Source organism: Rhinopithecus roxellana, chromosome 7, assembly GCF_007565055.1.
Source record: "Rhinopithecus roxellana isolate Shanxi Qingling chromosome 7, ASM756505v1, whole genome shotgun sequence".
Lineage (NCBI taxonomy): Eukaryota > Metazoa > Chordata > Mammalia > Primates > Cercopithecidae > Rhinopithecus > Rhinopithecus roxellana.
The window spans coordinates 90,506,115-90,618,179 of record NC_044555.1 but is presented as its reverse complement, the minus strand read 5'-3'; the positions used below and the strand labels follow the sequence as shown (position 1 = coordinate 90,618,179).

Sequence of the window (112,065 nt, the reverse complement as noted above, 5' to 3'; positions counted from 1 at the left end):
ATATGCTCCAATATGCCATCCCCGTGTGTATCCCATGTGCAGTATGAGTATATAGTGGTGGCATTTTATAATAGACCCCACATCTGTGCTCCACCATAATACTCCTCTGAAATCCTTGGTCTCAAGAACCATCTGTTCTCTTGTGACTTGGGCACTTTGTCAAGCTCATTCCAGATTCCTGTGGAAACGTTTTATCCCAACCAGGAAATTAGTATGTTGTTCTTGTGACCTCCTATAACATTTTTGGGTGAAGAAGAACTCGGAAGACTTTTTACAGAGAACTGTGGGCTCAGTTATGATCTCAGCATCTGAGTGGTCTAGGTAGTATCACCATTATCTCTGGCCCTAGGTTTGCCAAGTGAGATGAGGACTCTAAGTGTTCCTGCTGAGTTGTCTGAAATTCCTGCTCCTTAGTCACCTGTGTGAAATGAGCAGGGAGAGTTAAGGTCTAGAACCAAACTCTTTGGGTTGTTGTATGGGTATGCCAGTAAAGTCAGAGACAGAGCTGGGGTCTAACTGAATAGAGGCCCAAACCAGTGACTTGTAGGCAGAGCCCAGAATCTCTTGTGATAGAAATACCCCTTTTCAGAGGCCTTGGGAACCAGCCTTCTAAGTGACAAGGGGGCAACCAATGAACGAAGGCGGCATGTGTTTCCCCTTTGTTTTGGGGTTGAACTACCCCCTATTCACCTGGAGATGAGTGCTGTCCACTGGGAAGCAAAACTATGAGGCTGAGCTGGCTTGGAACCTCTTTGTTCTTGGCACTTTCCTTCTCCAGGACTCTGGGAAGCACTCATGTGGGACAGAGAGCTGGCAGGAACATGGCATGTGAAGAAGAAAACGTCCTTTTGCAGTCAAGGGCCACCCAGAATATTGCTCTTCTGAGAGGGACAAGGGCCCCGTTCTTCTATTGTGTCCATTTGGTCTCCATCTTCCATCACGCACTCAGGTCAAACTATGCAAGTCTGCCTACCATTTGAGTTAGTTGGCACTTGTACCAGTGAAGGATGAGGCCAACCAGGCAAGGGAAGGTGGTGGGAACAGGGGAAAAGGAGGAAAGAAGTTCCTGGAGGGAGGAAAGGAGGACAAAGAAAATCTGCTCTCATAAAACCATTTCAGGACCTCACTTTATAAGTGAGCCTCTCTTGGGAAGGCCTTTTGTGCCCCTACTCCATGGCCCAGGGCAGATAGATCCACTTTTACCTGAATCCTACACTCTGGAGCAAATAGTGTATCCGGCTGACTATACATTTGCAGGCCTTACACGCCATACTGACAGGTGCCACTTACGTGACTCATCAGATAATGTCACCATTGCTGCCAATTATGGGAAACAACCATTGCTCATTCCAGGGATGAACCTAAACCACACATAAATGGGTTCTAAATCTCACCCTCCTAACCTGCGGTGAGACCCCCCACCCCACCCTCTTGAGGCTGCAAATCTACTGAGAAGGAATGGGGAGGATTCTGCAACCCAACTTTTGATACTTTTTGGCCATCTCTTAGTCTCTCCCAGCCCCTACCCCCACACCACCTCCCTACTCCCAGGCGGAGACCGGGTTGCACTATGTTAAGGTCAGCTGGTCAACTGTAATGGCCAAGAGTGAGTTAAGGCTGGAATGAGAAATATGCCCCAAGCTTGGAGGGGTAAGCAGGAATGACACAAAGCAAGGAAAGAGATTCTTTTTGCCCTAGTGAGGAAGCTTCAGACTGAGGAAGGCTAGAGGATAGCAACTTAGGACGGCAGAAGAGGGCAGCTTATGAAGAGGGGAGAAAGTGGGACTGAAGTTGTGGGGGAGCAGGAGGGTAGTGATTTTCTGCTCGCTTTCTTCCTTTTCTTTCTTTCTTTTTCTTTCTCTTTCTTCTTTCTTTCTCTTTCTTCCTTTCTTTCTTCTTTCTTTTTTTTTTTTTTTTTTTTGAGACAGAGTTTTGCTCTTGTTGCTCAGGCTGGAGTGCAATGGCGTAATCTCGGCTCACTACAACCTCCACCTCCCAGGTTCAAGGGGTTCTGCCTCAGCCTCCCAAGTAGCTGGAATTACAGGCACCTGCCACGTTACAGGCGCCTGCCATGACGCCCAGCTAATTTTGTATGTTTAGTAGAGACTGGTTTTCACCATGTTGGCCAGGCTGGTCTCAAACTCCTGACCTCAGGTGATTCGCCTGCCTCGGCCTCCCAAAGTGCTGGGATTACGGGCATGAGCCACCGCGTCCAGCCGATTTTCCGCTCCCTTTCAAGTGTTAACTCACCCCCTGACAGGTGAAGATGGAAGAGTTCCTTTTACGCACAACCAAGGTTAGTAAATGCCCACGCAGGATGTGGGGTCCCTGCCTCTCTGGTTGCTTCATTTCAGCACTTCTACATTAGCTGCTTATGGGGACCCTAAAATGAACTGGTTACCCCTCCACCAGGTAAGAAACAAGGGTGGAATTGCTGTGCCGTAAGTCACACTGAATGACTTGCTTCTGGCAAGCATGCTCCTGTGTGTCAGGACCTTACCAAGGCAAAGGAACGCCAGGCTTAAGAGGAGCAGGACACGAGACATTGGCCTGGCTTCTAACCCGGTCTGAGTGGAAGAGACACAGCTTAGGGATTTGAGTTTTGCTCTTAGGCTACTAGATACTGTGATTTCACCCCCTGGGGGAGGGACAGGAAGAGCACGGATTTGTTTTCTCTCCGTGTCTTCAGTACTTATTTTAGCATCTAGTCATACCCCAGGGAGAGATGCGAGACGGTGTCATTGGCTCAGCTGAAGCAGATGAGCCCGTCTCTAGCAGAGATGTGTGTGTTTCTTAGGCATCCGTTCAGCACTAGTCTTGGCCATCAGATTTTTAAAAAAGAAATAGCTCATGAGGCATTTGCAACTTCTCCTCTCTTAGACTTCTTTCTAGTTTTCTTCTGTTGTGTCACTGCGATGAGTCCAGGGACAAAGCCATAAGTAGAGCATACATACTTAAGACTATGCTGTACATATAAGATAAGACCCGTCTGGGTTAAAGCACGACCGTATGCCCAAGCATTTGCTCTGGTGCTGAATAACGCGAACTACTGGAATCAGCCTCCCCCAACTCCGCGCGCCCCCTGCCCTCCCTGCTCCTATCCCATTCTGGCTCTCAAATGGACCACACCATTCTCAACTCGTTTATAAATAAAGGGATGCAGAATTGCACTTTGGTATGTCACTGTCATGTTTCTTAAAAGTGTGCTGCTGTGTGTTCCTATTTATGAACTCTAGCTCAATGGGGAAAAATACAGGCATTGTAGCAGCTGTCCTGGCCCACTGGCTGGCTCTGCCCAGCTGTGGCCCCAGCACTTCAGAAGGATGTGACTCTGTACCGTACAGAGCAGGGCAAAGCCTTGGAGTTGCCAAAGGCCCCACGTTTGACTTGAAAGCTAGTTAGGAATAGCACCACGTGGAGGGAAGCTCACATGGTGAACCCAGTCAGAACCCTGAATTGTAGGCTCCACTACCAACTGACTTTGTGACCTTGGCCTAACCTTTTCACTTCTTTGGCCTCAAGGAAATTATTTCTAAGGTCTCCTTTGCCTGTAAAGGTCTCTGAACGTATGAGGCAGCCTGCATCGCCCCAAGCTTCTCCCAGCTGTGATGCTGTCACTGAACGACCATAAGAAAGTACTGAACTCTCACCGGAGAGGTGGTCTTCCAGTCCCCTGGGGCCTCCACAGCTGATGGCATTGGTGGCTGGTTTCATGCCTTCAGCCTCTGCACTTCTAGCATCAAGATAAAAGGCTCTCGAGTTCCATCCGCTTTTCTTATCTTGTAACTTGACAGAATGCTTCCCAAGTGTACCTAAACTTTGGGAAGTGGCCATTTCAACCACTTTTCCATCTTTGGGGAAAAAAAAGCTTCTTTGATCAGCTAGACGCAGATAGATGGGGGTGGAAGCACTAAATCTGGATCCCAAATGTCAACAGTGAAGGCAGATGTCAATATTCTGAGAACTGTGCTGGTGCCCTCCACTTGCCAAATTAAGGAGATTCCATTAACTCCATCTGGAGAGGTTGAGCTTTTTGAAATGACCACAGTTCTGACATTAGCCTCGGGTCCAGAATAAATAAAGCCAGTCTGGTGGTTAGCAAGGGAATGAATTTAAAAATGGAATACCTATTATTTATACACCATATTATTTGGTTTCGCCACATAGATCAAACGCATTCTTGACAGGTTGTATTTCAAGCAACAGTTACAAGTTTCTTCTTGACTTTCATGATGCCTCAGATGTGTTCTCAAGGGGAAAACAATCAGTTACAAGGTGTAATAAAACCCATATTTAAGAACCTTGATATTTGCCCCCAAGAGAATTAGCCTTTGTTAATGAACATAATTTCTGGGGGAAAAGGTACACTATCAAAAATGTTCCCACACACATCACACACACAGTCCTCTTGGAGTCTTCATTGGTTACTGGAGTTGAATGACGACTTCTCCAGGTATTCAGCAGGAACAATTAGATTAAAAGGACTCCCGCAGAGATGCTTTTGAGACAGAGTGTGACAGTACATAAGCATCAAAGTATACTTGGTGGTCAACTTCTTTAAGAAACCATCAAGTTAAAACCAATCAACAGTAAAATCTGAAGATTTCATTAACAGCCCAAATATCTATAGTTAATAGAACCCTTATGTTAGTTTTCGACACTATTATAATTTGTATTCTAGAAAAGGCACCATATTGGCTAAATTTCAGCTGCAGTTGACCAAAATGTGAGAAACTTGGAGAAATGTACAGAGCAGGGTTGACATATACTGTTCCTAGAAACTATTTTTATTTTTATTTTTATTTTTTGACACGGAGTCTCGCTCTGTCACTCAGGCTGGAGTGCAGTGGCAGGATCTCAGCTCACTGCAACCTCCACCTTCCAGGTTCAAGTGATTCTCCTGCCTCAGCCTCCTGAGTAGCTAGGATTACAGGCACTCGCCACCACGCCTGGCTAATTATTATTATTATTATTATTATTATTATTATTATTATTACTATTTGTATTTTTAGTAGAGATGGGGTTTTATCATGTTGGCCAGGCCGGTCTCGAACTTTTGACCTCAAGTGATCTGCCTGTCTCGGCCTCCCAAAGTGCTAGGATTTACAGGCATGAGTCACCACCCCCAGCTTCACCTATAAACAATTTCTATTCTCCTTAACGTTACAATCTTTCTTGAGTGGAGGAGAAATAATTAAGCTGCAAGGTTCCTGTATTCTATTCATAAAGAGTTCTGATGGAGGGATTAGATACAAGTAAAATATTTGATCTGTAACCTTCCATTTAAAAAGAATTGATGATTCTCTACTTGAAAGAGTTGCAGTACTTTACCCTTTCCACAGGGACCTTTTCAACGGACTATACTTGCAAATAACCCTGTCACTCTAAAATGTTCAAGTCCAAGGAAAACTTGTCATCATCTGCCTTGTGCGTAGCAGGACATGACCCATTACATAGCTTGAGAAGATAACCAGTCTTTTTAATCTGTTTGGTGGTCATGTTCCACTGGGAATATGTTGACAAATGCCATTTACCAGCCTGATCACAGATCCACCTTAATACCACTGAGTCACTGATTCTTTTTCTATTTGTTTCTATATCTGGTACCCAGGGATTAATGATAGATGAAAGAAGTGGAAGAGGTGTGTATTCGTTTCCTACTGCTGTAACAAATTACAACAAACACAGCAGCTTAAGACAACACAAATTTATTAAATTACAGTTCTGAAGGTCGGAAGTCCAAAATGAGCCTTATTGGGCTAAAATTAAGGTGTTGGCAAGTGGCAGCTGTTCCTGTCTGGAGGCTCTAGGGGAGAATCTATTTTCTTGCCCTTTCCAGCTTCTAGAGGTTACCTGCATTTCTTGGCTCATGGCCCCCTAACATCTTCAAAGCCAGCAGTAGCCAGTCCAGTCTTTCTCATGTCACATCACTCTGACACTGACTCTTCTTTTGCCTCCTCCACTTATAAGAGCCCTTGTAATCACATTGGGCCTATCCAGATAACCCCAGGAGCATTTTCCTATTTTCAGGTCATCAGCAATTTCATCAGCAACTTTAATTCCTTCTTCGTATGTAATACAACATATTCCTAGGTTCTGAGGATTAGGATATGGACATTTTTGGGGAACCATTATTTTGTCTAACTCAAGGTGTCTGAGGACAGTGGTCACAAACCCTTGAATCTTTTCCCAAGTCCTGACAGAGTTGAGGAGCAGTAACTCTCATGCAGATAGAGATAATTTCTTCTTTTTACCACTCTTATTTAACAAAGTTCCTATTTAACAGCTACCAGTGATGACCTTGCTAAAATGTTTGAGTTTTGATGTCCACAAGAGAAGCATGGGCCAGGTGCGGTGGCTCATGCCTGTAATCCCAGCACTTTGAGAGGCCGAGGTGGGCGAATCATTTGAGGTCAAGAGTTCGAGACCAACCTGGCCAACATGGGGAAACCCCATCTCTACTAAAAACACAAAAATTAGGCATGGTGGCATGCGCCTGTAGTCCCAGCTACTCGGGAGGCTGAGGCAGGAGAATCACTTGAACCTGGGAGGTGGAGGTTGCAGTGAGCCAAGATCGTGCCACTGCACTGCAGCCTGAGAGACAGAGCAAGACTCTGTCTAAAACACACACACACACACACACACACACACACACACACACACACACACACACACACACGAGAAGCATGGAATAGATATAATGGGGATATCTGACCCAAAGGAACATGCTCCCTGGTCCATGAGGAGAGGAACTGTTGAAACCTCAACTCATGAACATGGAGCCATGGCCAGTAAGGAAGGAAGTTAAAGGACCCCACCCCCCATTACCTTGTACATATCCTCCAATCCATACTTGGCTATAACAAGAAGTGAAAATGGTGACTAATCAGTCTTTGACCATTGGATATGTTCCCACTAAAATAAACCCAGGGATACAGATTCTGGCTGTCAGACACAATCTTTTTCCTGCCTATTCGCCCTCTATTTTTTTTTTTTTTTTTTCTGGTTCTTTGGATGCTGATCACAGCCAGTTTAAGCTAGGAATCACGTTCAGCCACAACAGTGTCAAGCTACTCCGTGCTCCTTTCTAGAGTAACTTATTTTCCCTTGAAAGTTGTGACCCTTGATCCACATTTTAACTTAAGGTCTGGCACACATTCCCATCCGAAGTACTCAACAAACATTTGAGTGGGCCACTAGGTGCTGCAGATACAAAGACTAGAGGTGACACAACCCCTGTCCCTTGCCCCCAATTTCAGTTTACTAGTCTGGCTCTCAGTCTCCTGACTGGCCCTATCTTTGACTTTACTGAGCTCTTAAGGAAAACTTCATGTTTCTGGCCACTGAAACTTCTGATTCTACCAATAGAATCTTACAATTATTTTACTTACTAATTTACATGATTTTACTCATCTCTTTGGGGGGTGATGTGCTCTGTCACTGAGTACAAAGATTACCAACTCTGAGAGTGAGGGAAAATAGGAAAAGCAGATTTTTAAAAGATGTTCTATTCATTTGAAACTATTCTCTGAGTATGCTGAAAAGAGGAGACTGACAATGATATCCCTTAGCTAGGCCCATGAATGGCAGTAAGGTTCTGTTTTGTGAGGGCCTTGCATGGAATAGTTTAAATGCTCCTAATTGGACAGGGCCGCTTGATGGATGAGATGGTCATTCTCAGTTTCACCTACATTCTTTGATTGCAGAGTGCCTGATGGGCCTCCCTCACCTAAATAATGGGGCATTTATTTGCCCTTATAAACTGTTATTTCATGACCAGTTGAAGCCCTAGGAGAAGAGCAATTTTCATATAGGAAGCTCCATTCCAATTATTGTGCTAAGGTGACAATAATTATCTCTAACTTTAGAAATAATTACACTATTATATTAAGCTGTCACTAAGGAACTGTTGAAAGCTTCTGCATCCATCACTGTTGTTGAAATCATTAACATGTTTATTTTGTTTGAGGACTTGCAAATACTGTTTGGACAAGAATGCCAGAGAACATAAGAGTAGCATTAGCCTAACTTAGAGTTTCTTGCAGAGAAGGAAATGGCAAGGCTGCTTAGTTGGCCCAAATCCAAACTGACAAAGCCTTTTCTCCTTTTTAAGTATTTCCCGATTGCCATTAGGCAGATTATCAAGAAAGTCACAAAGCTCGTAGGCCTGCTCTGTGCCAGGGAGACATGACTTGGTGCAGCCAGCATTCTAGCTATTCCCGATGACTGGTCTATAGTTTGAACTTTATCGGTGGTTTTCAACCCTGTTGCATGTTAGAATCTCCCAGGGAGCTCATAAAAAGACTCCCCAGCACCCCTCTAATGGATCTGAAGTGGAGCCAGATTGAGACCCTCTGGGCTATGGTAATAAGTCAGCTCAGGGAACAAAATAAGCCCGAAAGTAAATGGATTCAAAGAGATGGATGATCAATGGCTTGTGTAGCAAAGACGAGAACTGATCTGCCATGTGGCCACAGTAGGAAATGGTCTAAATATCATTTTATCTTTTTTAACCAAGGAGAGAGAGAGATGATTATGTTGATGAAAGTGTCATCAGTGGGCAGAGGGCAAAGGATTCATTGACGAAGGATTCACTTTAACACCAACGTTTAAAAATGACACAATTGCTGCAAAGCACCCAGCCTGGTGACTGGTGAAAATGGGTGCTCAACATTAATTTTAAATAATTCAACAGATGAAATGGCTGTCCAATATGGTTGCCACTAGCCATATGTGGCTATTTAAATTCAGAAAATTAAATAAAATGTAAAATTCAGTTCCTCAGCTGCACTAGCCACATTTTCACTGTTGAGGTGGCTAGTGGTGGCCATATTGGACAGCACAGATATAGCACATTTCCAGCACTGTAGAGAGTCCTAGTGGTGGATGGTGGTGTACAGAAACCCTTCTCAGAGGCAACCCCTTTGCCTTATGATTTATTCATGTGATCAAAGTGTAAGTATGTTATTATGAAGCGAATATCTGAAAATATCAGCAGGTAATCACTTGTAAGCATGCATTATTAAGTCATTTGGAAAGGATTTTGAAATGAAGGACAAAGAAGTAAAACTATACACTAAAGTATGATGCTCTGCAGCAGCTACATGGAACTGTGCAAACTTGAGTTAAAGAGTCTACTCGGGAGGCTGAGGCAGGAGAATGGCGTAAACCCGGGAGGCGGAGTTTGCAGTGAGCTGAGATCTGGCCACTGCACTCCAGCCTGGGTGACAGAGCGAGACTCCTCAAAAAAAAAAAAAAAAAAAAAAAAAAAAAAAAGAGTCTCTTTGTGAGCCTAAACTGCACATACTTTATGGATTTCAAACGAGGGCAGGAGCGGCTGCTACGAAAATAAGATTCCCAAGTCATCGATGATGTCTTAACACAGCAGCTGACCTTTGGTAAAATACAGATGGATAATACTAAAATTCTGAGTAAAACCACTGTCAATTTCAAGAGTCACTGCTTTTGTATTCCATATACATAGATATATAAAAACAACATGAAAGTAGATTAGTAATTGCTTCCCATTTCAGGTTTTTAAAGAATGCCACAAAACGACAAACCTGGAGTCTGGAATCCACGTAGTCCAATTCCCTAATTTTATTCATTCATTCATTCATTCATTCATTCATTCATTTTTGAGACAGGGTCTCTGTCGCCCAGGCTGGAGTGCAATGATGCGATCATGGCTCACTGTAGCCTCGACCTTCCAGGCTCAAGCGATCCTCCTGTTTCAACTTCCTGAGTAGCTGGGCCTACAGGTGTGCACCACCACACCCGGCTAATTTTTGTATTTTTTTCTAGAAATGGGGTTTCGCTATGTTGCCCAAGCTGGTCTCAAACTCCTGGGCTCAAGTGATCTTCTCGCCTTGACCTCCCAAAATGTTGGGATTACAGGCATGTGCTGCTCTGCCCAGAAACTCCCTAATTTTATAGATGAGGAAACTAAGGTGCAGTTAACAGAGATAATTGGTAGCTGAACAAAGACAAACGTGATTTCCTGATATGAACACTCCCCAAGGACCATTCAAACCCAAGGCATTTGCCTCAAATTTTTGAGAACTTTTGTTTTTTAGCGTTTAACATGGAAGAGAGCAGTTACGTGGCTCTCCGATTAAAAAATGAAGAGGCACCTCTTCACCATGAAATGGTTAGTAAAAGAATTACACACTGCTAAAGGGCATGAGGACTACATCTGTTAATTATTGGGGAAGCACTTAACTGCAGCCAAATGTCTTTGGAGGCACCGGGTTCTGGTGTCGGTGCTGCCCAGTTCATTATAAAAGACTATGGAACCAATAGCACTTTCACTGAAAAACTCAAGTTGTCTTCTGAAGATGCAGTGTGGCAGCAGTTTTTGCAAAGTTAGGTTTTAAAACAATTCCCCCGGAGCATTTGTCAATACAGATTCCTGGGCCTACCCCCTACCCCCTAGAGAATCAATCAGTAGAAGAGCTGAGGTAGGGCCCAGGAATCTGTGTAAGCCAGCATTTCAGGTCGTTCTGGTGTGGGTAGGCCATGGCCAGGCCATCTCAGTTTGCCCAGGACAGTGCCAGTATACACCTGCTTACACAGTTTACAGAAATAATTGTTAATAGGGCTATTTTTCATTCTCAGAAGTGTCCTGACTTAGACACTACAGTGTATGGCCCTCTTTCTTCTATCCATGGACCATATTTTGAAAAATACCAACTCTAACAGTTTACTATTAACAGCTACTATATTTCACCCATAGGATGCTCCCCCAAAAAAGTGAGTTCCATGTTCCCTGCTAGAGACTCCAAATAACCTATTTTCCTTCGCTCAATCATAAGACTTTAAGTAAGCATCTTTGTCTATTCCCAGCAATTTGCAAAGGTGCTTGGTGCCATTAATGTACTGAATTTCAGAAACCAAGAGAGAGAATTTTATAGGTGGGAGTGATGAAAAATAGACCAGGGTTCACAAAACACCACAGTGACACACAGTGAATCACAACTACCATTTTATTGTTCTGATTATTGGGGTACAGAATTGTCCATATGCTCCAGGACTAGTTTGGCTATGACAGACACCACAGATTGCTCTGCAACTTTCGGGGAACGTTATCTGAGTCACACACTTCTCTGGTCATGTTTTTCCAACCATCAAAATGAAACACTTTTCTCTGTGGAATGTGGAGTGACAAATTATCTCAAACCAAAGTCATCTTTCATTCATGATGGTGTGTACCAACCAGGCCACAGAACAGCATAGAACTCAGGGGACCAAGCTTCTTTCTATAAACAAAGCTGCTTGGGAACACTGGACTTGTGTGTACATTTATCACTGTAAGTAGACTGACAGAGGCACAAAGCGAGCCAGGTCAGATTCTGACTTATGAGTACAAATATTGTAATGAACTTTTATTTCACGTATAATACTTTTACCCTATTAGCAGCTGTTCCCAGTTTAGACACCGCTTTTATGAGTCAAGGAGTTATGATGAAAAATCAGCAAAGTAAGGAACTTTACATTTCATTGCAGCATCAGGTATGTTCACAATGGCATATTTTATTCCACAGTGCTGTTTCTTATTTGGTTCAAGCATTTCTTAGGTAGTCACAAGTTGTTCTAGATCTGGGAAATATTTAAATTTCAAGCACTTGCATACTTTTGAGAGGATGTGAACTTAGAGCAGCAGATGGTGTGTATACAAACCATAAGCAGCAATTATGACCGCAAATGATTTAACTCCAAGGAACTCTGCAGAGATTAGGGTCAGCCAGAATGCCAAAGTGGTATGTTCTGTTCTTCTTAAAAATGGGTCCTGTTTTCCAGGACTGACTCAAGCACAACTCCAGTTTCTAATCAGAGTGTAGCACTCAGTTCTACATGAGAACTGAGCGTCACAATGAGAAGAGAACATCACAATTTTAACAATGAACATAAAGGAAATGAAGGAGGCAACAGAATTCAATTCCTCCAACAGTGAATAAAGCGAATTTGAATTTTTTAAAACACTCCATACTTTATATTTCCTAAGTAAACTTTGCCTTGATTGTCCATTCAAGAGTCAAGATACACTTGGTACTTTTTAAATAGATGCACAATTCATTGGTCAAAATCACACAGCTTGCTTGAAAAGCAAGATACCAAAGGACTTAATATGATGCTTTCCCCAGGAGTTACCCAAGGCACCTAGGAGAAAAGGAGCAGATCTAGGATCTCATCAAGCCCCTTATATTTTTTTAATGCTGGTTACAAGGCTGAGAAGATTCTGCCTGGTCCCTCTTCAGCAGCAGGCAGTCTCAAGTTTTGTCAAATCCCTAAAGTGACAGACTTTAGCTGTAAATATTCTAAAACATGCTCATTAAACATTTGGGATATTAACTTCAACTTTTTTTCAATGAAGGCATAAGTCGGTTCTTCCTTTAAGTATATAGTGCTTTTAAAAATATGGACTGAGGTTTCCCATGGTTGTAACAGTTCAGAGGACAAAAAGCAAATGGAATATAAGAAAGCGGTGCCACGATAGAAACAACAGTAACATTTTCTACTCATTCTGTTTTCACAAACTCCTTTTGTGACACGACATTTAGCACGGCTCAATGGCGGACACCACTGACTCCAATCAGATTTCACTTTTGTAACTGCCTTTTTCATGTCTAGCATATGTGAAAAGCCAAAACAACTAGAATTGGATGTTAAGATTCTTTTTTTCTCTCAAAAGGAATCTCAAGGTAAGAATATTTTAAAACATTAAGTGGTTCTGTTATTAATACGCATTCCATTCTAAGCTTGCCATTTTCAACCTATTTGGAAAGCAAAGATGAACTAAAGAGTAGTTAAAACCAATGCTATTGCCAGAGTTAGACATTTCTTGAGTTTGCTAACTGGAGGGCAAATATTACTCAGTACATACGTGATTGTTGATACTTGCGCTATTTTGACCCATTTGCAAAAGTTATCCAGAGAATTCAAATTAAGAAGCCACTTTTAGGTTCACTGATGTTAGAATTATCTAATGGAATGTTCTTTTAAGTGAAAGCTTATTATCCCCAAAGGAGTCAGTTCCAATGGGAAATAGAATCCTCACTGAAAAGCCAAAAAGCAAAATTATCAAACAAAATCAAATTGCAGGGTTTTTCTGTGAAAATCCCAGAGAAGTGTAATAAAAGGGATCTGTGCTTATCTCCTAGACAAAGGAAATTTGGATGTCATTTATCATGAAAAGAGCAAGGTTCAGGCTTCTTGGATAATCTTATGTTCCTGAGATTACAATACTCTAGTTTTGAAGCTCTAGCTCTGAAATTTACGTATGAACTAACAAATCTGAACACACTGTAATAGAGTTCCAGATATTTCCATGGGATTCTTATCAAAGGCTATTCCCTGAGACAGGCGGGGGTAGTGAAAATGTAATTCTCTGAGTACAAAAAAAATACATATAAAATCATTTTGATCTCTTTACTTTTCCCTTTAAAGAAATTACTAAAATAAAAAAGATTTATCGCTATAGCCTAAACTCTTATGTTTTATCTTTGTAAATGTTTTTCTTTTAAATGAACACTTATTGCAAGGCCAGGCGTGGGCGGGATGCTTTCATATACATTCTCTCTCCTGATACTTCTCTTAAAATCATTATTTGTGTAGAAATAAAAATATGGTCTTACAATATACACAAAGTTAGTGAAATATTAAAATAGCTAGAAAACAATTGTAATTGTTTTTGGAAATTATAACATGAAAAAAGTTAAGCAAACTTAATGGAATCCTAAAATGAGTAGAACTTTTCAAGAATGCAATTGCAATCCTGTACTAGAAAATATAATGCGAAAAACAAATCCAAAATACCTCTCTATGTAAATTAAAGCTCAAGCCATGGTATTCAAAATTAAAATGATTTACATAATCTACTATACTTTGTGGTGTTTTTAGTAATTAACCTTCCTGAGGTTGATTTTGTTCTCCTTAGTGTTTGCTTAACTAAAGTGCTTAATAAAATTTCTACAGAATATATTACCCTCTCCATAGATGAATATTATTTTGAACTACAATCTGACAAAAATCTAACTACATTTAATTATGCTTGATTAATCCAAATGTCACTGAGAGATTTATAGAACAGAGAAATACTTTTCAGGTTAAGTTCATACTCTTCACTGTAAGCTTCCTGGATCCGGTATTACCACAAATTTACTATCTCATGTCTCTAATATTGTTTTTAACATCCCACAAAAAATATTCCCAATAGTCCAAACTGGACCATGGGACTCCAGAGATCTCTGCTTCTTCTCATTTTCAAGAGACAGGCAAACCTCTATCAAAGAGGAAGTCACCACTTCCAATAGGAGGCACACTGCCCCTGCAGCGCCACCAACACTTAAGGGGAAAGGACGGAGAGAAGTTAAGTCAATTCTCCACCTTTTGGTGTTTTATGCCAAAAAATGCACATACAGGATGCATTATGAACTTATTAAAACACCGTAAGGATATTAAGGCAAGGTAAGGGGGCTGCTTTTCTTTTAATGCAGGCTCATAACTGTATCAGACATTTGCTTAGATGCTTTCAGTAACCATGTCCTAAGGTGCTTTAGTTTATACGCAAATAAGTTTGTTTAAAGGGTGACAAATTGGCTCTACCTATAGGGATAAAAACACATCCCATCTTCTTCTCCAGTCGTTAAATCTCCCATTGCTGGGTCACTCAGCTCTACCCCCAGGGACGATCAGACAGACAACATATTCTAAGGCATGGAGGAACTGTCATGAGGGGCCACCTGTGTCACACATGAAGTAACAGTGTCCTGGCTGCCCTAACCCTATCATCCAGATCATGGGGAATTCATGTCCCTATCTTAGAAACAGAAAGGTAGAAACAGAGGTTTCTCGGGAATCCTGTGACCAAAATATTGTTGTCATTTTATTTTCCTTTTGGGGGATGAACACAGCTGATACCTGTGGACTTGAGAGGGAAGCTTTCCCAGATCATCCTTTCCTCCACCTCTAAAACAAGTTTACAAGTGTTAAATAGGGTCTCTTCTGACAAGCAGCTGTTTTAGCTACAGCATCATCATCCAGATGCTTTCAACTTCTATTCAAATAATGAGTTCTGAAGTCCTAAAAAGACACATCTGGAAACTGCCGTCATTACGGGGTTTTGTTACAAGGAAAGAGCAGCCCACACTATTCAATGAAGTCTGATTGTAAAAGCTGCCTCCTCTCACCTGACCACAGTTCCCCGTTGGTCAGCAAGACAATGAACTGAAATGGGCTCCCATCTGCTCTGTCTACCCAAAGCTACAGTGTGGGGACTTTGACAGGGTCCCCTGCAGAGCTGAGTGCAGAGCCAGGCACAGAAAACAGACCCTCCAAATTCAGATCAATCAATGTGAAGGTGAGAAAAACTCAGGAATCACTAACACTTCATCTTCTAAGGAACGCACCTGTCCATGATGAAAACAACATTGAGAAGATCTGGTGCTACCTCCTGCATCTCCCTTTCTGGCTGGATTTTTCTCCATAGCACTCATCTCTCAATTGTACTATTCAATGTCCTTATTGTGTTTCTAGTCTGTCTCCCCTAATAGAAAGTGGGTTCATGAGGCAGGGATTTCTGTCTGCTTTGACTCCTGCCATGTGCCCAGCATTCAGCACAGTTTCTAGCACACTGGAGACACTGGACAGTATTGCAATGGAGGACTAAAGGTAGCTTTCCTTCACGACTCCTCTCTCTGCCACCCTCCCTTCGTTAGCCTCTTTTACATGTGGGTACTGGTCTTCAAGTCTCCATTTCACACCAGGACAGACACTAGGGAAAGGTACTGCCCAGGGTGGAGCTTGGTGAATACAGCAAGGTTGTCACTAGTGCTCCTTGATCGTTATGCCAGAGCTCTGAAGGTGATGCAAGTTTGCTGCTGGATGTCTGGTGCAATGTGCTGACCACCGAGGCAAGGAGGCTTCAATTCTACAAACAGGCCAGATAAAACCCCAGCCCCAGGATCTACCTACAAATGCACTTTCAAAACATTAACTCGGTGTGCTTTGGTGGTGGGCTCCAGGTCTCCAAGCCATGGGAATATATATTCATGAAAAACCAAAAGGAATCCTGATGAAGACTTAACACCTTTCTCTTTCTTGATGAACCAAATTTTAAAATGGGTTGATTGAAAAGACAGGTAAGAAAATCTGTGGCACAGTTAAGGTCTCAGAGGTGTTAACCCCCCTCAGTGGCACAGCTCCACCAACAACCTGTTAATAAAGAAGAGGTTAGGCGTCTCTTGGTAACTCTGGTGATGTGCTAGTTTGGAGTATTTTAACATATTTAATCAGCTAACTAATAATTGTCAATGGCTGATAACTTAAGTTCATTAAAATGTCAAATGTCCTCTATTTTCAAACCAGAACGTACTGATATCTCTAATCAATGAGACAGGAACCTGACTTAAAAGTTATCTTTCCACACAGAACAGTAAACGAAAATCTCGTATTAAGTTGTTAATCGTCCTTTCTGGCTGGCAATATTGCTTCCTTCTGTTTGCTCAAATGTAGATTATGAAGGACATAAGCTTCAAAGTCAATGTTTAAGCATCTGGACTGCTGAAAAGACGGCAGAATAAACGCATGTTTATATAAGTGCTCTTGCCCTCTGACCCACACATCCAAAAGTTGAACAACAAGCTATCTATAATGAAACTAGTAAAAGTCACAACTCCATACCACGGACTCCAGGGCAATGTCTGACAGATACAATCAAGTTGGGGATGAATCGAAGAAGGGTTCTTGCACTTGCCAGGCATTTCTCCCAGTCTCCAGTGGCCACAATTGCTGGGCAGTTAATGAGAGGATTCCCAAGACTCTACTGATCATTTGTTAACTTGGCAAAACAGGACTGGCAACAGTCAGGAGCAGCTGAGAACACTCTGTGCGTGCATGTTTCCAGAAAAATGAGGAAGGGAGGTTGAGATCTCAGATGAACCATGTGTGTTCATCCCCTCTGGTATCCAAAAGAGGAAGAGCGGCGAGAAGCAGGACCAGAGGAGAGAAACCAACTCTGGAACTCATCTCACAAATATGTGCTACATGCAATCCAGGAGAGCAGAAGTACAAACCCACCGAGTTCCTGCTATGATGACCACTAGTGGGAATGGGGAAATGCAAAGAGGATCTGTCTCCCAATGGGACCTGGCCACCCCCAGGGCAGAGGATTCAACAGTGTCTATGGAAGGCACTCACAGACAACATGTTCCAAGGAGGCTTCGTGTCACTCCTTATTCCCCCAAATCCAAACAGAATGAAAACCAAAAACACCCTCCACCACTACAACCCATCAAGAGCTAGCCTTAGGGTTCAGGTGCTAAGGTTATCCTTCAAACACGTCTCGCTCAAAAGAGGAGTCAAGGAGGATTTACCCACATTCTTCTTGGACAGGTAAAACTGGTACCATGCAAAGACAAAGAAGAAGCAGAAGGGGTCATCATGATACTTGTGCATCAAGATAAAAGCAAAACAATACAAGAAAAGGAATGAAAGATGCAAAGGATAGATAAATACACTCTAGAAAAAGAATGAGCTCATAAACCATGAAAACTGTAGACAAAATTGTTCAGCCCTGGAAGAAGTAAGAAATCAAAGAGGACAACATAATGAGCTAAGGAAAGAAGGAGATAAAAAATGAAACTAGGCTGGGCAAGGTGGCTCACACCTATAATCCAAGAACTTTGGGAGGCCGAGACCAGCGGATCACTTGAGGTCCAGAGTTTGAGACCAGCCTGGGCAACATGGTGAAACCCTGTCTCCACTAAAATACGAAAATTAACCAGGCATGGTGGCATAAGCCTGTAGTCCCAGTTACTTAGGAGGCTGAGGCAGGAGAAACGCTTGAACTTGGGAGGCAGAGGTTGCAGTGAGCACAGATCGCACCACTGCATTCCAGCCTGGGCACAGAGTGAGACGCTGTCTCGAATAAAATAAAATAAAATAAAATAAAATAAAATAAAATAAAATAAAACAAAACTGTAACAGAAGTGGAAGCCACATTACAAGGAACAAGCCCTAGAATCAACAGTACAGAAAACTGAGTCAGTCAGTGAAATGGAGGATAAGACTTGAAAAAAATCATACAGCGTGAAGAAAGATGAGATGAGTGGCATCTAAGGAACGATAACTGTGAAGGACAGATAACAGAGAGCCAAAATAAAAATGAAGTTTTCAAGAAGAGAACAGACTAAACTGATACAAAAAGCAGTGAGGCCTGAAATGACCATATCTAATGCTCACTGCATTCCAGAAAAAGGCAAGAGACAACAGTCAATCCTGAGATATACTCCAATGAAGTTACTAAATTTCAAGGATAAACAAAGAATTCAAGTATCCAGGGCAAACAATCAGGTCATCTACAAAAGGGGAAGAAAAATCCATCAGGACTCAGACCTCTCAGCACCACCAGATATGGACAACAATAAAATAGCAATAACACCATGTCTCCAGAGAATTCAAGGAAAAAGGATGTGATCCAAGAATCTGATAGCTAGCCAAGTTATTGTTCGTAAGTAACAGCAACAGGAATACATTTGTAAATATGCAAGAAAACCCAACCGAAGCTGTAATCCAGTCTGCAAAAAAGATAAAAACATCAGCTCTCAAATGTGGAGTCTTTGTATGAAAGGGCTGGCAGTGAGCGCTGAATTCATTCAGACACAGAATTAAGTCTAAGTAACTCTAGTAATTACCTACAGCAATCCACTTTAAGTTGCCTGTCTTTTTTGGTAAAAGCTGCCAAATCCATCTGATTATCTCCTCTAACTATGCCAAAATGGAAACACACAAAATAAACCCTCTCCTGAATGGAATTAACTTGCTCTACAGATAATTTGGGGTTTAGAGCTTACCCTTTGAGGAATAGTATACTGAAGAAATTCCTCAAAAGAGGTAATACAAATCACCTGGTGTATTGTTTCGAGCACCCAACTGCTCGCTTTGGCCCTTCCATTGACTTACCATGCCACCTTGGCAAACTTAACTGCTTTGGGATTCATACGAAAAACAGAGATATACCTGCGTGGTTCACCTCATGGCATTGTAAGGATCAAATGGCATGCTGTATGCAAAAGGTCTTTGGAATCTATTCGCAAGGCTGTAAAACCATGTCACAGTGTTTGGATGGAAAGAATTCTGTATTCAGGAGCCAAAATCAGATACCGAGAGACTAGAAAAGGATGAGATGGCTCCTGTGGATCTATCCTTCCACTTCCTTTCATTTCTCCACATTTTAAAGTCATCTCTTAGCACTATAAAAAGGAAATTCAGCACTTTCACAGCTCCTGATCTGAACTTCCATACTTTTTTTTTTTTTTGAGACGGAGTCTCGCTCTGTTGCCCAGGCTGGAGTGCAGTGGCGTGATCTCAGCTCACTGCAAGCTCTGCCTCCCGGGTTTACACCATTCTCCTGCCTCAGCCTCCCGAGTAGCTGGGACTACAGGCGCCCGCCACCACGCCCGGCTAGTTTTTTGTATTTTTTTAGTAGAGACGGGGTTTCACCGTGTTAGCCAGGATGGTCTGGATCTCCTGACCTCGTGATCTGCCCATCTCGGCCTCCCAAAGTGCTGGGATTACAGGCTTGAGCCACCGCGGCCGGCCAACTTCCATATTTTTAATTTAGACAAGGATGGTAGAGCCCGCATTGCCAAGACAATCCTAAGTCAAAAGAACAAAGCTGGAGGCATCATGCTACCTGACTTCAAACTATACTACAAGGCTACAGTAACCAAAACAGCATGGTACTGGTACCAAAACAGAGATATAGACCAATGGAACAGAACAGAGTCCTCAGAAATAATACCACACATCTATAGCCATCTGATCTTTGACAAACCTGAGAGAAACAAGAAATGGGGAAAGGATTCCCTATTTAATAAATGGTGCTGGGAAAATTGGCTAGCCATAAGTAGAAAGCTGAAACTGGATCCTTTCCTTACTCCTTATACGAAGATTAATTCAAGATGGATTAGAGACTTAAATGTTAGACCTAATACCATAAAAACCCTAGAAGAAAACCTAGGTAGTACCATTCAGGACATAGGCATGGGCAAGGACTTCATGTCTAAAACACCAAAAGCAATGGCAACAAAAGCCAAATGGGATCTCATTAAACTAAAGAGCTTCTGCACAGCAAAAGAAACTACCATCAGAGTGAACAGGCAACCTACAGAATGGGAGAAAATTTTTGCAATCTACTCATCTGACAAAGGGCTAATATCCAGAATCTACAAAGAACTCAAACAAATTTACAAGAAAAAAACAAACAACCCCATCAAAAAGTGGGCAAAGGATATGAACAGACATTTCTCAAAAGAAGACATTCATACAGCCAACAGACACATGAAAAAATGCTCATCATCACTCGCCATCAGAGAAATGCAAATCAAAACTACAATGAGATACCATCTCACACCAGTTAGAATGACAATCATTAAGAAGTCAGGAAACAACAGGTGTTGGAGAGGATGTGGAGAAATAGGAACACTTTTACACTGTTGGTGGGATTGTAAACTAGTTCAACCATTATGGAAAACAGTATGGCAATTCCTCAAGGATCTAGAACTAGATGTACCATATGACCCAGCCATCCCACTACTGGGTATATACCCAAAGGATTATAAATCATGCTGCTATAAGGACACACGCACACGTATGTTTATTGCGGCACTATTCACAATAGCAAAGACTTGGAATCAACCCAAATGTCCATCAGTGACAGTCTGGATTAAGAAAATGTGGCACATATACACCATGGAATACTATGCAGCCATAAAAAAGGATGAGTTTGCGTCCTTTGTAGGGATATGGATGCAGCTGGAAACCATCATTCTTAACAAACTATCACAAGAACAGAAAACCAAACACCGCATGTTCTCACTCATAGGTGGGAACTGAACAATGAGATCACTTGGACTCGGGAAGGGGAACATCACACATCAGGGCCTATCATGGGGGGGAGGGGGGAGGGATTGCATTGGGGGTTATACCTGATATAAATGACGAATTGATGGGTGCTGACGAGTTGATGGGTGCAGCACACCAACATGGCACAAGTATACATATGTAACAAACCTGCACGTTATGCACATGTACCCTAGAACTTAAATTAAAAAAAAAAAGCAAAAAAAAAAAAAGAACTTAGAAAGATGTTGCCCTACCACCCAAGGAAGATGTCTGACAGTTTTCTATCTTTGATTCACCTACTATTTATGAATATTATTCACTATTTTAATATTATTTATTAATATTGTTTATTAAGCACCTACTATGTGTCAGGCACTATTTTAAATAGACACAGTCCCCACTTAAAATCAAATAGAGTAAATGAGAGAGCAATACAGAGGAATGGGAAAGAATTTAGCTGAAAAAGTGTCCATGTCTATTTGTGTTACAACCTATGTGGGGAAATCTGACCATTTGCTTATAGGCAAACCCAGTAAACAGCCAGATTCTCTGCCTAAATTAAGAGAATCATGTACAGTTGACAAAAAGGATAAATGAATACTTGGGTAAAGAGGCTAGTAAGCTAGAAGAACACAGATGTTCCTGAAACTCTTCTTGCAGTTACTTTAGGATTAAAGATAAATTCTTAATGAAGAAAACAAAGACAGGAGAAGCAAGGTTGTACTGGGGTCAGATGGATGTGAGGAAGCCAAAAAGCGTGCTAGTAAAGAACTACCGATTGAGTTATGAAGACACTGAAATCAATCTTTACTTTTGAAAAACACTTTAAAGGGAAGAACGTGATGAGATTTTTCTACACCATATTTTCCATATGCGGCCCCTTACATGGTACTGCTTGTGAGGATGTGGTAATCAATGGGCCTTCCTCAAACAAGAGAAATGCTGTCAGAGCCAGGCAGTAGGCAGCACACCCTAAACTGCTGCTTCCTCTCTCCTACAGTGTATCACACTTGAAAGCATAAAGGAGTATCATTGGAAATTGAGGCCAAGGAAGATATTACCTCAAGTTTATAAGGAAGCTAGGGTCGGCTGGGCGTGGTGGCTCGCACCTGTAATCCCAGCACTATGGGAGGCTGAGGGGGGGGCGGGTCACTTGAGGTCAGGAGTTCGAGACCAGTCTGGCCAACATGGTGAAACCCCGTCTCTACAAAAAAATACAAAAACTAGCTGGGCGTGGTGGTGCACACCTATAATCCCAGCTATTTGGGAGGCTGAGGCACAAGAATTGCTTGAACCTGGGAGGCGGAGGTTGTAGTAAGCTGAGATGGTGCCACTGCACTCCAGCCTAGGGGACAGAGTGAAACTGTGTCTCAAAAAAAAAAAGGATGCTAGGGTCTTTGCATGTAAAGGACCATTTTTTGGTTGCTTTTTTTTTTTTTTTTTTAACATCTTTTATGCCACACAAAAATAATCATATGGAACAGTCCCATTCCCAAGACACTGACTCGGTCCTCAGACCTATGGGCTTCCTATGGCCCACCTCTCACCAGTCTCTCGGAAGTACATCAGTATTTCTTTTACCTGATTGATTATATATGAGTTCTCTGATGAGATCCTTCTAAGGATGGAAGAGATGAGCTCTTTCTAAAGATGAATGGAACTACCCTGAGCTCAGGTAATGTAATGAAATAAAAGAAAACAAGATCCAGTGAAATGAAGAGAAATAGGAATGCAATCAAGCCACATGCAGCTGGTCAAAGCACACCTCGTCTTGGGGAGCAATCCCCCATGGTGGTGGGAGTGGGGCTAATTGCATTGGTACTATCATATGACTGAAGCAGGATGAATGGTTTACAAGTCAGAACTTCTACATCAGTGGACTCAACACTTACAAATTGGACTGAAACATTTATACGGACATTAAAACAGGGCGGAAGTCAAAACAGATGATATATATGGAAAATTATCAGGAAGAGAAGCACATCCTGTGGAGCTGTATATAGGATGCTGGTATCAATCCGGATTCTTCGGTCACTTCTATTCTTAAGGGTAAATATAACATCATTCCTCTTTCCTTATCCCAAATCGTCTGCTAATTCCCACTTCCAACTTTTAGCAAAAAGGATTGTGAAAATCAGACTGAGCTGACAATTCTAAAACTAAGATGAATGAAAATGAAAATTATCAAGACCTGGAGCATTTTTCAAAAATAAACTAGAGAGGCTTTTTCCCTCCAATAGTCTATTTTACAGCTAGTAAAGTGCATCACACAGAAACTTCCAATTCCTTAGAAGACTACAAAGGAATAAAATATGACACAGGTACTGTATTAGATGGATAGAAGTTTGACAGAAGCATAAAAACTCCACTTCACACTCTGTGCAAATTTGGTATTGACCAGGAGGCAGTTTTTCACTTAAGATCTTTGAAACCAAGCAGTTGGGTGAAAAATTCTAAGATAACATTTGGAATGCTTTAATCAACAGAAATATACAAATGAATTTTAAAACAAAATGAAGGCATCAGTGAAGAAGATCTAACATGAAAATCGCCACAACCTCACAATGAGAATCCGATCAGATGGAAGAAGGCAAAAGCCTAAATCATAGAGTGGCGGAGGGAGGCATGGGACAGACGGAGGGCTCTGGGACTAAATCATCAGGGCGTGGCCAGCTGATGTCTTCCGCTTCCAGGGTCCCAGGGCCCTAGGTGGAGGTTTGGGACAAATATGATATTTGGTCACAAGGAGCAACAGTACGCTCTGCTGTATCTGGAATGGGAAAGGCGCACAGAATCCTGGAAGGACTGAAGACATCAGATGCTATGAAAACAAGATGGAGAGTACGAGGGCACAAGAGCTGTAAGGAGGCTCAGTGCTCTTCGGTGACAGGCATCAATCACACCACAACAAGATGTCATAAGTTACTACTTTAGTGGAAGATCTGAGTAGCTACAGGAAAAGCTCCTTGGGAAAGTCCAGGTGGTACAGAGAAAATACACATTCAAGCACTAGGAATAACTATGATGCCACGCTCAGAGCAGGTGGGAGAAAGCAGTTCTCTCTGGTTGACTTGCAGAAGGCAATCTTTCTTCACAGAGAGGACCAGAGCATTCAGTCCTCTAGAAAGTTCTATTAGTCTTGATCTTGTCCCTACAAAGAAAACAATGAGAATATCCATAGTGAGTTTGTGAGTACAACCTCCTCTGTTTTGACCAGGACTTAGAGCATTTCATTATAGTGATAATTCAAAAACCCTTGCTGTATCTCAGAATTATTGTCTACAATTACTACAGAAATAGAATGACCATTTAATTACTTACATATACTTTAAAACGGTTCTTTACTGTCAGTGAAAACTCTGGTTAGATATAGAGTGACTGCTAAAAAGTATGAGGTTTCTTTTTGGGGTGATGAAAATATGCTAAAGTTAGATAGTGGGAAGGGCTGCACAACTCTGTGAATATACTAAAAAATATGGAATTGTATACTTTTATTTATTTATTTATTATTGAGACAGAGTCTCGCTCTGTCACCCAGGCTGGAGTGCAGTGACGAGATCTTGGCTCACGGCCACCTCTGCCTCCTGGGTTCAAGCAATTCTCGTGCCTCAGCCTCCCAAGCAGCTGGGATTACAGGCACCGGCCACCACTGCCCGGCTAAGTTTTGTATTTTTAATAGAGATGGGGTTTTGCCATGTTGTCCAGGCTGGTCTTGAGCTTCTGACCTCAAGTGATCCACCCACCATGGCCTCCCAAAGTGCTGGGATTACAGGCGTGAGCCACTGTGCCTGGCCGGAATTATATATTTGTAAAGGGTGAAATTTATGTTGTGTGAATTAATCTCAATAAAACTCTTACTTAGAAACTGTTTTGAAAATAAATTTTCTTAGAATCTCTCATGTATAAATACCTAGTGAATTTACCATACTTACTAAATTCTTTCCCCAAATCTCTACTGATTATTTGTACAGTTTAACAATTTTAATTGTCAGGCTAAGCATTTTAAAATTTTAAGAATTGCTTTCTGCTTAAATTTGTTCATCTAATAACATATTAGAAGTTAAGACTAATACTTAATTAGCATACAACCTGAACTACTTAGTTTTAAAATTGCCTTTAAAATAATATTCAATTAAAGCCACCTTTTTACAACCAAACATTTTTCTAAAGATGGCTTCTGCACTACTCAAATTACTCCACATATCAGAGCAATAGTTTGAACCGTTTGAATCAACTGGTCACAGTGATGCTCAACATTCTATTTGACTTACATACAGACTGAAAATGGAATCAACAGAAATTGGTACGATCCAGGTATTTCAAGCTGATTTAGCTTAAACATGGCTGGGAATAGTGAGAGTATGTATGTTTGTGTCCACAAACCAAACTTCTCTAAACTTCATCATTTGAGATGAGTGGCCAGTCCAGCAATATTGTATAGCAGTCCAACATGACACTTCCATAGAAAAAAATAAACATCCATATGGATATCATTTATAACACTTGTCGGAGAAGACCAATGCTACTAAATGGTACAATATTGCAAAGCTATATAAACTGTATTTGTATACAAATATCTTTGTTGCATTATGCTAAAGTTGTTTAAAAAATCAAGGTTTTCAGAGTAATAAGAAATATATACAATTAAAATATATTGGGGAGAAACATTACAATGTTAAAATAGAATAAAATATCAATATGAACTTATGATTTAAAATATATTTTAAATATAGCTATATTTTATAGCTCTGTCCAGGAAAAGGGCCTAGAAAAGGTGTAACAAGCATTCTCAATTCTCAGATTAGCATCTCTAATACTGATTAAAAAGAAACAGGGCTGGGTGCCATGGCTTATGCCTGTAATCCCAGCACTTTGGGAGGCTGAGGCAGGCAGATCACCTGAGGTCAGGAGTTCGAGACCAGCCTGGCCAACATGGCGAAACCCCATCTCTACTAAAAATACAAAAAAAAAAGAGTAGCCAGGTGTGGTGGCTCATGCTTGTAGTCCCAGCTACTTGGGAGGCTGAGACACAAGAATCGCTTGAACCCAGGAGGCGGAAGCTGCAGTGAGCTGAGATTGAGCCACTGCACTCCAACCTGGGTGACAGAGTAGACTCTGTCTCAAAAAAAAGAAAAAAAAAAAAAAAAAAAAAAAACAAGACTCCTTGGGGGAGAATAGTTGATTCCAGGACACGGGCACAGAAGGGATAAGATGAACCTAGGATATCATCTTGGGCAAGAAACGCTTTCAAGGCAATAGAACACAGAGGATCCAGCTGGAAATAGCTCTCATTGGCCAAAGGTATGTCAATTCAAGCATCAAAAAGGAAAAGGACTGTTACATATAATAACATGCATGAATCTCACATAAAGCCAGACACAAAAGGGTATAGACTATGTGTTCCTCTTAAGTTCAAGAAGAGAACCTATGGTGACAGAGTTAGAAAAGTAATTATATGGTGGAGGAGGGAGGGAGAAGTGTTAGACTAGAAAGGAGTCTTTGGGGGTAGAGGAAATATAGATGTAAAAAAAAAAGCTGTAAACCTAAGATGTGTGCACTTTACTATTACTACATGTTATGCTTCAATAAAATAAGTGCCAATTAAAACATATCAAAGTAAAAAAATCTATAATAATACTAAAAAAGACAAAGCCATAAACTCATTTGTTACCATTTAAGGTGGCTTTTAACATATTTCTTACCTGGAAAATTGGTAACTTGAAGGGAATTTAATTGTCCCTTTAAATGTAAAAGGAAGGAGTTAAACACTTATCAGAGGAACTGTACTTCAAAATACCTAAATGGCCTTATTTGATGAGGAACAGCTTTACTTTATAGGAGAATAATTGACAAAGGAATCATTTTTTAAAACATCCTTTTATAAACCCAAATAAAATTACTGTGTTAATTTTAACACAGGTCGAAATGATCAATTGGGGTGAACAGCTGATGGGTAAGTATACATTTGTACAGTGCCAAAATAACACCACACAGATTATTTTCTAGTGAAAAGGGGAAAAATAACTATAACTCAGAGGGATCAGACAGCCATCACCTAAACTATGCTCAATCATAACATCACTAATGGTGGCTCAATGAGATGTCATGGGTCTCATAGTGTAGTTCTGCAACAATGCTTATGAATATTCTAGCAAAAAATGTTCCATTAGCTCTTTCTTTCTTTCCTTCCCTCTTTTTCTTTCTCTTTCTTTCTTTCTTTCTTTCTTTCTTTCTTTCTTTCTTTCTTTCTTTCTTTCTTTCTTTCTTTCTTTCTTTCTTTCTTTCTTTTCTTTCTTTCTTTTTCTTTCTTTCTTTTTCTTTCTTTCTTTCTCTTTTCTTTCTTTCTCTCTCTCTCTCTCTTTCTTTCTTTCTTTTTTTTTTTTTTGACAGTCTCACTCTGTCGCCCAGGCTGGGGTGCAGTGGCACATTCTCAGCTCACTGCAACCTCTGCCTCCTGGCTTCCAGTGATTCTCATTCCTCAATCACCTGAGTGGCTGGGATTACAGGCGTGCGCCACCACTCCTGGCTAATTTTTGTATTTTTAGTAGAGAAAGGGTTTCCCCATGTTGTCCAGGCTGGTCTCGAACTCCTGACCTCAAGTGATCTGCCCACCTCGGCCCCCCAAAGTGCTGGGATTATAGGCATGAGCCACCGCACCCAGCCGCCATTAGCTTGTAATGAACTCCCAATTTATAGAAAATACAGGGAATGGGGAATAAGCTAAATGACATTTCAAAGAATAAATTAAACAAATCAAGGTAGGATACTTTTTCAGGACAACTGGCATGGTCTCTCAACAACGAAATGCAACCTAAGTATCCATCAACAGATGAATGGATAAAGAAAATGTGATGTGTATGTGTGTGTGTATATATATATATATATATATGTATATATGTGTGTGTGTGTGTATATATATACACATATATACACAGACACACATACAATGGAGTACTATTCAGCCATAAAAAAGAATGAAATCCAGTCATTCGCAACAACATAGATAGAACTAGAAGTCATTATGCTAAGTAAAATGAGCCAGGCGCAAAAACATAAACCTCACATGTTCTCACTTATTTGTGGAATCTAAAATTCAAAGTAATTGAAGTCATGGACACAGTGAGTAGAAGAATGGTTACCAGAGGCTGGGAAGGGTAGTGGGAGGGCTGAGGAGAAGTGGGGATGGTCAATGGGTACAAAAAAATAGAAAGAATGAAAAAGACCTACTATTTGATAGCACAATAGGGTGACTACAGTCAACAATAACTTAATTGTATATTTTGAAATAACTTAAAGAGAATGTAATTGGATTGCTTGTAACTCAAAGGATAAATGCTTGAGGGGATGGATGCCCCATTCTCCGTGACATGCATATTTCACGTTGCATGCCTGTATCACAACATCTCACGTACCCCAGAAATATATACACCTACTATGTACCCACAAAACTTTTTTTTAATTAAAAGACAACAACAACAACTTGAGACTACCCAGATGTGTTATGTGGCCCTGGAATAGATCTCGGTTTAGACAAATCAGGTGAATGATTATTGACATGGAAAGATGGGATGGTTAAATGAAACAAAAGCAGGTTGTAAAACAGCATGAATAGTGTAATCTCATTTGCAAAAAAATACATATATACACAAATGGCAAAATGTCTGGAAGAACATACAGAAGCTATAGCAGTGGCAATCTCTGGGTTTTGGGAACACAGAGGTCTCTCTTTTCTTTTTTGGCTTACTTATGTCTTCTATTTTTTCTTTTCTTTCTTTTTTTTTTTTTTTTTGAGATGGAGTCTAGCTCTATTACCCAGGCTGGAGTGCAATGGTACTATCTTGGCTCACTGCAACCTCCGTCTCCTGGGTTCAAGCAATTCTCCTGCTTCAGCCTCCCAAATCGCTGGAATTACAGGCACGTGCCACCACACCCGGCTAATTTTTGTATTTTTAGTAGAGACCGAGTTTCCCCATATTGGCCAGGCTGGTCTTGAACTCCTGACTTCAAGTGATCCATCCACCTCGGCCTCTCAAAGTGCTGGGATTACTGGCATGAGCCACTGCACCCAGACAACGTTTTCTTATTTTTTTATAATGCACAAATACTGCTTTTTTGTTAATACAGGATTATTTTAAGTTAAATGAAGCAGAACCCTACTGTTGCTAGTAGAGTTGAAGCTTAAGGGTAGGTAGTCAGAAGAAAACTACAGATTATTTTCCTTATTACCATAAAACAGTGAAACTTCTTCTGTGATTGATAACTTTTCCTTTATAATGTTTAAATTTTTTATTGTGATAAGCTACACATAACATAGAACTTACCATCTTTTTCTTGTTTGAGACACGGTCTTGTTCTGTCCCCCAGGCAGGTGTGCAGTGGTGCAAATCATAGCTCACTACAGCCTGGAAGTCCTGGGCTCAAGTGATCCTCCCGCCTCAGCCTCCTGAGTAGCTAGGACTACAGACACACACCACCACACCTGGCTAATTTTACCTTTTTAAATTTTTTGCTGAGACGGGGGTCTCACTATGTTGCCTAGGCTGGTCTCGAACTCCTGGCTTCAAGAGATCATCCAGCCTCAGCCTCCCAAAGTGTTGGGATTACAGGCGTGAGCCACCACACCCAGCCCAGAACTTACCATCTTAACCATTGCTGCATGTACAGTTCAGTGGCACTGAGTACATTCACGCTGTTGTGCAAGCATCACCACCATCCATCTCCAGAAGCTTTTCATCTTTCCACCTGAAACTCTGTACCCATGAAACAATGACTCCCCATTCCCTCTTCCTCGCTGGCAATCTCCCTTCAACTTTGTGTCTCTGCATTTGACTACTCTAGGTACCCCACATAAGTGCAATTTGTCCTTTTATGTCTGGCTTATTTCACTTAGCATAATGACTTCAAGATTCACCCATGTTGTAGCACATATCAGAATGTCCTTCCTTTTTAAGGCCGAATATTATTCCATTGCATGAACTGATCACCTTTTATCTTGATTGATCATTTTAACTTATTTTTCATTTTCAACCTGTAACGTTTATGATGACAAACTGCAAATTTAATTGCTTTTTAAATAAAATTCATGGCAGGCCAAATCCCTGCTCGCTGTTGTGAATACCTCTACAGTGCAAGAATTCCTGGAACAGTGAGTGGGACACCTTTACTCAGACAAATCAGATACTTTGTAATGGAAATCAAAGTGGTACATTACTGTTTCGCTTTGTATTTTGAAGCATCCCTGGGTTCACTGCTGGGATTGCTCCAATCGTCGGCTTCAGGCGTGGTCTTGTAATGGCGCCATGCGGACTTATTAAAAACTGGAAGTCTCTCAAATGACTCACTTGAAAGAGCCTATTGGAGAAACAAAAATATACACCAAAGGTCCACAGTGTCATTTTTCTCAAGTGAAATAGTAACCCAAATTTTATTATGTAAAACATCAGAAACCTTAATACATATTTTCAAAATGATACTAAAAATACACCTTAGTAGTTTACTTAGACTGGCCAGGAAACATTAAAGCTTTTTTAAAGGAATGAAAACATTTGCTCATTCAAAATCAGAACTGAAATACACATGAACAGAACAAAACATATTTTAATTCAGCTCATACTGCTTTGATCAACTGTTTTTACTATACCTGGTGATTGGTCTCACAAAGGGCCCAGGAAGAAATAAAGTCTCATGCATCCCAGGTTTATAAACACATACCATCAAGTGATATTAAATATCACATTACTTAGAGGCATGGGCATCTAAGATAAATACTCCCAATAACTGGTTAAATTCTGGTGTCACATACACAGGTTAAGTATCCCTTTGAAATGCCTGGGAACAGGCCGGACACAGTGGCTCACACCTGTAATCCCAGCACTTTGGGAGGCTGAGGTGGGCGGATCACCTGAGGTCAGGAGTTAGAAACCAGCCTGGCCAACATGGTGAAACCCTGTCTCTACTAAAAATACAAAAAAATTAGCCGGGTGTGGTGGCGTGCACCTGTAATTCCAGCTACTCAGGAGGCTGAGGCAGAAGCATAGCTTGAACCCAGGAGGCGGAGGTTGCAGTGAGCCGAGATGGCGGTACTGCACTCCAGCCTGGGTGACAGAGCGAGACTCCATCAAGAAAAGAGAAGAGAAGAGAAGAGAAGAAAAGAGAAGAGAGAGAAAAGAAAAGAGAGAAAAGAGAAAAGAGAAGAAAAGGGAAGAAAAGAAGGAAGGAAAGAAGGAAGGAAAGAAAGAAAGAAATGCTTGGGACCAGAAGTAGTTCTGATTTTTTCCGATTTTGGAATATTTGCATTGTGCTTACCTGTTAAGCATCCCTAATCTCAAAATCTGAAATCCGGAGTGCTCCAATAAGCATTTCCTTTAAGCTTGACCTTTGAACAAGCATCACATTGGCGCTCAAAAAGTTCCAGATTTTCTTTTTTTTTTTTTTTTTTTTTGAGACGGAGTCTCGCTCAGTCGCCCAGGCTGGAGTGCAGTGGCGCAATCTCGGCTCACTGCAAGCTCCACCTCCTGGGTTCACGCCATTCTCCTGCCTCAGCCTTCCGAGTAGCTGGGACTACAGGTGCCCGCCGCCACGCCCAGCTAATTTTTTTGTATTTTTAGTAGAGACAGGGTTTCACTGTGTTAGCCAGGATGGTCTCGATCTCCTGACCTCGTGATCTGCCCACCTCGGCCTCCCAAAGTGCTGGGATTACAGGCGTGAGCCACCGCGCCCGGCCAGTTCCAGATTTTCAAGCATTTTGGATGGCAGATTCTTGGGTTAGGGATGCTTGACCCGCAGTAGTATGTTATGCCACCATTTAAAAGAATGAGCCAGTTCTACATAAACTGTTCTGGAAAGATCTCCAAGACAGATTGGAAAGTAAAAAAAATAAGAAGGTGCTGAAATTTCATTTATGTGGGAAAAATTCTATTTTTCCCATATTTATAAATGTAGAATCAACTCTAGGAGGAACTGTAAGACGCTAAGACCTGGGGTGATCGCCGCTGAAGAGAACTGGTGGTTTAGGGCCAGTGGGAGGAGAGACTAATTTTTCCTTTTGCAGCTTTTAAATTTTTATTATGTGTCTATATTACCTATTCAAAAAAAAGTTACAAATATTCTAGAGTTTAGAAATAAAAGTCCAATTACCACCAATGAATAAGAAAAACAGTGTTACAGAGAAGTTTGTTATTAAATGAACCTTTTATCTAACCATATTATGATTACTGAATTATTGTAACTTGGGGAAAGCCAGTGAGTTTTTAAAACAAAAGACCAAAATACTTCAGTTTATGAAAATCTACCTCCTTTTAGATCAGATCTTTCAATAGGCATGCAGTTTTTTAAGTCACAGTTTAAAATTACGGTTTTACATCATTCTTAGCAAACTATCACAAGAACAGAAAACCAAACACCGCATGTTCTCACTCATAGGTGGGAACTGAACAATGAGATCACTTGGACTCGGGAAGGGGAACATCACACACTGGGGCCTATCATGGGGAGGGGGGAGGGGGGAGGGATTGCATTGGGAGTTATACCTGATATAAATGATGAATTGATGGGTGCTGACGAGTTGATGGGTGCAGCACACCAACATGGCACAAGTATACATATGTAACAAACCTACATGCTATGCACATGTACCCTAGAACTTAAAGTATAATAAAAAAAAAAATTAAAAAAAAATTACGGTTTTAAAAATCAGCATTTTAATTTTTTTTTTCTCTTTTGAGATGGAGTCTCATTCTATCGCCCAGACTAGAGTACAGTGGCACCATCTTAGCTCACTGCAACCTCTGCCTCCCGGGTTCAAGTGACTCTCCTGCCTCAGCCTCCTGAGTAGCTGGGACTACAGGCATGCACCACCACACCAGCTAATTTTTTGTATTTTTAGTAGACATGGGGTTTCACCATGTTGGTCAGGCTGGTCTCGAACTACTGACCTCAGGTGATCCGCCCACCCCAGCCTCCCAAAGTGCTGGGATTACAGGCATGTGCCACCGTGCCTGGCCAAAATCAGTATTTTAATTTCTATACCTCCACGTTTCATATTTTGTTATACCTGAGCATAGAATCAAGGGTGAGGCACAACATGGTTTTCATGGGTAAGTGAAGTAAATCCGAGATGAATCTAAGAGACGATCGCTGTTCTCGATCAGTGATTAGAAATTAAAGCTTTAAAAAGCAAAGATGCCTCATACTAACAAATAAAATGCAGTACCTTCAAATAAATGACAGCATCAGTACCCACTCCTTCCATGGAATACAGTTTCAGATCTCCTTGAAAATATCTAGCATACAGACGGGAAATTGGCAAACCATAACCAAATCCAGCCTATTGAGAAAAGAAAATTAATACAGTGAGACAGGCACAAATGCTAACACATTTTATATGATGACCATTCAGAGAAGGTTAAAATAAATTCTTGATTCAGATTTAAATCAAAGAAATTACTGACTCAACCTTTACAATGATGTATATCCTCTTCTATGGCAAACAACTTCTTTATTTTCACCCTGCAAAAACATGTCTTATATGTTTGGATAATAATAAAAATATTCTAATTTTTGACTAATACCTTTTTAGCATTTAAAAGCAAAGTTTTATCATTTTTAAAAAGCACATACCAAGGCTGGGCACAGTGGCTCACACCTGTAATCCCAGCACTTTGGGAGGCTGAGGCAGGTGGATCACTTGAGGTCAGGAATTCGTGACCAGCCTGGCCAACATGGCGAAACCCCGTCTCTACTACAAAAATTAGCTGTGCGAGGTGGTGGGAGACTGTAGTCCCAGCTACTCAGGAGGCTGAGGTAGGAGAATCGCTTGAACCCGGGAGGTGGAGGTTGCAGTGAGCTGAGATGGCGCCACTGCACTCCAGCCTGGGCGACAGAGGGAGACTCCATCTCCACAAAAGAAAAAAAAAAAAAAAGCACATTCCAAATCAAGGGGAATGTGACCTGATGACAAAACTAAACCACATCATTTCAATGTCCCATGATCAGATTTCCCTGCTCTTGGAAGTGAAAATCAATAGCGCAGTGCTAAGTGCAAATCTACCAGTAACAAGACGAGAACACGGAAAGGAAAACAATTTTCTGAGAGGCAACTTCTAAGGTTCCGGGAATGTGAGAATATTTTGGTATATTATAGTTCAGATATTTTTAGAGATTAAAAAAATTTTCAGTACCTACCCTACTATATCTCTGTGTCATGGAACTCTGTCAATAACAGGTGTTCAGGGAGAAAAAAAAAAGGTCTCGGGTATGGACAAGAACAATACGAACCGAAACTAAATGTGATACCATTTGCGGTGGCAGTGGGGCAGGGTGTGGAAGGAGATATTGTAACACCAAGCTTCCTCACTTCTGGTTAAATCTATGAACAAGGTTAAGGAAGGAGGGCAGGGGACCATGTGCATAGAGTCACATGGGCCTTAGACTCAGATAGACCCAAGTTGAAATCCACTTTCTGTGTGACTCTGAGCAGTTTGCTCAACCTCTTTGAGACCGTTTTTTTCATCTGAATATATGATTTAAAAAACTGACCTCAGAGCTGCTATAAGGATTAAATAATATAACAAGTATCAAATCTTGGCACAGTGCTTACCACAGTAAAACTAAATAAATCGAAGCTGGTACTCCAGCTACTGGAAGCAGCAATTTTAAGAAGTTACATGGATTTCTCCCCTTTTCTAACATCTCTCCTTGATACCTTCTCTCAGGGTAGCTCCTAACTGAAAGGGCAGAGGGTAAAAGAACATACTCCATTATTTGAGGGCTTTAGGACTTGCTGAATATGGCCAGTAGTGAAGATGAGATATCTATAGTAGTGACTCAGGTAACCACAGCAAAGAAACTAGCTCACTCTAGGAAGAGATGTGAGGAAATCTGCCTTCTATGCTCAAGCAAGGCCCAGAGCCTGCCCTCAGGTCCGACACAGAACAGGCGAGAGCTCCGAGGCCAATGCAGATGTGAGTGTAAGCCCAGACTCCCAGAGTGCAGAGGAGGGGTCTGGACCTCGGATTTGCTGAGGTTCAGGAAAGGTTTCCCAGAGGGTCAAAGCATCCGCAGGAGTTCGCTGGGTGGATATTCTCACAACAAAAATGCACGTGTAAAGGCACAGAGGTGTAAAAGTGCAAGTTGCTCAATGAGGAAATTATGTTTTCCAGTAGTACATATCCATGTGCCCACTTTAAAGCTGAGGACAGTTTCTTTTTCTTTTTTTTTTTTTTTTGAGGCAGAGTCTCGCTCTGTCGCCCAGGTTGGAGTGCAGTGGCATAATCTTGGCTCACTGCAACCTCCACCTCCCAGGTTCAAGCAATTCTTGTGCCTCAGCCTCCTGAGTAGCTGGGATTACAAGCGTGTGCCACTGCTCCTGACTATTTTCGTGTATTTTTATTAGAGACCGGGTTTCACCATGTTGGCCAGGCTGGTCTCGAACTCCTGACCTCAAGTGATGCACCCGCCTTGGCCTCCCAAAGTGCTAGGATTACAGGCCAGTTTCTTAACTGGGAGAGCCACTAGCAGAAGCATTTCTTCAAAAGGAAAGGCCACATAGTACACTGGAAAGAACACAGACATGGGTAGCACCAGCTCTGCAGTTAATTAGTTCAATGACTTTGGGCAAGGTCATTTCCTCATTTCCTCGTCTATACAATGGGAGTGTGCGTGCATAATTTTTAAAAGTCTCTTACAAGTCCCCAGTTCCTCCAGATGCTATTTTAAGACCTGGAAGAGACAATCTATATTTCTTTTAAACAACTGGGGAAGGTGCTAGATTTGTTTGTGCTGCCTTTTTTCCTTTTGATGTGTATTTAAGTGCATGCCAGAGCCTAGTCAAGGCAATGCCTCTCAAACGTGATCTTTCATGAATTTTCTCGAATCCTATATAAATGATTTCCTGTTTCCAACATGCTGAGTTAACAAACTCTGTCTCAAATAAAGGATGCAAAGTGTTTGATTTTATTCATACAAATAAAATATAATCTTATGTGCTTATCAGTCAGGTAGGACTTTAAAATGAAACTTAATTTATACCCTGAACCATTTTGCAGACTGATAGATATGTTGCTGTGTTTAATGACAAAGGGTTCAATTGTTGTTTGTCAATTAGAAACACTCAGCAGGGGAAGCAAGTGTGGCCCTACCAGGATCTAAATGCTACCATGGTAACCAGAGGCTTTTCTCACTGCCTTAATAGGGCTGAAGGTTATTTCCAGAGTGAGACAGAAAGGGCTCTGAAAACGCATACACCACCTATATGTTTCATGATAATGTTATTTAATATAAAAATTTAGTGTTTTCATAATTTAACATTTTAATTATATAAACAAATTTGACAGTGGAGATTCCAAGGCACTAGATGATTCGCGCCTCTGTGGTATGCACGCCAGAGTGTGCAGGACCAAGCGGCAGCTATGCATTCAGTACTGTCCCTTTGCTCACCCACTGGTAACTTCCACCCCTTCCAAGGGTAGCACAAAGTGGAAAATGGTACTCCAGTAGCAGTCTTACCAAGATGAGGTACTTTTTCTCTGTATTTGGGAGTGAGGCACTCAGCTCGGAGTGTTTCTTAGAGATAAATCAGAGAGGAGATAGAAGTACAAAGGATTCACAAAGAAAGTAGCCAAGGCAAAAAATTCCCCCTCCTCCAAACCGCAACATTCTAAATCAACTACACTAATGTGACAACCTGGGGAGAGAGGCAGCTCCCTCTGAGCCCCTTCCCGTGTTTACGATCTTTCCTTCAGCAGCAGTTTGAGATGCTTACCAAAGGGGCAGCTCTGGTAGGCTCCAGGCTGGGTCTAGGAGCAGTCGAATACATGTAGTTAAAAAGACGATCTATTTTTCGAAGTGGGACACCACCGCCTAGGTCACTGATCTGCAATGTACAAAATGTTAACAATCAAAACAAAGAAGTTGATCTATACTTAGTAGGAGGCAATGGGTTCATTAAATAAAGTACATAGCAGATTACTCTAAAATGTACAAGGACTTTGAATCCCCCAGTGACATATGGTTCCTTTGTGAACAGTGTAAAGCAAAGGTGGCCGAATGGTACAGTAGGATCCAACAGGCTTGGTGTTGAGGTCTTGTTCGACTCCATGAATAACAAGGTTCTAACGAAGTTTAAATAAGGTAACTTAAGCCAAGGATCTAGCACAGAACTTACAAATAGGACACTCAATAAATGTCAATTTTCTTCCCTGTGATTTTTCAATGTCTAGATACTATTAAATCACAACTGATAATTAAAGTATACATGCGCATAAAACAGTTACCTTAATGGATAAGTCTTCTTTACCCAAAGTAACGAGGGTTTTAACAGCGGGGTAGCCCTCTTTTCTGTCTTCATAGAGTTCGACTGTCGCTCTCATTGAGTTCTAAAATAATAAGATCTTTTTGTTAATCATACTGCCGAATCACAAACCACAATTTTTAAAGAGAAAGAAGTGCAAGATGACTTATACCCAACAACCCTTTTTTGGGGGCAAATATTAGTTGGATTTTTATGGCACTTTTCCCTCTAAAGAGCTTAGCTAAACGTGTCAAATCAAGGAAAAAATTTCTGACACTTTTTTTTCACCTAGTTTTAGCCTCATCCAACATGCTAAATATTTATTTTTCTCTCCTTCTTCTTCTTCTTTTTTTTTTTTTTTTTTTTTTTTTTAGCTTTACGGTATTTAAATTATTCAACTCAATCCAGAGGAATGTTTTTATCGCATGTAATGAGGCTATGCAGAGGCTGATTTGTGCACTTTAAATCCTATTTATCAGTCTGCATTTATAGAGCACCTTTTCTCTAAAGAAGGCAGAAAAACTGAAAGGATGCATGCTTCCCACAAAAATTAATCATTTGGCTGAAAAAAGTAGAAGAAATATCGGTTAAAAAGAAATTCTGAAAAAGCCACAGCTGCTGAAGAGAAAGTTCACAATTGAATGCCCATTTCAACCTTAAAGCATTACATCAGTAGCACTCTAATTTTTGGAAGCAAATCAGCATAACTGATTTTTCAGGTGTTCAATTTAGTATTTCACGCATTGGAAGAAATGAAATTTTAGCTCAAATGCCTTGTGCCTGTAATACTGCTACTGTAAATGTCATTAGCTACTGATTAACAAAAGCAACAGCTTAAGTTGCAGAGTCTAAAGGATTTGGTGGGGTGGTGGGGGGTGGTTCTTTTGGTCCAGCTCGTCTACATCTTTCTCTGCCTCTCTTGGATCTTCTGAATTGATTCAAATATTTTATAAAAGGGTTGCGGGATCTCTCAGGACTGGAACAACCACTAATGTACCAGTGTGGTTAATTTTCAGAAGCATAAATATGTATAAACATGCTTTTATTTTGATCTGGCTACCACCAATAAAGCCTTTGCCAGGTTCGGAAACTAAAAAGCATCTCTAATCTCATAACTAAAGAAAAAAACAGTATGGATTTTACATAAAATCACTAAAGTGCAATTAAGCTTCAAAATCAATATGTACTAATATTCACGAAAACTATACTGTACACAGCAATTTTTCATCTCACAGTGTACAAATTATAAAACCCACAGGATATCAGAAATAGAATTTTTAAAATGGTTATGCAAAACCTTTTTCTTATGCTAATCTAATGAATCCATTATGCTCTGAATCAAAGTAATTTAAAATGAAGACTTCTTTCCATGTTTTTAAAATTCCACTTACCTTGAACAACTCAAATAGCATATGAAACAGATGTGAGGGCACATAAACCACCTGAATAGGTTTGTCTGGCGCTTTGGCTGAAAACAGAGACAAAACCATCAATCAATAAGGACCCAAACTAGGAGAAACTCAAGAATGATGTTTGCACTCTATTTTCCAAGTGTGTAAAACAGAGCTCTATAAAAGGCTAATTTGAGTTTCCACCTCTAAAGGCAGGGCTGAGCAAAAGCACATGCTTTGGAATCAAACAAACCTGCGGTGAAACCCCATTCCTTCACTTACCAGCTATGTGACCTTGGATAAATCACTCAATCTCTTTGAAACTTTGTGGAGCAGAATTGGAATATTATCACCTATGCCATAACATCCTGAGTATTACAGAAGGCCCACCAGATATCACTTGGTGTTTTTCAAATTGGGGGCTACCTTCTGCCGCTGACCCCAGGGGGAATTCCACGGGGAATGTGGAGCAACCGGGAAAATAAAAAAAGGGCTGGTGAACTGGACTAAATGGCAGTATGTAAGGTTCACGTAACTTTTTCTCAAGCAGCTAGCAGATAAACCCCTAGAGACCTACGATTTTTTTCCCTTGCACCATGGATCGTCTGAAGAAAATCTGAGAAACACCAAAACCCAGGCCAAGCACTAAGAAGAGTGTGGGATACAGAGTAGATGCTCAAAAATATAGTCCTTCCTCCTCCTCATGACCCAAAATCACTTAAGAGGTTGAAACTACATGAACTCTCTCAGGTAGAATGCTGTAATTTCGACCAGCTACTTCCTCTAATAAAGTAATTAACAATAATATAAATCAGAGCTCACATTTGCTTGATTCTTAGCAGTCTATAAAGAGCTTTCACATACATTATTCAATTGACTCCTCCTGACAACATTTCCTGGCTACTAGCAGGGTGGTGGTGTTTAGCGGCATGGAAACAGGCTTTGGGAAGCCTGTGTGACTTGCCCATGGTCCCAGAAGTGGCACCGAAACCGGACACCTGAACCAAGAGCTTTGGATTCTAAATCCTGAACTCTTCAAAGAACAATTATTTTTATTTTTATTTATTTATTTTTTGAGACAGAGTCTTGCTCTGTTGCCCAGGCTGGAGTGCAGTGGCGCCATCTCGGCTCACTGCAACCTCCGCCTTCCGGGTTCAAGCGATTATCCTGTCTCAGCCTCCTGAGTGGCTGGGATTACAGGTGTGCGCTGCCACTCCTGGCTAATTTTTGTATTTTTAGTAGAGACAGGGTTTCCCCATGTTGGCCAGGCTGGTCTCGAACTCCTGACCTCAGGTGTTCGCCCGCCTCGGCCTCCCAAAGTGCTGGGATTGCAGGCGTGAGCCATTGCGCCTGGCTCCTTTATTGTCATTTTAATGGGGCTCGAGGAACAAGCTGGGTGCTCAGTTTATCTTGTACCAAATGGCATGATTAGTTACATAAACAGCCTTATGAATTCAACCTTTTTACCCCAAATCTCAAGAAAAGGCAAACGCCTTTTATACAGTGGGATTTTTTTGTTTTGTTTTGTTTTGCTTTTTCAGTTTAAACAACATTCTCTAGGAGCCATCTATAGGCTTGCTCAATTACTTGCATTTTTCTTTGGGAACATTATAGTTTAGATTTCTTTACTTCCTTTTAAAACCATGTTAGATGTTTTTGTCCATGACTCTTTCCTAGTTCTGGGTCTCGAGGCTGGCTGTTAAGTAGTAGATGCTTAATAGATGTTTGCTGACTTATAAATAAGTAGAATATGAATTTTCCATCTAAGGGCACATTTTTAAAAGTCAATTTAAAAAATGGCCTAGGTTTGTCATATTCAAGACTCCAGAAATAATAAAGTCTCTATTTTGTACAATCATTGCTCCAAATGCCATTAGTTGAAACAGCATTTAAGAAATAGCACTGGATATAAGGAATTTTATTTCCAGACAGTTCTCCTTCCAAAATAAAAAAGCATCCACTTAAGCTGTTCAGGATCAACCTCCAACCTGCATCTCCAACACAGAACTTGTTAAGGCAAAAGCACATTCCTTAATCATGTTCACAGAGAGCTCCAGCATTAATAAATTATACATAAAAATAATCACTACACTACCCAAAGCAACATAAAGCTAGAGGCTACCTAGAAACACCAGCATTCATTTATCTTAGTGATAGGACAAGAGGCTTCAGAACATGATTGAAAGGGGGCTTCTGTAATTCGTGAGACAATGCCAAAGAGAGTCGGAAAGCTCCTCTCCTGGTGGGTGAGCTGCCCAGGATGACAGCCTCAGTGGGGACAGAATGTGCTGACATGGCTGGCACTTGGGAATCAGCAAGAACAGGCCTGCTGCTTTGGCCTTTAGAATGAGGGAGGCTGTCACTCACGCAAAAGAGCAATTTGTTACTACCTGTGGATGTGAGGTCAGCTCCTGCCTAGTCCGTATGAAGAGAGAGAGAATATTAAGATGGTTCTCCTCAGGAACACTCCAGACAAGCCCACTTGGTCCTGGTACTGTATTTATTCAATGGGGATATGACTCTTCTCAGAGAACTCAAGAGACCTTGAAAGCAGCTTTGACTTCATGCCTTCTAGTCAAATGGAAGGGCCATGTCCTTCAACAGCAGCCTGAACTCCTTTCACAGTTTAATCTCATTATAAGAGAAATACATTTTTAATGTACTTCTGAGGGGGAATTTGGTTTATCTTTTTTTTTTTTTTTTTTTTTTTTTGAGACAGGGTCTTCCTCTGTCACCCAGGCTGGAGTGCAGTCATGTGATCTCAGCTCACTGCAGCCTCTTACCTCCTGGGCTCAAGCGATCCTCCCACTTCAGCCTCCTGAGTAGCTGGGATTACAGACACATGCCACTATGCCCAGCTAATTTTTCTATTTTGTGTAGAGACAGGGTTTTGCTATCTTGCCCAGGCTGGTCTCGAACTCCTGGGCTCAAGAGATTCTCCTGCCTCAGCCTCCCAAAGTGCTGGGATTACAGGTGTGAGCCACCATGCCTGGCCTGGTTTATCTTTAATTGTAAATGCTCACACCCTGCTCAGTCATTCCACATCTAGGAATCCAACCTGCAGAAATACTTTCATATGTTCACAAATTTTTCCACCCTCCCCACCTCTCACACTCTTTCATAGCTCATTATATGGAATATAGGAAAACTGGAAATCCTAAATGTATACCCATAGGAAAATAGTTAAATAAATTATGGTAAGCTACACTATGAATAATCTCTAAATGAGATTAATACTTGCAAAGGTCTTCAAGGTGAAGTGAAAAACATGTTATAAATAGGGTTAAAGCTATACATGCTTTATGCAAAAACCAATACTCTGTATGGGACTGAGAAAGTGGTGGGGGATTTCCCTTTTCACTCACATTTCTGTATTTGTATTTTTGTGATGAGCATGTCTCTTCCATAATTTACAAATAAAAAAATAAAAGGAATATGTAAATAAATATGCAATCACATGATGAACATAAAAAATCATCTGTAACCCCATTACCCAGGGAGCTGCTATTTGTATTTTGGTAGTATAAATCCTTCAAAATATTTTCCAATGAACTTCCACTATTATAAACTTTTATAGCCTGTATTTTTAAAAAACATCTCAATTTTTCCCATACATTATTCGTTTAAAGCATCATTTGAAAGGGCTGCATAGTATTCTAAATTATAGGTGTACCACAATTCAGTTAAACAATGCTCTATTGTGGAAAACTTGGGTTGTTTTCTAACTTTATAAGAAAACTACTGTGATCATCAATCTTGTACATAAATCTGTGCATCTCTATTTTCATATATTTTTGTTTGTTTTTTGAGATGGGGTTTCACTCTCTTGCCCAGGGTGGAGTGCTATGGCACTATCTCAGCTCACTGCAACCTCCACCTCCTGGATTCAAGTGATTCTCCTGCCTCAGCCTCCCAAGCAGCTGAGAATACAAGCATGTGCCACCACGCCTGGCTAATTTTTGTATTTTTTGTAGAGATGGGGTTTCGCCATGTCACTCGGGCTGGTCTTAAACTCCTGGACTCAAGAGATCCACCCACTTTGGCCTCCCAAAGTACTGGGATTACAGGCATGAACCACCATGTCCAGCCTCTATTTTCTTATAATAAATGTTCTGAAGTTTAATTTACTGGACCAAAGAATATGACCATTATTAACTTATTTACTGGGCCAAACAGAAAGAACATTGTTGGCATTTTTTAGAAAGGGTATACCACTTTAAGCTTATACAAGAAATATATGTGCTGGTGAGAAAGTATTTTTGTGGGCACAAATTCAAAGCATTAAAATGTTTTAATCACTGTCATTTTGAAAGACAAAAATGGCATTTCTGGCCGGGCGCAGTGGCTCATGACTGTAATCCCAGCACTTGGGGAGGCCGAGGCGGGTGGATCACCTGAGGTCAGGAGTTCAAGACCGGCCTGGCCAACATGGTGAAACCTCGTCTCTACTAAAAATACAAAAATTAGCCAGGCATGGTGGCAGGCACCTGTAATCCCAGCTACTCAAGGGGCTGAGGCAGGAGAATCACTTGAACCTAGAAGGCAGAGGCTGCAGTGAGCTGAGATCACACCACTATACTCCAGCCTGGGCAACAGAGTAAGACTCCTTCTCAAAAAAAAAAAAAAAAGGCATTTGTCTGTGTTTGTTTGCACTTCCTTGATTAGTGAAGTTAAACACTTTTCCACATGTTTATTGACTGTTTGCATTTGTTACTTTGAGAACGGCCTATTTATACCTTTGTACATACTCTACCTTGATTACTTCTGTTCCAAGAATTCTGGGGTCTAACACATTACACATTCCTGTATAAAAACTCCTTACAATAATATATCTGGTTGACCAAAGGCACAGAAAGTTTACAAAATACATAAGAAAATGAAAAAATTTTGGATCTCACTGAAATATGGCTTAGGTATAAAGAGCTTCTTAGTCAGCTTTTTTGAATGTAAGGTTAAAATTAGTTTTCTTTTACCATTGAATTCTTCAACTTCCAGCTCTGGAGCTACCAGGTAATACTGTTCACACAGCATCTTGGCTGTTTCATATGCATCTACAAGAAAAGGAAAAAGTTTAGCTGCTGCACTAATAACATATAGGCACAAGCATGTATGTGTGTGTGTGTACATGCATGTGCATGTATATATCTATAGGTATATAAGATAAACAAACTGTCTAAACAGATGGATGTAGAATTAATCAACTACAACCTTTTACAAAATATCCTTTTGTGGCTTTAACAGAATTACCATGACTAAAACAAAAGTTCTCTTTTCTATTTTTTCCAAGACAGAGTCTCACTCTGTCGCCTAGGCTAGAGTACAGTGGTGTGATCATAGCTCACTGCAGGCTCGAACTACTGGGCTCAAGCAGTCCTCCCACCTCAGCCTCCCAAGTAGCTGGCCTTACAGGCACATGCCACCATGCCCAGCTAATCTCTCTTTTCTTAAAGGATTTTTTGTTTGTTTGTTTTTTGAGACAGAGTCTCACTCTGTCGCCCAGCCTGGAGTGCAGTGGTGCCATATCGACTCACTGCAACCTCCGTCTCCCAGGCTCAAGCAATTCTCCTGCCTCAGCCTCCCGAGTAGCTGGGATTACAGGCGGATGGCACCACGTCCGGCTAATTTTTGTATTTTTAGTAGAGATGAGGTTTCATTATGTTGGCCAGGTTGGTCTCAAACTCCTGACCTCAGGTGATCCACCCACTTTGGCCTCCCAAAAGTGCTGGGATTACAGGCATGAGCCACCGTGCCTGGCTTTCTTTTCTTAAAGTTTTAATGACCATAACAATGGCAACATACTAGAATACTGGCAATTCAGCTAGCTCCATACCAAACACGTATTTGTTTAACTTATAACTATTACCAGAAGATATTTTTCATGAAAATTTAGGAACTCAAGCCTATACTTTCCAAGCACCATGCAACCTGACGAAATTGTAGCAAAATAATATTTGTCATGATCTTAAAAATAATAATGCCAACAGGCTTGTGATTTGCCAGAGTTACTTGTAAGTGAAACCTCAGTAAGTATTTGCTGAATGAATGGATTTCCATAAGCCACACAATTTAAATTACTGGAGATGCCACTATCACTTTAAAAGGTCCTTTCAATTAGTTAAAGGTAACAGGCTGGGGCTGATATTTATCAAAGTCTGAGGAGCAACAGTTCACTTTTTAAAGGATAAAATAAAAGACATACGGTAAGAAGATCAGAGCCATTACAGAAATAGCTGGAAGACAGAATTCAGGAGATTCAAAGATGGGGAGCAAATTCAGAAAGCAAAGGTGCGTTACAAGACATTGGATACTGCATGTATGCCTTTTCTCTCGAACTATAAACAATCTGAGGTCAGCGTTTGTGTCTTAACACTTGTTTTATAACTTGCATAGAACTTCGTATAGTGCCTGTGTAGATGGTCAACAAACAGTCCTTGAGCCAGGTGCAGTGGCTCACGCCTGTAAACCCAGGACTTTGGGAGGCCGAGGTGGGCTGATCACTTGAGGCCGGGAGTTCAAGACCAGCCAGGCCAACATGGTGAAACCCCGTCTCTACTAAAAATACAAAAATTAGCCATGCATGGTGGTGAGTGTCTGTAATCCCAGCTAGTTGGGAGGCTAGTTGGGAGGCTGAGGCAGGAGAATTGCTTGAACCCAGGAAGTAGAGGTTGCAGTGAGCCAAGATCGTGCCACCGCACTCCAGCCTGGGGGACAGAGTGAGACTCCGTCTCAAAATTTAAAAAAAAATAAAAATAAATAAAAAATTTTAAAAAAAACCTTGGTTTGATAAATTTTAAACCTTTTGGTAATTTACTTTTAAAAAATCTTTATTGGAGATAATTCTTATACCATACAATTCACTCATTGAAAGTAAAGTTTACTTTTAAAAAATCTTTATTGGAGATAATTCTTATACCATACATTTCACTCATTGAAAGTAAGGTGTACACACGGCCGGGCGCAGTGGCTCACACCTGTAATCCCAGCACTTTGGGAGGCCGAGGCAGGGGGATCACTTGAGGTCAGGAGTTCGAGACCAGCCTGGCCAACATGGTGACACCCCTTCTCTACTAAAAATACAAAATTAGCCAGGCATGGTGGCAGGTGCCTGTAGTCCTAGCTACTCAGGAGGTTGAGGCAGGAGAACCACTTGGACCCGGGAGGCAGAGGTTACAGTGAGCTGAGATCACACCACTGCATTCCAGCCTGGGTAACAGAGTAAGACTCCATCTCAAAAAAAAAAAAAAAAGTACATACAACTCAGTGGTTTTTAGTATATAGTCAGAGCTGTGCATTAATCACTATAATCAAGTTTACATTTTCATCACTACCAAAAGAAGTTCCAAACCCATTAGCAGTTACTCCCCTCCACCCAGCCCTAGGCAACCATGGATCTACTTTATCTCTATAGATTTGCTATTCTGGACTTTTTACATAAATGGAATAATATGCAGTCTTCTGTGACTGGCTTCTTCCACCAGCACGTTTTCAAGCATCATCTACATCATAGCATGTGTCAGAACCTCATTTCTTTTTATTGCTATATTATATTCCATTGTGCAAGTATACCATATTTTCTTTATCCATTTATCAGCTGGTAGACATCTGGGTTGTTTCCACTTTTTGGCTATTATGAATAGTGCTGCTATGAACCTTCATGTCCAAACATTTGTGTGAACATATGCCTTCATTTCTCTTGGGTATATACCTAGGAGTAGAAAATTGCTGCTTCGTGGGTGCATTTGTAATGTTCTCAACAGGATTATCAGCTCTTTGGAGACAGGCTCTTATTTCCTTTATATTCCCCACATCAATACTGTGCAAAAGTAGATACTGTGCTTGTTTAATATTCAAGAGGTGAGAAAAAGAAGGAAGGAAGGAAAGGGGGAAAAGTAAGCCCTACAGAATGTTAATGTTAAAAATTGACATTATTAACCTACAATAATACAAAGATAAGATTAGGGTATGTTCAGACTATAAATTTTGGTTCATTGACTTCACATTGCTACCAAATTAAAATTTTATCTATTATTTGACCTCAGAGTAAGAATTCTGATTCCTTTACTAAACTTTTAGAATTAAATCCCTATAAAGAACCAAAGATAGAGATATTAAAATAACTCAGACAAGGTGAAATAATGAGGGACAGCAAAAAGGAAACAGCAGTAAGAGGAGAAAAAAAAATGTTTGAAAGAGTTGGTCAGTATGAAAATAGACACTTAAGTAGGATTGAATTTCAACCCTGAAAAAGAAAGAACGTTAAAAATTTTGAATTATACTAAATTTACAAGTGTTTTCCTAGGCTATAATAAACCTTATCAAATATCTGTAAAGTACTTTTGTCAAAAGAAGAGAAATCAAGACTCACTCCTCTTGCTCAGCCTATGCCACCAAACAATGCTACATCTCCACCTAGTGACGTGAAAGCACAAAGCTGAACAGGAATTTCCAAGATCACAAACACTGAAACCTAAAAACGATCATTCATTATCCATACACAAAGCCAACACATCTCCACAAAACAACTCCTCCAGGTATGTAATAAAGATGTTTAAACAGTGCTTTTCCATTCACTACCAAACAAAAATAACCTACACCCACTAAATGTCCTAATTCCTCATGGAATTCGCTTGCCCAGTAGCATGATCATGACAGCGTTGTTAAGAAAACGTGCTACGCCGGGCGCGGTGGCTCAAGCCTGTAATCCCAGCACTTTGGGAGGCCGAGACGGGCGGATCACGAGGTCAGGAGATCGAGACCATCCTGGCTAACACGGTGAAACCCCATCTCTACTAAAAAATACAAAAAACTAGCCGGGCGAGGTGGTGGGCGCCTGTAGTCCTAGCTACTGGGGAGGCTGAGGCAGGAGAATGGCGTAAACCCGGGAGGCAGAGCTTGCAGTGAGCTGAGATCTGGCCACTGCACTCCAGCCTGGGCGACAGAGCGAGACTCCCTCTCAAAAAAAAAAAAAGAAAAGAAAACGTGCTACACAAATTTAACATGTGAAAGACCAAGCCCGGACAGATGCAGCCAACTCAAAACACAAAGACCCAGTACGGTTCCTAAAACCACGTGTGATTAAGAATTTTTAAAGCATCACTACAAAATATAGTGTATCAATGCTATAATTAAGAATTGCATGATGATCCTTGAAGAACTCAAGTCATCACAATGTAGACTCACATACACCAGCTAGCCAAAAGGGCATTAATGATATTATCTATATACTACGCATCTTTGCAAATTCCTTGGACACAATACACACTTAGTGAGCATTTGTTAAATGGAACGATCCTCTGGCCCATGATTAAGTTCTCAACATGCAGTAAATTACATTGACAGGAGGTGTTCCTTTCGGTGAGACTGGGAATTAGAGGCCTAGAGTCATTCCCCAATCTAGCTGTGTGTGGGATTCGTTACCAGGTTTAAAAGAAAGAGTACAGATTATGAAAGGAACTCCTGGAAATTCCGAGGCAGTAGCTCTATGTTGAAGCCTGAGAGTCCACATTCTTAAAACTTAGCAGGTAATTCGGAAGAGAAGCTAGACCACTTCCCTGGAAAGTCAAGTCTGAGTCACACTAATTCTGCCACTCATCTCTCCCAGGACATGAATGCTTATGAGGTACTGGGGTGACAGCACTTACATACTCAAACAGGATATTTCTGTTTAAGTAAAATAATTTAACATAAAAATGAAAAAGCTTTAAGAAATCACCATCAAAACCAAAATTCAACTAATGGCTTGTAATTTACACTTAGAGTAAAATGCAAATTCTACTTATAATAAGCTTTCTAATCAAACTTTTCTATTTGTTAAATTTAGAAATCAAAATTTCAAAAAAGATAATTGCCAAATTATTTTATGTGCAATATATTGGAGCCAATATTCACCATCAATCTTTAGAAGAAAATATTAGAAAATTATTATTGCCGCTGAATATAAATGATATGCCTTATTTTAGGAATCTGTTTTCAAGGGTTTTAAGGTACTGATTATAAAGTAATTAACAAAACTGTAGGTATGGCTCATACATACTTCCCCAGGTTAAAATAACTAAACTGTAAATACATGAGACAAAATTTTTTTTTTTTTGGAGACAGAGTCTGGCTCTGCTGCCCAGGCTGGAGTACAGTGGCGTGATCTCGGCTCACTGCAAGCTCTGCCTCCCAGGTTCACAACATTCTCCTGCCTCAGCCTCCCAAGTAGCTGGGACTACAGGTGCCCGCCACCATGCCTGGCTAATTTTTCGTATTTTTAGTAGAGACGGGGTTTCACCTTGTTAGCCAGGATGGTCTTGGTCTCCTGACCTCGTGATCCGCCTGCCTCGGCCTCCCAAAGTGCTGGGATTACAGGCGTGAGCCACCACATCCGGCCAAGACTAAAATTTTAAAAGGCTGAGAACAGGTAAAGGTTCACACAGAAATCAGCCCAACAGAACCAAACTAGCCATGAATCCGTTTTAATAAATAGCACACAGGAAAATTAAATAGATAATGGAGGTTGCTTTATCAGATTTTCCTATTCAAAATTCACCACAGAACTCTGTTATCAAATATTAATTAGCCTCTATCTTGAATACATGCAATCACTTGAGACAACAAATATGAGAGGCTGGACTAGGATGAATTTGAGTGACGGTTGAAAAAATTAAAATGAAGGTGCCAAGATCCCTAACTTTGAGTCTAATAGAATACAGAAAATCATAAAGCTGAAGTTTAAGAAGCCACTGTCAGAAAACGGTAAATGTAAATGACCAGAAAACATTAGAAAAGTGCTGATAGGCTGTTTTTAATTGTTTTATTTATATTTTTTAATAAAAACAATCCTAAAGCATTTATTGTCATCTGGTAATAATATATATAGATAATGGAAACAATCTGAACAGACATTTTAGAACTATACTCCCAACAAAGGACACCTAAAAAAAACAATTTCTCAATAGTTTCTCACTTCCTTGATCATTTCTGGTTAGAGACATTTTGTGGCAGAATACGATCTCCTTTAGCACGATCTGACCCAGGGGTTTTCTTGGCTTTGTTTCACAATGAATCTCTTCTGCATCATCTGATACGAGGTTCACAGACTCGTCAAAACCAATGATACGGCCCTCTATCAGCATATTCACTTGCTCATAGAGTCATACCCGAATCCGAGATCTATTTTGCAAGTATCTGAAGATGAAGGCAAGGCTGATGGGCTACATCCACTTTCTGCACTTTTTGGTCCTGGCCACAGTGCACCATGGTGGAAGCCCACAAAGACAACATTGACCCACACCGCACCTTCTGGAATTGATATGCTGCCTTTTAGGAACACTTTCAAGTCTCAGAGAAATTCTAATAAGGCATGTCTATCATCATCCTTCCGATTCCAAACCCATCCTGAGTGGGATCCAACGGGGATTTTTTAAAGGAGTAGGCCCCCACATCTCACGCTCCAAACCACAGCAGACTGGGCAAATGGGAGCAGAACATCCAATGTAAGGGCAACCAATCTCCAGACTGATCAGAATCCTAAAACTTGTGATCATAGAGAAAAAAAAAGATAAGCTGAGTTATTCAAATTCATCTTTTGGGAATTTAGAATTAAGATTGTGGGCAAAAAAAGATAAGCTGAGTTAATTAAATGCATCTTTTGAGAATTTAGGATCAAGACAGTTGGGGTGATCAGGCAGGGCAGAAGCCAAAAGGGTACACTGAGAATTATCATGAGATCTGTGAAGGACTAGAGTGCCCAACAAGATGCCACTGAGTCATCCAGTATACAGACAAAAACAGGTAAATGGAGCAGGCATGGAGAAAGGCGGAGAGGCCCCGACTTGGCAACTCCAGTTGCAAAGATACCCAGAAAACAACCTTGTTTTCTGTTTCCTAATTCCAATTTCTTTTTTTTTTTCTGATGGAGTCTCACTCTGTCACCCAGGCTGGAGTGCAGTGGTGCAATCTCAGCTCACTGCAGCCTCCGCCTCCCGTGTTGAAGCAATTCTCCTGCCTCAGCCTCCAGAGCTGCTGGGATTACAGGCACATGCCATCACACCTGGCTAATTTTGGTATTTTCAGCAGAGACATGATTTCACCACATTGGCCAGGCTGATAATTCCAATTTCTATAGCTCCAACTGTAAAGTGCTTCCTGTCCTTGGATTATCATGGGACCTACCAGGTTCTTTTGATAAATCTTTCTTGAGCTAGCATGAGTGGGTCTCTGTTACTTGTAACCTGAAGAGCCCAAAGTGAGAGCACAAGACATTATTTCTGAACCAGAATAATGTCACGCGCTCTGAGGATACCATTTGTGTGCTATTATATTAAGCAATAATAGCATGTAGGAACAACACAGGCAACTTAGCATCACTGTGAGAATTGATTTTTATACCAAGTACTTAAGTATATACCTTTAAAATGATCTTACAGCAGGATTTTCCATTTTATTTCCTAGTTTCTTACAAAGAAAGGAGGGAAAAGGGTCACAATGGAAGGCACCTCCCAAAGGATAATAGGACCTGCTTTACAACACTAATTCTAGCATTCACTACCTGGAGTCTATAATTTGCAGATGTGTAAAGGTAGATATTAATGTGCTAAATAAGCAGCAAGGAGGCATGCTTCAGTGTTCTGCACATTCAATTAATGCTACGCAAGATGCACCCCATTTTATACGTTGATACAACTGTCTAGTCAAAAATAGAAATATTGTCTCTACTCTTCTACATAGTTTTCTGTAATCTGTCTCAAGAGATCTAAGGATGGGAGTGGGCTTAACACTTACTTTGTTGTTCTTGTTGTTGTTTGTTTGTCTGTTTGTTTGAGACGGAGTTTCACTCTTGTTGCCCAGGCTGGAGTGTAATGGTGCGATCTCGGCTCACTGTAACCTCCATCTCCCGGGTTCAAGCGATTCTCCTGCCTCAGCCTCCTGAGTAGCTGGGATTACAGGCGTGTGCCACCATGCCCATCTAACTTTTGTATTTTTAGTAGAGATGGGGTTTCACCATGTTGGCCAGGCTGGTCTCGAACTCCTGACCTCAGGTGATCCACCCCCCCCTCGGCCTCCCAAAGTGTTGGGATTACAGGTGTGAGCTACCGCATCTGACCAACATGTATTAAACCTACAAAACACACATGTGTGCATACAAAGAGGCTCACACACAGATGCCCACACAGGGTCATTTGGGCTGGACATCCGACTATGCTTAAACCATGTAGGATCTTCACAGCTAAAAAAATCATTAGTAGGGCTGTCATTAAAACCCAGAGCCCTTACTCTTGCAACATCCAACTGCTAAAAACAAAAGGAAGGAAATAAAAGATTAGCTATAGAGATTCTGAGTTAGAAGATTAACTAAGAAATCTCAGAGGATAGTGGAAGAAGGTAAAAAGCCAGGGTGAAAATATCAACTACTCTAAAAAGAGGAAGGCAATAGTAAGCCTTCACTAAGAGTCAAAAGAAGCTGACATCCATTTCTTCCTTTCCTTGGCAACACTTGGCAGGGATTGGTAAGAGCTGGTGAGGCCTGGGCCTCTTGAGACTTTCTGATGGTTGCTCCTGGGGCATTTGGGGATGGAGACTCCAGTGCCTTTTAGCTAGAAGACACAGAAGAAATTTCAGGCCTTTCGACCTTTGGTGCTCTGTGCCTTCTTTATTCTCTCTCAGTCTTACTTGGAGCTAGAAATAGCTTCTGCATAAATATTTGATGCTCAAAAAATTAAGAGAAGGGTCCATAGGAAATGAAGCAGACAGTTCACTGGAGACATGTGCTTTGGTCTACAAGGAAAAAAGAGGCCTGCAGGTTTCCTTCTAGGTTGCCTAGCCCATTTGCCAGGGTAGAAAAAGTAACTGATACAAGGCCAATCCCCCACTGCGGAATAAAGGTTATGCACACTTGGCTGGAAAGACCATTTGAATATACAGCTAATGAGTATCACAGATTAAACACAGGAAGAACTCCAACAATATTGATGCAGACAGCAGGATAGAGGCTTCTACCATGGGGTATTGAATTCAGCCAGGAAGGGTGTGTGTGATGGGCATTAGTGCTGGAGATAGAGAAATACACAAATACTATGGATTTCACGGAGACAAAGATTAGACACAATATTTGCAGCTGCACACCTATCTATAAATCTGATATGAGTTCAAATGTATAAAACAATGTTCTCACTAAATTATGAAAATGGGTAATTTTTATTCTCTTCTCTCTTTTCCCACATTTTCTGAACTTTCTTTGATGAGCACTTTTATTATTTTGGTAATATGGCAATAATCTTCTTAACTGTCCCAACTGGGAAAAGGAGTTGGATGATTAACAGAAATGTTGGGTAAAGTGGGAAACCATAAAATTTGATTACTATCATAAACATTAACTTAAAATGCACATTTGAACATACAATTTATTTCTCTGTCAATATATTCATATAAGGCCTTTCCTTTGAATGTGGATCAGTTTGGGGTTCCAGTTCGTCTTTCTTGGATGAAGAACATCACTTACATCTATGAATTCTAATTCCTATTTCTTTAAAGTATAATAAACTTAAAGATACTTGTGAAGCAACCTGGGTATGAATTCCAGTTAAGATTTTTACTCTGTGTTGCCATGTAATCTAATCGTTTTCTTACTCACAGTCATTTCATAACATTTTTAAGAGTCCTTCCAAAGCACTCAACTTGGTTTTAACAGAAATAAGTCTCTTTTATGTATGTATATTTCTTCAGTTTACATAACATTTAAATAAATTATATAGTCACAACAGTGATCCTGTTGTGAACCAATGGCTTGGGTACAAATAAGTTACCCTTAGTAAGCATGCACCTCACCAGGTGGAAGCAGAAGTACAAAAGCATTCCAGAAAATGCATATAAGCCAAGAGTATTTAGTGTGCTGTGGGTATGGTATCCGTCATTTATGAAGGGAATGAAGGATGTCAGAAAGTTGATTGTGTGGCTGCTGCTTTAGAGGGTTATACACTTTCAGAATCTGAAACCAACTCCACTGTTTTTTGTCCTTAAGGGAAGATGCTGTTGAGAGATGAAAAAACATGGTTTGAGAGAAGTGTGGGGAATGGGGAGCGTGCCAGCCCTTCCTGCTTACCCCATGAGTGTGGGGGTGGGATTTGTATGTGTGTACATGTCCATGCGTGTGTGTGTGTGTGTGTGTGTGTGTGTGTGTTGGAGGAAGGGGGATTTTGAGTCACAGAAGGGCACAAGAAGTGACTTATTGTATAGGGCTTCACTAGGAACTCCAAGCTTTAATTATGCCAGTGAGCGGCAGGAATGATTAAATAAGAAGAAGCAGTAAACTCTGTTCACAGTACAATAATGGGTATAATATAGTTCATAAGGGCAGGAGAAAGACTGAAGATAAAGCTGTGGGTACAGGAAGAAGGAAGAAAAAGGAGGGGACTGTGGCTCAGGGTCAAAATTGTGACTAAAAGGAACAAAGCAAACAGGAGGCTATGAGGTAGACGTTGGCATAAACTTCCAGTGCTTTTTCTTTCAAATACGTATTGAACTATTCTTCATATAATCTTCAGCTACTTTTTGGTACAAAACTTCTGACCCTAAGAGGAGTGATGCAAAAGCATATAAGAATAATTCCAGACCTTTAGAAATGGACACCCTAGTTAGAGAGAGACAAACAGGCCGGGCACAGTGGCTCATGCCTGTATTCCCAGCACTTTGGGAGGCTGAGGTGGGAGGATCACCTGAGGTCAGGAGTTCAAGACCAGCGTGGCCAACATGGTGAAACCTCATCTCTACAAAAATACAAAAATTAGCTGGGCATGATGGCGGGTGCCTGTAATTCCAGCTACTTGGGAGGCTAAGGCAGGAGAATTGCTTGAACTCGGGAGGCAGAGGTTGCAGTGAGCCAAGATCGTGCCATTGCACTCCAGCCTGGGCAACACAGCAAGACTCCGTCTCAAAAAAAAAAAAAAAAAGGTACAAATAATGACAAGGCCAGGTAATATGTACTAAATATGAGAGAAGAGAAACACAGAGAGTAAGTGCCATAAAACGATAGATTCTTTCCACGTTAAAAGTCAAGTCACAGTCAATTCCTCCTCACATTCTCTTATGATACCTCTGACTCACTCTAGCACCACTTAATCTCTCTGTTCTATAGAAGTGGTAACAGTTTCATAAAACTCCCTGTTACTTATCTGGTTGTATTTGTTCTTGGTTAAAAGCTCCCTAAAAATTAGTGAAAGACTTTATTTGTGGAGAAACAATAAGATGATGAAAACAAGTGTTTTTAAAACTTCATTGATATGGTTTGGCTCTGCACCCTCACCCAAATCTCATGTTGAATAGTGATCCTGAGTGTTGGTGGTAGGGCCTGGTGGGAGGTGATCGGATCATGGGGGGCAGAGTTCCCTCTTGCTGTTCTCATGATAGTGAGTTCCCACGAGATCTGGTTGTTTAAAAGTGTGTAGCACTTTCCCCTTCGCTTGCTCTCTCCTGCCACCAAGTGAAGACGTGCTTACTTCCCCTCCACCCTTCTGCCATGATTGTAAGTTTCCTGAGACCTCCCCAGCCATGCCTCCTGTACAGCCGGCAGAACTGTGAGTCAATCAAACCTCTTTTCTTCATAAATTACCCAGCCTCAGGTAGTTCTTTATAGCAACATGAGAACAGACTCATACGTTTACCGTGAAGAATTCCAAACACATACCCAAGTACAGAGCATAGTATAATGAACCCCATGTGCCCATCAACAGCCTCAAGAATTTTCAACAAATGCCCAGTCCTTTTCACTCCCCTCCCTGTGTATAACTTTTAAGCAAATCTGACATCATTTCATATCATGTGTAAATATTTTAAAATACCTCTCTCAAAGCTAGTACTCCTTTATAAAAACACCACCAAATACCAATATCACACTTAAAAAGTTAACATATTTTTAATGTCAAATATCCAGTGTTCAAATTTCCAATTGTCTTATAAAAGCCTGAAATGACTTTTAAAAATATTTTATAATTTGTGCCAGAAACAAAATAAAGGCACCAACCTATTATAGAATCAATGGCGTAAATGGGAAGCCAAATGACGTATCTGACACCCAAGGACTATCTGCTGCTAGTAAACCTGTCTACAGCCTTTACTGTGTACTAGCATCGCTTTAGGAGTTCTACAAATATGAACTCATTTAACTCTACAATATAGGTGAATTACCAAGAGCATCATTTTACAGATGAAGAATCTGAGCCCCAGAGGTTACTTAACCGAGTCTAAGATCACCCAGCTAACATGAAGAGAAAAATAAAATGTGTTATATTCATACAATGGAATATTTTTCAGCCATAAAAAGGAATAAAGTACTGAAAGATACTACAATGTCAATGACCCTTGAAAATGTTATGCTGAGTGAAAGAAGCCAGTTACCAAAGACCATATATTATATTGTTTTGTTTATATGAAATGTCTATAATAGGAAAATCTATACAGAGTCAGAAAGCAGATTAGTGGTTGTCTAGGGCTAGAGAGAAGGGTAGAAGGCAGTGACTGCTAACGGGTCCAGGGTTTCTTTCTGGGGTGATGAAAATGTTCTACAGGCTTGGCGTGGTAGCTCACGCCTGTAATCCCAGCACTTTGGGAGGCCAAGGCAGGTGGATCACGAGGTCAGGAGATCGAGACCATCCTGGCCAACATGGTGAAACCCCGTCTCTACTAAAAATACAAAAATCAGCCAGGCATGGTGGCGTGCGCCTGTAATCCCAGCTACTCGGGAGGCTGAGGCAGGAGAATCGCTTGAACCCGAAGGGCGGAGCTTGCAGTGAGCCGAGATCGCGCCACTGCACTCCAGCCTGGGTGACAGAAAAAAAACAAGAAAAAAAAAAGAAAATGTTCTACAATTGGATTGTGGTGATGGTTGTACAACTCTGTGAATACACTAAAAACCACTGAATTGCGCATTTTAAATGGGTGAAGTTTATCATATGAGATTATATTTCAAAAAAGTTGTTTTTAAAAGTATATTCTCAAAAGATTTAAAATTTATCAAACCAAGGAGTATTTATTAATCACCTACACAAGCACCACACTTGGTTCTATGCAAGTTATAAAACAAATGTAAGACACAAACCCTGACCTCAAATTGGTTACAGTTCAAGAGAAAAGGCAAACATACCGTACATCACATTGCACTTTTGCTTTCTAAATTATGCCTTTTTCTCAAAGGGGTAATCAACTGTCTGAACCAAGTTTTCTGTTTCATAAAAGGCACTGAGCTAGGGCCTAATGAACATATAAGCTATGATAAGACTGACCCTTTCCTCCTTGCCCCTGGAGGCCTTTGGAGGTTCTGATGAACCACAAAGTTATCTTGTGAGAGAGCAACCAGTAGGATTCCTAGAGAGCTGAGGCTGGGCTGATTCACCTTATAACTGAAATAACGTGAGTAAATGTGTTGTGACTCAACAGAGGCCAGGGCAGCTTGACAATCCTAGGCTGAGGCCAGGGCAGCTTGACAATCCCAGGCTAAGCTAAAACCAACAGGTCTGGTCCTCCTCCCTGGGTTTAGGAATGCCCACGGTAAACAAATTGCAGAGGTTTTCCTTTGCCATGGCTGCTGAAGAACAACGAAGATCCTTGATGCAGATCAGAGAGTATTGCGCCCATGAAACTTGTGAGGTGAGTGTTTAGAGAAGTGAGACAAAGGCTAACACAGGAGATATAATCTGCAGAAAGGGACAATTTGGGGATATGAGGTTGCACAAAGTAACCATAATGCTGAAGAAAACTGAAGAGGTACCTGGTGGATCGCTCACAACCAGGAAGGTTTCTTGGAGACAGCATTGATCTTAAATGAATAAATAATGAAGAAACTGCTGTTCAAATTCAAAGTGCCTGGGTACCAGGGACTTACGGATATAGGGCTTGGTTCTTCCCAGAGGATACTGGAACAATGTCTAGCTTAATGTCCAATGAACCCATGAAGCTTACATGCCACATAAATTCTTTTTTTTTTTTTTTTTTTTTTTTTTTTTTTGAGACGGAGTCTTGCTCTGTCGCCCGGGCTGGAGTGCAGTGGCCGGATCTCAGCTCACTGCAAGCTCCGCCTCCCGGGTTTACGCCATTCTCCTGCCTCAGCCTCTGGAGTAGCTGGGACTACAGGCGCCCGCCACCTCGCCCGGCTCATTTTTTGTATTTTTAGTAGAGACGGGGTTTCACCATGTTAGCCAGGATGGTCTCGATCTCCTGACCTCGTGATCCACCCGTCTCAGCCTCCCAAAGTGCTGGGATTACAGGCTTGAGCCACCGCGCCCGGCTATGCCACATAAATTCTAAAGCCAGATGTGAACAACAGAAAGATGTTTAAACTTTATAGACATGTGAATTCAACCTAATTTTATGACAAGAATTTGGATTCTCTGAAATTTTCAGATAACAGTGGCAATCAGAATCTTACTTAAAGGTTTACTGTTTGAGACAGAACTACAAATGAAACTCTAATCAATAAAGTAGAAACTCACATTTTGAGTATTACCAATTATGCATCTTTCCTGAACTGCCTAGAAAGAACATTTCATCTGGATCAAGTGGCTTGGGCCCAGAGTGACCTGATGAATCAGCAGACTGCACTGCAAAATAACCCTATAGACAAGTTGCCTCAAATAAACCACGATCCGATTTGTAATGTAATCAATACCATTACAACGGTCTCCTTACCTTTCACCACATCCGCCACATTACAGGTGGGATCGATACTTCCTATGTGTTTAGGATGAACAGGATTAGTGTCACCCCCAAACAGAAGTGCTAGATGAACACAAAAGGAAAGGGAGGGGATTAAAACACAGCAGGCTGGGATGGTCACGCAGGGAAATACAGGGGCTTATGTTTAGAAAGGATCTCTTACTTGTAAAAATCATTTTAGCATCCACAGCAACTTAGAGCAATGGAATACACGCAATTGATGGGTGAGCAACTCTTATTGGTCAATGAAGGAGGAGGATGTGCTTTAAGGTCTGTCAGCTGCAGCCAGCAGGTTTTAAAGTAGTGACGTGTGCCAGGTGCCCAACCCGTTCTTCCTCTCCCAACGTGACATGGATGAAGAAACTTACTTTCATCCTTAGTCAAGTATACCGAGCTTCTTAGTACTACTCCAGACACTTATTCCTACTTTCTTTAAATATTTAGAACATGTAGTCTATACCATTTAGACAAGCCTGTAAAATATCTTTGCTGGCAGCATTTCAGATGCCTCCCCCAAGAAGATTATGTTTCAATGTTGTGTACACAAACAATACTTGTTCAAGTATTTTTAAAAATACACTCAGATAATTTCACAATATACAAGATTTGCAAAATTTTGTTTCTGAATAAAAGTCAAAATAAGCCCCAAAGAAAAAAGCAATCTGCATCCAAATATTTATAGGTGTTATTTTTAAACGAAGCAAAAATTGTGACTAACAAAAGAAGGATGCCTAAATAAAATCGGGGAGATTTTAAACTATGAAAAATGATAAATACAGGCATTAGGCCAATTAATAAAGTTCCAACTGATTAAGGTGAAGAAAAACAGGGGTGTGTAGGCTTAACTAATGACCTAAAAACATGCACATATATGTGTGTACACGTGTATTTAGATCAGAAAGCAATTGGAGTTATCTAAGTATTTAGTTGAAGAGTATTTAGGCTCTTTTATTCCTGTAAATTGTCATACATTTCCATTTTGAGGATATACATTTAATATAAAGTCACATTTAACAGTTGTGTAACATTCACTTATCCAAATAAATCAAATTAGTAAAATAAAGACACTTTGTCCACTTTGTAATGCAGCAAACAGGGTGAATTATGCTCTAGACATGTGGATGCATTTCCTTAAGGATTATAAAATCAGCCAAAGAGACAGTGCTGAAGATAAGCCAAAAAGTTTTTTGTGTGTAGGGAATTTTAGTTGTTTTTTTCATATCTGCTTAGTACCCTAAAGAGCAGACTAAAACTCTCAGTACGGGATTATGGGCTGACAGTATGGCTTAATCTGACTTCACTGATCACTGTGAAATAAAGAACTGATGGCTCCTACACCAACATCCAATTCAATATTCCCAGTGTTAATGTTTTTAAAACTAAAAAGGAAAACACATAACATCCGGGATAAAGAAAAGAATACAATCTGAGATACATAAAAGTATTCAGAGATGAAGGCCTGGCTGCCATGAAGGGCGGTCCCCCATCCCCATCAGGACTGTATCGGCAGAGACTTTAAAGGTACGCAGTGGTCCTGTCTCTAATGTGAGCCTCATAAAAACCTTTCAAAAATTTCTTTTAACCAAGAATACAAATTAATAGCTTTTTAATGGCTAGGATTCACTTAGGAAAAACTAAACTAGAAATGAAATTTCTACAACCAAAAATGCAAGTCAGTAAATTAACAACAGGAAAACATTTGGGAGAAATCACTATGGTTACCTTTTCAAAACTGGACCAAGAAACCCCAACTTACTGTGCTGATTAATAAGCATGCGGAACGAGATGCGGTTGGTATAAAACCGATCCAGAAAATATTGGATGTTAGTGCTAATGAAAGGATCAAACCCAAACTTCTCCTTGTATTCAATCACTCCTTGCGCCATTGTAGGAACCACATCATTGTGTCTATTTCTGACTTTAATCAGAACTTGTAGAAAGCTATGTGAGAGGGAAACAAAACATGGTCAGTCTTAATATCTCATGGGCTGATGCAGACTTCCCAGCTCTGTCCCCAGACTAGTTGTCTGCTGGTATTTTTATAAGTAAAGACATTATTCTTACTGCATACAACAAGGAACCACTCACAAGAAACTAAAAGTATGAGCCAAGTATTTCTACAGAAACCCTTCTTTCAGAGGTGCAAAAAGTAAAAGGTTCTAGTACAGAAAAAAAAATGCTCAAATACACTTTTAGGAATCCACTGACTTTTTGGATAAGTGATTACATATAAATACAGGTTCTATAAAAGTTGAATAAAGAATTGCAGAACATATCAATATTTCTTCTGAGAACATGAGGACAATCCCCCAAAATCTCCAAGGATTGATTAATGGAATCTCAAAGCAATAGCTTCCATGAACAAAGAAATAACATCACACTGTTTTTTGGGTTTTGTTTGTTTGTTTGACAGAGTCTCACTCTGTCGCCCAGGCTGAAGTACAGTGGTACGATCTCGGTTCACTGCAACCTCCGCCTCCCAGGTTCAAGCAATTCTTCTACCTCAGCCTCCCGAGTAGCTGAGACTACGGGTGTACGCCACCATGCCTGGCTAATTTTCATATTTTTAGTAGAGACGGGATTTCACCATATTGGCCAGACGGGTCTTGAACTCCTGACCTCGTGATCCGCCCGCCTTGGCCTCCCGAAGTGTCTCATACACACAATTGAAGAGTAAAATTTGGAAATAAATATCTTGCAGCAGTAAAATATAGTGATGAAATGCAGATAGAACACAGGCAATTCAACTATTCAAGTACCTGGCATATTATTGTAAATATGCATAGGGGAAAATACATTAAGAATGGTAGAAGACAAGTCAGTCGATGGAACTAAACAAAAAGTTTAGAACTAGGCCCATGAGTGAGTGAGTATGTATATATAAAAATTGAGCATATTGAGAAAGTGACATTGCAAATCAGTAGGTAAACAATCAAACTAATAATCAAGTTAACTGGAACAGTGGGCTAACAATTTAAGTCACATCCTAATTGCAAGACTTAAACCAAATACTGGATTAAAAATGTAAAAGGATGAAATCACAGAAATGATAACAGAAAAATCAGGTGAATAAGTATATAATCTTGGGATAAGGAGGGCTGTTCTAAGCTTAATACCAAAGGTAGAAACAAATAATATGAAGAAACAAATGATATGACTGTAGAATTTTAGCAATCCTATAGGGACACACATTAATAAATTAAGTGGAAAAAAAAAAAAAAAACTTAAGAAAAGGAAAAAACTAGCACCCCATCAGAAAACTAGGCAAAGGATCTGCTATCGTTGCAAAATTTACCAAAGAAGAAGCACAAATGCCAATAACTTCACCCTTACAAATAAGAAAAGCAAATTAAAACAATGTGATATTTATTATTCTCCATGTATCAGCATCAGTTAGAGTTTGGGGCTTAACTGAGGCACTTCTCAGGACAATTAACAACATACAGCAAAAGCCCAAAGAAAATAATTCCACTTCCAGGAATTGATCCTAGGAAAATAACTGGACAAAGTAAACAGCTGTTTGTGTGTTTATTTATTTATTTATGAGACAGAGTCTCGCTCTGTTGCCCAGGCTAGAGTGCAGTGGCACAATCTTGGCTCACTGCAACCTCTGCCTCCCGGGTTCGGCCAACTCTCTTGCAGCCTCCCAAGTACCTGGGATTACAGGTGCCTGCCATCATGCCTGGCTAATTTTCATATTTTTAGTACAGACAGGGTTTTACCATGTTGCTCAGGCTGGTCTCAAACTCCTGGCCTCAGGTGATCTGACCGCCTTGGCCTCCCAAAGTGCTGGTATAACAGGCGTGAGCCACCGTGCCCAGCCAACAGATATATTTAAAAGTTGTTCTTTAAAGCATTGTTTATAGTAGCACGAAAACTACAAACCAGTCTAAAATCTAGTGATAGATGATCAAATCGCATGAACTATCTGAAGATGGACTATTAACATGAATATTATGACACTATTAATAATGGCGTAGATCTACAATGTTGACACTTGTTATGTTTGAAAAAATAGTTTACACATATAAATATATGCATGCCTAGGGAAAAGCATGGAAGAAAGGAAAATAGTAATATTTGTTGTCCCCTGGTAGTAGAAATTTGAGGCGGCTTTTTTTTTTTTTTTTACTTATCTGAATAGTCTTATTTTTCTGAATGATGAAATATTTCTGTAACAAATAACATACATACAATGACAATAAAGATGTAAAACTCTGAAATTAGGCCATCATTATTCACAAAAAATTTTATAATGGACAATTTGTCCTTTATGTGATACTCATTGCAATGTATTTGTAAGTTAAATATTACTAAAGTGAAACGATTCATTATAGTAGAGAAGTGCCTCAACTTATCTGAAGTGGGGAGACTTACCTCAATGGCTCAATGCTCAGAATTCTCCTCTAATCTTCCGGGCTCTTCTAAACTCTATCATAAATGATCAACATGCTTGTCCTCTAAGCTACTTTTGCTTTACTAAAATGATTTCCCTGCTGGTGATCCCATACAACCTCTTGGTAAACAGAAAAGGCTGCTACCATGGTACTCGCTCACCTTTCACTCCTTCCTTCACCAAGAACATCATACTTCTCAAATGCCAACTATCGCAACTAGCCACATGAACCTAGGCAAGTTACAAAACTCACAGAGTGAGAGCTCAGCTATTATTGCGATGGTCAAGCACACACTGGATTAAGCACTGACAGTTTGCAAAGCAGGCTCATGGCCATAAATCGCATCTGATAACCTGTTCCAGAAACTGAGACGGGACGGGAAAAACACAGCAGAAATTTAATATCATGTATAGTCGTCTCTCAGTATCCGTAGGGGACTGGTTCCAGGATCCCCGAAGATACCCAGATCCTCAGATGCTCAAGTCCCTTGTCTAAAACAGTGTATACAGCCTACTCACATCCTCTCTGATACTTTAAATCATTTCTAGACTAGTTATAATACCTGATACAATCTAAATGCGATTTAAACAGTTGTTAAAGTGTATTTTAAAAATCTGTATTATTTCTTATTGTTGTTATTTTTTATTGGTTTTTTTTTTTTTTTTCCTGAATATCTTTTCGATCTGTGGCTGGTGGAATCCAAGGATGTGGAACCTGCCACTATACTTCTACAAATCTGTTCTAAAATCTGGAGCTAGAGTGGTCAGCCCTAGGTTTTCGGATTTCCACCAAACGATTACCAGCTAACGACTTTTGAGAAAACAAAGCTCCTGGACTGAATTCATTTAATACTGATCGCTTAAATGACAGCAGTGGCTTATATCAAGGAAAACGCTACATCTGGGGCTCTAACCCAATGCTTCCCCGCCTTCCACATTTCACAGATTCATTAGACAAAACACCCAACAAAGTATAAAATAGGTGAGGGCTTTTGTTTTTCCTTTGAATTTTAGTTTACAACTAGACTAGAACTAGCTACTCATGGCTCAAACGAAAACATAACTTATAGGTCCAGCTTTGCTATGAATGGTCACAATCTTGGGCAAGTCACTTCACATCTCTGACCTCAGTTTCCTTATCTGTGGATTGAGAGGACTGGGTTAAATGCCTCCAAGGTTGCTTGTATAACATGGTATTTTCCTAGCTCTTCTTATGGAACATCTATTAAGTCAGGTGTTCAGTCTCACAACTATGTGGACTAGCTTATACTTAGAAATTCCTCAGTACAACAGGCCTACCATATGCATCCACTCACATATACGCGAAACAGGAAGAAATTAATGTGAAAGGGATATTTAATTTCTCTTGGAGGGGAAAACATACTCACAGCTAGAGTTAGTGTTCCTGGGATAAATAAAAATGAGAAACAGAAATATCTCATTGGCATAATTTGCCAGTCTGTGCATAATGGGAGCAATACAATAGAATTCAGGTTGCTATATAAAAAACGTACTCTTTTATGCCTCTCCAAAACAAAACCACTACAGTTTTTGAGCTCAAATGTAATATCCTGTTGAAATTTTTTTTTAATTGTAAAGGATTGAGTAGATAAATTCATGTATATACAAAGGCCACTGCATTCTTAAAACTACCACTAGATGGAACATTTACTGCAGTATTCATAGTGAGTGCCCAGTTCACCTTGGGTAAAGGTATTAAGAATTAGATCATAAAAGCAAAACTGAAAGTGTCATTATTACTTTTGTATTGTGTTACATTCTTAACTCAAATTTTAAAAAAACTCAATGTTGAGTCATTACTCATTAAGAAAATGAACGCTTTTGTCCACATCATACTCCTTGAGTCTTAATGACTTGAATTATATTTACCAAAATCTTTCTTACCTAGATATTTTTACTTTCAGGTAAGTGGTACCATACTTACTTATCCAAGACCTGTGGATCCTCAGGGCTCTTATTTTCATATTCTAAAAGTTCAAGAAAACTCTGCATATACCTAAAAGGAAAAAAAAAAGAAAAAGAAGAGTTACTGTGTTAGTCGCCTGTCCAGCATCCACCCCTCCTCTCCCTCTTCCTAAGAACACTCCAAATTTTCACTTAGGTCTCCATCCCATCCCCATCCCCCATGTGGCTCAAGTGTAGCAGGGAAGCCGGTGCCTCCAAAGATCCTGCGTGGTCCCATTTTTCTCTGGGCAATCCTACTTCTCTTGTCACTAATTATTCATTAGCCCAATAGTTTAGGTCTAAGTCTATCACTGTGTGCATTCTCCTGAACACAGGGAATGGCTCAGGAAGGACATACTGTCTCAATTCAGGCTAGTAAAATGACAGAAAAGACTCGCTGGAGGACTCTGGCAGAGAAACCAACCTGTTCTGCTTTTGTACAGTGTGCTGTGTGGATTGGAAGCCTGGAACTGCTGCAGCTATCCTGCCACCAGGAGGGATTCCAGTCTGAAAACGAAGCCAACGCCATCGAAAGCAGGGCTTCGACAGCTTCGTGAATCTCTGAATCAAACCAACACCAAAAGCTTACCCTACGGCTGGACCTTCTAGTGACATGAGCCAGGTTCAGTTTCATTTTCTCTACTTACAAACAGACACATCCTAACTTATATATCAAGTCTATAGTTTGATTATCAAAAAGGTACATACACATTTTAAGAAGCACATGTGTGATGCTGAAGTGCCTGCCAAGAACTTAGAAACTAGACGTGAAGAAGTTAAATTAATTTCATCAATACTTAATGGGGGAGGAAGAATGCCAATTAAACCCTCAGAAACAGTTTCTGGATTAAGAATAGCTCCATATCTCAATCAGGGCCAGTATAAGAAACAGTCTGTCCAACATTAAGATCTGGAGAACATAGAAAAATGACATCTGGAGAGGCCCATTAGTGCAGTAGCTATATCAAGCCAGGATCTGTTGGATCTCGTGGAGATTCAGATATTCCAATTAGAGATATGTGATCTCTATTTGGGGTTTTAACATGTCCTGAAAGAATTATCCCTTTATTCTAATAATTTCTAACCATTAACTGCCACTAATCCTATTATCTACACCTTTGGATAGAGGATGAGGACACTCCAATAACTAAAAATGACTGTTACACATATAAATACTCCAATGAGAATGCCACTTGATTCATCAGCCTCATGTGAACTTTGGACAATGCATTTGATACTAATGAATGTTCATCACTGGACATATTTTTTAAAAGTCTCTGGAAGCCAAGCGTGTTAGCTCACGCCTGTAATCCCAGCACTTTGGGAGGCTGAGGCGGATGGATCACTTGAGGCCAGGAGTTCAAGACCAGTCTGGCCAACATGGCGAAACCCCATCTCTACTAAAAATACAAAAAATTAGCTGGGCATGGTGGCACATGCCTGTAGTCCCAGCTACTCGGGAGGCTGAGGCAGGAGAATCGCTTGAACCCAGGAGGCAGAGGTTGCGGTGAGCCGAGGTTGTGCCACTGCACTCCAGTCTGGGAAACTGAGCAAGACTCCATCTCAAAAAAATAAAAATAAATAAATAAATAAAAGTCTCTGGGCACATAAGGCTATGGGTTAGATATTGTTAAAATCACTGGGTCAAAACACCAAGAGGTCAAAGCCAGCCAGCCCCAGTGATGCCCTCCGCCCTGCCACACGCAAGCAAGCTAGGTAGGCATCCTGTCCTTTCCAAAGGGTATAGTTGGAGAAAGTCATAAATAGAAGGGAGCCAAAGATTATTCTGAGGTTCCCAGCCTGACAGTCAAGAGAGCAAGGAGGACATACTGTGACCAAGGGGACAGTGGTGGGGTTCACAGCCCATTATGCATAAGATTCATTTTTAAAAGGAAAAAATGGCAGTGAAACACAATGCATGATCCTGAAGTGGATTCCTAAATCAGGAGGAGAAATTGAAAAAAAAAAAAAAAAAAAAAAAAAAAGAGATGGGGGTAGTATCACAACAATTAGTAAAGTGAGAACAAGTTCTACATATTAGAAGACATTACTGTATCAATGTTAAATTTCCCAAATTTGATGATCACATTGTGGTTTTCTAAGACCTGTTCCAATGAAATACACGCTAAAGTATTCACGGCAGAGGGGCATGATGTAGACATCGTGTATGTGTACCACATATGGGTGTGTGTGCCATATACAGACATAGATATATGCATGTGTGTGTGCACGTGTGTGTGTGTGTATGCAGAGAGTGAGACAGAAAGAGAGAATATGAATGACAATGGTAGAACGTGGTCAAATGTTAACAATGTTAACAATTAGTGAATCTACTTGACAGTATATGGGAATTCTTTCTACCAGTTTTGCAACCCTTCTGTTAAGTAGGAAAGTATTTCAAAATAGAATGTTTAAGAAACAAGAAGGAAGAAATGGCATGCATTTGTTTGGAAGGGATATGGAAAAGGAACAGTTAAAAGACAAAAACCAAACAACGGAGTTGACATAGCAATTTGTTCGAGCCTATACTTTGTCAGTATAATACAATACATTTAAGTACATTTGGTCTTTGTCCCTGCTTCCTGGCACAGAGCTCCCAAAACCCTTGGAACTTTCTGAGTGATAGGAGTGTCTTCTGCTATCCATAAAGAGCCCCCTTTGACCACACCTGAGTTCATGCTAATGTGGTGACTTAGGATGGGATCTCTAGATAGCCTCAGGATGGGGCTGGTCACCAGAAAGGCCAAGTGATTCGAGGACTAACTTTCAGCTCTACCCTCAACTTCTGGGGAGGGGAGAGGGCTGGACATTGAGCTCTATCAAAACCCTTGAATGACCATCAGAGTTTCCAGGTTGGTGAACATATGGGGGTACTGGGAGGGTGGTGTGCCCAGAGTGGGCATGGAAGCTCCATGCAGCCCCCCATACCTTGCCCTATGCATCTCTCCCATGTGGCTGTTCCCGAATTGTACCCTTTCTAATAAACCTATAAACATAGGTAAAGTATCTTCCTGAGTTCTGTGAGCCGTTCCAGCAAATTATCAAATCTGAGAGAAGGGGCGTGGAAACTCAATGTCCAGCCACTCAGTCAGAGGCACAGGTGGCCCAGGACTTGTGACTGGTGTCTGCAGTAGGGGAGATTCTTGTGGGGTTGAGCTGTAAAGCTGTGGAGTGTGCCCTGACTCCAAGCAGGTAGTGTCAGGATTGAACTGAATTGCTGGACCCAGTTGCTGTCCAGAGACTCGGAATTGGTTGTTGATGTTGGAAAGCAACACGAAAGAGCCCAGCAATTCACTTTGAAGCCCCTGACCCAGCCTGTACATAAGCAATAGTAAATGTTTAACTGTCACCACCACCAGGATCAGGGGACTTGATCCTGCCGACCTAGAATCCCCACCACAGTGGCCTCTAATTGGGATTTTATACCTTCTACTGGAAAATCTCTAATGATGGCCTTGAAGCAATAAAGAAGTCTCGTGCAAACAAGAACTTGCTGCTCTTTCTGAAACAAGCTATGGAACCAGAGCAGGATGCAAGGAACTATAATGACATCAAAGCCACGGTCACAGTCTCTTTCATTTCTCCTGCATTCCAAAGACTACACGTCACACAGTGAGAAGCTGCTGCTTGTCTGGAAAAGATACTTGACACTGTACCTCTGAGACCACCTAATATAGTGTTTCTCAGACAATTCATTTTAACCCTATGAATTTATTATAATTAATACTATGGAGGAATGACTATTGAATGTCCATTCTCTTTCAGTAGCCCAGCCTCCACTAACCCTCTAGATGTGAGCTAATTAGTAGTTCCATTCTCCTTACATCTGTCCACACCATTCCCTTCTAAAATGCTCTCCCTGTCACCTGCAATCTGTCAGTTCCACCCACCCACCAAGGGGCAGTGCGCGGAACCACAGCTTGCATTTCTGTCCGCTTCTCTCTGCTCCCACAGCACTGTGCTTGCTTGAGAGGACTGACGGCATCTGACCTTCCCAATTCCTCCAACTTTCTTCACGGTGACTTCTACTTGCATTTATTTATTTATTTATTTATTTATTTATTTATTTATTTATTATTTTTGAGATGGAGTTTTACTCTGTCGCCCAGGCTGGAGAGCACAGTGGCGTGACTTTATCTCACTGCAATCTCCACCTCCCAGGTTCAAGTGATTCTCTTGCCTCAGCCTCCTGAGTAGCTGGGATTACAGGCGCATGCCACCATGCCTGGCTAATTTTTGTATTTTTAGTAGAGATGAGGTTTCACCATGTTGGCCAGGCTGGTCTCAAACTCCTGACCTCAAGTGATCTGCCCACCTTGGCCTTCCAAAGTGCTGGGATTACAGGTGTGAGCCACCACAGCCGGCCTCTACCTTGCTTTTAAAACACAGAGTAGACCTGCAAATGTTTCTCAAACACTGTATATGCAAACCCCTTTCTAAAAACACACCACTTGCTCTTACATCCTACCATTCATTGATCTCACCCTGCTTACCTAGCGGGTAACTTTGCGTCACAAATTCAACGTCTTCAGTTAAATGACATATGCTTCAAGCATCAGAGCTATAACTGTTTTAAGTTTACGTTATACTCTGTCAAAATTTTCCCTACTTTTCATGGAGCAAATGAAGCACAGCAGGGAACTGATATTTTTCCAATCTGAAGTTCCCCTTTAAATGACTTAATTTGTTCTACAAGAAGCACTGACTTCAAGGAATGTCTTTACAAGGAAAACAAAAGGAGTAAGGTTAAGACTTGATAAAAGCAGCAAATACCCTGTCAGAAAAAGTGCAATCCCACCACACACAAGAAAAACTCAAGAAAGTGTCTAGTATAATGTGCAAGCATTTTCATTAAAACAACTTTAAAACAAACAGCACATAAAGAAAAAAAAAAACTTGTCATTGCATGGAAAATCCAGCTATCCCAAATGACTCATTCCCCAGATGGGCAGTATGTGCACTTTTACAGAGAATGGTCCCGCTGCCAAATGTTCACAGCATTGTGGGAAGATCCATTTTAAGCCACATTGTTTACTTACCAACTCTGAACCAATCCCACTGAAGGGCGGTTAAGTAAATTATCCGGCAGAAGATTAACTTCTCTCATTGTGTTAGCCAGCCGCACAGGAAGTTCCTTTCGTAGAAACATATATGAAGTTTTCTCACATGCATTATCTCTCCCTATGAAGACATGAAAAATGTTCCATGATTTTATAGTCTAACAGATGGAGAAATAAAGTGCTCCCATGGTAGCACGGTTACTACTGGTTGAAAGAGAAAATTAAATAATCCTGCAGTCTCTAGTTGAATTTTTATCCTTTGAAATAGCAAGTTGAAGAAAATAATTTAATTAGCAGAGAAAAAGAACATTCATTACAAGAGGCAACCTTGAAAGCAGTTTGTTTTTCTTTTTCTTAACACAAAAACGTTCCTAGCGTTACCAGCGGCAATCTAAAAGTGACCTGGGATATAATCTGAACTTATTTTCAAATAAATACCGTGGGAAAACTGCCAAGTACAAAGGTAACAGAACATGTAAATCCACTCCCATTCATAGGGCTTTCCAGGAGGCAACGGATCCATTCCTTTCACAAATATTCACCTACTGTGTGTGCCAACTGTTTCCTAAGATTTTCCTACAGTGTGTTTCTTCAGGGACCGTAGCTCTGCCCCTCTGGGAAGTAGCCACAGACCCCAGAGACCCTGTGATTCCAGAGGAGAGGCTCTCACTGTGAGACACAGGGCTGGCATGTGCCAGAGAAACATGCCAGAGAAACTATCTCCTGGGTGTACTCAGAGGCAGAGGGATCTACCGTGCCACATTGGAGAGGGTAAGATGTGGGTTGACCATAAGGAAGGAGATCAGTGCCTTCTGGAGGCTTCCCTGAACTGGCTGTGCATAAAATTTACATAAACAAGATGCCATGAGAGGAAACATACCTGGCCACTTAAAAGAGGAAACCTGAGCTCCTTCCTCTGCTGTCATATAGCAAGAAGAGTTCTAGCATCAGACTGGCCTGCAACCCCCAGCCCTGCTGGAAACTCCATGGTGGCTGGTGGTGGAGGGCCTGATAGAAAAGGCATGAGCTTTGGAGACACAAATGTCCTCCAGCCCCAACTCCTCCATTTGCAGGATGTGAAAACTTTGGTAAGCTTCTTCACTTCTGAGTCTCAGCTGCCTTAATCTGTAAAACGGGGCTAAAACTAGTTTGTGTAAGGACTAAATGTGATACCGCGCATGGAGGCTGACACGGAGCAAGTGCTGGACAAACACTGGTCCTCCTGGTCTCCATGGTATTGAGGAGTCCATCCCATCTCCCTTGCCCTGCCTAGGCCTCTTTGCTGTTCCATATTCCCTGGAGGCTGCACAGAAATGGGCAACATCGTGGCCAGGCCCAGAGAGAGACGAGCAGAGCTCATTTAACAATTTTCTCTTCCAAACTCTCCTTATTCTTCTGTAGGTCATGAAGGCAGCAAGTCAGAGATTCAGAAGTAAATCCAATTTTCTAACACTTCCAGTCACGTTCTGGTTTATTCATTTGCTCTCCCTGCCAAATAAAACTTGAAAAAACGAACCTAGTCTAGAAAGTAATCTGCAGAACCTTTCTTCCCCACTCATCCCTGACCCACTTCTTCATTCTCAAAAAAGTTACAATAAAAGATGAAAGTCTGAAATAATCCATCCCTCATTTCCCTCATCCTAAGCGAGTATATTGAAGGCCTTTGGTAAACCTTTTAACTAATTGATGATTCACTTTTCTCCTTTGTACTTTCACTGTGATAAGTACCTTAATCCCCAAATACCCACTTCAAGTAAGAGGGGAAGGGGTGAAATGCCCCCGCAATGACCTTCCAACATCTATTCTATACACATTCATTTGGCCTTAGGCAATTAATATTTAAAATGACTCTGGTCTTTTTTTTTTTAGACGGAGTGTTGTTCTGTTGCCCAGGCTGGAGTGCAACGGCACAATCTCGACTCACTGCAACCTCTGCCTCCTGGGTTCAAGCGATTCTCCTACCTCAGCCTCTCAAATAGCTGGGACTACAGGCGCCCACCACCATGCCTGGCTAATTTTTTGTATTTTTAGTAGAGACGGGGTTTCACCATGTTAGCCAGGATGGTCTCGATCTCCTGGCCTCGTGATCTACCCACCTCAGCCTCCCAAAGTGCTGGGATTACAGGCGTAAGCCACCATGCCCAACCAGCTCTGGTCATTTTGCTTCAAACAATATAGAGACAGTCCCCAACTTAAAACAGTTCAATTTATGATTTTTTGATTGTTTAATCTTCTGACTTTATGATGGGTTTATCTAACTATTAAGTGCTTTTTTGTTTTGAGACAGAGTCTCACTCTGTCACCCAGGTTGGAGTGCAGTGGCACGATCTCCACTCACTGCAACCTCCACCCACTGGGTTCAAGCGATTCTCGTGCCTCAGCCTCCCAAGTAGCTGGGATTACAGGCGCCCATCACAATGCTCGGCTAGTTTTTGTGTTTTCAGTAGAGATAGGGTTTCATCATGTTGGCCAGGCTGTTCTCGAACTCCTGACCTCAAGTGATCCACCCACCTTGGCCTCCCAAAGTGCAGGCATTACAGGCATGAGCCACCATGCCTGGCCAAGTGCATTTTTCAGTTACAATATTTTTGACTTATGATATATTCATCAGGATGTAACCCCACTGTAAGACAAGGAGCATCCGTATATTATTCCTAAAAGGTTCTGTATGAATATAACTTTAACTTTAAATGCACTAAAAATGCTGCTATTTATCACAGTGAATCTCATTATAAAATGAATTCCCTATTATCTAAATTAAAATATAAGTCTAGCTTTTCACATGCTGGGAGAAATACTTTGCATCCTGGTTAAACAGAAAGGAAATTATCTTTAAATCACAAAAGAAACATTGATGTTCTCACTGTGGGATGACAAAGACTCTCTCCTTTGACCAAACTTGAACCAGGTTCTCCTGGGTTTGCTTATTTGTTTGTTTGTTTGTTTTTGGAGACAGGGTCTCACTCTGTCACCCAGGCTGCAGTGCAGTGGCACAATCACGGTTTACTACAGCCTCAACCTCCTGGGCTCAAGTGATTCCCCCACCTCAGCCTCCCAGGTAGCTGGGACACCTGGCTAATTTTTGTATTTTTAGTAAAGAGGGGGTTTTGCCATGTTGCCCAGGCCGGTCTCGAACTCCTGGGCTCAAGCGATCTTCCCATCTCAGCCTCCCAAAGTGCTGGGATTACAGGTGTGAGCCAGCGCATCTGGCTCTGAGTCCTCTTTTTGACTAGGCCTCGACTTTGGGTTCTATCTTGACCTGCTTAGTCCAGTCTTAGCAAAAATCCTGCTGAGTCATTTCAGTGAAAATTCCCTACCCTTGGTGTCTGATCCCCCTACCCTCGATATCTTAGCACCCTGGCCTGCCTTCAACAAGAATCCCCTCCAACCTGGACTTTTCCTCTTAGTAACTTTCCACCCGTTGACCCGCACACTGCTCCTTGGCTATAAATTTCCACTTGTCCTTGTTGCACTAGGAGTTCAGCCTGATCTCTCCCGACTACTGCAAAACTCCCATTGTAGGGGTCCCTCTTGAATAAAGCCTTCCCTACCATCTTTAACAAGTATCAGATAATTTTTTTTCTTTTCTTTTTCTCTCCTTTTTTTTTTTGGAGACAGGGTCTCACTCTGTCACCCAGGCTGGAGTGCGATGGTGCGATCTTGGCTCACTGCAAGCTCCGCCTCCCGGGTTCAAGCAATTCTCCCTGCCTCAGCCTCTGGAATAGCTGGGATTAGAGGCATCTACCACCACGCCCAGCTAATTTTTCTATTTTTAGTAGAGACAGGGTTTCACTATGTTGGCCAGGCTGGTCTTGAACTCCTGACCTCAGGTGATCTGCCCGCCTTGGCCTCCCAAACTGTTGGGATTACAGGCATGAGCCACCGCGCCTAGCCAAGTTTTTTTTTTTTTTCTTTAACAGGAAAAAGGAAGTTCTGGAATAGGGAAGAAGCAGAAGAATTCTGGTGTTAAACTGAAACTGGGAGTATCAGTATGAACTAACAATTTTTTCACAGTTATGAGTTTTTGGGGGTAATGAAAGTATACATGTTTAAATTTCCAAGTTGGCAGCCTGTTAGGAGCCACAGGATACAAGCATGAGGTGAGCAGTGAGAGCTGGCTGGCAGGCGTGAGGTGGCCACAGTCAGGTTCTCATCTCTTCTCTGAAAGTTGCAGATCTAAATGGTTTCAGAATTTAAAGGTTTTCCAATTTTAGGAAGGTAAAAAGGAGTCTATACCATACATTGTACAATATAGAGTATTAGAGAGCCACATCATAGCTGCAGTGAAATACATGAACATCTCTAGTAAGTAAGATAAAGACTATGTAATCAAGTCAGTTCAGGTCTGGTTTTGCTAGAAAATGAGTTCTGGCAGCAAATATATGAAAAAGAAATTCAATTTTCAGTTTTTTGGAGTTCAGGATTCAGAGAAAAGCCTATGGTCCGGCAGGCTGGTGATGACAAAGGTCAGGTGCTGAAGTTTGATTGGGGTTTGAACCTTGACTAGAGCATTCACAAGCTTCAAGAGCAGGGGTAAGTTTCTTTACACTTCTAAACTTCATTGTAACCACCTATAAAATAAGAACAGTATCTACTTCACAGAGATTTGGTGAGGGTTAAAATGTGCTTAACATTTAAACCAGAGGCAGTGGCTCACGCATGTAATCCTAGCTACTTGGGAGGCTGAGATGGGCAGATCCCTTGAGGCCAGGAGTTTGAGACCAGCCTGGGCAATGTAGCAAGACCCCCATCTCTATAAATAAATATTTAATAAACCACAATATTTAACAGTCACATATTCTTAAAACTTAGAAAAGAGGCTAATTAAATAGAAATCACTAATGATGCTGATGATACTCAAACAGAATAGCCTGAGGCCATGGGATACACAATCGAATTGTCAGTTACTGCTTGGTCAGCCCTGAGAACCCATTCCCTGGGCTCATCTGATGATTCTGCAATAATTAAAATTCAACTACTAGGCATGGTCTAAGAGAATCAAATTTCAGGAAGCATTTTCTTCAAGATTCCTTGGATTATCAGCCTGTTATAAAACTCACGTGGAAAGAACCTTTTATCTGTCTCTGTATCCCTCATAGCACATATTATAGTGCCTCGCCTATGGTAGCTTCTCAATGATTTATTCAAAGAATAGATCATCCTTTCAGAAGTTTATTTTTTTCTTTGTTTGTTGCTGATTTTTTTTTTTTTTTTTTTTTTTTTTTTTTTTTTTTTTTTTTTTGAGACAGAGTCTCGCCGCTCTGTTGCCCAGGCTGAAGTGCAGTGGTGCGATCTTGGCTCACTGCAACCTCAGCCTCCCAGGTTCAAACGATTCTCTCCTGCCTCAGCCTCCCGAGTAGCTGGGATCACAGGTGCCCATCACCACGCCCAGCTAATTTTTGTATTTTTAGTAGAGATTTCACCAAGTTGCACAGGCTGGTCTCCAACTCCTGACCTCAAGTGACCTGCCCACCTCAGCCTCCCAAAGTGCTGGGATTACAGGCATAAGCCACCGCACCTGGTCCAGAAGTTTGTGTTTTTTAAAAAGAGTAGTTGAAAAATCTCAGGTTTTGTCTCTTATATTCTACATGAAGTTTAGGGACAAATTATTTGTACTCAGATACCTTAATTATATATCAGCTTAAATAGGAGGATAAGTCTTTTTTCGTTAATTAGTTAGCCTAAAAATAAGTATGAAATGCCTCATTTTTATAATCTTTCTGTGCTTTCTTCATATACATTGAAAGTATCTTTCCTATGTATGAATGCCAGATATTCAGTTTAAATCAAAAGGTTCTAACAACCTTTTTTTTTTTTTTAAATAATAAACTTACCAAGAAAAACATTTTGGTTTTAAATGAATGTCCTCGTCAGAGGGTTCTGTTTTGATGAGTCTTCTGGTATATTGTGCATTTTCCAGTTCTGCTTTCCAATTATTTGACTTCATTTTTTCCCTACTTACTTGGCTTCTCCACATTACTTAATTTTGACTTTCTAGTTTTATTCTGCATTTCTCAATATACTTCATCTCATTCAAATTTACCAATTAAGTTTTTTCCTGGTATCAGTTCAAAGATGACAAAGGGAGCAGGTGAGGGGCCTTGGAAAATTCTGACTTAGTGGATGCAAACAGGTCATTAGACTCAAATACACTCGTGTGCATTTCTTCTGTTTTTCTCCTAAGTTTGACAATCCTTTCATTCTCTTCTGTTTCTGGTTGCTTTGTTTGTTTGTTTGTTTGTTTGTTTTTGAGACAGAGTCTCACTCTGTTGCCCAGGCTGGACTGCAGTGGCGCAATCTCAGCTCACTGCAACCTCCACCTCCTGGGTTCAAGCGATTCTCCTGCCTCAGTCTCCTGAGTAGCTGGGATTACAGGCATGCAACACCACACCCGGCTAATTTTTATATTTTTAGTAGAGACGGGGTTTCACCATGTTGGCCAGGTTGGTCTCGAACTCCTGACCTCAGGTGATCCACCCGCCTCGGCTTCCCAAAGTTCTAGGATTACAGGCGTGAGCCACTGCGCCTGGCCTCTGTTTTTTATACTTTGTCCTTTTATTGGGAAGCTGGAGACAATTACTATATTTGCAAAAGGTATGATTTGCTTTGTCTAGAAAGGTCCCATACAGCTTCACATTCACCAAGACCTAGGATGAGTAGACACAGAAATACAAATGACTTTCAATTTAATGCAGGAAGCCTTCCCGATGGTTGGACCAGGAGGTAGCCAAGAGCGTTTAGCTAGCCACCTGAGAGCAGGAGCTCACAGACATATTTCTTTATACCTGGTTTCCGTAGTGGCTGATAACCCTGGCTTGGCTTTAATCCTCTTTTCGAGTAATTTACAGGCGGCAGAAAAAATAATTATTTCTTCAGTTAATCAAGTCACCTGATAATAAGAAACTTTTTCTTTTTTATTTTTCTTTTTTATTTATTTATTTTTTGAGATGGAGTTTCGCTCTTATTGCCCAGGCTGGAGTGCAATGGCGGGATCTCACCTCACTACCACCTCAGCCTCCTAGGTTCAAGCGATTGACAATAAGCACCTTTTAATTAAAGCAGAGGCTAAGGACATATTTTACACTGTCTTCAATCAACAGAGACCATGCCTCCTAAAATGTAGAGTCTCCTCTGTCTGGATTACTTGAAGGCTTTCTTTGTCCATTGTTCAGCTTTAGCAGTTGGTGGGGGCTGGGGGGTGGTTTGGGAGTGGCAATAATAAGATAAAGAGCAATACATGGAAAAATTACTCGCAAGCCACCAAAAAAACCCAGCAGAATGATCCAGCTCATTCTGATAATTTTTATTAACATCATCAAATAAATGCTTTTCATTAATATCACCAACTAAATGTCTGAGTTGGCAATGTATTTTTCCCATTAACCATGTTAAAATTCGTAAAATATAACTGAGAACATGTGATTTTAAGGTGAGCTCTTTTTAAAAAAATTTTCAACTTTTATTTTAGATACAGGGGGTGCATGCACAGGCTTGTTCCATGGGGATGTTGCACCCAGGTAGTGTGCACAGTACCCAACAGGTGGTTTTTCAACCCGCGCCCACTTCCCTCCCGTCTAGTAGTGTGCAATGTCTGTTTTTCCCATGTTTATGCCCATGTGTGGAGGTGAGTTCTTCAACTTCTTTTCTCCAGTTGTAGTTATAAGATTTCAATCTGTTGAAAACACTGAATTTAAGAATGAGTCATTAATTTTTGGATTTACTAGGGTTAAACAATGATTAATTGAACAGTCCTTCAGAAGAAACAACCTGACATGTGAATGGAGACCTACCAAATGATTGTGAATGTCCTTCAAAGAATAACTGTTTTAAAAACTTAGTTTCTACTTTTAAACTGTTTGTTTTGCTTCATGAGCAGTTTCTCACTGCCTTAAAAGCTTAAGAGTTTTCCTTTGTTCAAGAAAATTCATTCCTGAATCTAAGAAGAGATCAAAATAGGTTAGATTTGGAATCTGCCAAACTTGGGGCTGCCTCCACTCTAGGCCAGACCATGTTTTGGTTATTATTATTAATCACAGTGAGTCAGTTATGCCTGCAATCCCAGCACTTTGGGAGGCTGAGGCAAGAGGACTGCTTGAGTACAAGAGTTCAAGACCAGCCCAGGCAACATAGGGCGATCCAGTCTCTACAAAAAATAAAAAATTAGCTGGGCATGGTGGTGCGTGACTATAGTTCCAGCTACTTGGGAGACTGAGGCAGGAGGATCGCTTGAGCTGGGAGGTCGAGGCTGCAGTGAGCTGTGATTGTGCCACTACACTCCAGCCCAGGTGACACAGTGAAACCCCATTTCAAAAAAAACAAAAAAAGAGTAAGTCAGAACTTCAGAGACAAAGAGCCAAGACTGGGGACTTCACGCACACTTTATTCCCTATCAAATTCAATGCCTCCAAACATCCAGATGTTACATGACTTCTTTCAGCCCAATGTCCATATTATGACACTCACAGATGCTGTGAGTCAGGATTTTAGACAGAGCGCAGAAGGGATGGCTTATCTGGGTCTCAGCTGGAAAAACTCGAAGGCTGCAGGTTGACTAGATCTTGGGTCTGGAAGCATCCGAGGGCCCCTTCACTCCTAAGTCTGATGCTTGGGCCAGATGACTTCGCAACTAGGATTGCACATCTGAGCAGCTTGGGCTGGCCTCTTCCTGGGCTCTCTCACATCACGGCATCCTCGGGCTAGTTCGATCCTTCCACCACTTCAGTGAAAAGACAGCAGCCGCATGGCCTTTTATGACCCAGGCTCAGAAGTCACACGGCTGGCCTATGTCTAACACAATCAATTAGGCTAAGTAGCCAGGGCCTGCCCAGACTCCAGAAGGAAATTTCGACTCCCACTCCTGACAGAGGGGTGCCAAGGTCACACTATAGAAAAGTATCCTCATGGTCATCTTTGGAAAATGTAATCTTCTCTAGGATGTTAATGGGGGTTTGTAGATGATTTATTGCTAAATTATATTTTAAAGCACTCTTTTATAGACAGTCAGGTTTTGTCTCTTCTGGGGGTTAATGTCCATTTTTCTGTCTTTGTTAGTCTCTTTCTCGCTGTAGGCTTCCGTCAGACATGTGGTGATCTTTGGTTGTTCAGTCAGGTTTGGGAGGGAAGCAGGCTAAAGACTGGGAGCCCTGTGGGGCTCTTGGTGGAGTGAGCTCCCCAAATTCCTGATTACACGGGGCTTTTCAGCGGGCACTAACACCACACCAGCTTCCCTGATTCTCCTGAAAATAGTTCCATCAATGTCTTTAGAGAAGAACCCCCTTCTGTCCTTTACCTTGCTGATAGAGATAACTGCCTGCTGTTAATGTTCTAAAGGTCAGAACAAAGGGTGGCCCTTCTGTCTGCAGACTTTTAGTTCATTCTCCTGTTTGCACCCAGCCAGCCTTCCTGCCACTCCTCCCCGCTACTGGTCTACTGCGTTGCTGAGGTGGGAGTCTCCTGCCGCCCACCCTGGGCTCTGCAGCACTATGCTCAGCAGCCTCCTCTGCTGCAGTGCCTTCTGAGAGTGTTCTAGACCCGAGAGTTGTCCAATACAGGAACCAGCAGCCATTATGAGAAATTTATTTTTTTTTTAGTTTTACTTTTTTGAGACAGTGTCTTGCTCTGTCGCCCAAGCTGGAGTGCAGTGGCATGATCCCAGCTCACTGCAACCTGCGCCTCCCAAGTTCCAGAGATTCTCCTACTTCAGCCTCCTGAATAGCTGGGATTACAGATGTGCACCACCACGCCCGGCTAACTTTTGTATTTTTACTAGACACAGGTTTTCACCATGTTGGCCAGGCTGGTCTCGAACTCCTGACCTCAGGTGATCCACCAGCCTGAGCCTCTCAAAGTGCTTGGAAATCACAGGCGTGAGCCACAGCGCCTGGCCCCATTAAGGGAAATTTAGATGGTCCATTTTATTTTTATATCAATGATGAATTCCCCAAGGGTAATAACTGTATCATGGTTATTAGGAGAATGCCCTTAAGCTGAGGACATACATACTTAAGTATCTAGGGGTAAAGAGGCATGATGTCTGCAATTTATTCTCAAATGCTTCAGCAAAAAAGCATAAAGCATGTGTATGTGAGAGGGAGAGAGAGAGAGAGAGAGAGAATAGGGAAAAATAAAGCAAATACGGCAAACTAATAAAAATCTTCCTATAACTAGAATCGTTCTATTCTTTAAAAAAAATAAAAATAAAAAAATCTCATACAAAACATGCTACTATATGCAGAGCTTCCTAATGGGGTCTGATACCCGTGGTACCCTTCATGTAATGATTTTTGTTCTTCTGATAGGAAAAGGGGGTACCAAGGTGATTGGGACAGAGTTCTTAATCAAGGTAGTAGTCCCTTGATCCTCTCTTTAGAAATCCTGTTTGTCTGCTCTTTTGAAATATATATCTACACAGACTAGTGAGAAAACTGCTGCTCTGTATAACAAAGCCAAAGCAAGCTGTGAATGGATTTCTCTGTGGGCCCAGAAGTTGTGCCCTCCGCTTGGGCAATGCCCTCTGCCACTGCCTCGGTCACTGAGTTCTATGAGTTCTACGTCCTGTATCATGATTGCTCAAAAGATTGAAGAGTCCATTAGTACAATACCTGGTACATTGTAGGTATTCAATAAATATTTCCTGGCTGGGTACGGTGGCTCACACCTATAATCCCAGTGGGAAGCCAAGGTGGGAAGATCACTTGAGCTCAGGTGTTCTAGACCAGCCTGGGCAACATGGCGAAACCCCATCTCTACCAAAAATACAAAAAAATTAGCCACGTGTGGTGGCACGTGCCTGTATTCCCAGCTACTTAGGAGGCTGAGGCATGAGAATTGCTTGAACCTGGGAGGTGGAGGTTACAGTGAGCCAAGATCGTGCCACTGCACTCCAGCCTGGGCGACAAAGTAAGACTTTGTCTCAACAACAACAAAAATTTCCTGACTGGGTGTGGTGGCTCACACCTGTAATCCCAAAGGGAGGCCAGGGCAGGAGGATCACTTGAACTCAGGAGTTCGAGACCAGCCTGGGGCATATGGTGAAACCCCATTTCTACAAAAAATACACAAATTAGCCAGATGTGGTGGTGTGCACCTGTAGTGCTGTGTACCCAGAGGCTGAGATGCAAGGATCGCTTGAGCCCGGAAGGTCAAAGCTGCAGGGAGCCAAGATTGCACCACTGCACTCCAGCCTACGTGACAGAGTGAGAGCCTGTGTCACATACAAATACACACAAAAAAAAAACCTCTGATCACAACTGAAAATTAAAACACCCAATAAGTTCAGTTACAAAGTTAACACAGCAAATAAAATTCAGGGGTTCAAGATAACATTTGCAGGTAATGGTAAATCCCTCTTACAGGTCAATTCATTCTATATATTTGGTTAAGGGTATTCAATCCTTAAGATCATAAGAAGAGCCAAAAGGGAGGTAGGAAAACAATAATACAGTGGCAGTAACAGTCAATATGGTGTGTCAGGCCAGAGAGTGGAAAAGAAGAGACATGATGTGTTCAGAACAGATGTCACAAATAAAGCTGTGACCAGCTAGAGCATGTGAGTAACAAGCACTATGCAGCTAAAGCCGCCATGCATCCATATCAACCTAATTCCAGAAGGGAGTTTAGAATCTAGTCCTAACGGTAAATTGGTGAGTTACAGGATGCCTTGTTGTCATGGAAGCAGGAATAGCTAATGGTCACACTGTACTCATATTTGAGGTTAACTGAGGCAAATCGTTTAGTTAGCCATCACAGTGATCAAAGGGAATCCAAAGCAAGTCATACTCAAAGCACAAAAGAGCTGAAAGTGCTATGTTTCTTGGAAAATGATCAGTTTTATATAGCTGAGACCTTCAGCCAACAAACTTGAAGATAATTAGCATTCAAGGTTAAGAGCTCCCTACCCAGCTTTTATTCTTAGCAGAAAGCTGACTTCATCCAGGAAATGCTGTCACTAACTTCTCACAGTAAATTCATAACCAACATCTACCAATCACCTATCATGTGCTATGCACTATGCCATACGTTCTCAGTGTCATCAATGCAACCACCCTATGATTAGCCACTAGCATTTCTATTTTGTAGATAAGGACACTGAAGTGTAGTGGGATTAAGTGATTTGCCCAGGCTCACACTGCTGGTAGGCACCAGAAATTAAGACTGGAGTACAAGTCTGCATATACTGCTTCTCATATTCCCAGAGATGATAATGCAGACTAACAAGCAGTGGTTTTCAGAAGTAGAATTATTTCACTGTAAGTAAGTGGAATAGGTATCAATCTGATAGTTCTGAAATAATAAAATTAGATAAGCGTTAGATTATACCATTTCCTGATTGTGTAACAGAATAAATTTAGACAAAACCTCAGCATTGCTAATAGAGACTATATTTGCTATAAATAATTGCATTGGGGACAATGGCATACTATGTTAAACTGAAAAGAGCATAGGTTTAAAAGCTCAATCTTGCCTGTAATCCCAGCACTTTGACAGGCCAAGGTGGGCGGATTACTTGAGGTCAGGAGTTCGAGACCAGCCTGGACAACATGGTGAAACCCCATCTCTACTAAAAATACAAAAAATTAGCCAGGCGTGGTGACGGGTGCCTGTTATCCCAGATACTTGAGAGGCTAAGGCGGGAGAATCACTCGAACCTGGAGGAGGAGGTTGCAGTGAGCCAAGATCACACCACGTACTCCAGCCTGGGTGACAGAGGAACACTCTGTCTCCAAAAAACAAACCAACCTACCTCACTCTACCTGAATTTTAACCATGGCTTTGCCCCTAACTTTGCTTAGGTAAGAGACTTAAACTATCTAAGCTTTACACTCTTGATCCAAAAAATGGAAACACTTACTTTATGTGGACGCGGTGAGAATTACAGCTAACTACTATTGTGTTTAGCAGAGAGTGGCACACAAATGTAAGTTCCCTTGGCCTCATAAAAAGAATAATTTCTGGTTCCCTTTGGAAGAGGTGGCCAAGATGTTATACCAACAACTAGCTGATGATTGGGACAGTCTCTTCCTTACATGGGGCTTCTACTTTCTCATGTGTAAAATTGGGAAAATTACAGATAATCTCCATATTAGTTTGTTCTCATGTGGCTAGAAAGAACTACCTGAGACTGGGTAATTTATGAAGGAAAGAGGTTTAATTGACTCACAGTTCCACATGGCTGGGGAGGCCTGAGGAAACTTACAATCATGGCAGAGGCGAAGGGGAAGCAAGCACGTCTTCACATGGTGGCAGGAGACAGAGAGCGAAGGGTGAAGTGCTACACACTTTTAAACAACCAGATCTCATGAGAACTCACTCGCTATCGTGAGAACAGCAAGGGGGTAAATCTGCCCCCATGATCCAATCACCTCCTACCAGGCCCCACCACTAACACTGAAGATCATAATTCAACATGAGATTTGGGTAGGGACACAGAGCCAAACCACATCAATCTCTAAGCTCAAGTTCCCAATGAATTAGTCTAAGAGGATAAGATTTTTGTTTGTCTCTCTATACAGTTATTTATCATACACTAACCTTGCCTACTAATGTAAATTCTAAGACAACTCTGGAGAGCAGTGCTGGGAGTAAACAGCCAAGGAAAAAAGGTGGAAGTCAAGAAAAAGGCGCTGGGCACGGTGGCTCACGCCTGTAATCTCAGCACTTTGGGAGGCTGAGGTGGGCAGATCACGAGGTCAGGAGATCAAGACCATGGTGAAACCCCGTCTCTACTAAAAATACAAAAAATTAGCCAGGTGAGGTGGCAGGCACCTGTAGTCCCAGCTACTGGGGAGGCAGAGACGGGAGAATGGCATGAACCCGGGAGGCAGAGCTTTCAGTGAGCCAAGATCATGCCACTGCACTCCAGCCTGGTCAACACAGACTCCGTCAAAAAAAAAAAAAAAAAAAGAAAGAAAAAAGAAAAAGAAAAAGGGTATGCACATTTACATTTTGTTCTTCTCTTTGTGATCTCCATCCAGAAAGCCTCCAACAACATTTCAGATAAAGGACAATTGGGTTAACACCTTACCTGTTCCCAGAAACCACCCTTATTTCAAAAACATTTAAGGGAGAGGTAGGGACAGCAGAAAAGATACCACAAAATCATATGATTCATCCTTCTGGCTAGCATATATAAATTTATGTATTTGTCCCAGCTTCTCATTTATCTATGAGCTCCTCAAAGGCAATGACTATGCCTTGGCAATTTCCCAATGCTTCTTAGTTTCCATTTCATTCCAAATCCAGAACTTTCAACTAATGCTGATGGACTCCAGAATGACTTCAGTGTTAACCTTTGGCATCTCACTTACAGACTCTATCCCCTAAAGTGGTTCATAGCTCTTGGGCAAAAATTTCACCAGATCTAACACTGTGGTTTTAACTCTGTAAGAATATTATTACACAATCGCCTGGGTAACCCAAAAGCACCAGCACCTAGACTCCTATCCGCAGCGATTGATTTAATTGGTTTATGTAGGGAGCAGGTGTCACTCATTTTAGGCGCTCCCCAGATGATTCTCATGAGCAGCCAGGCCTAAGAACCATGGACTAGCATCCAATCATAGAAAATTCAGTGAGGGTAAACAAATCGAAGAACTCCTCAAGCCCAGACAATGGCTATTAAGCATCCCCAATTTTTTATTTACCCATGTACTGTTGTCTTTATTTTCACCTTTGAGTTTTATTTCAGCCTCTTAGGAAACTGACCACAAACATCTTTGTACTCTGTAAGAGACTTTTCAGTGTCAGCTCTCTTTTTTCCCTTTCACTTTTCGATGATCTTAAATGGGGAAGACAAAAACTAAACAAACTCGAGAAAGAAACGGCTGTGCTTCAGGATGTGGTAATGCTTGGGAGGCGGTGACAATGAACTCGATGGTCCTTTCCTCCAGTTTGTTTTGCTCACACACTGCGCCCATTCCCTCACCTACTTTCTCTGCTATAAAGAGGTGGTAAGACGATCAGGCAGGCAGACACGTGGCTCTACTATCTATTATATGTGTGAGTCATTTTCTTACCTGCTCAGAACTTTAGTTTCCTAATTGGTAAAATGGGCGTGGCTGTTGGGAGAATGAGATGATATCCTATTTTAGTTGGTAAGTACTCAGTAAGTGCTAGTTGAATATACTGAATCTTTTTCAGGTGCCATATAAAGGCTTTTTTTTTTTTTTTTTGAGACGGAGCCTCACTCCATCGCCCAGGCTGGACTGTAGTGGCGGGATCTTGGTTCACTGCAACCTCTGCCTCCAGGGTTCAAGCAATTCTCCTGCCTCAGCCTCCTAAGTAGCTAGAATTATAGGCAAGTGCCACCATGCCTGGTTAATTTTTTTGTATTTTATCAGAGATGGGGTTTCACTATGTTTGCCGGGCTGGTCTCAAACTCCTGATCTCATGTGATCTGCCTGCCTCGGCCTCCCAAAGCGTTGGGATTATTATAGGCGTGAGTCACTGCACCTGGCCAAGAGTCCATTTTAATTTCCTTCTCCAATAGCTTCCCTGAAGTCAAGCTCAGGTCAAAGAAACAGGAATAGGAGTATGTAGGCCAGAGATAACAGGGTAGAGAATATGTAAGGAGCTCTAACAAAAGAAGCAGTACCCTGGCCATGAAGGGCAATTTCTAGAGAACAGGAGACTCCCTGAGACAAGCAGCTTCCTCCCAGAAGAGTCTATTACAAATAAAGTGCTCACACAAGCGCATTACATGACCAATGCAGGAATAGTAATATAGCAATAACCACTTTGCTTTCTATTTAACTGCAGAATCAGGAGGAGAAATTAACCAAAGTTATACAAAATCCACAGGCAGGTATTAAGAAATATAAGGAAACATTATACCCTACTAGAACAGATCCAAGAAAAGGTTCAAATAGAAGCCTGAGTGTTCTCTGGTCTATGAAAATGTAACAATTGTGGGAAAATATATGTAAGTTACAAATTTCAAAAGGCCCTACTGTTTTCTGGCCGGCAACACACGGCGAAATATTTAACTTCATGGTGTGGGAAAATGTTAGAGAGGTGATCATTTCTTCCCAACAGTGAGACTATTATATACTGACCTCCATGCCCTGGTAAGAGAGAAAGCAACACTGGTACAACTCAAATGGTTAAGTAGAATCATAGATTAAGTCCAAGAATGAAAATAAAATCACAACTGTTTAGGTGACCCTTAGGGAAATAACATACCACTGAGTTAGAACCCTAAGTATTCAATTAGCGGGAATATAAATGCTGACCTGTGCAAATGTAATAGTTTACTATAATTTTTGTGCCATTCATTATGACAAAAGGTATAATCTCAGAGTTAAGATGAGACAATGACCAAGAACGGGGTTCTCCTTGAGGGATATGAAGGACATCCACCATGGGTCACAATCAAACCCAGCTCCCATGAAGGCAAGTATAGTGGTAAACTAGCCTCCCTGCCATAAAAGCGAAATAGGCTAACTGAAGATACTTCAATGCTAGTTTTTCCTTTGTTTGTTTGAGACAGGGTCTCGTTCTGTCACCCAGGCTGGAGTACAGTGGCAATATCTCGGCTCACTGCAACCTCCACCTCCCAGGTTCAAACAATTCTCCTGACTCAGCCTCCCGAGTAGCTGTGATTACAGATGTGAGCCATCACTCCCAGCTGATTCTTTGTTTTGTATTGTATTTTTTTAGTAGAGATGGGGTTTCACCATGTTGGCCAGGCTGGTCTCGAACTCCTAACCTCAAGTGATTCGCCCACCTTGGCCTCCCAAAGTGCTGGGATTACAGGCGTGAGCCACCAAGTCCGGCCTCAATGCCAGTTTCAATGCCAAGTACATGACAAAGATGGAAACCCTAGAACACCACGTAACCCACCCACAGTTCCCTTAGCACACTTTTGATGATATGCTATTCAAGGTGCACAATGACTAATTTATCAAGAAGAATTAGTACACAAGAAAAGCAAAAATTATTTAAAGTGTAAAGTAATAAATAAGGAACTGCCCTCACCAAATTTCAACATAAATTACAAAGTTAAAATGTGATATTTAGTTAAAATCAGAAAAGTTGCCGTGTTGACTAGAACCCACAAATACAAACTACTCTGAGAGCTCAGCATATGATCAAAGAGAAACAGCCAAGTTTCAAGAGAAAAACTTGAGGTCTTAATAATTGTTGGGCAACTTAACAGTAGAACAGGGTAAAAACGAGTTAGCTACAAAGGCTCATCAGAAAATGGCAATGGATTCCAGAGAGATTTAATAACTACTTACAAACTCTGCTATAGGTGACAAATCTGACCATGATAAAAGCACTGTAAATGATATAGGTGATACTGACCATATGAAAACACAGACTGTGCACTAGATAAAAAGGAAACCAACATACAGTGTTAACGTATGGAAATATATGGGCAAAGGCGGGAAGGGCTATCACAGAAAACAGATGAATTACCTATATTACAGGTAATATAGCAATTCTTTCCAAATGTCTTCAATTTTATACTTTGATAATTACTTTGCCAAAGGAAACGATACTTAACACAGCACAACAGCTTACTATGCCAAATATACACAGGAATTTATGCAAATGATAAAATGTCCAGATTCTGGTTACAAAATGGCCAATAGCACTTTCCACAGAACAAAAAGCAGACAAAAAAAAACCCAAGCAAAGGAAAAAGCACTTTTCATTCCTGTGTTACCTATGATGCAATTAAAATCATAAAACCTCATTTTGGCAGGGTTATGGAGAAACTGATACAGTTAAACTTTGCTGATAGCCCTGGATAAATTAAAGCTATAAAATGTCAAAGGCTTTCATACGGTAATTCCACTCTGAGACAGATATCCTATAGGTAAACCACCCGATTACCTGGAAGAGTCTTCACTACCCCAAAAGTCACACTCCAGATAGCCAAAGTTTATTGTTAATAGCATATAGGAGAAACAGAGCTTTACCACTTAAATGGAAATTAAGACCAATCACTGCTCAGTTCTTTAAAGAGGGAACTGATTTGTCTTAGAACAGGGATCAACAAACTTTCTGTACAGGACCAGATAGTAAACATTTTTGGCTTTGTGGGCCATATAGTCTCTGTCAATACTCAATTCTGCTGTTGTGGATGGACAAAAGTCACTAACAATATGTGATCAATGAGCATGGCTGTGTTCCAGTAAAACTTTATTTACAAAAACAGGAGTTGTCAAAACCCACAGTGTGCAACACAAAGAATGAGCCCTAATGTAAACTATGGACTTTAGGTGATAATGATGGGTCAATGTTGGTTCATCAATTATAACAAATGTCCCACACTGGTGCAGGATACTGATGGTGGCAGAGACTGTGTTTGGGGGTGGGGAGGGGTTCTGTGGGCACTCTGTACTTCTGCTCAATTTTGCTGTAAACCTAAAACTGCCTTTCAGTATTTGTGGGGGATTGGTTTCAGGATACTCTTGGATATCAAAAACCATGGATACTCAAGTCCCTTACATAAAATGGCCTAGAGTATTTGCATATGACCTATGCACATCCTTCCATACACTTTAAATTATCTCTAGACTAGTTACAAGACCTACACATCATTTCATTTACATGGATTCAACAGAGTATTCAGTAAGAGGCAAATTCAAATTTTGCTTTTTGGAACTTTGTGGAATTTTTTTTCTGAATATTTTCTATCTGAGGTTGATTGAATCCACGGATATGGAACCCACAGATACGGAGGACGAACTGTATTCTTTTTAAAAAACAGTCTATTAATTAGAAAAAAAAAAACAGGTGGCCAGCCCTCAGGCTATAGGTTGACATTCTTAGACCAGGGTATTCCTAAAATAAAAGGACTTGCCCAACTCTAAAATCAGATCACCATGGAAGTAAAATAATGGAATGCCTATATATATAAAGGAAAAGAAAAAGCAGTGATATTTTCAGATTCCATCCAGTAACAAAACCAAGGTTTCCCAAATCTTGCCAACAGTCTGATCAATTTTCCAAAAGCTTAATGGGAGGAAACCACCCAACTATCAATAGGTCAGTAACTGCAGCTGTCTCCACTTTCAAAAGCACACAAAACATAAGTGCTACAAAGACAGTGAGGCCAGAGCTATGACTTTGGTGCCTGAGAGCTGCCCCAGAGCCAGATAAACCATGTCATGTTAAAATGCAGCCTTATCAGATCTTAAAGGCCCAGAAAGCCCTCCCTTCCTCCTTCTTTCCTTCCTTTCCTCCTGCCTTTCCTCCCGCCTTTCCTCCCTTCTTTCCTTCCGTTTCTACTTCCCTCCCTCCTTCTTTTTTTGAGACATGGTCTTGCTCTATCATCCAGGCTGGAGTGCAGTGACATGATCACAGCTCACTGCAGCCTCAACCTCCCAGGCTCAAGCAATCCTCCCACCTCAGCTTCCCATGTAGCCGGGACCACAAGGGTGCACCACTATGCCTGGCTAATTTTTCTATTTTTTGTAGAGACAAGGGTCTCACTGTATTGCCCGGGCTGGTCTCATACTCCTGGACTCAAGTGATCCTCCTGCCTCAGCGTCCCAAAATGCTGGGATTACAGGCATTAGCTGCAGTGCCTGGACCAATTCTTTATTTAGATTTAAAAGCTGGTCAAGATGCAATAAGCCAAGTTAGATATCTTTACCCTCAACTAAATTTTTCTCTTCCCCTTTACTTCGGAATAGTTGGTTCCTTTCTCCAAACAGGTTGGTCTAATTCCTGGTGACACCTTGTAGTAGAAAAACTACTGCTTACAGGAAAAAAAAAAAAAAAAAAAAACTGTCATTTATATATGTAAAGGTACAAAATAAACACACTCAGAAGCAGAACAAGATTGTTTTTCCCTTTTCCTAACATAATTTTTTTAAAAACCTTTTCATTTTCTCCAAGAACGCAATCACTGTTGTCCCCAGTAGTGATCAGACTTCGAGGAACAAAATGACTTAAAAAAACAAGACTTTGCAAAGGGAGTCATTTGGAACCAAAGTATCTCCGAAGTATCTTAAAATACTTTCTAAAGGAAAAGAAGATGGCTGGGCCCTTAAACTTTAAGAATAGTAAGAATGGGGAAACTGGCCGCTACCTTCTAAGAGCTAAAGGCTCTGAGGTTCACAGAGCCAGTGTGATTATGACAGAAATCAAATATGAAGTTTTGTGAAAAGATGGCAGGGCTGTCAGACAATCTGCTTTCTGATGGTTTTATTTGAGAGATGCTATATTTACATGTGGGGACACTATGGAAGTTTAAACTTGGCTGGGCACAGTGGCTCACATCTGTAATCCCAACACTTTGGAAGGCAGAGGCAGGTGGATCACCTGAAGTCAGGAGTTCGAGACCAGCCTGGCCAAGACAGTGAAACCCCGTCTCTACTAAAAATACAAAAATTAGCCGGGTGTGGTGGCGCATGCCTGTAGTCCCAGGTACTCAGGAGGTTGAGGCACGAGAACTGCTTGAACCCAGGAGGCGGAGGTTGCAGTGAGCCGAGATGGCACCACTGCACTCCAGCCTGGGCGACAGAGTGAGACTCCGTCTCAAAATAAATAAATAAGATAAATAAATAACCTTATATAACTGACTAAATGAAAGTGACATAATGTTTAATAACCTCAATATGGAGTCAGGCATGCCATCAGTAGTTGCCATTCATGTAGCACCCACTCTGCAGAGCAAGCTGAGCTGAGGGAGCTGTGAGAGGTTACAAAGAAGAGGTAAGCGCCTGTCCTTTGGAAAGAGACAATGAGGATAAAATCTAAGAAAAGGAGGCAGGAGCAAAATCTCTTTAATGCAAGTGTGGCTGTGCAAAAGTAACTGGAAAATCAAACAAATGGGAGGTCAGTCTGCAGGGAGGGGACAAAAGTGGTTAATACGGGAACCAGAAGCCGACAGGGCGAGACTGGAAGATGAAAAGCAAGTCCAAAAGAAAATGTGAATCATTTCCTACCAACTCATTCAACATTCAGAAGGTTCTATCTTTATGCCATAATAGTCCAACTTCTCCTTTTCTTATATAATTAAGAGAATTTTTAATTTATCACAACTGCTTAAGGGAAAGAGAACTCAAATTTGGGCAAATATAACAAGGAGCCACCATAATATTAACTGCCAGTCAAAAACAATAAATTGATCCAAAATTCCAGAGAGGTTTACAGAAAAAAAAATATGGAACAAGACATGTGAAAGTTGTATTTAAGGAAATAAATTCAGGCCAGGGACAGTGACTCATGCCTGTAATTCCAGCACTTTGGGAGGCAGAGGCGGGTGGATCACCTGAGGTCAGGAGTTCGAGACCAGCCTGGGCAACATGGAAAAATACCATCTCTACTAAAAATACAAAAATTAGCCAGGTGTGGTGGCAGACGCCTGTAATCCCAGCTACTCGGGAGGCTGAGGCAAGAGAATCACCTGAACCTGAGAGGCAGAGGTTGCAGTGAGCCAAGACCACGCCACTACACTCCGACCTGGGCGACACAGTGAGACCCTGTCTCAAGTAAGTAAATAAATAAATAAAAATAATAAATTCAATAAATGTTTATTCTGAACATTAAAATGTGATGTTTTCACTGCTCCCAATAAGGAATTAACATATATTTATCTGAAGCCACACTGTCCAATAGAAATATGTGAGCCAGGCCGGGCGCGGTGGCTCACGCCTGTAATCCTAGCACTTTGGGAGGCTGAGGCGGACGGATCACCTGAGGTCGAGAGTTCAAGACCAGCCTGACCAACATGGAGAAACCCCGTCTCTACTAAAAATACAAAATTAGCTGGGCATGGAGGTGCATGCCTGTAATCCCAGCTACTTAGAAGGCTGAGGCAGGAGAATTGCTTGAACCTGGGAGGCGGAGGTTGTGGTGAGCCAAGATCGCGCCATTGTACTCCAGCCTGGGCAACAAGAGCGAAACTCCATCTCAAACAAACAAAAAAAGAAACAATGTAACAAACCTGCACCTTATGCACATGTACCCTAGAACTTCAAGTATAATTAAAAAAAAAAAAAAGAAACATGTGAGCCATATATATAATTTAAAATGTCCTAGTAGCCACATTAACATAAAAAAGAAATAAAGTTTTTGATAATATTCCATTTAACCCAACATATCTAAAATATTACCATTTCAACATGCAATCAATATAAGATGTACTGATATTTTACTATTTTTACATTAAGTCTTTGAAATCCAGTGTGTATTTTATACTGAAAGCACATCTCAATTCAGAGGCTAAATTTCTATCAGAAATAATTGACCTATAAAGAGATTTCATAAAATCTACAGGTGATAAAGTGGGTTCATATATCCAAGATATTCCACACAGATGTAAAAATTAACTGAATCAAGTATCCGTTTTAAATTTAAATTGAGTCAATTCAGTTTTTCGACCACATTTCAAGTGCTCGAAGGTCTCATAGCTGACAGGTGGTGACCCATATGGGACAAAGGTCTACAGAAATAAAGTAATAACTATAAAGATAACCACTAGAATCAAAAATTCAAGCCTAGCTATTTATTAAAATAAATATGGTAAAACAAAGCAAATATATAACAGGAAAATTGAGGTATTAAAAACAGAAAGCAATAGAACATTACAAATGCTGATCATTACAGATGACAGATCTATCATATCAGTAAGTATAAACAAGTTAAACTTACCGCATGAAAAAGATTCATTCACAAAGCAAAACCCAACTTTACACTACATTTAGAGACATATTTAGAGCAAAGTAATTTGGAAAAACTGAAAATAAAAGGATGGCAATGCCATCCCAGGAAATGTAAACAAGAAAATAGGGAACTAGATCTCAATGTCAAATAAGGATGAATCCAGGCCAAAAAGCCTTCAACTAGTAAAAGGGCAGCACTCTAATGCTAATGGGCATATCTCACAACGAGGACATGAGTTAATAAGCATCAAACATAACACTGATAGTCATAAAGCAAAAACTGTAGGAGCTATATGGAGAAAGAGAATCATTATTAGGAGGCTTTAACTTCTTTTGTGTTTGATCCATGACAAATCAGGTGGATAAAAAAAGTAAAGTTACACAAAACCAAAATTACGTAATATTACAGAGCTGATATATCACACTCTGCAACCTGAGACAACAGCATAACCTTCTTTTTGCTGCCCAAGGAACACTCACAGAAAACAACCATATAATGAGCTTCAAAGTTAACGTCAATAAATTAGAGAATAATTCAGACAACATTCTGTAATCACAATGCAACAAAAATAGACATAAATAAAATTAAAATACAGAATGCATCCTCACTGGAAATTTTTAAACTCCCTCAAACAACTCTTCATTCATAGGAAAATAAAAACCTGAAGATGCAGAAGAGCTAAGAGAAAAAGGACCAAATACACACACATCAGCTGCTAAAGCAGTGCTCAGAGGAATAACTAACCTTAAACACTGAAATAAACAAAACAAAGAAGAAAGCATTTAATTTATTTTATTATACTTTAAGTTCTGGGGTACATGTGCAGAACGTACAGGTTTGTTACATAGGTATACACATGCCATGGTGGTTTGCTGCACCCATCAACTTGTCATCTACATTAGGTATTTCTCCTAATGCTCTCCCTCCTCTACCCCCCAACCTCCTGACAGGCCCTGGTGTGTGATGTTCCCCTCCCTGTGTCAGTGTGTTCTCATTGTTCAACTCCCACTTGTGAGTGAGAACAGAAAGCACCTAATTTTTAAAAGAGCAAAATAAACCTGAGATCAGAGGGAATTATTAAAGTTAAATCAGACAATAAACTAGATAACAAAAGTCATAAAACTAATAAATCCAACCAAATAAATAATCAACTAAAGAAGAAGAGGGGACAAATGTCACAGGGAAAATTAAGACTGTTCAATGACAACTATCTCAGCTATCCAAACTGACTTAAAAACCTCAATGAGTAGGATAATTTTCTTTATTTTCTTTTTGTTTGTTTGTTTGTTTTTGAGATGCAGTTTCACTCTTGTCACCCAGGCTGGAGTGCAAGGGCATGATCTTGGCTCACTACAACCTCCGCCTCAGATTCAAGCAATTCTCCTGCCTCAGCCTCCCCAGTAGCTGGGATTACAGGTGTCCACCACTACGCCCAGCTAATTTTTGTATTTTTAGTAGAGATGGGGTTTCACCACGTTGGCCAGGCTAGTCTCAAACTCCCGACCTCATGTGATCCACCTGCCTTGGCCTCCCAAAGTGCTGGGATTACAGGCGTGAGCCTCTGAGCCTGACCAAGTAGGATAATTTTCAAGAAAAATATATCAAAATGGACTCTAGAAGAGACAAAATCTACAGAGATCAATAACACAGAATAGAGAAAGCTGTCAGAGAACAAAATTCCCCAAAACATACAGGCTTAAACACTTTCATATGAAGTTCTACCAAATCTTTAAAAAACAGATAATTCAAAAGATAAATTAGTCTTAGCATAGAAAAAGAAAAAAATTTATCTTCTTGAAAACAAAAATTTATCTTTTTGAAACAAGCATGACATTGATAAGAAAATCTAACAGACCACACATACAACATCTACAGATAAACAGCACATGGATATCAATAAAACAAACCCAGGAGTTCATCATTCTATTCTCTCTACTTCTGTAAATGTTTAAGGTCTAGAGATCTATTGCACAACATGAAGAATATATAATAGATAATAAAATTGTACTATATATGGGATTCACGCTAAATGAGTAGATTTTAGTGGACCTTGCCACAAAAATAAAAAAGGGTAACTAAGTGAGATGATAGATATGTTCATTTGTTTCACTGTAGTAACCTTTTAACTATATGTATCCCATAACATCATGTTGTATACCTTAATTATACACAATAAAATTTATGTAGGTATTTACCTATACATGTGCATCCCCCAGGCTGGAGTGCAATGGCACAAACACAGTTCACTGCAGCTTCAATCTGGGCTCAAGCCATCCTCCTGTCTCAGCCTCCTGAGTAGCTAAGACCCCAGGTGTGTGACACCACCACTCCTGGCTAATTTTTTTTTTAAGAGACAGGATCTCGCTATGTTGCCCAGGGCTGACCTCAAACTCCCGATCTCAAGCCATCGTCTGTCTTGGCCTCTCAAAGCACTGGAATTACAGGCACCCGCCTAAGTTTTTTTTTTTTTTAATTCCATAATAAAAAACTAAAATAAAGACATCTTTAATCAAGGAGAAAAAAATTCTATCTAGATATACCATTTTTTTTTACCAATCGAAAGTTTGACAATACTGTGGTGAAGGCATAGGATGATAGGTACTCTCAGAAACTTCTGCGAGGGGGAAAACAGACAACCTTTACGGAAAGCAATTGACAATGTTCGTCAAAATGACAAATGCACATACCTGCTGATGTAGCAATCTCACGTTTAGGAATCTGTCCTATATATACACCCGGACATGCATGAAATGACAATGCATATAATAATTCACTGGAGGGCAGGTTGCCATAGCAAAGACTAGAAACAACCTATTAATTGTAGCCATCAATAGGGAAAGTTGGCTAATAAATTCTAGTACATTCATATAACCAAATTCTCAGAAGACATAAAAAGGAAAAACAAAGTTCTGCAGGTACAGATATACAAAGGTCTGTTTCTAAGGTATTAAGCTCAAAAAACAAGGTACAGACAAAGGTATAAACTGCCATTTATGCAAAAAAGGGGAGGCCAGTGGGCACAAGTGGGAAGTAGGCTTTTCTGTGTCCTTTTGCACCTTCTGAATTTGGAACCATGTGACTGTAATCTTAGGCCCAAAATAAAAATCTCATTTTTAAAAATGCCACCATTTGGAATGCACTATTGCCATTATAAATTAAAAATCCATTTAGAACACTTGTTATTCTTGCTATATTTGCTAACTGTGTGGCAGGCTATATTTCAAGTCAAGATGGAGTTCAAGAAACTTTCATTATTTTAAAAAGCATAGAGAAAAATACTGCACATAGATGAAAGGGGGCCAGTAGATCAGACAGATCATCTGATTAATGATGCTTAACCCTGGATATGCTTTAGAATGACAGGGGATCACCTAAAAATACCAATGTTCTGCTCTCCACCCCTAGCACCCCCAGACCATTTACAACAAAAATTCAGAGTATGAGGCCCTGGCCTGAAAACCACTCAAGTAAACGCTTCCAAACAGTGATTCAACAGAAGTCCAGGGGACATTTTGCTCCCCCAGGGGACATTTGGCAATGACTGGAGACATGTTTGGTTGTCACGACTTGGAGTGGGAGGTGCTCATGGCATCTAGTGGGTAGAGGCCTGGGATGTAGCTCAACTTCCCACAGTGCACAAGACAGCTCCCACCAAAATTACCTGGCCTGAAATGGCAAGAGTGCTGAGGCTCAGGAACCCCTGCTTTAAAATAAAATCACTGCTTCTGAAGTAACAACCAGTTTTAGCCTCCACTTTTGAACACGGGAAATAATCTCACTTACTGATGTGCGGTACATTCACATAAGAAAGCCTATTTACCAAGGTTGTAACAAATTGTGTATATCCTGTGTATCTCCTTTCTCTGGTCCCTGTCTAGTTACTCTAGTCAAAATGTATGTCCCATTTGTAAAGTACCCATGGAGAAAGGCATAAAGTTCATAAACTAGTAGCCTGTGAGCCAACTTGATCCATCCGTCTATTTTGTTTATACCAAAGTTTCTTGAAATATACTGAATTGGTGCCAATCAGCTGCCCCTTTGGAGCTAGCCATATACCAGGGATTTGTCACAGTCCTCCACTTGTTGGCTTCGTTCACTTATCCACTGCCCGCTACCTGGTGCTTTAAGTGTCTGGCCCTCTCCTGCAGTTTTCTCTAATCATACAGGGGCATGAAGCCTCTTCACTCCTCCTCTCTCCTCACCTTAAAAATATCCCACACCCATTCTGAATTCTCCAACTCCCACATCACTTGCCAAAATAGAACTGCTATGAAGAGACAGAACTAAGAGAAAAGTAGAAGTAGAGATGGACTTTTTGCAACAACTCCCTTCTTTTAGTTGTCCTGTCATTAAAGATAGGCTGATTAGCACCTGATTCATCTCTGGGTGTTACAAACTAGTCTTGTCACTTCTAGCAAATTCCACTACAACTATATCTAGCACTTGAAGGAAACCCTTAAGTTATTATGCTTCTCTCGTGACCTTAGTGAATCCCTCCACCCCTCCCAAAATAGATCAGAAGACTTTTATAGGAAATATCTATCAAAAGATTTGGTAGTTTTCTTTTAGAAAGTTCATGCCTTCTCCTTTGAAATCACAATCGTAGAGTGGTGAGCTGTGCTTTTAAAGATCGCCTGATACAATCTACTCATTTTATTAATGAAGAAAATGAACCCCAGTGAGGTTTGGTCACTTAGTCAAGGGCACATTCTGAGCTAGTGGCAGAGCCAGAATTAGAATATTTGTTTCCAGATACTGGCCCCACAGGTTTTTCATGATAACAATATCCTCCACTTGGTTTTCCTACTCACATAACATCCTTGCCAAAATACCTATTAACACGGGTAGACACTAGCTGCTATGGAAATCAACTAACCAAAATTTTGGCTGGCTATTGGAGCTATCGCTTAAACTTTGAAGGCGGAAAGAACTGGGCATTTCTGGATTCCTTTTGTTCCTTTTATTGTGAATTATCCTGTCTCAGTTTCCACTAATGAAAGGCTGATACCTTCAGAATCTTCCCTAAACCTAAAAGATGGAAAACGTGCCTATATTTACAGCAACAGCAACACTTTCTAAACTCTAAAGTCAGAAACTGCCTCAAACCTCTAAAGTTCTCAAGACGGTAAGTAAAACTACCAACAGGTTTTGAGAGTGAAGTTTTAAGACACAAAGATCAATGTCTCATTGAACTTTGACTTTCATCATCATTCTCTGGTAAATTGGTTTCTAAAATTTTAATTTGGTCTCAACTTTAACCTATTCCTCTCTTCCTATCCTAGCTTTAAAAAAAAAAAAGTATGGACATCACTTTTTGCATATCAGGTCTTCCTCAAATGTTCTACCTACTTGGCACTTTAGTTTTTATGCCCAACTGACACTATCACTGACACCCTTGACATTTACACAAAATTCATTAAATTAACAGACACCCCACGATTTCCCCTCGAGAGCTTAGAACATCTTTGCTGCTGGATTTATTTTCCTTCAGGAATGCTGAGTTCCATTCTGATACCTCAATGCATGCGTTTTACTTTTAGGTGTTTCACAACCAGCTCCTTCGTTTTCTGGGGAAACATGATCCAGTTAACAGAAGGTGGTGGAATCTATTCCCATCTCAGCTAGGCCTGAGGCAGGCTGGGAACCCGGATCTTCTTTGGTCCCACCTCAATCCGTGAAAGCCGCCCACCAGCCCACCGGACGGGGAAATGTGGGTGGGACACCAATGGAGAAGAGAAACGAAAGGTGCTGGCACTAAAGCCAGAGTTGTATTAGACCCTGCTCTGATGCTACGAACCCAGGCGTCCGCTCTTCCCAAGCATCTAAGGCGTCTGCAGTGCAGGCCTCTAACTGCTTTAACATAACCTGATGAAGACAACAGTTCGAGTCCTGCCACTCCAGCCACACAGCAACACCTTAGAGCAGAAAAGGGACAAAATGCCGTTGCATAATTTATTTAACCTCAAGGTATTTCTAAACAGTTCTTACCCAACCAAAAAAAAAAAAAAAATCTAAAAATAAAAACATTAAAAACCCACCCACGTCTCGTTCTGAAGTTTTAAGGGCTGTGAGGTTTGTGTCAAGTAGATGTGAAGCTAACGATGGCAGGTTTGGGGAGTCAGTCTCGCCTGCGATGAGGGTCCTGCAATGAGACGCCGTTTCTGTGTCTCCGGGTAAGTCCCAGGCTGGGTGCGAGGGGGCCAGGCCCTGCCCCTCCACGCCCCGAAATCCGAGCCCCAGGAGAGCCCCCCGGATATCACCTAGCCTCGCCTGCGGTTCCCACGGACTTTACCCCGAAGCTGCGGAGATCTGGGGTAGCAGCCTGAATGGCGGCGGCCCCGGGCTCATGGGGACCCTTGGCCCTGTACTCACCGAAGTCCAGGAACTGTTTGATGGAGAGCGGCGACGGCGAGAAGCGCGAGTAGCGCTCGATCTGCTTGGGCACCGGCTGCTTCAGCAGCCACCGGAACAGCCGCATCCTCGCCGGGGCGGCGCACAGACCCGCCTAGACGCCCGGGTGGCCGCAAGGGCGGGCGCAGCCAAGCCGCACGGATAGGGCACGTTTGCTAAGCGCGCACCCCGACCTCGATCTCGGCCTCGGTGCCGCCGGTGCAGCCGCCGCAGCAGCAGCAACAGCTCCCGGACCGCGGCCGGCCGCCCGCGGCTTCCCTAGGCTCCGCCTCGCTGGGCGGAGTCGGTTGCTGCACGTACGCGGCGCGCGAGGGGCGGCCAAGAGCGCGAGGGGCACGCGGCCGCGCGCGCCCTCCACTGATTGGCCGCCGCCGCCGCCTCTGTGACGTTTTTTATTTTGTTCGGGCGCGGCGCTAGAGCCCCAGCTCCCTGGCTCGTGGGACTCAGCCCAGCCCAGCCCAGCAAGTGCAGCCGCTCTCGGCTCCGCCCCTGGCTGGGTTCTCCACTGCCAAAAGGTAGCCGAGGTGCCCGCGGACTGGGAAGAGGCCGGGAGGCCGGAATCCGATCCTCCGAGCTGCTCAAGACCCTTCTCAACCGCAGGCGCCTTTTCAGGGAGGAGGACTTGCAGTTCACTGCATCTTGACACTTAGATTTTACAGCCTAACTAGACTGACTCTGTTTCATGGCCCAGCCCCACCCCCACCTCCCTGCCTCACTCCCGAGAGAACACCTTTGGAACACCTTTGGACTGGATTGTTAGGTCGCTGATTCTCTTTTTCGTGGCTCCTTGCCCCTCCTTCCCTCACAAGATTAAGTCACTAATTGCATTTCATCTCCCCCCACCACCACGGTTGGGCGGGATCCATTGTGAGGTCAAGGGTCACTAACATCCCCTACTTCCCCAATGCCAGTGGACAGGATAATTGCAAGGTCACTGACTCTGTTTCATACCAACCCCCCCCCCCCCACTACTACCATTGGAAAGGATCAAATGTAAGGTCACTGACACTTTCATACCCCTTCTCTACACCGCCACCATAGGACAGCTCCCTTCACGCTTCACCACCACTTTTGGACAGGAGTCTATGCTTACACAGTGTTGGGTATTGTTTATCTCAAGTGAACTTGAGAGCCTGGCATGGTGGCATGCACCTATAGTCCCAACGACCCTGCAGGCAGAGGTGGGAGGATCACGTGAGCCCAGAAGTTCAAGATCTGCCTAGGCAACATACCCGGACCCCCCTCTCAAAAAAAAAAAAAAAAGGGAACTTGAACTCAGGGCTCAGTATATGAAATTGTTATTTCCTATTATGAGTGAATAAACTACCGCTTACTTTAGCCATTTCCACCAAACCTTGGTTTTTTGTTTTGTTTTTTTGGCAACGTGTAAATATAAACATATGTAACTAAAAGGACAGGAAGAATGTTCTTTAAGGAAAGGTACAAATGTGACTGGAAACCACTCCTCGGGTCTCTGATTGGATTAGTTTTCTCACTGTATGATATTATTGGTGGGTAGCTATTTAGCTTTTGTGCCCTCAGTGGATGTTTATGCAACCAATTCTTTGCTTAATAAAATAGTTGCATCTGTACTCTGAATGCAAAGAAAAGTAACATACACAGTAAAAGACATCAGCCCAGTGCAGAGGCTCACGCCCTGTAATCCCAACACTTTGGGAGGCCAAGGCAGGCGGATCATGAGGTCAGGAAATTGAGACCATCCTGGCTAACATGGTGAAACCCCAGCTCTACTAAAAGTATGAAAAATTAGCCAGGCATGGTGGCGGGCCCCTGTAGCCCCAGCTACTCGGGAGGCTGAGGCAGGAGAATGGCGTGAACCAGGGAGGCGGAGCTTGCAGTGAGCCGAGATTGTGCCACTGCACTCCAGCCTGGGTGACAGAGCAAGATTCCGTCTCAAAAAAAAAAAAAAAGACATCCAGTGGTCTTCTAGACTTCTGAATTTTCAAGAACATCTTGGTCATCTTGGTAGTCATATGTAGACTACCATGTCTTTTCCATTCAAATTAAATCAAAGCATTATAAAAGACATACTAACAACTTCTTTAACCAGGAGCTTTCCCAGAAGAGCTAAGTAATCCAGTTGGTGTGCATGGGCAGACAAAGAGAAGACCAGTGGCCTGTGGTTCCTAAAGTGCCTCTCAGGGGCTACCTGGAAGTGGAGCAGTAATTGGTGGCAGTCGTCAGTGAGCAGGAAGAAGCTGGATACTTGTTGAGAGGGAGATTTTCTCAGCCTAAGCAACACAGCGCTGATCTTTCTGAGCTTGCAAATCGCTTGTTTCACTTCTTCCTTTTCCACTGCACAAAATGCTACTTAAAATCCATTCTGTTGATTTGATTATCTAAACTTTCATGTGCCTAATTTTATTTCTGCTTCTCCAAAAGGTGACAAAGTCCTAGAAGTTGGGAACAATATGAAAGAGCCCGATATAATGTAAAATGTGCTCAGACAAGGCTAAAGTCACCTAGCCTGTCTGCGTTGTGGTTATTTTTATGTCAGATTAAGATACCTGATTAATCTCCCTGGCATTTGTAACAGTCAAATGAAATAAACCATATGTAATATAAATACAAGGTACTGTACCTCTTGTGTACAGCAATGCATGTATTTTTACCTAATACTTTCATGATAACTTCCAGAAGCCAGAAGTGACACCAGTGTGTTGGTAAATAGATCTTGATGAACTTTTTTCAACTCCTTGTACACACCAAGGTCTTGTGCAGACCCCACTCCCAGTGGCTCTCAAAAGTGAAATCCCTGGACCTGAGGCAGCAGCATCACCTGAGAACTTGTTAGAAATGCAAACTCTTGGGGCGGGCGCAGTGGTTCACCCCTGTCTAATCCTAGCACTTTGGGAGGCAGAGGCGGGCAGGTGGCTTGAGCTCCGGAGTTGGAGACCAGCCTAGGCAACATGGCAAAACACCGTCTCTACTAAAAATACAAAAATATTAGCAGGGCATGGTGGTGCGCTCCTATAGTCCTAGCTGCTTGGAGGGCTGAGATGGGAGGATAGCTTGAGCTCAGGAAGTGGAGGCTGCAGTGAGCCAAGATTGCACCACTGCAAACCAGCCTGGGTGACAAAGTGAGACCCAGTCTCCAAAAAAAAAAAAAAAAAAAAAAAGGCCAGGCATGGTGGCTCCCACCTGTAATCCCAGCACTTTGGGAGTCCAAGGCAGGCGGATCACGAGGTCAGAAGATCGAGACCAGCCTGGCTAACACGGTGAAAACCTGTCTCTACCAAAATACAAAAGTTAGCCGGGTGTGGTGGCGCACACCTGTAATCCCAGCTACTTGGAAGGCTGAGGCAGGAGAATCGCTTGAACCCTGGAGGTGGGGGTTGCAGTGAGCCGAGATTGCACCATTGCACTCTATCCTGGGCCACAGAGCAAGACTCCGTCTCAAAAATAAAAAATAAAAAAAAAAAAAGGAAAAGATCAGATCAGGCCAGGCGCAGTAGCTCTTGCCTGTAATCCCAGCACTTTGGGAGACCGAGGCAGGTGGATCACCTGAGGTCGGGAGTTCGAGACCAGCCTGACCAAGATGGAGAAACCCCATCTCTACTAAAAATACAAAATTAGCAGGGCGTGGTGACAAATGCCTGTAATCCCAGCTACTCGGGAGGCTGAGGCAGGAGAATCGCTTGAACCCAGGAGGTAGAGGTTGCAGTGAGCCGAGACTGCACCATTGCACTCCAGACTGAGCAACAAGAGCGAAACTCCATCTCAAAAAAAGAAAAACGAAAAAACAAGAAAAAAAAAAAAAGAAATGCAAACTCTTGGACGGCACTGCAGCCCTACTGAAGGAGATCTGCGTTTTAGCAAGCAATGAGGGTCTTAAAGATATGGCCACAAATTATTTGATACTCCTCAAGAGATGGAGCTTAATTCCTCTCCACTTGAATGTGGGTTAGACTTAGCTCATGCTTCTAACAAAGAAGAGTGTGGCCAGAAGTGATGAGATCTCATTTCAGAGACTGGGGTCCTACAAAATACCTGACCAGTACTCCTCAAAACTATCAAGGGCATTCAAAACAAGGAAAGCCTGAGAAACTGTCACAGCCAAGAAGAGCCTAAGGAGATATGACAACTAACTATAATGTACTATCCTGGTTGGGATTCTGGAACAGAAAAAAAGGATATTAGTAATGATAAATGTTTGTGGTGATGGATATGCTAATCACCCTGATTTGACCACTGTACATTGTATGTATCAAAATGTCGCTATATACCCCATAAATAAGTACAATTATTATGTGTCAATTAAAACATTTTTAAAGGATATTAGAATAAGGAGAGATTTGTTAAAGTATACAAAATTATAGCTATACAGGAGAAATAAGTTCTAGTGTTCTATAGCACTGTAGGGTGACTATAGTTAAAACAATGTATTATATAGTTTCAAATAGTTAGAAGGAGAATATTGAAGTTCCCAACACAAGGAAATGGTAAATGTCTGAGATGATGAATATGCTAATTACCCTGATCTGATCACTGTGTAACCTCACGAATATATACAATTATTATTTGTCATTTAAAAATATAACTAGAAATTTAAAAAATAGGTCAGACACGATGGCTCATGCCTGTAATCCCAACACTTTGGGATGCTGAGGCAGGCGGATCACTTGAGGTCAGGAGTTCGAGACCAGCCTGGCCAACATGGTGAAATCCCGTCTCTACTAAAGATAAAATAAATTAGCCGGGCGTGATGGTGGGTGCCTGTAATCCCAGGTACTTGGGAGGCTGAGGCAGTAGAATCGCTTGAACCCTGGAGGCAGAGGTTGCAGTGAGCCGAGATCGCGCTATTGCACTCTAGCCTGGGTGACAGAGTGACACTCCATCTCAAAAAAAAAAAAAAAAAAAAGAAATTTAAAAAATAAAGTAAATATAGGCAATCATTCTAGCTAAAAGGAATAAAATATTCTAAAACAAGTGGACAAAGGGATATTAGGTAAAACTAAGGCATTCTGAATAAAGTATAGACTATTGGTTCATGAATTATAGCAAATGTACTATACTAATGCTCCCTGCCTCCCTACCTCTCTCCCTCCCCCATTTCTCTCTCTCTCTGTCTCTGTCTCTCTCTCTTTCCTGTGATCCTCCCCCTGTGGAGACTTGAGATGACAAAGCTCTAGCCAACACCTTGATTGACACCTCATTGTAATCTTGAGAGAGACCGTGAGTCAGAACCACTCAACTAAGCAGCTCCTGGGCTCCTGACCCCCAGAAATCCTCAGTTTGTTGTAATAAGTGTTTGTGGTTTCCAACTGCTAAGTTTCTGGATAATTTGTTATGCAGCAACAGTTAACTAATATGCAAGCCCTCCAGGTCATTTTTTTTTTTCTTTGAGACAGACTCTCACTCTGTCGCCCAGGCTGGAGTGCAGTGGCACGATCTTGGCTCATTGAAACCTCTGTCTCCTGGGTTCAAGCAATTCTCGTGCCTCAGCCTCCTGAGTAGCTGGGATTACAGGTGCGCACCACGACGCCTAGCTAATTTTTTGTATTTTTAGTAGAGACGGGGTTTCGCCATGTTGCCCAGGCTGGTCTCGAACTCCTGAACTCAGGCAATCTGCCCACCTCCGCCTTCCAAAATGGTAGGATTACAGGTGTGAGGCACCGCGCCCGGCCACCTGCGGGTAATTCTGATGCACCTCAGGTGTGAAAATCACTGTCCTCCCCTAACCCTCTGTAACCTAACTCCCTATTCTCTCCAGCTAATGCCTCAGATCTCAGTGTAATCATCACTTAAACATAAAGGGAGGCCTTCCCTGACCATAAAGTCAATTCCTTCTCCTTGCCATATGTTTTCTCGATTCTCTCTACTTCCCACTGTAACTCTCCACTTTGTTATAGTTTGATCAATGCCTGTCTTCTACACTAGACTTAAGCCTTGGCAGGGCTGGGACCAAGTCTCGTGTACTCACTGCTTCATCCCCAGTGCCCAGCATAACTAACAGTCACTGTTCAGGTTCACAACAAACATGTATTAAATACATAAAAATCAACAAAAATAACAACCAAACCTATCCCAAATCGCATTCCTTTTCAACAGCTGCTATAGAACACTAGAACTAGGCAAGGGTAGTTTTCTGAGTAATTTAATAATGGACATTTTATTAAATCGTAATATGATACAGCCAAAATCCAAAGTAGAGTGGAATAGATGAGAAAAAAAGATCTGTCTCCCTAACTAGTGGATCTTGTTACAAAATACCTCTGTCACCATTTGACAGGGGTATAATATCCCGCTCTCCTTGTATTTTCTTCCTCCTTCTCTCTTGATTCTCAGTTAATGTTTTTTTGAGCACCTATTGTGTGCTCTGTGAAAGCACTTATGTTGTCTCTTCACAGTGAATATGATGGATGAATATTATCCTCATTTTACAGGTGAGTGACCTAAGACACAGAAAGGTTAAAATAATTTAAGTTTATACAACTTGTAAATGGCAGCCTGCATTCGAATCCAGGCTCAATTCGATGTTCTTTCATAATACCAGCCTGCCTTTTTAAAACAAAATAGACTTTATTTTTAAAGAATTTTTAGGTTCACACCAAATTCAATGGAAAACACAGGGAATTCCCACATATCCCCCTGAGACACACATCCTCTTCCACCATCAACATCCCCTACCAGACTGGTACATTTATTACAATCAAGGGACCCGTATTAACACATCATTATCATCCAAAGTCCATAGTTTACATTAGGATTCACTCTTACTGGTGTACCTTTTGTGGGTTTAGACAAATGTATAATGACAAGTATCCACCACTATAGTATCACACAGAATAGTTTCGCTGTCCTAAAACTCCTCTGTGCTCTGCCTGTTCAACCCTCCCTTTTTTCTGATCCCTGGAAACCACTGATCTTTTCACTGTCTCTAATTTTGACTTTTCCAGAATGTCATATAGTCGGATTCCTACAGGATGTGGCTTTTTCAGACTGACTTCTTTCACATGACCATATGCATTTAAAGTTTCTCAGTGTCTTTTCTTTTTAGGGTTAAATAATATTTCACCGTGTTGGATTTATCACAGTTTATTATTCATTCACCTACTGAAGGACGTCTTGGTTGATTCCAAGATTTGCCAGGCACCTTTCGATTTTAAGAGTGGGAAGTGAGATGGTGAAAATAAGTGAACTAGTGGATCAAGGGTTACTTAACAAAGCTTTCCAAAATGTATATCTTTAATCAAATGCGTGTATGATTTGAGGGAGTAGCTCTTTTCTCCCATGTCTAGATTCTAGATTTTTTATTTTTTTAATTCTTATTTTTAGTTCTTACGGATACCTAATAGCTGTATGTACTTACGGGGTAGGCTTTTTTCAGCAAACTCTTTTGGATGGCCCAAACCCTCTTGAAGCCTGTTTATCCTGGTCCTTTTGTTTCTAATTAAGGGGTTTCAGCCTTTATATTCCTCCAAAAGAGGTCAGAAAAGAATTGTTTGTTTCTTTGTTTGAGACGGAGTATCGCTCTGTTGCCCAGGCTGGAGTGCAGTGGTGCGATCTCAGTTCACCACAACCTCCACCTCCCAGGTTCAAGCGATGCTCCTGCCTCAGCCTCCCAAATAGCTGGGATTAAAGGTGCATGCCACTGTGCCTGGCTAATTTTGTGTGTGTGTGTGTGTGTGTGTGTATTTTTAGTAGAGATGGGGTTTCACCATGTTGGTCAGGCTGGTCTTGAACTCCTGATCTCAGGTGATCCATCTGCCTCGGCCTCCTAAAGTGCTGGGATTACAGGCATGAGCCACTGCACCTGGCCAGAAAAGATTTTAAATACACGGATGATGTGACAGGATAATTTATTGAGAAATTAAATTTGTGTTTTGATTTTGCTGCTTTTGGAGGTGCAGAAGAAAGGAGTCACTTATCTTCCCCAGCCTAAAAGACAGTGGAGTCTTTGGCTCTGGGCTTTGGGCTGCTATGCCTTGACGATATCATTAGCTGCTTATGTACAATGGGTGCTTTGGTTTCTAGAACTGAAAACAGAAGTTGGAAGATATAGGAGACATTTTGGTTACCTCTATAAACCCATTCCTTCTTCTATTGGTAACTACTCCCACTTCTGTTCACTTCCCTAGGCAGTTCATTTGTGCCTTGGGAAGAAAATAGCCCACCTCGGTTGTAGTCATGATATATGTGGGTCAATCTACAAACTAATGAGCTTAATTCTGATTGCTGGCCATGGCTCCTGGTTCAAGGATAGATACATGACCCAATTTAGACCAATGATATAGGAGGAAACATTTCCTGGGAACTTCTGTGAAAGAAACTTGCTGCTATTCTGAGGAAGCTTCTAGAAGCACCTCTCTCAACCTCTCACTTTTCTCCTTCTCTCTTCCTACCTCATTTCCATCTCTGGGTGCACTCAAGGAAGCATGTAGTACCTGGAGTGCAGTAGACAACCATTTTGTGGCCAGAGTGAAGCTGACTTTGCAAAAAGCAGAGCAGAAATGGGAAGAAACTGGGTCCTCAATGATGTTGTCAGGGCACTAAATCAATCCAACCTGAAGCCTTCTCTGAACTTCCAGTTACATGGGCCAGTACATTTTTATGGTTTAGGCCACCTTAAGCAGATTGATATTACTAGAGTCAAAACTATCATACGGCTGGGAGCAGTGGCTCACGCCTATAATCCCAGCACTTTGGGAGGCCAAGGCAAGTGGATCGCTTAAGCCCAGGAGCTCGAGACCAGCCTAGGCAACATGACAAAACCCCATCCCTACAAAAAACAAAAACAAAAAAATCAGCCAGCCCTGGTGACTTACGCCTGTAGTCCCAGCTACTTGGGAAGCTGAGGTAGGAGGATGGATTGAGCTCAGGAGATCAAGGCTGCAGTGAGACAAGATCACGCCACTGCACCCCAGTCTGGGTGACAGAGTGAGACCCTGTCTCTAAATAAATAAATAAATAAATAAACTGAGCTTAGCTATGAAGAGATCACCTAAACCTTTTTTATTGAAAGGTATAGAAGGAAATACAGCAAAATGCCAACAACACAACCACCACTAATGAATGCCTTGAGTGATATCATGGTTTGATTTGGCATTGAGAAAATCCTTAGAATCCCTGGGTGAGAATGTGTTCTAAAAATATGAACCAAGGATAGGTAACATGAATGACTTTATTCAGTTCTCCTTCACCCCATAAAGATGAAGGTTAGTTATACAGATACTTGTCAGAATCCATTGCTCTTCTGTTTTTATCCGAAACATGATCTTATCTGTGTCTATTAATATTTACTTAGTCCCATAATTAACAGAGCATGAACCATTATTTGCAGCGGACTCTGACATCTAAGGTGCCACCTATTATCTAGAAAACTTGGCATTTCTTACATCAGCATTTAGTAAAGCCTTCTTTCATCCAAGTTATTTGCCCAGGTACAGCCCTTACCTCCACCCCCAACCATCACAACCACCACCAGCTTCCAAGTTGCTATGATTTCCATCAGGGAGAGTTGTGTAGCTACCAGGAGGGCCTCTTCCCTTAGGCCACCAGGGTCTTATTGTCAGCCCCAGCTGTTTTCGCCTTGGCCACCCCTCCACTTGATCTCATTTTTCTGGAGGTTTTAAAGTTTTGAGAAAAAGAAAAACAGGCCAGGCGCAGTGGCTCACGTCTATAATCCCAGCACTTTGGAAGGTCAAGGCGAGAGGATCACTTGAGGCCAGGCCAGCCTGGCCAACATGGTGAAAACCCGTTTCTACTAAAAATACAAAAACTAGCCAGGCGCAGTGACACCTGCCTGTAATCCCAGCTACTCGGGAGACTGAGGCAGGAGAATTGCTTGAACCCAGGAGGCAGAGGTTGTAGTGAGCCAAGATCGCACCACTGCACTCCAGCCTGGGCAACAGAGCAAGACTCCGTCTCAAAAAAAAAAAAAAAGAAAGAAAGAAAGAAAGAAAAAGAAAAACAGCCATTCCTCCCAAGGAATTTAGGGATCCCTATTCAAGAATTATTTGTACCTTGTATCATCTGATGCATAAAATGACTACAGTACTAGTGATATTAAAGGAACAGAACTGGGGTCGAATGCTTCCCACAATTTGAAGTGTGCCATAGAATAGAATAGGGCAGATTTCTAAATCTATGGAGATTCATCCTCATGAGAAGCGCTAGGACTGCACTGCCCAGTGGAGTACCACTAGCTACATGGGGTTGAAATGTGGCTAGTCCAAATTGAGACATGTCATATGTATAAAATTCACACCAGATTTCAAAGACTTGGTATGAAAAAGGATGTAAACTATCTCATCAATAATTTTTTAGAGATGAAGGTCTTGCTGTGTTACCCAGGCCTGCCTCAGACTCCTGGACTCAAGCTATTCTCCAGCGTCAGCCTCCCTAGTAGCTGGTATTACAAGCATGAGCCGTTGTGTCTGGCTACATTACTAATTTGTATAACGATTACATCTTGAAATGATAACTGATATGGTTTGGCTGTGTCCCTACCCAAATCTTATCTTAAATTGTAGCTCCCGGCCAGACGCAGTGGCTCACGCCTGTAATCCCAGCACTTTGGGAGGCCAAAGCGGGTGGATCACAAGGTCAGGAGTTTGAGACCAGCCTGACCAACATGAAACCCTGTCTCTACTAAAAATACAAAAAAAAAAAAAAAAAAAAAAAAAAAAAAAAAAAGCCAGGCATAGTGGTGCGTGCCTGTAATCCCAGCTACTCAGGAGGCTGAGGCAGGAGAATCACTTGAACCTAAGAGGTGGAGATTGCAGTGAGCCGAGATCACGACACTGTACTCCAGCCTGGGTGACAGAGTGAGACGTCGTCTCAAAAAAAAAAATGTAGCTCCCTTAATTCCCACATGTTGTGGGAGGGACCCCATGGGAGACAATTGAATCATGGAGTCAGTTTCTCCCACACTATTCTTGTGGTAATAAATAAGTCTCATGAGACCTGATGATTTTATAAGGGGTTTCCCCTTTCACTTGACTCTCATTTTTCTCTTTGTCTGCTGCCATTTAAGATGTGCCTTTCACCTTCTGCCATGATTGTGAGACTGCCCCAGCCTTGTGGAACTGTGAGTCCATTAAACTTCTTTTCTTTATAAATTACCCAGTCTCGGGTCTTTATCAGCAGTGTGAGAATGGACTAATACAATAACCTTTTGGATATATTGATTAAATATAATATATTGTTAAAATTGATTTTATCTATTTCTTTTTACCCCTTTAAAAGTGTGCCTTTTAGAAAATGTAAAATTACATCAGTGGCTCACATTTGTGGCTCATATTAGATTTCTACTGGACAGTGCTGTGCTAGGTATATTGCAGAGTGTCCTTTATACTTCTATTTATTTGGGAAGGTAACTAGCATAAAGCTTCTGGATTTCTTTGTGCCAGGGCTGTGTTAGGTGCAGTTACCTCTTTTAATCCTCATATCATTTACAGATGAAGAAAACTGAGGCTCTAAAAAGTTAAGTAACCTGCCTAAGGTCAGCCATTGAAGTATGGTAGAGTCAATAAATTCAATACTGAATTCTTGTTCAGGGCATAAGTCAGTTGCCAAGTGCTATAGTTTGAATGCTTGTCCCCTCCAAATCTCATGTTGAAATTTGATCCACAATATTGGAGATGGGATCTGGTGGGACATGTGTGGGTTATAGGGGTGTGTATTAGTCCATTTTCATGCTGCTAATAAAGACATACCTGAGACTGGGAAATTCACAAAAGAAAGGGGTTTAAAGGACTTACAGTTCCACATGGCTGGGGAGGCCTCGCAATCATGGCAGAAGGCAAGGAGGAGCAAGTCACGTCTTACGTGGTTGGTGGCAGGCAAAGAGAGAGAGTTGTGCAGGGAAACTCCCGTTTTTAAAACCATCAGATCTCTTGAGACTTATTCACTATCACGAGAACAGCACAGGAAAGACCCAACTTCATGATTCAGTTATCTCCCACCGGGTCCCTCCCACAACACATGGGAATTATGGGAGCTACAAGATAAGATTTGGGTGGGGACATAGAGCCAAACCATATCAGGGTGGATCCCTCATGAATAGATTAATGTCCTCTCTGGGTCGGGGGTGTGGGAGGGTGAGTGAGTTCTCACTTTATTAATTCCCGCCAGAGCTGGTTGTGAAAAAGACTCTGGCACCTCCCTCCCCTCTCTATTGCTTCCTCTCTCACCATATGATTTCTGCATACCCTGGCTCCCCTTCCCCTTCTGCCATAAGTGGAAGCAGCCTGAGGCTCTCACCAGGAGCAGATGCTGGCACCATGCTTCTTATACAGACTGCAGAGCCAAATAAACCTGTTTTCTTCATAAATCACCCAACCTCAGGTATTCCTTATAGCAACACTAAACAGACTAAAACACCAAGGCTTTTTTCTCAGCCAGGATTTGAAGATCTATACAAGCAGAGGAAGTGATGACAAAAAAGAATGGGAGGAGATGTGTTCTCGAACAATGAAATTGCTTCACACAGATAAGCTTCACTGAAAAAATAAAACTACACCTCCTTAGTCCTTGAGGCCAAGTTAACAAACACATGACTGGTGATGAGTGATGTAGCCTTGCTCTCCTTTTTATATAACCATAACTTAGAGTTTTTGAGTGGGTGCTGTTGAAGATCTAGACTTTTCCCGTTCAAGAAAGAAAGATTCCTGTATTTGTCTATAGTTTTAGATGTAGCAGCAAGAAATTTTTGCTAGCTAGTCCTGTAATTTTTTTCTTTTTTTGAGACAGGGTCTCACTGTGTCGCCCAGGCTGGAGTGCAGTGGTGCAACCATGGCTCATTGCAGCCTCAAACTCCCGAGCTCAAGCCATCTACCCACCTCAGCCTCCCAAGTAGCTGAGACTACAGATGTGTGCCACCACGCCCAGTTAATTTTTGTATTTTTTGTAGAGATGAGGTTTCACCATGTTGCCCAGGCTGGTCTCAAACTCCTGAACTCAAGCAACCCACCTGCCTCGGCCTCCCAAAATGCTGGGATTACAGGCGTGAGCTACCATGCCCAGCCTAGTCCTATAATTTCTTTTTCTCAAAGAGTATCTTGATGAATTTGGATATGTAAGTTTGGGATTGGAGTTGTGGAGAGAAGAATTTGGAGCCTAGCGTGATCCTGGAAGGGAGAGGGGAGAAGTAAAGACTGGAGGAAAAAGAGTGGGGAGGGTGCTCTAAGAAGAGCCCAGCAGCTATGTGAAACAAAGACCCAGGTAGCAGAGGTGTCTAAGAGAACACACTGTTGATTTGAGGGTTGGGTGGGGGAAAGGCAGATGAGTGAATGAGGGCAGGATGGATGACATGTAATAGTGAATTATTGGTGAAAGCACCTAGGTGAGCATCTATGTTAAAGGCTTTAAACTGGC

General features: G+C 41.4%; 1 protein-coding gene across 1 annotated transcript; it reads right to left on the bottom strand.

Annotated features, from left to right (window-relative positions):
• Positions 1 to 23,355: 23,355 nt before the first annotated feature.
• PDK3 (pyruvate dehydrogenase kinase 3) lies at positions 23,356 to 99,026 on the bottom strand. The gene is made up of 12 exons (XM_010353223.1): positions 98,686 to 99,026; positions 69,670 to 69,811; positions 64,611 to 64,682; positions 60,026 to 60,210; positions 58,243 to 58,332; positions 43,557 to 43,634; positions 38,584 to 38,660; positions 37,176 to 37,277; positions 36,665 to 36,775; positions 33,116 to 33,229; positions 30,116 to 30,255; positions 23,356 to 24,055 (listed from the first exon to the last, which is right to left on the bottom strand). Exons 1-12 carry the CDS (start codon positions 98,789 to 98,791, stop codon positions 24,025 to 24,027), a joined length of 1,248 nt encoding a protein of 415 aa, XP_010351525.1. The 5' UTR covers positions 98,792 to 99,026; the 3' UTR covers positions 23,356 to 24,024.
• Between the last annotated feature and the right edge of the window lie 13,039 nt (positions 99,027 to 112,065).

What these genes read in the sequence shown, in the direction of transcription:
- PDK3 (XM_010353223.1), bottom strand. Translation starts at nt 98,791, where the DNA reads ATGCGGCTGTTCCGGTGGCTGCTGAAGCAGCCGGTGCCCAAGCAGATC. An exon ending in CATGCTTATTAATCAGCACA is followed by an intron (nt 58,333 to 60,025) that starts GTAAGTTGGGGT and finishes GTGTTCATCTAG; the next exon opens with CACTTCTGTTTGGGGGTGAC. An exon ending in CTACCAGAGCTGCCCCTTTG is followed by an intron (nt 33,230 to 36,664) that starts GTAAGCATCTCA and finishes TTTTCTCAATAG; the next exon opens with GCTGGATTTGGTTATGGTTT.